The sequence below is a fragment of the Lissotriton helveticus genome, chromosome 2_1, assembly GCF_964261635.1.
Source record: "Lissotriton helveticus chromosome 2_1, aLisHel1.1, whole genome shotgun sequence".
Taxonomy (NCBI): Eukaryota; Metazoa; Chordata; class Amphibia; order Caudata; family Salamandridae; genus Lissotriton; species Lissotriton helveticus.
Window position 1 is genome coordinate 525,552,041 of NC_136059.1, and position 144,179 is coordinate 525,696,219.

The following is a 144,179-nucleotide window of genomic DNA, read 5'->3' on the forward strand; positions in this document are numbered from 1 at the left end:
AGCACTCTTTTGGGAAAAGTTCTCTAAGGGTTATGACATTCTTCTAGCTAAAAAAGACTGGCCACCAAAATTTGTCAGCTAGTGCCCACACGGCAAATACATCATTATGCCAGCCTTCTCGAATCATATTCCAATACACTTAAAATACACCTATGCCAGAAAATGGGCTGTAGCCCAGGCTCCAGCATTATATAAAAATCATGTGGGATGGGATAAGGATTTTCCTCACCACAAAATCCAGTTAAAATCACAACCAACTGCACAGAGGCAGTATCCAGTTAAGCAAGAAGCTAAAAAACAGGTCAAGGAGATATTAGATCAACTTGAATACCAAGGGGTGATTGAAACATGCACCTCGTCAATGAACAATCCTTTGTTTCCTGTCTCCAAACCAGACAATACATATCGTCTAGTTCTGCACTACAGACATTTAAACTATTGTAGGAAAACCTTTGCATTACAAAATGCACACAGTGCAGCACTGATGAATAACATCGTGCGCAAAAAATATAAAACCACATTAGATATTTCTAACGGTTTCTTCTGTCAAAACATTGTACCTGAAAGCAGGAACTTGACTGCTTTCTCAATCATGGGGACACATCGTCACTTCTGTTGTCTCCCCCAGGGATTCAAGAATAGTCCGGAGTTATTTTCAGCCTGAGTAACAGAGTTACTACAAACGTATGATGATGAGGCGTTATGTTTTGTCGAGGACATCTATCTAACAGATGATGATTTGGACAGGCACTTGAACAGGGTGAACACCATGATACTTGGCTTCGCCTCTGAAGGGTATACATTAAACTTTAAGAAATTAAGAATTGCCCACCTCAACATTCTTTTTCTAGGATACAAGTTATCAAGTGAAGGCAAAAGCTTGGCAGACAACTTTTTAGAAAATTGTACACACCTCCAACCTTCCAAAAAAGTGGAAAAACTTACAGTCAATTCTAGGTTTCCTGAATTTCGGAAGAACATACATTCTGAACCACGCAGAGAGGTTTAAACCTCGCTACGAATTGATCAAACCTGATTTCAAAACTACTAATTGGACTCAAAAACACACAGAAATTTTGCGTTCAGTGCAAACAGACATGTTAGCAACATCACATTTACAAACACGCGTAAACATACGCAACCTTGTAATCAAAATAATCCCAGGAAGATGCGGATTCACATACTTAACCTTTAATGAAGTTGAAAAAGTACCAATTGCTTACAAATCACACTTGTGTACACAATCTGAAATGAAATTCACTTCAACAGAAAAAATTCTGACAGTGGTTCAAACTGCAGTAGCAAAAGAGAGAGCTCCAGCACAGGGTAAACACATAATGGTCATTACTCCTGTACCTGCCTTAGAGGCAGTAACAAAAGCAAGCATCTTGAATGCTAAGGCTTTACATCCAAGATGGATACAATGGGTTAACGCTCTTGCTGCAACAGACGTTGAATACGTTTTTGACCCCAAGACTGTCCTCTGCCCACTGAGATTCTGCCTCTAGAACAGTACGAATGTATAATTTATACAGACAGATCAGCACATCCCGCAATAGGGGTAAACAAGCTTATAGTGCTGCGTGCACGATTGTTAAAAGTCGCTGGTGCGATTGTAAATTCCGACCTATGGTTACAAAAACACAATCTCTCGGAAACTGTACAGCTCAGCCAACTGAACTACAGGCTTTCAAGATGGTGCTTGAAAATATCGATCGCGAATTCCCCACACTCAGTGTGCGATTCGTATTACTGCATTCAATCTTACGATGAATACTTGCAGAACTGGGTTCAAAACGGTTTCAAAGATGCAAAAGGTGGCACAATCAAGCATAAGTTGCTTTGGGAACAAGTAGTTCAATTACAGAAAGAACTACAAAAGACCCACGTGATCCATACACTGAGTCATCACGTTGCAAGGAATTCATTGGCTGATGAAGCCGTGTAGGCAGCTGTGCAAAAGGCTTCCGTAGCTCCAATTACTCGTTCAAAAGCAAAAATAGACGGCGAAACAATGCCAGCTGTCAATGCCATAAGCAAAGGCAGCAGAGCAGCGTTACCTCTAAACCAGCGTTTCCCAAACTGTGGTCCGCGGACTCCCAGGGGTCCGTGAGACATTCCCAGGGGGTCCGCAGGACTCGAGTGGAACAGAGGGCAGAAGGGCACAAAAAACGAGGGGGAAACGAAGTGGAACAGAGAGCAGAAAGGCACAAAAAACGAGTGGAACAGAGGGCAGAAAGGCACGAAAAAAATGAGTGGAACAGAGGGCAGAAGGGCACAAAAAACGAGTGGAAAAGAGGGCAGAAGGGCACAAAAAATGAGGGAAAGACGAGTGGAACAGAGGGCAGAAAGGCACAGAAAATGAGTGGAACAGAGGGAAGAAAGGCACAAAAAACTATTGGAACAGAGGGCAGAAGGGTACAAAAAATGAGGGAAAAATGAGTGGAACAGAGGGCAGAAGGGCATAAAAAATGAGGGAAAAACGAGTGGCACAGTGGGCAGAAAGGCACCAAAAACGAGGGAAAAACGAGTGGAACAGAGGGCAGAAAGGCTCAAAAAACGAGTGGAACAGAGGGCAGAAGGGCACAAAAAACGAAGGAAAAACTAGTGGAACAAAGGGCAGAAAGGCACAAAAAATGAGGGAAAAACAAGTGGCACAGAGGGTAGAAAGGCACAAAAAACTAGGGAAAACAAGTGGAACAGAGGACAGAAAGGCACAAAAAACGAGTGAACAGAGGGCAGAAAGGCACAAAAAACGAGTGAAACGGAGGGCAGAAAGACACAAAAAAACGAGTGAAACAGAAGGCAAAACGGGCCACAAAAACGAGGGAAAAACGAGTGGCACAGAAGGCAGACGGGCAAAAAAACACGAATGGCACAGAGGCAAAATACAGAAATATAGGGGCAGCTGAGAACAGAAGGCAGAACGGGCAGAAAGGCACGGGGGCAGCGAGGGGAACAGAAGGGAAAACCGGGCAGAGACACGGGGCAGCGAGGGGTACAAAAGGAAAGACCGGGCAGAGAGAGCACGGGGACAGCGAGGGGAACAGAGGGAAGAAAAAGGGGCATGAACCATGTACATGCAGTGGGGCAAGACAGACAACAGCAGTCACTGACACAACAATGAAAATACAGGCAATACAATAATAGCAATAAAACGTTGAAAGGCACATGTGTATAGGTTACCGTTACTTGGCAGGCAGGTAAAAATAGATGCAGCCAGGATCAGCAGTAGGATTTTCGTGATGCTGTCTGATTGCGAACTTTCCACAAGCCCTTGGGTACCATTAATAATATACTGCTGTACGCATACATGTCCATGCCAATAGGCCCAATTCAGGCTGTCTCCCTCTTGAAATTGCCTCTGCTTCAAAAGGCGTTTTTAAAAAGAAATTTAAATTGTACAAATTCCATGGGGGTCCCCGTCTTCCAGTAGTGATTCAGTGGGGGTTCTCAGGAGTCAAAAGTTTGGGAACCACTGCTCTAAACTATCCACTCGAATATGCATACATAATTGATGCCAACTCCGTCCCTTTTGCTCGAATCCCTGGAGTGGGGGATAGAGTAATTCCAAACAGGAGACATAGAGGAGCTTTGATACAAGAAGCACATATGGAAGAGGGTCTGGTACATCAAGGGATCTCTAAATCCATTCTAGAATTAAAAGAGACATACTGGTGGCCTGGGATGAGTACCCACATTTACGAATTTGCAAATAATTGCCCTGACTGCAACAGAGATCGCAGCAGAGAACGCCACCAGATACCTGACTACAGTGTAGCCAGCCCAGGACAGACACCTTTGCTAGACAACATTAGACTGTCTACACGCAGACGTCCCTATGGACGAATGCGATCCCACAACTATTAGGACAGATTAATTTGGCCTCAGTGCTCAGCTGACGCCCGAAATGTTATAAAACATTTGCGAGTTTTTATCAGCACATACGCAGTCGGCAAGCTACATTCTGACCAGGGTCCTGCGTTTAGCTCCAAAGCTTACAAGGAGGCCATGGCCAATCTGGGCGTTGCATTGCGGTATTCGAGTCCATTCCTTCCTGAGGGAAATTCTGTAGTGGAAAGAAAAAAACGGGACATAAAGCAATCTATAACAACTGGGGTATTAGGCTCGGGTGACGGGTGGGTCAAACATCTAAGTGTCCAACGTAGTTTAAATAATCTGCCAAGAAATTCTCTGGGTGGAATCACTCCACATGAAATCCTTTTTGGTACTAAAATGCTTGTCCAGGACCTCGATCGTCACACTTCAGTGGTGGAACAAAAACCCTTTGATATCAAAGAACATTTGGCTGTTTTGCCGGACTTAAACGAGAAAAGGAGAAGTCAAAGCAACACAATACCGAAGCCAACGACCACTGAAGGAAAACCACCCATCCCAGCAAGGCATGTCTGGATTCCAAAGATTAGGGATCTAGTCAGAGAAAAGAACGTGGATAAGAAAGAATTTGGGCCTTCTTACAGAAAACCAGAACCTGTGCTAGCAATCCACGGATCAAGAACAGTGTTACTGCTGCCCCTTGCTGAAAGAAAAGAGAACAGGTTCGTATCCATCGACCTGGTCAAACCACATCATGTGGCCGATAATAATTAGTAGTAGGACCAGTGCACTACAAAGATGTAGCAGAAGACCAAATCTTGCTACTATCCAAGAGGTTCAAACTGAAAGACTCATCACCTTTGAAGAATCTGCAGTAGGAAAAGAAGGACTAAGCAATAAAGCAATGGAACTTGTACCTCTTGAGGCCGAAATAACAGTTTGTCAAGACACTCCTGTCTGCAATGATGTAGCATTGGACTACACTAATATGACAATTGATCCGGTAGCCCCAGTGATTTCAAATAATCCTGATGCAATTCCAACAATTGACAGAACTGCCTCTGGCTATTTCATTAAATATGATATGTTTTCTGAGGATCCCAGTGAGCCTGAAACAAAGCCAGCAAAAAAAACTTTTAAAGAACAAGTAAAAGAACTTTTTTGACAACTTGAAAAAACTTATCTGGTTTCACCATGGGTTGAATTTTGAATTGTGTTAGGCATACTATTTCTACTACTTTGGTTAACCCTTGTATTCAGTTTGGGAATGCTGATAAATGGAAAATATAGTAAAATGGACACAGCAAGTAAGAACATCAACTTGCTCCTGAAGCCACACAAATCATCTCATCGTGAACAAAGAGACTTGACATCAGTGAACATCACAGCCGTTCTTATACCTGGTGATATAGCATGGGATAGAACTGATTACGATATCTATGGTCCTGCAGAGCTGTTGAAGATTCCACATCAATTTAAGGTTTCCTTGAGTGACTTTGTTTCACCCAGCACGTTTTCTGATGATTGGGACTTTGAGACTGTTAATAATATGATGTCAGATTTAGAGATGTCTGCTAAATTCACAAAACATGAATATTTAGAAGGTTCATTAGATTATGCACAAATGTATTGTTATAATCATTTTGGCCATCATTACTTGCACAAATCTGCAAACCCAGGAATATTTATACTTACAATCAATGGGAACATTGTCCAACGCCACCAAAAGGTAGCCCAAAAACATTCTATGAAAAATGTCCATACTTCTCAGGTTTTGATACCACAAATCCGGAAATGTTTTACTTTAAAAATGTTAATAAGACAGGAATGAAAAGTATGTTAACCAATACAAAGAACATTTATTCAGCAGCCTTTTACACCCAGCTGTCCTCATTAGGTTTCGACTTTTGGAGTGACAACATAGAAACAAAAACTGTCTGGGGCTCAAAAGACTGGCAGGTGCAGGGAATAGAAGCTTTATTTCGAGCCTGCATTATCCCTGAACAAATAATGTTTTTGAATGACACTGTTCAACAGACATCCTGCCTTGACCTGGCCAAGATAAAAGATTTAAACAAACCGTCCATACCTACACCTACTCCTGATAGACATAACACTTCAGAAGGAGGGGTCGACGTAAAAACGATTTTACTTAAAAACAGAACTGATCCTGATTGGAAAAAATGGTTAATCTGGCCCACAGACACGAATAACTGTCAAGATAGATTCCTGAACAAGATACAAGGATTTGCAGTAACTAGGCCAGATCCAAGATATGTCCAGAGACAACATCCAGGGATAGTAACAACATACAGTGTAGGAAAACTGTGCCTTGAGTGGCTACACAAACCTACACTGACAGAGGTTAAACAACACTTATCTTTACTAAAAGATGGCGTTGATTTAAGGGACTTCTTACTAGGGCCTGCGAAAAGACGTCATAAACGTTTCATATACGCAGGTATATATGCCATTTATAATGAAGCTTGGAAAGCTTGGAAATTGATCGTATTAATTTAGAGAAAGCACTCTGTAATTGACAATGGGTTAACGACCCTGACATCCAGAATTTACTCTTTGGACAACATAGTATCCTCGGCCATTGACATAATGGAACAGGACTTGCTCATGCTACAGCATGGGTAGTCGCAATTGCAATCTATGATGCTTTTATGCTGGACGATGCAAAATCTTCGTTCTGGATATGTGCCATGGCGTCTAATCAACATCCTGTCATTTAACCTTACAGATAAACAAATCAATCTAGCACAAAGAGGAGCAGGATATACGGTGCTGAGCATTGAAAAACTGGATAGATTACCGTTAACTGTTTCAGAAAAACCTGCAACGGAATGGATAATAAACAGGATAATCACTCAACCTGTCACAATTTTCAATTTTCAATACGGTCTGAAACATATACCAGTTGCTGTGTATGAAAGGTTGGGTAAGGAATACAAGAGTCAACCTGGGAATTACCATACACACACAAATGTTGGAGTGGGGGAAAAGAAGTATTTCTTAGTGGTACACATTGTAAAAGCGCACTAAGCGGTGCACTTTTATGTCAGGGTATTAATTTACATAGAGCCTTTGATGGTTCTTCGACCAACTTATCCTGCCACCTGCAAGGTTCTCCAGCAGCAGTGATAGATTCAATTTTTACGCAGCTTTCTAACAGGAGCTATATAATGTTGAATGATCACAGCTGTGGTGGAATGATGCCAGGAACAGCCTATCTCGTAACTGTGTCAGCCAGGGTCACTTGTTGTATGCAAGTATTGTTTCCCAAAGCTAAGGCAGATTGTGAGTCGCCGTTATGGCCTTCACTGAATATCTCTTCTATTCAAATTGATACTTTAAGCAGAATGAAAGCCATTCTTTTACAAACAACTGTGCCACTGACCTTGTCTAAAGAGACGTATGAACTACAAGTTGCAAGGTCCTCTGCAGAGATACATGCCCTATTATCAATAAACTGCCCAAGGAATGCGGGATAACATCACATATTCATATTTCGTATTTCGTAGAAATGTTAGTTCGTATCTTAAACATATCTGATACCAGTGGTATTGTACATGTATTTAAGACAGTTTTTTCGGGACTATTAGCACCCTTTGAAGCAGTCCTAGGCATTTTTCCAAACTTCGTTCACTCTGTGTTCGGCGGCCTGCCTCTCAATTTGGGACTCGTAGCAGGAATCCTATTCTTGTTCCTCCTGCTCTGATATGGCAAGTCCGGTCAGCAGCGACACCCAGATTACCATAGAGAATACTCTCCTGGCAATGAAGTGTCATGAGCACATGATACAGATACTGGGCCTGGCTCGCTTAAGAGACCTGAATACCATGTGATTCCTAACATTCTGACCAATCTGGCAAGATTGCATCTTACCTGTTCTACGATGCCTGCTTTGTGGAGAAGAATGCATGTTGGATGTCTGCCTAACACTTCCATCAGCTCTGCTAACGGATGTTGATACTTTGCTTGGTTCAGTAACGGCCCATGCATCATGTTGTCCCCAGCGGCTACCAATCCTGATGATGGCATTCATTGAGATCTCACAGACGCAATCTGCTGACGGTGAGATACGTGGATCGACAGGCCCACAGGTACCATCTCCATCTCTGACGAACATTGCTAATGCGGCTAACGCTGACGGCGATGCTTCACATTTTGTGCTATCGGTTTACTTAATGAAGTGGTGAAACTTTCGCCTACTGTGCTAGATGGTTTCTTTGCCAGCTTAGAGGATTTAATGTCCCCAAACAACGAGAATGACTTTAGAAGTTAGCACACAGCGCTCTATGGGACTCTGTATTCGACCTTAACTTTTCAAAACAAAACTTCCAACTTTAAGAACTCTATTTTTCTGCAATTTGACTTTTTCCAAAATTGAATTTTTTTTTTGGCACAAAGTAATCTGCTTAAAGTAGAACCATTCTTAGAGAACAAGAATTCTTTGAAACACTTCCAAATGACAATATTTGAACTTGTCCACAACCTAAACAGTTTATATATTCATGGAATGGTCTCAACTTTTCTTCTGTATTTAAGAGAAATTTCATGAATGTTGTTTCATGACTCATTCTGATAAGTATTTTTCAATGTCACACTACATGCTTTGAATGAAAATATTGCTTTTTAAAAATGCGTACAGCACAAAGGCTCATTTTTCGTGTACAACCATTTTGAATGCATTTTATGTATTTTGGCAGGGATTTTTTACACATTATGCTTTAAATATGTTTCAAATGCTTAGAATTTAGTAATATCGAACATAATAAAGTGGAGTGGGTGTTGTATAGCATTTTAGAATCCAAGCGTAATTTACCGATTCATGCCCTTATATAGCTATAGTTCACATTGCCCTTATATAGGCATAGAAATCATACCCATATTTAGACATAACCCATCCAGTCCAAATACAGTCATGGCTACTTCCACTAGTTCCAAAAAGCCACAACGATTTCTTGGAAAACTCGGCTTCAGCAGTCAGGGACATCCCCTTGCTTGAATATTGATTTGTCCTAGAAATCATGGAGTTTTCATAGAACTACCATTCCCTTGGGGTTCTTTGATGACGTTATTATGTCCGGCTTTACGTCAAACTAGGCACCTTCAAGGTATAAATATGCCTACACTTGCCCTAGCAAACACACAGTGGTTTGGAGCAGCTCAACTATCTATTGGCCCGACGCACCTTGCTACACCAAGTGCCGAAGGAAGCCGACCCTCCAGCTGATGCACTGACAGAGAAGCTGTACTTTCTCTCACTGAGAATCCTGATCCAGTGTTTCCAAGCTCCCCTTGCGGGGTGTTGGAAAATTGAGTCCCGAGACAGAGATACCAGATCACTTACATTCTAAATCCAAAGTACGGAGCTGATTAGACCCTAAGAGAAATCTTGGTTAGATTCTTGGCAAAGAAAACTAAACCTATGCTACACCTCACTTACTTCTTCCCTCGTACTAGACTTAGGTTAGGTACATTGGGGTAGGCGTATTTTAGAAGCACCAGTTGAGTACTTTTTAGCCTTTGTTATTTAGGTATGTATTTATCTATGGTCTAGAAACCATACAATGCTTTCACAGTATTATTTTATAATACTCTTCTTACTGTACGCATTATACTTTGCAACCAGTATTACGATTGTAGCAGTTCCCTTTACTTGCTTGAGAAAACACGACTGTTCAATAAACCCTTTTATTGAAAATGCCCATCTCTCTATTTCTCTGCACCTCTGATGAAACGAAGCATGCACGATTGACTGAGTAAAATATCTATCTATTGTTTCCACGACTCTGAAGATCAGTTTTATTCTTGGGGAAACAAAATTGTCATGTTTATGTGGTTGTCAGAAACGAATCCCTTTTTGTTTATTCGAGAAAGTTTCTAGTGACCTCTGAGCTAGCTGGCACTCACAATTAAGTCTAATATATTCGATAGGGACCTAGCAGACATAAGTCCTACGTCAAATGTATAGGATATGTTATTCCAATGCGCAGAACCTATTGGGAATATAGGAACTTCACTACACAGGAAGTAGGGGAAAAAAATCTGGTTGCCAATTATGAAAAGAAAAAATAATACTGACTGCCCCACTAGTCTGCTAGCCAGCGGTTTGTAACTATTTTAGTATTAATAAGGCTCCAATCTATCTTAAGGCAGTCCTGAGGGGTGGCTCAAACAAGTTCCCTTTAATTAACAAATGGCACTTACATTATTCTAAATAATGGTGAAATTATTTTTTTCTATGGTGTTCTTATCACAATTTTATAAATGACATTTATTTAAATTTTATTTGAATTTGTATGTCCGATTGTCATTTATCTCTGAATTATCTGTAATTTGGACTTCTCTGGGTAACTAATAAATAAAATATAAAAAATAAAAAAGAATGCTTTAATATCATTGACAATGAGATCCATTCTGGATATACCAGACATTCATTTAATTTATTTTCCTCAATCACTTTAATTCCAATATCATAGTCTTTTTTTAAAAATATTCCAAAGTTGTTAGGTTTTGTCAAGCAAGATTGAAAAGAGAAGTTTTTTGTATTGTGTTTGTAGGTGTGTTCAATGTACTGAGCACCCATTAGTACTTTTCTGGTGAGGCAAATTTACTTCAGTGGGTTTTAAAATGTGGCATCTTCATTCAATTCCTGTCAAAATTGTCATTCTCAAATAATAAATATGAAAATGATATGATGTTCACATGTGACTCAGCAGAAATTGTTTGCTACTTTCAATATGAATAGTAGTAAAACACTGTAGAGGTCTGTTCAGATGTTGGATTACTGTCTCTGTAAATAATTACTTTGCTTATTTTATATGTTAAATAATATATTTGTGGAATTGATGTTAGAGGAGCTAGCTGATAAAGGAAGGAGAATCAGTTGTAAAGCGTAGACATTTTTCCAAAGTTGCACACATGCCAAATATTGAGATTTACTGCTTCTGTTAACAGCCTACAAACAACCAATAGATTTCCCCTCACATTCACCCTTTGAGATTGTGTTGGAAATGGGGGTTGCCCAAATCTCAAAGGGGGTAGCATGGCATCAAGCGGGCAGGCCAAACTTCGAGGACATGTGAAGCATTCACGCAGTACCCACAGACGACACACCAGGCACACTACAAAAGAGACGCAACTCCACCTTTGGTTGGAAAAGAAGAAGTTTAGTGATATCTCCAACCTGTAAGGTAAAAAGGGAAAAATACACTGGTAATCACAACAAGGCGCCAACTGGCACCCAAGCCAAGTACTTCAGTGGGAGATTATTTACATGGGACAAAAAGGGTTGAGTCCATAGTCCATAGCTGTAAGGAAAAAGGATGGTTAATTAAACATTAGACCTGGGGCCAATCTGGCGGGGCCAACTCAGGCTCTCATCCTTAGGGGGTTGGCTGAAAATGTAAGATACAACCTTATGCATAAATACACCTCATGCACTATAACGCCAATCCCCACCCCTGTAAAGGAAACTTCAGGGCATCACAGTAAATCCCAACATACAGGAACACCTGCAATAAATCAGCATAGGGATATCAAACATCAGGCGGAAGCATTAATATGCATTGGCATCAGTAACCTCATATAACTCCAACACGACCCCTGTAAGGGAAACATCAGGGCATCATGGCACAGAATAGACAGGAGCACCTGTAACAATTCAGCATGGGATGCAACCAGGGACCTGGTATTACATGTCAGGCCAACCTATAGACCAATGTTATGCAGAACGCCCTCCCTCAGCGTCTCTTGACGAAAGAACATTACCCATCTTACATGACGACAGGCATAGGCCTAAATCATGGGGCAGGACACCTGCAATAAAAGGGCATAAGACTTCAGCAAGTAACTCTTTTCTCTTGTCATACAATTGTTTAAGTGCAACAATTCAGTTTCAATAGGAATCACAGTTCAATACATATCAGTTTCAATAGGAATCACAATACCGTACATTACAGTTAAGTTAAGAGGGTTCATCTACTGAGCAATTGACTAAAGGGGGATAGGTCTATAACCTCAGTTATGCTAGAACACCCTGGCCAGATTACCCACAAAGTAGGCCTCCTCCCGGTAGTCAATTCCAGCGATAACCCAATGTAGAATAGCTGGACTCACTCCTCCAACACCTTAATATTAGGGTCTTCAGATTTCTGTCAACCTAAGACCCTTGTCGTTAACTGTGAGGGTTTTGGGAATCCCCTCTGGTATCAGTGACTCCTTCTGCCTGAAAACGGCTCCCTGGCATCCGTTTTCCCACACCCCCACTCTCCTTACTTTTAATGAGGGTCTCCTCGTCGTACTGCACAAGAAGGTTCAGAGCGGGGCAAGTAAGAGGAATAGAGGAGGGACTTCTTGCTGTCAGCCCGCCTCCGGCGATCCTGCCACACTTCCCCAACCAGCTACCTGCCTGGTGCTAGCGTGGGGGTAAATCAATTAACAGAGCGCGGGGGCTTGACAGGATTCCTCAGCCCAGACGCGTTTCCTTTTCACAGCGCTGGGCGAGGGGCTTCGGAAAGGGAAAGAAACAAAGGCGCTTCCTGCTGGCTCCGTTGGCAAAAGGCTGTCCCGCCTTCCGCCGGTTCTCTATCTCTGGGACCACTTCGCCGGCCTCCCACTGAACTTGCGCGTCGGTTAGACGCTTCCCGCGATGTCTCTTAGGCCGCCGGAGTACGGAGGCGGCTCGCCTCCGAGACATTCACTCCTCCCTTGGTCACGCCTCCCGCAGGCCTCGCCTCCTCAGATCCGCCTCCACCACCGCAGAGCTGAACAGCGCGGGCGCGAGGGATTAGTATTCTCGCTCAGTGCCACGCTGTCTCCCCTCACCTGGATCCACCGGAAGCACACACCAGAGCGGCGCGCTCACTCCCCAGATCGCTAAGGCTCCGCAGACACGCGTCTTCCCCACAGCGTGTCGAGGGATCACCGGCCACAACACGGGGCTCTCAGCTGCTTTTCTCTTCAACGCTGGTATGTGAAGCGCTGGCAATGGGAAATTAGGGAAGTCCTCTAACAAGAGCGTCCTCCTCACAGTTTCCTCAGCGCCCGCACAGCGCGATTCTCCTCAGCAGATGGCGCTATTTACAGCGCACTGCTCCTCCCTCTGCACGCAGCCAGAATAGAGACAGTTCAGTCAGGCTACACAGTACTTCGGCGCTTCACCGTGGTCGCAGTTCTCCTCACACAGCTGGCAAAGGGGGCCACAGCTTCCTTGGGGGCACCAACCTCCCCAAAACAGCGCTTCCACAGCACAGCGTCCGGTAGGCACACCTCACAGGGGCTCAATCCTCCCCAGGCGGCTCCACCCGGCCCAGCACTTCCTAGGGGGGCCACAGCTCCTCCAGAGGGGGTAGACAGTCCCACTGCAGTTCCTCAGGGGCAAACTCCTCACCTCCTGGGGGGAATCCAATTAGCTCCTTCCCTTCCCAGTGCTCTTTCAGCGCGGCGCTGGCATGGTTCAAGATCCCACTTGTGACAGGGACCTAGTCAGGGGCCCTCCCTTGTCAGGGGCCCATGGGGACAGCATAGGGGGGGTTCTAGGGGTGCAGGGCCCAGCTCACAGGCCCATGTGGCGGTAGCACCTCACAGCAGGTCCCCTCTCTTCCTTGTCCCTGCGCTGACTGACTCTCTGGTGACACTTCACCCTATTTATACCCTCCTTCCAGGCAGTGCCAGGACCTTCTAGAATGTTGGCACATCTAGCCTAAACTGGTTCTAGGGGAGGGGGTGAGCACCCTGGGTGTCAGGCTTTCCCTCCAAAAGCTAGGGGTAGCTGGGTAATATTAACTAGACCGCCAACCTAACGCAGTCAGGTGGCACTACCCAGGGCCATGGCATCCATTTTAAAATCACAGTACATTTTAGTCAGGTACATTTTCAAAATGGGGGATATTTTCTGTACACCATTTAACAACATTACATTTTCAACAAGGGGTCTCACACCACTCATGGCCTATACAGGTTTAATCCCATGGGGGAGACATTCAAGTTAGGGGGTCAAAAGCGAAAAATTTTGGGGGGAAAAGGCCAAGTCCAACACGACTCCCCCCCAGCCAAAAGCCAGGGTAGACTGATCAATGCCTTGATGGGCTTCCCTGCTTGGGGCGGAAAAAGGTGGACGCAGGCCTGCAACTACAGGAGCACCTGCAGTCTCTCCTCCACTCTGGAACCCAATGGTTCTCTTTCGCAACCCTCCCTTCACCAACAAAACCACCCCACTGGTGTTCCCTAGTGGGATGTTTCTCCTTCCTAGAGTAGGAGGCTCTAGCCTCAGGCTTGTGATACTCTTGGACCACTCTTCTCTCTCCAAATTGCCACTGGTCCACCCATCTGGGGTCTACACCCTCAGACTGACCAGCCCTTAGGGGCGAGGCTCTCCTCCCCCTACTTCTCCTCCAAGGGTTCCTCCATCTCCTACGCCTGGGGACACCCTCACACAACTCTCTCCCCAACCTGGAGTCGAAACCCACAGGCTGAACTGGTGACAGGGGCGAGTCCTCTCTCTCCCTGCACCCCCTCCCAGAGTTCCGCACCCTCCTACCCGAAGAAGTACCCCTGGGAGTCACTTCCGGGGGGACTCTGGTTACAGAGGTCCCTCCCACCAGGGCAGGCAACCCCTGTCCCTGGCCACCCAACCCAGGATCTGCGCCCTGTGGCTGAGCTGGTGACAGAGAAGAGACCTTCCTCCCTCTGCACCCCCTCCCAGAGTTCTGCACCCTCCCACTGGGAGTAGTACCCCTGGGAGTCAAATTGGTAGGGACCTGAATTACAGGTACCCCACCCTCCAGGTCAGGCAACCCCTTAACCTGGAACCCCAGTCCAGGATCTAAACCCTGTGACTGGTCAGACCCCCGAACCACTAGAGCTCCAATTATTGATGCTCCGGGTCCTCCTGACATGAGGGGATCCCTTCCTCTGGATGACACATCGGGACAGCCTAGACTCCCAACCCTGGGTTCTCTTAAAGAACACTCCAGGCCCGGTGACCACAGCTGGGGCATCTCGGGACACCTCCCCGTCTCACTCCCTTCAGGATCACTTCCCTCAGCCTTCCCAGACGCTCTGGCACTTACCCAGAGGTCTGCCTCCCGTGCAAGTTCCCTGGGGTCTGAGAACCCGCACCGCAACAGATGGTGACGCAGTCTTGGGAAACAACTCCTCAGCATGTGCTCCCGGATAACGGCATGGCACAGCCCTTCCCAATCCTCCACTGCTCTCCTCACCACCCAATCCTCCAGTACAGTCCAACACTCCTCCTCGAACTCTCCCCAGGACTGATGGAACAGCTTTCCCCTGCCCCTAAACACTAACCCGTCCTCCTCTTCCGGGGAATCAGGCACAGTCTCTTGGGCTTCGGGAGTGGGACTCCTTGCACTGGACCTACACTCGCTGCCACCACTGGATCCCACCCTCTTCGGTGAATCCAGACTCCTAAAACCACTCTCAGGGGACAACCTACCCACCTGAGCTGATCTCTCCCTGGCGAAGGCCCTCTCCGCCTCCGCCATCCTCTCCAGCGCTAGGACTTTTTCAGTCTCTAGTCGCTGCTCTTCTACCCTCAGCTGCGCTAAGCCCTCGGCATGCCTGAGCTTTGCCAGCGCCAGCTGATGCGCCCTCTCTTCTCTCCTATCTACCCACTCTTCTGGGGACAGGGAAAGGGATGGGGCAGTGCCCCCGGGACTGGACCCAGTGCGAGACCCCCTATCCTCGGTGTCCTCCACAGCTACTGGCGTCTCTGCCCTGCTAAACTCTTCCTCCTCCTCATCGGAGCAATTACCTCCCAGGGTTCTAGATGGGGAGCCCTCTCTCTGGTCTCTAACCCACTGACCCTTCAAAACTTCGGGGGGGTAGTCAGACAAGTCCCCATCAATCTCTAAGGGCTCTCCCTTCTTGAGGGCCTCATAGAGAAACAAATTCCTCCTAATGTTCCCTACTGGGGGTATCCCTCTCTCCAGGAGGAAGTCTATCACCTCCTGTTCGGTGTACTCCATCAGTTCCACTTCCTGGTAAATCAACCCCATCGTGGCGAGATACACCCGGGACACACCCTCAGTGGACCAAGGGGACAGTTCAGAACACTCTCCAGGAGGAAGCAACAATAATCCCCACAACAAGGCTCGGATTACATCCAAAGCTCTATTTGCAGTGTAACCCGTGGCCGCTGTGGTACTGCGCAAACACAAGTCTTATCCCACCGCTCTGCCACCAAATGTTGGAAATGGGGGTTGCCCAAATCTCAAAGGGGGTAGCATGGCATCAAGCGGGCAGGCCAAACTTCGAGGACATGTGAAGCATTCACGCAGTACCCACAGATGACACACCAGGCACACTACAAAAGAGACGCAACTCCACCTTTGGTTGGAAAAGAAGAAGTTTAGTGATATCTCCAACCTGTAAGGTAAAAAGGGAAAAATACACTGGTAATCACAACAAGGCGCCAACTGGCACCCAAGCCAAGTACTTCAGTGGGAGATTATTTACATGGGACAAAAAGGGTTGAGTCCATAGTCCATAGCTGTAAGGAAAAAGGATGGTTAATTAAACATTAGACCTGGGGCCAATCTGGCGGGGCCAACTCAGGCTCTCATCCTTAGGGGGTTGGCTGAAAATGTAAGATACAACCTTATGCATAAATACACCTCATGCACTATAACGCCAATCCCCACCCCTGTAAAGGAAACTTCAGGGCATCACAGTAAATCCCAACATACAGGAACACCTGCAATAAATCAGCATAGGGATATCAAACATTAGGCGGAAGCATTAATATGCATTGGCATCAGTAACCTCATATAACTCCAACACGACCCCTGTAACGGAAACATCAGGGCATCATGGCACAGAATAGACAGGAGCACCTGTAACAATTTAGCATGGGATGCAACCAGGGACCTGGTATTACATGTCAGGCCAACCTATAGACCAATGTTATGCAGAACGCCCTCCCTCAGCGTCTCTTGACGAAAGAACATTACCCATCTTACATGACGACAGGCATAGGCCTAAATCATGGGGCAGGACACCTGCAATAAAAGGGCATAAGACTTCAGCAAGTAACTCTTTTCTCTTGTCATACAATTGTTTAAGTGCAACAATTCAGTTTCAATAGGAATCACAGTTCAATACATATCAGTTTCAATAGGAATCACAATACCGTACATTACAGTTAAGTTAAGAGGGTTCATCTACTGAGCAATTGACTAAAGGGGGATAGGTCTATAACCTCAGTTATGCTAGAACACCCTGGCCAGATTACCCACAAAGTAGGCCTCCTCCCGGTAGTCAATTCCAGCGATAACCCAATGTAGAATAGCTGGACTCACTCCTCCAACACCTTAATATTAGGGTCTTCAGATTTCTGTCAACCTAAGACCCTTGTCGTTAACTGTGAGGGTTTTGGGAATCCCCTCTGGTATCAGTGACTCCTTCTGCCTGAAAACGGCTCCCTGGCATCCGTTTTCCCACACCCCCACTCTCCTTACTTTTAATGAGGGTCTCCTCGTCGTACTGCACAAGAAGGTTCAGAGCGGGGCAAGTAAGAGGAATAGAGGAGGGACTTCTTGCTGTCAGCCCGCCTCCGGCGATCCTGCCACACTTCCCCAACCAGCTACCTGCCTGGTGCTAGCGTGGGGGTAAATCAATTAACAGAGCGCGGGGGCTTGACAGGATTCCTCAGCCCAGACGCGTTTCCTTTTCACAGCGCTGGGCGAGGGGCTTCGGAAAGGGAAAGAAACAAAGGCGCTTCCTGCTGGCTCCGTTGGCAAAAGGCTGTCCCGCCTTCCGCCGGTTCTCTATCTCTGGGACCACTTCGCCGGCCTCCCACTGAACTTGCGCGTCGGTTAGACGCTTCCCGCGATGTCTCTTAGGCCGCCGGAGTACGGAGGCGGCTCGCCTCCGAGACACTCACTCCTCCCTTGGTCACGCCTCCCGCAGGCCTCGCCTCCTCAGATCCGCCTCCACCACCGCAGAGCTGAACAGCGCGGGCGCGAGGGATTAGTATTCTCGCTCAGCGCCGCGCTGTCTCCCCTCACCTGGATCCACCGGAAGCACATACCAGAGCGGCGCGCTCACTACCCAGATCGCTAAGGCTCCGCAGACACGCGTCTTCCCCACAGCGTGTCGAGGGATCACCGGCCACAACACGGGGCTCTCAGCTGCTTTTCTCTTCAACGCTGGTATGTGAAGCGCTGGCAATGGGAAATTAGGGAAGTCCTCTAACAAGAGCGTCCTCCTCACAGTTTCCTCAGCGCCCGCACAGCGCGATTCTCCTCAGCAGATGGCGCTATTTACAGCGCACTGCTCCTCCCTCTGCACGCAGCCAGAATAGAGACAGTTCAGTCAGGCTACACAGTACTTTGGCGCTTCACCGTGGTCGCAGTTCTCCTCACACAGCAGGCAAAGGGGGCCACAGCTTCCTTGGGGGCACCAACCTCCCCAAAACAGCGCTTCCACAGCACAGCGTCCGGTAGGCACACCCCACAGGGGCTCAATCCTCCCCAGGCGGCTCCACCCGGCCCAGCACTTCCTAGGGGGGCCACAGCTCCTCCAGAGGGGGCAGACAGTCCCACTGCAGTTCCTCAGGGGCAAACTCCTCACCTCCTGGGGGGAATCCAATTAGCTCCTTCCCTTCCCAGTGCTCTTTCAGCGCGGCGCTGGCATGGTTCAAGATCCCACTTGTGACAGGGACCTAGTCAGGGGCCCTCCCTTGTCAGGGGCCCATGGGGACAGCATAGGGGGGGTTCTAGGGGTGCAGGGCCCAGCTCACAGGCCCATGTGGCGGTAGCACCTCACAGCAGGTCCCCTTTCTTCCTTGTCCCTGCGCTGACTGACTCTCTGGTGACACTTCACCCTATTTATACCCTCCTTCCAGGCAGTGCCAGGACCTTCTAGAATGTTGGCACATCTAGCCTAAACTGGTTCTAGGGGAGGGGGTGAGCACCCTGGGGGCCAGGCTTTCCCTCCAAAAGCTAGGGGTAGCTGGGTAATATTAACTAGACCGCCAACCTAACGCAGTCAGGTGGCACTACCCAGGGCCATGGCATCCATTTTAAAATCACAGTACATTTTAGTCAGGTACATTTTCAAAATGGGGGATATTTTCTGTACACCATTTAACAACATTACATTTTCAACAAGGGGTCTCACACCACTCATGGCCTATACAGGTTTAATCCCATGGGGGAGACATTCAAGTTAGGGGGTCAAAAGCGAAAAATTTTGGGGGGAAAAGGCCAAGTCCAACAGATTGTATTTATTTTTTACTTATTTCTTTGTTTATTAGCAAATTGTCTGTAGAGTAAAAATTAAACAGTGAGAGAGCAAGGCAAGAGAAATAGTACTAACAATGTGATATAAAAGTTCAATATTACATAGCAATGTATAGAATTAACTTTTTTTATAAAGAATAAAACAAACAATTGCTAAAATAGGCATAGTTACACATATAATACTTAAGACTTTAATTCAGGGTAATTTGATTCAAATATTTCCAAACAATTAAGGACCGCAAAGTAGAAGTGATGTTGGAATAGTAAAAGTTTCAGTTCTTACTTGAACGTTTCTCAGGCAGGGATAGTCCTTCTTGCTGGTGGGATAAGATTAGAGACCTTAGTGCACTCCTGAAAAAGTACTGCTTTAGTGTTTTTTCTTCCTAAAGAATGTAATTTCAAGAAGATGGCCCTTAGATTTTCAAAGGTATAGTTGACCATCCAAGATGACACGTTTATTGGTAAGCTAGGCTGGTGTTCCAGAGTGAATGACATTTGTGAATAATGTATGGCCGTTTGAAGACACTTATTGCTTTGATGAGGCGCCTTTTTAGAAAAGAGATACTTGTGGTGGTGTGATCCTATTTTCTCATAGAAGTGATCAGCCTGACAGCTTTATCCAGGGCAGCTTTGAGAGGAGGATCCAGGTTTAATTTAAGAATTATAATGTTTTTATAATCCAATAAGGACTGATTCACTTGATTGAAATCTACAGGAAATAAAGCTGGAATTCCCTACAGGACTTTAGGTTGGTAGTGGGCATCTTTTCAAGAGAATTTATGTGCGCTTGGATAATCAAGCTCTTGTTCAGGATAAGGCCTAGAAATGTAAAGCATTCAGCAATGGGCAGGCTGCAGGCTACTAATGCAAGTACATTGACACTGTCTCCTTTGAGCACAGAGAAATTTGGAGTGGAAATTAGGAGAAACATAAGGCCTAATTTAAAGGTTTGGTGGATGGGCTACCCCGTCGCAAACATACCATTTGCCTTGTTACAAGTGCATTGTATGCTTTGGCAGTTGTAATAAGGTGGACAGGATATCTGTCACTTTTCTAGTGACATGGTGCCTGTCCGCCAAACTCTAAATCAGGCTATCTGTTTTAAGGCGGATTATCTGAGATGATGGTCAGTCATTCACTACTGAATTTTAATGAGAATGTTGGCGAGGTGTTCAATGCTTGTCAGGCAAGAAATTTGCATAAACAGCTGTTAACCCTCAGTGTAAATGTGTTACAATATATTGGATTTTTCTTTGTCACGCTATTTGCAGCTATCATCCAAATATGCCTCTCTTTATCAACCCTGTTTCCCAAACAGTGCTACAAATCAATTTACCCTTAATACCGCCATTCATGTTCCAGAACGTCTACATCTTAACTCTTTTTCTTGGAACTCCCAACATCACACTAACCTAAGGCATCCATCACTAGACCAATCCCCTCAAAGTTCTTTCACTCCTATCTGAAGACAAAAGAGGCTTGCTAACAGTAGCAATGATAAACCCAGATCTGTACTGCTAGAATAGGTTGTATGCATTTATTTTCAAATATCAAATCTCTTAACTCCAGGACCTGCAAAACATAGCAGCAGAGCTAGTATCAATAAAAGACTGCATCAATTCCATTCACCATCATTTGGTGTAACTCTTGTGGAACATGGTCTTGTAATAACTGTGCACATGGTTGTGAACATTTTTGATTGACTGAGGTTCCTCTTCTTGTGGCTGAGCATCCATATGGTTAGGTGCTGTGATATAAAGAATAAGGATTTCCTTTCCATCATGAAGTAGAGAAAAGAGCATTTCTAGCAGATTTCTGATGAAATAGAGTGCCGTAATCCCAGTCCATAGCAGGCATCTGTTTTGTTTCTGGCCTAAAAATATTTTTCTCTAAAATTGCTCTATTGATGATGCGTATTCATTCGATTTTTCTGAAATCCACTTTTATTTATGAAATGTGTACTGTTTCCTGGAAATCAATTTATGTTACATGTTCTTCTCATACAGGCTAAGTTTAAACTGTGGCCGTTAGTCAGGTTTGCATGAAGATCTCATAAATAGGTATTAGAGACCTAGGCAAAAAGTTTTTAAAGGAAAACAAAAAAGCAATAACATAATTTCATGTTGTCACATCTCTTTATCCTGAGAAATGCCAAGGAAAAATATTTCAGTGTGCAAATTGAGCTTCCCTACATACTTGATTTAAATGTATGACTTAATTCTATTGTGAACAATATGTGTCCTTCCCCTGGCTCTTGTGCATCAGTACAGAAGTCCACTTGCTTGGGTTAGCAATTTTCTTTACCTGTGAACCAATCTTTACATTACTAGAAAATATAAGGAATCCATTCTCTTTATTTGATATAGATATTGCCTTCGGAGAAGTAGATATTTTTCCTAAGAGTCTTTCAACTTCTTTAGCGTCCATTTTAAAAGCACAGGCGCTTTAACTCCTTAAACTCTGTTCATATGATTTTATTTCTTGCTCTTCAGTAAATTTAAAGTATGTAAGTTTGATATTAATAGCACATATTGTACGAAGTAATACAGGAGTACTTATGCACCTACTCTTATCTGCTGCTGTGAATCGGCAATGAAATGACTGATACCTATTTGAAATAGTGAAAAGAGTGCACAGTCCTTTCTATCTGCAGTAACTTTACATGAATATTCTCATTTGAGATGCTCTGAGGCCAATTCACAAAGAGTACTACAGCAGTATTAATTTATATACCACAAAATACCTTTGTGAATAAGCCTTAAGCTAGTATCCTTGATACTCCACCCCTGCTCCTTTTTTACATGACCACCTAACACCTTCTCACCCCACACTGTGCCCTCCAGGCGAACTTAATAATCAGCCTTCCCACATTCATACTGATTGACATGTTTACCCGAACAATTGTTCACCTGTATTTTGTTTTATAACATCTCATAAAATGTGGTTTATAAGACATATTCCAGTCATTTTATCATGTATACATGCACCTGTTTATGTTCCCTTTGTTCCTAAATAGAAAAGGGGTCTCAATCTTCCTTACAAAAACCCTATATAAATTACTGGACATGAGTCAAATTCAGCATACAGCCCAGAGTTACTGAAGGTCTCTTCAGAGATAGGCAGATATCTGTGTTAGAGTACAAGAGTAGCCTCATAGTTTTTCCAGAAGGTGTTCTGTGAAAGAGTTTTGTCGGATGTGTTTTTCTCCATCCAGACAGTCAGGAGTCCAGAGGAAGTGAAGGTTATCATCACAAGCCTAGAGGTGCATGCTTAATTTGTACAGGACACTTCGGGCTGATTATGATCTTGGCAGATGGAATACTCCGTCAAAAATGTGACAGATATCCCATCAGCCAAATTCCGTCATGTTAGTGATGGAGTAACCATGTCCACCAAGATTGTGTCAGGCGCTAAGTATTTCTTACGTTTCAAGAACCTACCACTCAAAATCTTCAAAAATGTTTTTTAACAACTATTACATGATAGTTTTGTGGGAAATGTTTCCTATGAGGTTTATAAAGGGTCACTTAAGATTGGACAACTCAACTTACAGATTGTTGTCCATTGAAAATCCTGATGGCTTCCCGACAGGTCGACAGACCTTTGCCACCATAGTGCGAACAGAGCTGTAACGAGATATCCAAATCATGCATATGTCATCAACTGTCAAATTCTTAATATTCAATCAATGATGAGAGGTTTTTATCTTAAAGGATTAGTTTGATTGCCATCTTTATTCAGATTAGTCTAAATTACAGAAATATCAGGAAAAGATTGATTAGTGAGAGCATAAATCAAATAAAGAGTGTTCCGTGCGGGGCGAATGTCACTAAACTAGCTAAGAGCCTGATCTACCCTACGTAGAGAAACCCATAAAGAGTTCCTTTAGGAAAAACCCAAGATTTTGTACCATAGAGAGAACTTGTTGAGTTGTTCCAGAAACTCAGCCGAGTTCCCCACAGTTGCAGTAGCAACTGTCTGAATACCAGTGATAGGGAACTGATCACTGCAGTAGCATTGATCAGAGGGAGAACAGAAAATAGATATAGTCACCTTTAGCAGTAGCTCTCGGTAACAATCAAGGAAGGGAAGAATGATGAATGACTGCTAACTCCCTAGGAACACTCATTAATATAAAAGCACATAATAATGAAGCATCTGTGAGAATTATTCTATATTTTGATCAGTGGAAACCGCTCCTCCGATTGTGTCATCAACTTCCTATGCTTCTCTCCTCGATTCCCACGGTAAACATTCATGCAGTGTATACTAAAACAATGTATCGTACTCTGGTAACAAGGAGGAAAGTTCTCATGAGAACCTTCTTACCTAAGCTAAAGTTTCATTCAGTGTTCTACTGTGAAAACAATAGACTAAGTCAAATGCACAAAACAAATGTATCAAAAAATTTGTAGCACACATAAAATATATTTTCATTATAATTCATTCTATCAGTCTATTCATTATGCATTACAGCAAAGCTTATTGTTATACACATGACTTAACATGGTGTGATGAAGATAAACAAACAGAGATTTCAAGTCCGCACATTCTTTAGCAAGATGCTGGTACTAGGCAAAATGTCTCAAGTCTATTAAGCTTTGAGCAAGAGTCGAGAAAGATCGCTTTTGGGCCTACTAAAGGGATATGAATGATATCCTAGTACAAAAAAAATTTCAAGCGTCGTCTGCACAAATATTTGAATAAGCAAATTCTCCTTCGTGTGAGTAGCTACTGGATTTCTCTGTGACATTATTAATAAAATTCAGAATTCTTTCACGTTATAAAGAGAGCACATTTTTCTTGTGTGTCATTTTGTAATATGAAAACATTTCAGCAGCAGTTTAAATGCATTATATGGTGCAATTTTGATATGGTTTGCAAATTGGAATTAGATTTTTAAAGGTATTTCCTTTAGTCTCAAATGCCAGGACATCTTATATGGATTGGTACCGTCTCTTTAGACAGTATAATACTGTAAACGTTGAGACTGCTATGAGCAGTAGCAGTAGAATAACTATTGAAACAATCACTACAGCAGGCACCCCACAGGACACCCTCACCGTATCCAGCCTCATTCCTGCAAGAGCATTAGGAGTGCTGCAGGAGGTCTCTTCCAGATTTTCCATTCTTTCCTTGTTATTATGGAACCAGGTAAGAAACTCGATGTTGGTGCAAGAACAATCCAGTGGATTATAACTTAAATCAATGATGCTGTGACCAGATATGCCATTTACCATCTTTTGTGGTATAATTTTAATATCATTTTCTGCAAAGTTGAGCACAATTTGTCTGAGATCATAAAATGCATTGGTGCTGAACATGCCTAACCTGTTATGTTTCAGGAACACATACTTTAACTTTGTCAAAGTATAGAATGCTTCGTTGTTTATTGCGACTAGTTTACATTCAGATAAGATCAAAACTTCTAAATTAGGAACCTGCTGTAGGAGGTTATCGCTGTGAATGATGCCAGAAGGAAATGCGTTCCCCTTGAGGTTAAGAATGACCAGGTTCTTCAGGCCTTTCAGTAGATCCCTGTTGCTGGTCTCAGTTTGGCTGCTGGACAGATTCAGCATGTGTAAGTGCTGCAGGTTGCGGAAAGGTCGTGAGCCATTAACTTGAAGATGGGTATGAGTAAAATCCAGGAACTCCAAGTTCACATTGTCCTGGAACGCTACGTTTTGGACTGTGTGCATGTCATTGTAGCTTAAATTCAGATACTTCAGACTAACCAGCCCCTTGAACTGTGCACTGCAGCAATCCGAAGACCCAATGCCACTGAAGCTTAGGTCCAAGTGTTGGAGGTTTGAAAGTTCTTTGAAGCAGCCGGAGCCTAACTGCAGGGATTCCAGGTTCCCCTTGATTGAAAGATGAGTGAGCAAAGGGAAGGTGGCCAACTTGATGTCACACACACCTTCAAAATAGTTCTGATCGAGGATTAATTCAGTCAACAGACTGTTGTTACTGGTTCCAGAAGGTAGGAACCTGAGGTCGGTGCCAGTCAGATCCAGTTTTTGTATTTTGGTCAAGCACTGGAATGTGGAGCTGGAAAGATCAGAGAAGTACATGTTCTGTAAATTGACCTCAGCTGCAGTGATGTTGCAGATAGCTTGCAGCATGTGAGGAGCTATAGGGATAGGAGGAGCAACATCCCTGAAGGTGCCAATTCTAAGAATGTGGGCATTTACACCCATTAACCCTACCAAAATCACCGAAATGTCAACCCAACTGGCACATCCAGCAAAGTCGAGGGTGTAAAAGTTGTCTAAGTTGAAAGATCTAGGTTCAATGTATTTAATATAATTTCCTTTTAGAATTAAGCTTATATTAGTTGCTTGTTTCAAGTTATCCACATCGGTTGCCGATATGCTGTGTATGTTGTTTAACTGAAAATCCAAATATTGCAATCTTTTACCAGAAAAGCCAGTGGGCAATTTGATTGAAGTCATAAGATTATGTCCAAGATGTAAACTTTCCAGCATATTCAAGTTATGCATTGGAATAAAAGTTAAATTACTCAAGCCGGTCTGAGTTAGGAAGAGATGCTTGAGCGCGACAGGGCCGTCAAAGGCAGTTTCTGCCACATATATCAGTGGATTTCCAATTAATAGGAGTGTGTCCACATCTGGATTATTTTCAAATGCACCTTCATAAATCCAGCTAATCAAGCACCTGTAAATAAAAATACAAACATGAAAACCGAGTAAAAGAGACATATTATTTTTGTTTCATTCTAAATTCAGACACCAGACTGAAATAAAACCTGCACTTAATAGCGTTATGGCAGGCTATTGGTGACATCATAAATTACTTTAGATGACAGCACAAGGGACCAGTAATAATGTATGCCCATATAGTGCAAAGGCTACTGTAATAGCACAAACGAACGTTAGTAACCATTTGAAAACACATAACAAACTTCTACCACAGGGAAGACTGCTTTTGACTTTTTGGCATGTAGGCAAAACACAGCACTGGTGTTTCAGGAGGAATTGGCCAAAGACACATTGCAAATTACATGGCATATCCCTGCCCAAGCCAATGCATTGCTGCGCGTGCAAGACATCGTGTAGTACAATGAGGAGTGTGGTCGAAGAGGGGAACCCCGGTGACGTCTGTAGACGCAATCAAGCTCTGGGCAGCCTTTCTTTGGGCAAACGATGCTTCGACATCCTAGGATGAGACTCTCTCCATTCCCAAACCCCAATGAGGAGACGAGAGCTTTGGCATCCTTACATTTTGGAATCTTAAACTACTTGGGTCCTAGCTTGTGATTTAGGGTTAGGTGTTAATTATATCAGCTATGATATGCAGGGTATAAGGTAAAATTCCAGCCATGCTTTCTCTGCTTTTCATTCTTCAGAGGTTGGAAATTTAAGTACAATTAAAGTGGATAACACCTGCTATTTGCTGCACTGAAAATTGCTGAAATGTGGCGTAAAGTACTGTCATGTAGTTCCTACAAATCTATATGGGGTCTGCTCGTTTAGACAACATAAACTAAGGGATTGGTGTCCAGACTGATTCCAGACACCCCCCACAGGATATGTTCACTTGTAGACCAGCTAGCTCACAGTGCCACTATAAGCCCCACAACCTTACCAAGGAGCGAATAGTTTCTGGCAACTATTGAACATGACAACCCTTATCCCTCAGGGATCGTGGAAACAGAACAGTACATTTTTCTCAGTCACTCATACTCACTTTGTCTCAGAGAGATACACAGAATAAATGGTGGGGATGTTTTCATTAAGCATTTATTGAACCAGCGTCATTCTAGTGTAAAATACATGTGCTGCAACAACCGTTAGCCAAAAACAAATATATATGATTACTAGCACCAACAGAGTAAATAAAAGGTAGAATTCTACCATAATGCTAAAACATTGGATATATGCAGGCTTATAGATACATGACAGTAATAATGTGTACTCCTATGATGCTAACCCTAAACTAGATGTACCTAAATGTATCTAGCATGTATGTAGGTGTATAGCCAAAAATCCCCTTAGGAAAGAGTCAACACCATTACCTGATGTGAGACAGCATAGGACCCTGTCTTGGTCTTGAGATGTACACCCCGCAAGGGATGTCAGACCACTGCTTGCTGGAGATTCTGCATGTAGGGACCTCAGCATCTCATGTCAGCGTGTCAGCATGGAAGTCTTTCTCCTTATTTTGCCCAGTGAAGATGTGGTTCTTATTTACCCAAAAGGTACCCTCGGGTTCTACCTAGATGTGTCATGGTACTCTGGGAATGTCGGCCAAGGATGACGATAGTGATGACCCGTTTACAGAGTTAATATACAGAATATGGTAATCCTCCTGCGATACTGAGAATCTTCATGCATAATAAATGAGGCTAGTTTTCAGAGAAAACCACACATTTATGCAGCACCTAACTAGATAAAAGGTCAGCACCAAACTTGTTATGTAGAACAATGGTAGGACAAATGTAGTTGAAAGGTTGTGTAACTACCTAGCCCCATATTGGGGTACACTGGGGTTCATAACAGTACCATATAAAAGTACATGGTCATTATCAAGTTTCTAGTCAGAACAAAAACATGATGTCATTTTTTAAGTGCAGACAGGAACACAGTAATTACGTATTAGGTGTGATGTAAGTAAGAAAAACTTGACATTACATTACATCTTAATCTGACCTGGCCAATATACAAAGGCCTCTGTAAAATATTTAAAAATGATAAGAATGTGAAATCATGGGCTACTGTACCTCGTTAAGTCTAAGTGTCGCAGACTCTGAAATCTGCTGAAAGTAGATGGGTAAATGGCAAAAAGAGCATTGAAACTGAAGTCCAGAATTTTCAGAATGGATGGGAGGCTTCCGGGAATCTCATTCAGTCCTAAATCATAACAGGTGTAGCTTTCATCTCCCATAACCTGAGAAAGGAAATACATGTGTTTAGATATGCACTGAACTCACTGATCATAACCTAAAAAACAAAAAACATGCTCTTAAAAGAAAAACAAGCAAATCTGGGATCAAGGGCAGCTCCATTGGCACTTGGGTGTCAAGAGAGTTCACTTGTGAACATCCCACACTGCTCACAAGTACTTGACAAGCATTACCATTGCTACCCATAGGTTACAATGTTTACGGCATGTGGGTTTTAAAATTTACCCCCTGCCCAAAATGCTTCAATTCACTGAAAGATATTAGATTCTTGCAGGATCAAATGGGACAAGGAAAATTGGTCCAACTTCTTGTACCAGGTACAAAACCGACACTTCCTACCCAGGGAATTTAATGCAGGGTAACTAGGGCCATATCAAACGATCTATGCCTGGCTGATAGAAGGAGATCGTCTCTCTAAGGTATGCTGTGCCCCCACTGGGCAGGGCTCTATCCACATGGCAGAGGAGTTTATTAATCCCTCTCTTTTTTATGGGCAGCCGATGGAGATATCTTAGGAGCTACTCTGTAGCTAATGCAAGAAGAAATTGACAAATCAGTCCATCGGCTGCCTTCAGCACTGCTTGCAACCTGCCAGCAATGAGTCATTTATGGCAACAAGCAGGGCATTGTCATAATCTTGGCGACTGGTTATAGGGGCTGCATAATTATCTGGGCTATGTAGCGCAATACAGTAAAATATCTTTTTACTCAGGACATTAAAGTCCTCATACTGAGTGTCATCTAGTAGAAAATCTAGGTTCCTAGCATCTTTTCTCAAGGCAGGGGGGTCCCCAGTTGTTGTGGCCACCAGCCGTTTGTCCAAACCCAGCTGGCCCTGCCAAAAATGACAACCTCTGTTTTGTCTCCATTAAGCTGGAGACAATTCTGTTCCATCCAACATGCCGCTGCTTGAAGTCATTTTCAGGAATTCATCCTGGATGCTCCCTGGTCCTCTGCAAATGATACCATACGTTCAGCTGTATCTGCATATGATATAGTAAAATAACTGTAATTTAAAGCCTTATTCTCTGACAACCCAGGCCAGGGGTGCCACGTATATATTAAATAAAGTGGGGCCCCATGAAGATCCCTGTGGTCCCCTTCACAATGTAAAGGTGATCTTTGACTTAAATGGAGGCAGAGATCTCTGTGCGAGAAAGTCAGCACACCAGGCCAAGTCCCATGAGTGCATGCCTGTTTCCCTTAGACTTTTGATCAGAATCGGGTGTGAAATCATATCAAAGGCTGCTGGTTCAGATGAAGGAGGGCATCAGGCCTGCCCTCAACCACATTGGTCCAAAATAGATCAGTTACTGCCAGAAAGGTGGTCTCCGTGCCATGCCCTGCTGTAAAAACGGATTGAGCCAGGATGTTATTGACAACAAAATATTGGGTCAGCTGTGTGCTAATTATCTTCTGCTGTAATTTGGCCAGTTAGGTCAGCAGCAAGATGGGCCAGTAATTGAACTGGACAGATGGATCAGTGCTGAGCTTCTTTATGGTAGGCTGCACATGAGCATGTTTCTACATCTTTGAAACGTTTACACTATTGAGAGAAAGATTGAACTTCTCTCCCAGTAAAGGCTCAAAAAAAGGCAAACAAAGGGAAGTGCACAAGTGCAGGGCACGGATCATCAGGAGATCTATAATGAAAAGAGGGAAAACTGGACTTTTGCTACAATGATTTGAGTAAAAAGCTTGCTTATAAGCGAATATACTACTACAAAAAAGGCCAAATCCATCTATGCTTCACCGACTTAAGTAGCACTTTTGATCTCATTAATCATGTTAAGCTATGGAAGACTTTAGAACTCATGGGTGCCCCCATTGACTTAATTTCCTTTCTGTCCCACTTTTATAATCACTTTACCGCCCAGGTGCACTGTGGAACTAATGGAGAGTGCAAATCAGGTTTCACAGTCAGGCGAGTCATTCGGCAAGGGTGCATTCTTGTACCCTTCCTGTTCGCCCTCTACGTAAAGGGGGTAGATAAATACCTACAGCAACTGACAGTCGATCCCCCTAAAATAGGCGATTGCCCTACCCCAATCTTCCTTTATGCTGACGATGCGGTACTAATAGCACGAACTGCTAATGGCTTACAACACCTAATTACAGGTTTTTTCACATATATGGAGGGCAAAGATATGAAACTGAATCTAGCAAAGATGTTTGTAATAAAATGTGGGAATGGAAAAATTAAGAGAAGGACACAAATTGCTTAGAGGCAAGCACTAACTGCAACCCTGTGCTTCTTAGGTTTACATTTCTCTAACAGTGGCTTATGGGATCCATATCTGCAGATTGGCAAAATGAAATATCCATGCTCTAAGGAAGCAATTTTCAGGTTTGATGTGAAAATTGGTAATAAGCCTCTTTGAGAGATATTACACCTATATAAGTGCAAATGCGTTAGTAATTTTCTTTTCCCCTCCGCCCTCCATGGAGTGCACGGAATTCCCAAAAACTCAGCTCCGCAATGTGTAGCAGAGTTTTTTCCTCGCTCGTGCTTGACAACATAAAGTTGGCGAGCGTGAGTGATGAAAAATGTACTATCGACTACTTTCCTACAAGATTTCTCAACACAGCAGTCACGGATGGCCGCAAGCGCTCGTGTTGAAAAACGTTCCGTTCATGTTGATGAGGCTGCCGCTCCATTTGAAGAGCTACTCGAGCAGCAGAAAGAAGCAGTGCCCTCTTGAGCTGCGCATGGTGCAGTTCGTACAACAAACACACTTGTGGAGCTACGTTTAGCGCGTCAGAGTTTTTGGGTCACTTTTCGGAGTTATACGTAGCGGAACTCTGCACAATCTACCCAGGCCACCTATTAGGAATGCCACCTATGGGGCCATCATATGGGGTATGGAAGATGGTAAGCTTTTGCAGGTGTCAGAGAGCAACTTTTTGTGTAGGCTCTTAGCAGTACCACGATCTACCTCCACCTACATTGTTATAGCTACATTGAAGATACCATTAACATCAGCGCACTCCTCACCTGGCATAGCATTTGGAGTACGGCTGGAACCAAATTTATAAAAGCAGTACTTCAAGACTGTCTGGCCCTTGACCACAGAGATAAAATTCTCTGGCTCCCTCAAGTAAAAAATCTCATAAATGAAATAGAACCAAATATTATTCTAGATGACCCAGCCAGTATATTATGCTATAGAAAAAAGGAATTGAAGTTACTTCTTCTAACACATAGAATTTCTAGGAGAGAACCCAGCGAGAATGTCAAACCATCAGTCCTGAGCTATCTCGCTGGACCCACACAATCAAGCACCCAAATTTACTTATCCCTTGTAACTAACTCACAGGACACAATCTACCTCACAAGGCCACGGCTAGTTATCACACATTTTTTATAGCATTTCCAAATGTGGGGTATGGAAAGAGAACGTAGCCAAATGCCTTTGTGATGGTTTATCTGTGCAATTGACACAACACTTTGTGCTGTTTTAAAACCGTTTAATAAGGCACATTGTTTGTTTTCCCACAAGGCTGCTTTTAACTTTTTATGGAAGCTTGATACAGTGGAATTATGTTTTGCAGTTTCCTCATTTATATCCCCAGCCATAAAAATAAGGAAGGCAAAATTTAGTTTCCGAGCTTGACTAATTTCTTCTATTGTATCTTAAGTCGAGAAAGGACAATTCCCCGACTAAGTGCTGTTGTATCTCCATGTGATGCTTGCTTGCGACCAGAAGTGAATCAACCTTTTTTTAGTTGTTATTGAACTGCATCCAATATTAGGCTTTTTAATTTTCAAATGTATTACTGTATTGTTTTTATTGTAAGTATCTTTTATTGAATTTTAATCTGAATAAAGATTTTTTAAATTGAAAAATTGAGTAAAGGAACCAAGACTGGTGAAGTGTTTTGAGTCCCACTGATTGGATGATAGAATAAAGTATTGTGTAGCCTGGTATACAAAATCATTATAAATGCTGTGGTGGATGAACTCTCGTAAATCCTCTCTATCTGGAACTTTCTCCTTATCATTTAAAGTAGTTTGTGATAACTACTAATTGCGCTTAGGTGCCTTGGCCTTAGAGTGTAGCCATGCTCTTTGCAACCTTTTACAATTTTGCTTCTGCTTTCTGAGATCTTCTTTATCCTACCTAGCCTGAGGAGAGTTATGCCCAGTTTAAGAGGGATGATATTGCCTAAGGCCTGTTTCAGCGCAGTCATAAAACCACGTGGCAGTATCCATTCTCCCCTCTTTTGCAATGTCTGGTGGCCTAAATACTGCCCTGAGTTTATTTTTGTTACCCTCTCCTGGGCCTGGGATGCTTGTTGGGTATTGCTTGAGTATTAGCTGATTTGATCATCCAAAGCAATCTTGAAACTAACAAGGAAATCATCTCTCCAAATAATTGCTACTGAGATTTTGAGTTACTAAAAACCAGATCCAACATGTGCCCTGCCTCATGTGTAGGTCCGAGACTAAGCGGATCAGTTCCACAGCTTAAAAACTTCTCTATGTTTTACCACCTTCCCACTCTTTTCTGTCTCCAAGTGATAATTAAAGTCACTTAAAGTCTTACACACTCAAGACATTATCCCTTTGTATCCTGCCACCAGATTCCTCTTCATAGTGCTTTATATGACCACTTGTGGATTGAAGAGTTTTAAGAGTACATGTATGCATCTGGTATTTTGTAGCAATGACCTAGACAAAAGTTAGCAGAGTGCTGTTCAGTGTCAAAGGCAAGCATAAAGACAAAGAGTAATGGGAGATGTCTTATAGAGTTATTTAAAGAGTTGTGTCTTCTACTCTTTCCTAATAAGGCGGTCCTGATGGATACAGGGATTTTGCTCCAGAACCTAGGTGCATAGATGAAAGACAGCTGCTTTGTTGCTTTTTCACGTCTTAGTCTGCAGTCAGTCTTTTGGTGTCCTGGCTAAGGGTGTGCCAAGAACCACTAGAGATGGTGATCTTGCCTGCAGGATAAGGAGAGATGCTGGTTATGATAACTTTGTTAATGAGCGGAGGGTTACCCACAGGTTTCCTGGCGCTAAAACAGGACTAACAATGAAAAGGGCTGAAGTATAGAGCTGGGGGCTAATCTAGGCATGTGTTTTAACACATTTTATTGGTTTTACAAGAAATATATATGCTGAGAGGCCAAAATAGAGATAAACATAAAGCAGTGAACTATACTTCGCTTCCACACCCCCACCCACATTCTAGCAATATGATATTAAGTATGTCCAGTAACCAGATCACAACACAATGCCCCTGCAATCCTCCAATGCCTGCCATATCTTCAGGTGCTTTTGTGGACTGCCCCGAACCTTATGCACTGCCACCTCTAAACCCATACAGTGATCCATGCCACTTTTCCACACCACTAAGGACGGAAGGGCCGTGGACTTCCACTCTCTTGCTATGTCTCGGTTTACCAGAGTTAGACCGAGAAACAATAAGGACAGTTGATATCGATTACCTCCTAGTGCATCAATGATGTGAAGGAGAGTGAGTTTCGGGTCTAATCTAGGCATGATTTTTTGAAGTGCCAGGTCTTCAGGCTTTTCCGGAAGTGCAGCAAATTAGACACCAGATGAATGTTGAGTGGGAGAGAATTCCAGATCACTGGGACTTGTGCTGCAAAATATTTACCACCAGATTTACATTTCTGGAATTTCAGAATGGCCAGAAGCTAGAATGAGAAGATTTCAAATTGTGGTTAGGGGAGTAATGTTTCACCTACTTAGAAATGTATTCAGTGGCAAGTCCTCAAAAACTCCGTTAAGGTTATGCAGCATGGCTTGAATACGGTCCACTGGTAAATAGGCAGCCAATGGAGTTCCTCCAATAAATGATTGGAATGCGCCCATTTCGGGTGGTGGTTTATAAGGCAAGCAGCTTTGTTTTGTATGGCCAGTAGTGGCTGGAGTGTGTTTCAGGGGGCCCTAAATACACTGAGTTTTCATAGTCCAGTCTCAATATGACTGTACCATCAGCATGGTTTTCTGGCTTCAAAAGGGCGTTGTGGAGTGTTTTTTCTAAGCACTTAGAAACTACTGCACCCACCTGCTTATTCAGAGTGAGGTTGTTGACAATAAATCCCAGACTCTTAGCTGACTGGTTATGTTTTGAAAGAGGTCTTATGTCGGAGGTCAGTAATCCTGGTTCCATAGGTTGCTCTTATTCTTGAGAATTTCTATTGTTTTTTTCAGTGTTTAGTTTTAGTTGATTCACTATTATCCCATCGAAGATCAAACGCACCATTATTTTGAAAATACAGGTGTGAAGCGGCTGTACCATCCAAATAAATGAGCAAACGAGAATTTTTGGCTTAGATTTATAACCTCCCCAAGCAGCCTCTCAAAGCCAATTCATGAATCACAGGCTTCAAGTATAGATTAAATAGATGTGGGGATAAGGCTGAGCCCAGGAGAACCCCATAATGCAATGTACGGCAATCCTTTAATAACCTGCCTGCTATATTTGGTCAACTAGGATCATATAGTACATGTGCTGAATGCAGCCAACAAATCTAGCAGGACCAGACCCACAGTCAAGTCTTGGGCTTCATCCCATCTTAGGTCATCAACCACAAATAGGATAACTGACTCCATGCAATGTAATGGTTTAAAGCCTGCTTACAAAGGGTGAAGTTAATCTGAGGACTGGATATGCTTGCATATTTCATTTTCAATTTGCGATTCAAGGATTTTATCAGGGTAGGGAAGTAATGAGATCAGTCTATAATTCTTAAGAATTTCAGGATATTCACCTTTTTTCTTTTTAGTAAGGATAATATTATGGCATTTTAAGTGATTCAGGGACTAAGGCCTGTTGATAAGACTTATTTAAAAGCATTCTCAAGGGATTTCTGACTACCAATGAGATAGATAGATAGTGGACGGGCCCATCGGGCAGCATGATTTGACCTTCATCATTAGCTTGAGCATCCTATCCTCACTAATTTCTTGAAATTGTGTAAGAATGATGGGAGTTGATTCCCTTCTAGCCACTTCCCTACTCTTATTGGTAGAGGCAATGCTTTCTTTGATACGCTTAATTTTATCTGAAAAATAGTTGTTCGGAGTATCAAAAAAGGCCTGTCTAGGCATGAATGTACCTGAGATCTTCTCAGAAGAGGAAAGCTCTTTCACAATATTGAACATTCCCTTTTGATAGAAAGTAAGATTTTCCTGTTGTACTATGTAGAGTTTATCTTTAGTAGCTTCCCTTTATAGCTTGATAGTCCTGTGTAAAATTATATTTAATTTTCTTCATCATACGTTTTATGGCAGTTTTGCTTGAGTTGACATACTTCAAGTTTAGCCTCTTTTAGTACAGTAGAATACCGAGGCACAGGCTTGGTTTGATTTGCCACCCATTGTTTAACTGGCAGAACATGATTGTCATAGGCATGCCTGATACAGGACCTATAATCTACTTCTGCCAGCTTAATATTTTCACTGGATATGGGCTTTGATATAAGTATGGTCTTCTTCCTAATAACATGGCACCATTTGTTTAAGGTTTTTTAGTTTAGTCTTTTACAATAATCTGGTTGAATACAGAAGTTTATCAGATGATAGTCTGACCTAAGGCATTGCTGAATGGGTACATTTGAAAGAGTTAAGTTAAGCGTCCAAACTAGATCCAGAATCTTACGCAGAATATGAGTTGGGCTGGTGATGTGTTCCACTAGATTAAGTGAGCCATGGCTTTGACAAATTCCTTGCCTTTAGGTCCTGAATTGTCATCAATATGATTAAGTCCCCAAGGATGAATAATCTTGAGTGGTTACTTATTAATGGGCACAGGAATTCATAAAACGTTTGAGCAAATGTTGCCATATTACGGGGTGGATGGTATTTTAATAGGGAAGCTATTGAGATAGTGCCAGATTCAGTTTTAAAAAGAAGTAAATCTACACCTTCAATCAAAGGGATTTTTAGTAAGGAGGAACGGATACAGTGATAGATAATTTCAGCTACACCTTCTCCTCATCTTATCATTTCTATTTATGGATAAATCATAATAGCTATTATGTAGAACTTCAACAATATCATCAACAGCTTCCTCGATGAGCCATGTTTCAGCCAGAAACATAATATCAAGTTTAGTTACTTTTAATAATTTGTGTATTTCTATCTTGTGTTTGACTCATGACTGTGTATTTTGGTTATTTACAACAAGGGGTGGTGATGGACAGAGTCTCTGAATTAAGCAGAATACTCTCACCCAGTCAAGAGATCAGGGCTAGATCCAACACCGTTTTTTAGCTCATTGCACCATCCCAGTTTCAGAACCTGGCTGTATGCAAATTAGTCTGTCCCTGGCCCAGTGCATCATGGGAACAGGGCAGACCAGACTACAAAAGCCAATTCTTACACTGGGAAGGAAACAAGCTTCCGGGGACCGGTTTCTGGCATTTCAGCCGTCTTCGGCCCGGCTTGCTTGAATCCTGATGGTGCAATGAGCAAGGGACTCACATCTGAGTATACCCTTCCACGCTTAGGGTGGACACAAATATTTACAACAAGGGGTGGTGATGGACAGAGTCTCTGAATTAAGCAGAATACTCTCACCCAGTCAAGAGATCAGGGCTAGATCCAACACCGTTTTTTAGCTCATTGCACCATCCCAGTTTCAGAACCTGGCTGTATGCAAATTAGTCTGTCCCTGGCCCAGTGCATCATGGGAACAGGGCAGACCAGACTACAAAAGCCAATTCTTACACTGGGAAGGAAACAAGCTTCCGGGGACCGGTTTCTGGCATTTCAGCCGTCTTCGGCCCGGCTTGCTTGAATCCTGATGGTGCAATGAGCAAGGGACTCACATCTGAGTATACCCTTCCACGCTTAGGGTGGACAAAAATATTTACAACAAGGGGTGGTGATGGACAGAGTCTCTGAATTAAGGAGAATACTCTCACCCAGTCAAGAGATCAGGGCTAGATCCAACACCGTTTTTTAGCTCATTGCACCATCCCAGTTTCAGAACCTGGCTGTATGCAAATTAGTCTGTCCCTGGCCCAGTGCATCATGGGAACAGGGCAGACCAGACTACAAAAGCCAATTCTTACACTGGGAAGGAAACAAGCTTCCGGGGACCGGTTTCTGGCATTTCAGCCGTCTTCGGCCCGGCTTGCTTGAATCCTGATGGTGCAATGAGCAAGGGACTCACATCTGAGTATACCCTTCCACGCTTAGGGTGGACAAAAATATTTACAACAAGGGGTGGTGATGGACAGAGTCTCTGAATTAAGCAGAAAACTCTCACCCAGTCAAGAGATCAGGGCTAGATCCAACACCGTTTTTTAGCTCATTGCACCATCCCAGTTTCAGAACCTGGCTGTATGCAAATTAGTCTGTCCCTGGCCCAGTGCATCATGGGAACAGGGCAGACCAGACTACAAAAGCCAATTCTTACACTGGGAAGGAAACAAGCTTCCGGGGACCGGTTTCTGGCATTTCAGCCGTCTTCGGCCCGGCTTGCTTGAATCCTGATGGTGCAATGAGCAAGGGACTCACATCTGAGTATACCCTTCCACGCTTAGGGTGGACAAAAATATTTACAACAAGGGGTGGTGATGGACAGAGTCTCTGAATTAAGCAGAATACTCTCACCCAGTCAAGAGATCAGGGCTAGATCCAACACCGTTTTTTAGCTCATTGCACCATCCCAGTTTCAGAACCTGGCTGTATGCAAATTAGTCTGTCCCTGGCCCAGTGCATCATGGGAACAGGGCAGACCAGACTACAAAAGCCAATTCTTACACTGGGAAGGAAACAAGCTTCCGGGGACCGGTTTCTGGCATTTCAGCCGTCTTTGGCCCGGCTTGCTTGAATCCTGATGGTGCAATGAGCAAGGGACTCACATCTGAGTATACCCTTCCACGCTTAGGGTGGACAAAAATATTTACAACAAGGGGTGGTGATGGACAGAGTCTCTGAATTAAGCAGAATACTCTCACCCAGTCAAGAGATCAGGGCTAGATCCAACACCGTTTTTTAGCTCATTGCACCATCCCAGTTTCAGAACCTGGCTGTATGCAAATTAGTCTGTCCCTGGCCCAGTGCATCATGGAAACAGGGCGGACCAGACTACGAAAGCCAATTCTTACACTGGGAAGGAAACAAGCTTCCGGGGACCGGTTTCTGGCATTTCAGCCGTCTTCGGCCCGGCTTGCTTGAATCCTGATGGTGCAATGAGCAAGGGACTCACATCTGAGTATACCCTTCCACGCTTAGGGTGGACAAAAATATTTACAACAAGGGGTGGTGATGGACAGTCTCTGAATTAAGCAGAATACTCTCACCCAGTCAAGAGATCAGGGCTAGATCCAACACCGTTTTTTAGCTCATTGCACCATCCCAGTTTCAGAACCTGGCTGTATGCAAATTAGTCTGTCCCTGGCCCAGTGCATCATGGGAACAGGGCAGACCAGACTACAAAAGCCAATTCTTACACTGGGAAGGAAACAAGCTTCCGGGGACCGGTTTCTGGCATTTCAGCCGTCTTCGGCCCGGCTTGCTTGAATCCTGATGGTGCAATGAGCAAGGGACTCACATCTGAGTATACCCTTCCACGCTTAGGGTGGACAAAAATATTTACAACAAGGGGTGGTGATGGACAGAGTCTCTGAATTAAGGAGAATACTCTCACCCAGTCAAGAGATCAGGGCTAGATCCAACACCGTTTTTTAGCTCATTGCACCATCCCAGTTTCAGAACCTGGCTGTATGCAAATTAGTCTGTCCCTGGCCCAGTGCATCATGGGAACAGGGCAGACCAGACTACAAAAGCCAATTCTTACACTGGGAAGGAAACAAGCTTCCGGGGACCGGTTTCTGGCATTTCAGCCGTCTTCGGCCCGGCTTGCTTGAATCCTGATGGTGCAATGAGCAAGGGACTCACATCTGAGTATACCCTTCCACGCTTAGGGTGGACAAAAATATTTACAACAAGGGGTGGTGATGGACAGAGTCTCTGAATTAAGCAGAAAACTCTCACCCAGTCAAGAGATCAGGGCTAGATCCAACACCGTTTTTTAGCTCATTGCACCATCCCAGTTTCAGAACCTGGCTGTATGCAAATTAGTCTGTCCCTGGCCCAGTGCATCATGGGAACAGGGCAGACCAGACTACAAAAGCCAATTCTTACACTGGGAAGGAAACAAGCTTCCGGGGACCGGTTTCTGGCATTTCAGCCGTCTTCGGCCCGGCTTGCTTGAATCCTGATGGTGCAATGAGCAAGGGACTCACATCTGAGTATACCCTTCCACGCTTAGGGTGGACAAAAATATTTACAACAAGGGGTGGTGATGGACAGAGTCTCTGAATTAAGCAGAATACTCTCACCCAGTCAAGAGATCAGGGCTAGATCCAACACCGTTTTTTAGCTCATTGCACCATCCCAGTTTCAGAACCTGGCTGTATGCAAATTAGTCTGTCCCTGGCCCAGTGCATCATGGGAACAGGGCAGACCAGACTACAAAAGCCAATTCTTACACTGGGAAGGAAACAAGCTTCCGGGGACCGGTTTCTGGCATTTCAGCCGTCTTTGGCCCGGCTTGCTTGAATCCTGATGGTGCAATGAGCAAGGGACTCACATCTGAGTATACCCTTCCACGCTTAGGGTGGACAAAAATATTTACAACAAGGGGTGGTGATGGACAGAGTCTCTGAATTAAGCAGAATACTCTCACCCAGTCAAGAGATCAGGGCTAGATCCAACACCGTTTTTTAGCTCATTGCACCATCCCAGTTTCAGAACCTGGCTGTATGCAAATTAGTCTGTCCCTGGCCCAGTGCATCATGGAAACAGGGCGGACCAGACTACGAAAGCCAATTCTTACACTGGGAAGGAAACAAGCTTCCGGGGACCGGTTTCTGACATTTCAGCCGTCTTCGGCCCGGCTTGCTTGAATCCTGATGGTGCAATGAGCAAGGGACTCACATCTGAGTATACCCTTCCACGCTTAGGGTGGACAAAAATATTTACAACAAGGGGTGGTGATGGACAGAGTCTCTGAATTAAGCAGAATACTCTCACCCAGTCAAGAGATCAGGGCTAGATCCAACACCGTTTTTTAGCTCATTGCACCATCCCAGTTTCAGAACCTGGCTGTATGCAAATTAGTCTGTCCCTGGCCCAGTGCATCATGGGAACAGGGCAGACCAGACTACAAAAGCCAATTCTTACACTGGGAAGGAAACAAGCTTCCGGGGACCGGTTTCTGGCATTTCAGCCGTCTTCGGCCCGGCTTGCTTGAATCCTGATGGTGCAATGAGCAAGGGACTCACATCTGAGTATACCCTTCCACGCTTAGGGTGGACAAAAATATTTACAACAAGGGGTGGTGATGGACAGAGTTTCTGAATTAAGCAGAATACTCTCACCCAGTCAAGAGATCAGGGCTAGATCCAACACCGTTTTTTAGCTCATTGCACCATCCCAGTTTCAGAACCTGGCTGTATGCAAATTAGTCTGTCCCTGGCCCAGTGCATCATGGGAACAGGGAAGACCAGACTACAAAAGCCAATTCTTACACTGGGAAGGAAACAAGCTTCCGGGGACCGGTTTCTGACATTTCAGCCGTCTTCGGCCCGGCTTGCTTGAATCCTGATGGTGCAATGAGCAAGGGACTCACATCTGAGTATACCCTTCCACGCTTAGGGTGGACAAAAATATTTACAACAAGGGGTGGTGATGGACAGAGTCTCTGAATTAAGCAGAATACTCTCACCCAGTCAAGAGATCAGGGCTAGATCCAACACCGTTTTTTAGCTCATTGCACCATCCCAGTTTCAGAACCTGGCTGTATGCAAATTAGTCTGTCCCTGGCCCAGTGCATCATGGGAACAGGGCAGACCAGACTACAAAAGCCAATTCTTACACTGGGAAGGAAACAAGCTTCCGGGGACCGGTTTCTGGCATTTCATCCGTCTTCGGCCCGGCTTGCTTGAATCCTGATGGTGCAATGAGCAAGGGACTCACATCTGAGTATACCCTTCCACGCTTAGGGTGGACAAAAATATTTACAACAAGGGGTGGTGATGGACAGAGTCTCTGAATTAAGCAGAATACTCTCACCCAGTCAAGAGATCAGGGCTAGATCCAACACCTTTTTTAGCTCATTGCACCATCCCAGTTTCAGAACCTGGCTGTATGCAAATTAGTCTGTCCCTGGCCCAGTGCATCATGGGAACAGGGCAGACCAGACTACAAAAGCCAATTCTTACACTGGGAAGGAAACAAGCTTCCGGGGACCGGTTTCTGGCATTTCAGCCGTCTTCGGCCCGGCTTGCTTGAATCCTGATGGTGCAATGAGCAAGGGACTCACATCTGAGTATACCCTTCCACGCTTAGGGTGGACAAAAATATTTACAACAAGGGGTGGTGATGGACAGAGTCTCTGAATTAAGCAGAATACTCTCACCCAGTCAAGAGATCAGGGCTAGATCCAACACCTTTTTTTAGCTCATTGCACCATCCCAGTTTCAGAACCTGGCTGTATGCAAATTAGTCTGTCCCTGGCCCAGTGCATCATGGGAACAGGGCAGACCAGACTACAAAAGCCAATTCTTACACTGGGAAGGAAACAAGCTTCCGGGGACCGGTTTCTGGCATTTCAGCCGTCTTCGGCCCGGCTTGCTTGAATCCTGATGGTGCAATGAGCAAGGGACTCACATCTGAGTATACCCTTCCACGCTTAGGGTGGACAAAAATATTTACAACAAGGGGTGGTGATGGACAGAGTCTCTGAATTAAGCAGAAAACTCTCACCCAGTCAAGAGATCAGGGCTAGATCCAACACCGTTTTTTAGCTCATTGCACCATCCCAGTTTCAGAACCTGGCTGTATGCAAATTAGTCTGTCCCTGGCCCAGTGCATCATGGGAACAGGGCAGACCAGACTACAAAAGCCAATTCTTACACTGGGAAGGAAACAAGCTTCCGGGGACCGGTTTCTGGCATTTCAGCCGTCTTCGGCCCGGCTTGCTTGAATCCTGATGGTGCAATGAGCAAGGGACTCACATCTGAGTATACCCTTCCACGCTTAGGGTGGACAAAAATATTTACAACAAGGGGTGGTGATGGACAGAGTCTCTGAATTAAGCAGAATACTCTCACCCAGTCAAGAGATCAGGGCTAGATCCAACACCGTTTTTTAGCTCATTGCACCATCCCAGTTTCAGAACCTGGCTGTATGCAAATTAGTCTGTCCCTGGCCCAGTGCATCATGGGAACAGGGCAGACCAGACTACAAAAGCCAATTCTTACACTGGGAAGGAAACAAGCTTCCGGGGACCGGTTTCTGGCATTTCAGCCGTCTTCGGCCCGGCTTGCTTGAATCCTGATGGTGCAATGAGCAAGGGACTCACATCTGAGTATACCCTTCCACGCTTAGGGTGGACAAAAATATTTACAACAAGGGGTGGTGATGGACAGAGTCTCTGAATTAAGCAGAATACTCTCACCCAGTCAAGAGATCAGGGCTAGATCCAACACCTTTTTTAGCTCATTGCACCATCCCAGTTTCAGAACCTGGCTGTATGCAAATTAGTCTGTCCCTGGCCCAGTGCATCATGGGAACAGGGCAGACCAGACTACAAAAGCCAATTCTTACACTGGGAAGGAAACAAGCTTCCGGGGACCGGTTTCTGGCATTTCAGCCGTCTTCGGCCCGGCTTGCTTGAATCCTGATGGTGCAATGAGCAAGGGACTCACATCTGAGTATACCCTTCCACGCTTAGGGTGGACAAAAATATTTACAACAAGGGGTGGTGATGGACAGAGTCTCTGAATTAAGCAGAATACTCTCACCCAGTCAAGAGATCAGGGCTAGATCCAACACCGTTTTTTAGCTCATTGCACCATCCCAGTTTCAGAACCTGGCTGTATGCAAATTAGTCTGTCCCTGGCCCAGTGCATCATGGGAACAGGGCAGACCAGACTACAAAAGCCAATTCTTACACTGGGAAGGAAACAAGCTTCCGGGGACCGGTTTCTGGCATTTCAGCCGTCTTCGGCCCGGCTTGCTTGAATCCTGATGGTGCAATGAGCAAGGGACTCACATCTGAGTATACCCTTCCACGCTTAGGGTGGACACAAATATTTACAACAAGGGGTGGTGATGGACAGAGTCTCTGAATTAAGCAGAATACTCTCACCCAGTCAAGAGATCAGGGCTAGATCCAACACCGTTTTTTAGCTCATTGCACCATCCCAGTTTCAGAACCTGGCTGTATGCAAATTAGTCTGTCCCTGGCCCAGTGCATCATGGGAACAGGGCAGACCAGACTACAAAAGCCAATTCTTACACTGGGAAGGAAACAAGCTTCCGGGGACCGGTTTCTGGCATTTCAGCCGTCTTCGGCCCGGCTTGCTTGAATCCTGATGGTGCAATGAGCAAGGGACTCACATCTGAGTATACCCAGGGACAGACTAATTTGCATATAGCCAGGATTCTGAACTGGGATGGTGCAGTGAGCTAAAAAACGGTGATGGATCAAGCCCTGATCTGTTGACTGGGTAGGAGTGTTCTGATTAACTCAGATACTCTGTCCATCACCACCCCCTTTTTGAAATTATTTTGGCCACCACAAGTGTGGAAGGGTATGCTCAGACATGAGTCCCTTGCTCACTGCACCATCAGGATTCAAGCAAGCCGGGCCGAAGACGGCTGTAATGCCAGAAACCGGTCCCCGGAAGCTTGTTTCCTTTCCAGTGAAGAATTGGCTTGGTAGTTTGGTCTGCCCTGTTCCCATGATGCACTGGGCCAGGGACAGACTAATTTGCATATAGCCAGGTTCTGAACTGGGATGGTGCAGTGAGCTAAAAAACGGTGATGGATCAAGCCCTGATCTGTTGACTGGGTAGGAGTGTTCTGATTAACTCAGATACTCTGTCCATCACCACCCCCTTTTTGAAATTATTGTGGCCACCACAAGTGTGGAAGGGTATGCTCAGACATGAGTCCCTTGCTCACTGCACCATCAGGATTCAAGCAAGCCGGGCCGAAGACGGCTGTAATGCCAGAAACCGGTCCCCGGAAGCTTGTTTCCTTTCCAGTGAAGAATTGGCTTGGTAGTTTGGTCTGCCCTGTTCCCATGATGCACTGGGCCAGGGACAGACTAATTTGCATATAGCCAGGTTCTGAACTGGGATGGTGCAGTGAGCTAAAAAACGGTGATGGATCAAGCCCTGATCTGTTGACTGGGTAGGAGTGTTCTGATTAACTCAGATACTCTGTCCATCACCACCCCCTTTTTGAAATTGTGTATTTTGGTTGGCGGCCTGCAGGGAATCTTCCAATCTAATCCTAAGTAGAGTTTTTGCATTAGTGGGTTGAATCTTGGTGCAGTCAGGTTTCAAGCTGTTTGGAGGTAAGGATTCAGCATAAATATTGTTTTTTCTTAAAATCGATGTAAATGTAGCGAAAAAGCTAGGCACGTCATAGCTGTAGAACAGCCTTTTTTTCAATGATATACCTAGCATATTGGTCCTTGGTCCCAGACAGGTGAAGATGTGCTTGCCGTCTGTGCACCTTTGGCACACTAGTGGCCAAAATGCACAGCCTGCTTTGTTTTATAGCCCTCCTACGGCCAGGCCGTTAGCTGCTAGACTGCCAATCTCCCAAAAAGCGATCACAAAGAGGAGAACAATTGTAAATGATACAGCTGGTTTTGAAGATGGTGCAGGCTTGCAAAGGTAGGCAATGAAGTTCTACCAGGATGGAATTGATGTGATCATATTTCATCAAGCCCTGGATAAGACATGCTGCAATGTGTCGGGTGCCCATAAAGGGGGCAGTGTGAAGCCTTGGAGGAATCAAGATGTACTAGTATGAGAGCTTGAAAAGCATTTCTGAAGTCGCGTTCTGGAAGAAAAAATTTCACTTTCTTTAGAAGAGAAAACAGAGCTGGTGCTAGAACATCTTTGTTTTTGGGCAACATGTTTCTTAAGGGTGAGGTTGGGGGTCAAGCATGAATCCTAGTAACATTCACTTAAAGTTGGGGTTCGAAGCTGTCAAGGTTCATTGAGCCAGGTTTGCACTGTTTCTCGTTTGTTTTTATATGATTCAGGTAGGCACTAGGCATTCAGGTCTGGATGTTGTGCAGGCAGTTTTTGAGGTCTTAGCAGTCTGAAGCAGAGGGGACTTTCAAGTAGGGGAAGATGGTGGCACAGGGCGGACTCTCCTCGCCCATACCTCTACACCTCATAGATGGGAATTGGGTGGGCAAGATGGCACAGGACTGATTCTACTCGCCCCGTGCCTCTACATCTGATGGCTAGGGATTGAGAGTACCATGACTAACCTCAGACGGAGACCTCCCCTCCACCCGCGGAGTGTGCGGAGATTTGCCTTTTCTGCGTTCCGCGGAGAACGCAGAGAAGGCAAATCTCTGCACACTCCGCAGCGTAGTGGAGACGGCCAGCCCCTCGCCTCCGTCCCCTATTAAGAAGTAAGTTACAATTAATTAAAAATAAACTTAAAACCACTTACCTCTGTACTGCATCGTTCCCAGGCTGCCCTCTTCTTCCTCGCCGCACTGGTAATGCTTCATAAAACTGCACATGCACGCGCACCTCCTAGCAGTTTAAATAAGGTACTGATGCTAAAAGGGAAAGCTACCTCGAGGGAAGAAGGCCGGTGCATACTTTTAATCAGGATTCAGTATAGCATCCTGTATCTGAGACGGCACCCGTATTCTATCTCCCTTTCAGGAGGGCAACCTGTGGCCACGCAATTCTTTGTGTCTCTTGACGGGGAAGTGCAAATTCACAAGACCTGTATTTCAATAATTGTTTCACAAAAGATCGTTTCACCCAAGTCAAGGTTGTGAAAATACCACCTACACCTATCTCATTCCTATAGTGAGCAGACTGAGTATTTTCTGGTCTATCCTGCTCTAACCACAAAACCCTTGGAAAGTCGATAGGGCTTGTGATCGCTCACTCGAGTATCCAAGGATCACTTAGTCAGTAGTGGTGTTTGTTGGGTTTGATGATGCTGTGCCAAGAATCCTGTAATTCAATTTTATGAACCAGTATTCAGGTGGTGTGCCATAGTGTAAAAATTAAGGCTTTCTGTGCGTAAATGTGCAATTTGGAATCTGGATTTACTTTAAAAAAGCTTTAAGTACACAATTTTAGGGAAATAATGAGCGATTGTAGAGAGCAATGCATAGCATTGGTTGTTTCTATTCCTCTTCAATACCATTATCTATAGTACCAAGGCTGGTACCCCACCTTCTGTAACCATATCGGTCTAATATCATTGACTGTTGTGTTCTAATTTTCTGCTGGAAATTGACCAACTCATCTAATTTCCTTTCTTTTTTTTGTGCAAGTTCTTCTAGAACTCTTTTACTTTGGGCAATTCTCTGTCGTTTATTCAAGGCCAGACTGTTAATCCTCCACATATACAGGTGCAAAGGCATGGTTATTGTTGGCAATATATAATTGCTGTAGTGTGCCTGGAAGGCTTACTTACTAGAGAAATGTTTACTGACAATACGTAGGTCATCATAAGTCATTGTATGATGTAACAGAAGTATTTTTATGCCCATGCTTTTCAATTGTCTCTTGACTTCTAAGAAGGACTTCCGTCCCCTGCACGAACTGCACGTAGTCCGGATAGATAAAGATCTTATGATTCTCAAATGGTGCAGTGTCCGTTTCACAACCAATGCCCTATGTGCAACACACTTACACAACCTAGCTCATGTGCCACCACCCTCCTCCTCCCTTCACCTCCTACAACGCCGCCCCCGCCTTTCTTTGACCCCCTCCCCACACACCTTCATCCCACCACAGCTGTCACCCTTCTTCACTTAATACACAATATATCTATCGCTCTCAAATGAAAGCCCTGAGAATTTCATATACACCCCTGCATCACCCACACTTATTTCCAACCAATAGCACATGACTTTACAACCTCCACACCATTTCCACTAATCCTGTTTGGGTTCTGGAGTAGCGTGCTACTCATCGATAGCACTACAACACCTCATCAGAAGTAGCAAGCGTTATGTAAATGCAAACCTTTTTCCCTCTTCTATCCCTCCAATATCCTTGTCAATCCAAATAACAGAGTAACATATCCATCACTTAAATTACTTTCATATTTCAATATACTAATTCAGCACTAATCCTTTGTGGGTTCCGGAGTCTACTTGCCGTAAAAGCGCTTCAACGACCTGTCAGGGTTAGTAAATGCAGTCACAATACAATACAATGCACCTTCATTTATGGAAGCTTAATGAGCTGCCGACCACGGAGCTTGGGATCCAGGTTAGAGTCTTGGCTCTATAGGCTGTGATTCTGGCCAAATCATGCAATCTTCCCGAGCCTATGCTATAAAATGAATATGGATTAAACCCAGATCAGTTGACTGAGGGTTAATGCTTGCAATGTTCAACACCCCGTCCATCATCCCCTTTGGTTTTGCTTTATTCGCCCTAAGTTGGCAGGGTATGCCCAGATGTGGGTCTCTTGCTCACTTTGCCACTGAATTCAAGGTAGCCTGGCTGATTACGGCTGATTAGCCAGGAACCAGTCCCAGGATGCTTGTTTCCGGTCCAGGGAAGACATGGCTTGGCAGTTCAGGCTGGACTGTTCCCATGAGGCACAGGGTCAGACTGATTTGCATATGGCCAAGTCTGAACTGGGGTGGGCGAGTGAGCTATAGAATGATGATGGATTAAACCCAGATCAGTTGACTGGGGGTGAGTGTTTGATTTGCTCCAATGCTCCGTCCATCATCCCCTTTGGTATCGCTTTGCAGGGAAAGTAGACCGTCATCTCCATGCTTCAAATAAAGTAAGCTACAAAGATGTTGCACAATCATCAGCACTCAAATTCAGAGTTTGCAACTGTAAAAATACTCTTTTTAATGTGCTATTCCCAGTTTAGGATTCTGTAAACTTTTGCCGCTGCCAAATATGGGATTGGGTTCCGATACCAATTCAGTGTTTGTAAGGGGCGTGTTATCAGTGTCCCTTCCAAAGATTTTGATGGCTTCGTGGATGAGGAATTATCAGACCAATTGCATTGCCCAGTTCACTCTTCAGTCATGACATATAGTTAAGGGTTTTAGGGGTATGAGATTGAATCTTAACACAAGGAAAGTGCTACCGAAAGAGAAAACATGATGGAAAATTCTCCAGATAAGTTCACCAAGCCACTCGCCCTCTGGGACAACAAGCTTACCTATCTTTTAATTCTTGTCACACCTGTCAATGAAAAGGGTTCTTATTTTCTGCACAGCTGCACAAGGGTACCTGCAATTCTAAGGTGCTGAATTATTACACCAATGGCAACTGAAAGGCACACAGAGCTCTCCTTTCAGGACTATGTACTGTGGTTCCTGACTATGTGGGGCGAGGAGAGATAAAGAAACTGAGGTTTAGGCACGGCATTCCAACAAGTGGTACAAGGGGAGCCAGCAGATCATAGTTGTAACTGGTCAGGAGGCATAAATGAGGGTGCGGATGATGCACAAACCAACACGGATAAAACAGTCTTTGCCTTGCGCAGCAAGTTGCTTTTTTTTGCTGATTTGTCTCTTGCAAATTCCCAGCGATGGTGGACAAATGTATGAGGTGCAGCATTTGGCAGATAATGAGAAGTTCTGAATTTGAATGGGCAATACTCATCAAAAGTATATTCTTTATATATATATATACATGTTCCTAATGCTAATCTCCACCTTTTTCGAGAATACAACTAAGTATTGCACTTTTCTTTACTTTGAAGTGATCGATTGGTTTACATTTTTTCTGCTACGAGCAAGTGTTTTCGACAAAGAGGCCTATGAATAAAATACCATTAACGACATCCCAAACCAACTTAAGTGACTGCATTTTCAAGTGTGGCACTGATTCTGTGGTTTCAATTAGAAACAAACAGGAAGGCAATGTGGTTTGGGGACTTTTTACAGTTAAGAAAAATTATTCTGGCATGCTGTGTCATTTTTTAACTTTTCTACAATGGACATAAATGTTGCATTTTCCAGCCCATTGTAACAGTAGTGTTGGTAACATGTATTATGATTGCCTCCATATATAGGGGGTTTCCCACAAATAAAAATAAAGCAGAACTTGTCAGTTTCACAAATCTTGTAGCAGACATTTCCGGTTTACCCATCATCAATGATAAATGCTGTCTGGTTGTATTTAATAAAGTTGAATTTTAAAATTTTCACTACATAAAAGTTGAGTTGAAATTGTTAGGGTAATAATGTTGCGTCCTTTATGTTTAACTATGATCTTTCTAAAAATATTGAAATTTAAGTTGTTTTATTACATGCACTCTTTGATTTATCTAACTGTATCCCAATGACCCCTTACTACCCTTAACACTTCCATCCCACAGCCATTAAACCCCATACTAGACCTTAGTGCTACCTTCCCTGAACACTAAAACACCTTTACTTTCCTTTTCCATTACACTTCCTTCAATCCTAAAAGCCCCTGAATACCCCTTAACACTACCAACCCCTAAACCCTGCCAACATCTTATTACCACCTAATAAAATCCTTCCCTGAATCCTAAAATATACTTCACTAGTGCTCGCCTCTTCCACACATTAAAATAAATTCTCCTCTCTGCTTTAGCAGTAGAATACTCCCTTGCCCATCCTCCTAGCACGCTTGCGTTTGCCTTATTATGCATGACATATTTTGTCTTTTCCTTTTTTCTTTTTTTTGGTAGGCACAACTTTTTTCATTCTGTAGTTTTCAGTCAGCTTTTTTTGCCCACAATAATTTTTACTGGAAACCATTTCTACAGCCCACCAATATGTAGTCCCAGTTTCCTCGTGACAGGGGAAAGGTTTCACTACTTTTCACATGAAAATAATGATATTATGGCCTCTTGTTTTTCTAGGTAATGGGAGTTAACATTAACTTTCCCAGGAATCCTCAGATGCCTTTCTTTGAAGACTGGTGATAACTTTAATGTATAACTCCTATGCTGAAGAGCCTGAACGACCACCCGGCGATGGCCATGACCCAACTGACTCAAGGTCACACTACTTAGGACTGTGGCCTATTTGACTGCTAATCTACCTTCTTATATCATGGACAGTTTTAACCGTTAAATCTGGAAATGGGGAGTTTTTTTCCTAGGTCAGACATCTTTATAACACTTTTAGGCATGCAGGTCATTCCACATCTCTAGAACTCAGTTCATAAGTGAAGGGAAGATGATTGACTCAACAGCAAGTTGATTGTCTTCAAGTTTATTGGTAGGTACAGAGAGCCATCCAGACCGGCAGCATCCCAGGCACAGGCAGCATCAGCCAACAAAAGAACATTCAAGGCAGAAGGCACCTGTCATCATTCCAGGTGACATCACACACACAGCTCTGACAGCATCACCACACCTTCCCTTTTTTAATACAACGCTAAAAATACAAACTCGTCTACATAGGAGAATGTTCTAATATGCTTAATGCCACAATTGTGTAAATACAAATTCATTACTTGCTAAACAAATTGGATGCCATTATCTGACAGAATATCTTCAGCATAACCTTCTCTAAGAAAGATCTTATTTAAACAATTAATAACACTCTTAGAATTAGGAACGCGAATAGGCTCAACTGCAACCCACCTGGAAATAGGATCCACAAGCACCAGAAAATATCACATATAAGAAGGTAGAATGTGGAAAGGACCAAGAAAAACCATCCCTAATCTCTGCCATGCCCTTCCAGGTGGAGACACAGGAAATTCAGCCGAGACTTTGTCACTAATGTTGCACCTCACACACTGTCTGACTGATTATTCAATTTGAAAATCCATTTTCGGACACCAAAAGTCAGCCCTAACTTTTCTTTTAGTGATGGTCACCCCTAAATAACTCAGATGCGTAGCTGAGATTTCTTTTGCCGGAAAAACTCTGGGGGAACCAATTTGTCACCTCTAACTACTTTGCCACCTTCAACCGATAACTCATCACAGGCTTTCGAATACATTTGTAATTCCGGTGAAAGACAATTCTCCTTAGGCCAACCCTTCCTAATCAAAGATACAACTTCATTGAGAACAACATCCTTGTCCACCTCAGCCACCCAATCTCTCTCAGTGAAGGACAAACTGTCCTGACTAATCCAGGCCACAAAGCATTCCTCAATTTCTACCTACCAGTCTTGTTCCTCAGTATCAGCAATGGGAATTTTAGAACGACAATCTGCCCTACAGTTTTTTCCAACTGTGATATACTCTACTTTGAAAAAGTATTTAGCAGACAACCTAGCCAAACGGGCAGTGGTGCGTTTTGTTTTTTTACCAGACAGAATATCAACAAGGGGGGGATGATCAGTTTTTAGAACAAAGGATCTGCCCCACAAAGTACTGTTTACATTTTTTGATACTCCAAACACAGGCTAGTAGTTCTTTTTCTATAACAGAATATTTCCGTCCTTCAAGCAAATCCCACTGAATGTATGACGTTACAACGCATGCCTTTACAACGCAGTTTTTACACCACAACATCCCTTACAATGCATACATTTACATCACATGCCATTACAATTAAGCTTTTAAAACTACATTTACAATGTATTCCATTACATTGTATTATACCTTTACAACCCATACCATTACATTGCATTTAAGGTAAGTGTTGGATAGTGTAGGGGTAAACATTACTATTCTAACTCCAGGGGGTGCAACAGTAGGGTAAGTGTTGGATAGTGTAGGGGTACAAATTACTATTCTAACTCCAGGGGGTGCAACAGTAGGGTAAGTGTTGGATAGTGTAGGGGTAAAAATTACTATTCTAACTCCAGGGAGGTTCAACAGTAGGGTAAGTGTTGAATAGTGTAGGGGTACTATGCGTTGTAATGGTATGTGTTGTAATGACATGTGTTGTAATGACATGCGATGTACTGCCTGCGTTGTAGTGACATATGTTGTAGTGTCATGGGTTTTAGTGACATGCAATGTAATGGCTGCGTTGTAGTGACATGTGTTGTAAAGGATGTTGCGATGTAATGACTGCGTGGTAAATGTAGTGCGATTTGAGGACTGCATTGTAAAGGTTGTTTCCCAATCCCTTTGTATGCTCTTTGCTCTTCTCTTACTGTGAAAGTACAGCCCCAAAACCATATTCACAGCATCAACAGTGACAACAGTTTGTCTCCCCGTCCACAAATGCTTGCAAAGCAGGAGCTTTAATAATGTGATCCTTGATAGTTTGAATACCTTTTTCACATTCCTGTGCACCTTTTTTTAGAAGAGCTCAGAAACATTCAGTTGTCTTTGCAAAATCTTTCATGAATTGTGCATAAAATTCACATAGGCCAAGAAAAGACATGAGCTATTCTCCCTTTTGTGGCGCTGGGGCTTCCACAATGCCTTTAACTAAACGTGGTCTGCTCTTTATACCATGCTCTGAAATAATATGGCTTAAGTGCTCTATTTCACACACTTTGAAAGCACACTTGTTTCTTTGTAAGGTTACACCTCTGTTTTCTAAAATACTAAAAACTTTTTCAATAGGTAGATCATGTTCAGCCTCTGTTTTGGAAAATATGAGAATATTATCCTGAAACACCACAACATGAGGATTGTCTTGAAACATTTCAGTCATGAGCCTCTGAAAAATGGCAGCTGCTGAAGCCAAACCAAAAGGTAGGTGGCAAAATTGAAAAACTCCATCAGGGGTAACAAAAGCCGAGAGATGGCTAGACTGGGGATCTAACTCCACTTGATGATAGGCGGCCTTGAGGTCCAATTTCGTGAACCAAGAAGAGGATCCCACTTTTGCAATCAAATCCTCAATGCATGGTGGAGGAAAACCGTCGACCCAGATGGCATTGTTCACACTTAAGTCGACGCACATCCTCAAGTCCCCGGACCTCTTTTTAGCAAGAACTATAGGCAAAAGCCAGAGACTAGCATCAACTTTTTCAATTATGCCCTGATCACAAAGACTTTTTAAATGTTGCGATAAGTCTGCCCTAATACTAAGGGGAACATTACGTAACTTATGTTTGACAGGGGAACAATTTCTTTCACCATGATGAAGTGTTAAAAAACAGAAACTTTGCCTAGAGGCTCTTGAAATACTTTTTCAAATTTATGCTCCAATTTGTTTGTTAAGTCAGTACTAGACAAGGAATTGATATCCTTTCTGGACTGATTTTGTATTGGCTTCTTATCAATGAAAACAGGTTTATCTAAACCTGGTTTAATAGTTAAACCAAACTCAGCTTGATGTAGTAAACCAAGAACATTGATACCTTTCTTGGCCCCATAAACTTTGCCTTTGATGTGCTCTCCCAACATGCTGATAGTGGCCACGGAGTAACCTAATAATTACATTTTGCTGCCTTCAAAAGCCACCGTAAGGACATCAGGTAGTAATAAACCTTTGTTTTCCCAAAATTTAAAGTATTTTTCTTGTGACACAACGGTAATGCGTGCTCCTGTATCAACTAGAGGTTGAATTTGAGTTGTTTCAATAGTGACATCAACCCCAGAATCAACAATTAAAGATGTCTTTTGTTTCCCATTATCTTTGACCACCACAATGTATTCTTGATTGGTAACATCATCATCATCATTACCTTCGAACTCATTCAGAACACACCTGACACTTCCTTTTTTAGCTCCTCTACAAACTCTTGCATAATTACCCATTTTACCACATTAACCACATTAATCACATTGCTGATTAACAGCAGGGCAATTCTTAAAAGATGACACATGTAAAGGTGAACCTCATCTGAAACAACTAATTTTCTGACTAAATATCTATTTTGCATGAAACCTCTTCCACCTCTGCACATATTTAGTTTCCTGGCATCATCACTCTTAGTACTAGAAGATTTGCTGGAAACAGCACCAGCAACAGTGATATTAGACAAAGCAGTTTCAAATTGTTTGGCATCCTCCATAGAACATTCAATACTTTTGGCAATGTCAACTGCCTTGTCTAGAGAAGGATCCTTTCTTGATTTTTTTTACAATGACATCTAGCTACAAGCTGATCTCTTATCAATTGTGAAGTGAAATTCTTGAATTCACACTTGGAAGCAAGAACCTTCAGTGCAGTGATGAAAATATCAATACTCTCCAAAGGTGTCTGCACTCTAGTAAAGAATTTGTACCTGTGTACTACAACATTTTTCATTTTAGAAAATTACTTGTCCAATTGAGCTACAGCTATCTCAAATTAATCAGGATCTTCACCCTCGGGTGGGTCATAAGGTGGCAAATGGTCAAAAACATTTTGTCCTTCAACCCCAAGATGATAGTACATTACATTTTTCTTTCTTTCAGGTCTGAATCCCTGACCGTCAATAGCACCTAAATATGCTTTAAAAGACCTAAACCACAGTTTCCATTCCAATGGGGGTTCTCCAGGTTCTTGCAAAAAAGGAGCTGGAGTCATAACACTCTGTATGACAATGGAATACCTGTAAATATAAAGTGGTTAGTGCCAGAAAAAGGAAAGACAAAAGAAAGAATCAAAAGTCAAGAGAAAAGAAAGAAAGAGAAAAGAAAAAAACAAATGAGAAAAAATAGAAAATACTGTGCAAAAACTATCTTCTTTTGGGTTTTCCCAAAATATTCAGGAGTCCTGTGTAATGTCGAATATTGCCAAGGGTGTACAGACTGGGGCGAGATTACTGGTGGTCCCGCTGAGTTAAAATCTTGTCTGCTCTTGAAACAAACTTGGTGAGCGGGACGTTAAGCATCGTATTTTCAGGATTCATGGCTGCTATGATGGCTTGTCGACACGATCGGACACCAAGTTTGTTCCATACGCCCGTAGCAGAATCCTTCTGTCATTAAGTAAGGTGGGACAGACACATACCACATGCTCAATGACTTCGGGGTGCACCTGCGCCCCCTGCACTCGGTGTTGCCACTTGGACGGCGCTAGTCTGGTAGATAGTGCAAAAAAGGCCATTCACCCATCCTCAGTGCCAAAAACCTTTTTGTCCATAGTACCGTGTAAGTTCTTGACAAATGGGATGCCTCTACTCCGGGCTTGAACCCCAAAAGGACCATCCAGGCATGTTTTCTTTTTGTCAGTTGTGCCCTGTCCGAGTGAAAAGACCAGAGTTGGACTCTTTTTATGAAACATATTTTTAGGGCCTGCTGGGGTGGGTTGGTTCGCCAGTATTCATTTACATCAAGCATTTGCAGTGAGTGTTCTAAGTAGCATCGTTGTTTTTGTCCTACTTGGCTGGCCGATATTTCTTGCCAGAGCCTAGCCTCCAAACTTCCTTCCCACGAATTATGCAGTCTATTGCACAGCTTGATGAAGGCGCCGGCCACAACCCCTCAGTTATCTAAAAGGCTAAACTCAAGTCTTATCTGAGCTGGGGATGAAGATTTCGGCAGGTGCCCTAATCGCTTAAAATATTTTTTGTTATTTTTTTCACCATGGTAAAATCACTCCCCAGCGTTATCTCCTGGCCATACGATAAGTAGTTAGTAATTTTAGCTTTCATCACTGTTAAAAATGGGTATAAACTTGGTCCGGATAGCTGCCTCGCTAGCTTCGTTAAAGCTGCCACAATTGACAGGCCTTTGCCCGACCACTACCTTCTGTTTGGAGAAAGTACCCTTTGAGCCCATATAAACCCCCAGTCATTTGTAAGATGTCATGTTTTCTATGCTTTTGCCATTAAAATGCCACCCGCCACTCAGCTACTTCCGTTTTCCTAAAGTAATTGTCTTTTGTCTTCGATAGGTTTAATTCCAGGCCGTTACTTGTTGTGTAGGGAAACAGCTGGTCAAGAAGCCTCTGCAGACCGACCCTTGTGTGGCTGAATAAGACAAGATCGTCTGCGTTTAGCAAATTACTTATACGAGTTCCGCCAAGTAGAGGGGTGTGGGAGTTGACATTGTCCAGTAGCAGTGATCGATCTGAAATAAAGAGGTTAAAAAGGATGGGAGCAAGCACACATCCTTGTTTAACACAGCATGAAGTTTGTATTTTTCTTGAAACGTGACACCCGTCCCCCAACCTGGTACGGTTCCAGGTATTTCAGTGAAGGTGGGTTATTGCCTTTAAGAGAGCAGGAGGGATTCCCCATTTCTGCAGTTTATGCCTTAGCAGACCCCTGGGCACATGGTCAAAGGCTGCTTTGAGGCCGACAAAGCAACAATGAAGTGGCATTCTTGAAACTGATGCTTTCTCCATCATAACGGATAGAGTGAGCAGATTACTAGTAGTTCCTGACTTGGCCACGAACCCAGTCTGATTGAATGAATTAATTAATGAAACAACACTTATAGAGTGCGTAGCTACCCGGAGGCATCCCAGCACTGAAGCGATGAAACTAAAGCCTGAAGAGTCACTTAGGAAAGAGCCACGTTTTCAACAACTTAGGAAAGGCCATATGATTGGATTCCATTCGTAGATGAAGAGAGAGGAAGTTCCATAGTTTGGCAGCTTTATACAAAAATAACCGGCCACCGCTGAAAGGTAGACAATGTTTTTTGTGTGCCCAGGATGACAGCTCTTCAAGCAACAGATTTGCATAATATTTGGATTCAACTTCCAGAAGAGCTATCATCCTATAGTTTTTGGGGTTGGCTCTCCTACCTCCTTTGAAAATTGATGTCACCTTCCCTGTTGTATACCACACTTTATGATCCTAAGCACCCCACCCCAGCTCTTCCAGGTCCCTTAAAGTTGATTAATCCCATCTTTTGAGATAGCAAATTATTGATGATTGTTTAAGCCTTAAATGTGTTTGATAAAAGCGCTCAACCAGGAAGAAATTGAAGAGCAGGTGTTATTAATACAACCATCAACAGCAAAGGATGCAGCAACTGAACTCAGCCTTTGGAATGTAATCATTCCATCAGTGATGTAATGTACAGTCAGTTCTTTAAAGCAACAGTAAACATAACACATCCCCTATCCATAATAAAAGAAAGCGAATGAAGTTTAAAATATGAACAGAAATTGAATAAAAATAAGAATTAGTACATAACATAATCCATAAATCTTCTTGGAAGCTGTTTGAATCTACCACAAATGTTTCTCTGATTGCAACTAGAAGAAGCATCTGGAGATTTGTCAATAAACTTAGAACCATTCCAAAAGTGACTCTTGAATCCAGTGCACTTTGCTAATTTAGACATATTCCAAGTGCAACCGTTATCTAAAGTCACTACATTTTTCTTAATAGCAATAATGGTAAAAGGACCACTGAAACCAGAAGTACCCTTGTGACCAAACTTCGTTTTTTTCACAAGAACACTGTCACCCACGTTCCACTTCCTTAATTTTACAGCCATTTTGTCATCATAACGTTGTTTATATTTTTGTTGGTATTTAGTCAACACAACCCTTCTTCTCACCTGACTCTCCACACTATCATCACTAACCTTCTCCGGAAGCCAAGCTGGGTTGAGTTTGGAACTTGCCATCCTTCCCCTCAGGGCTTCAAAAGGAGACCTCTACATGACAGCATTGGGAGCAGTGCGGTGTGCCCACCATGTCTCCCTAAAAACACTGCTAAAGGAAACCTTGGACTCCAAAGCCCTTTGTGCACAACTCTTAAAAACCCTATTCATTCTCTCAGTGAGACCATTGGCTCTAGGAGAATAAAGTGCTGTTTTCTGGTGAACAATACCTAGACTTTTAAGAAAAACATCCATTTCATTGGAGGTAAATTGTACCCCATTATCCGTGGGTTAGGCCCTCCTTCTGACACAAACACATCCCTTAAGAACTCAATCACAGTTCTAGAATTCACAACACCCATACATTTAGAAACCACCCACTTAGAGGTGTAATCCACCAACAATACAACAAATCTCTCATGTGAAGGCATAAGCTCAAAAGGACCTGCAATATCCAACCCCAACTTAGTCCACACCGCAACAGCAACCTCAACAGGAGAAAGTGGAGACTGACTAGTGGTGCGTGATTTGTCATTGACCGCACACAAATGACAATCTTTCACAACTGCTTCCACCATACGATCCATTCCAGGCCACCAGTATCTTTCTCTAATCCGAGCTTTGGTGAGATTCCTTCCCAAGTACCCCTCATGAGCCAGGTTAACAACTCTCTCCTTCAAATCGCCCGTAGGTACAACCCTGTCACCTCTCATCAAATTATCTTGGAAAAAAGTTAAATCATTTCTCACCATCCAATAAGGCTTCAACTCACACTCAAGTACATCATCATTTGGCCACCCATTTCTAATGACATTCCCTAACGAATGAAAAGTGACATCATCCTTAACACACTGCAACCATTCTTCCTTGGATATGGTAGACTCCAATACCCAATTTATACATACTCCAACTCCATCTGCAACACAATCTCTTTCAATTGGAAGACGTGATAAACTATCCGCAGGCTTATTGTTTTGTCCTGGAATATATTGTACAAGAAAATTAAAATCTTGTAACCCTTCGCTCCACCTTTTTAACCTTGGTGTCATATGGTCACTCTGATGGCAAGAAAACATTTGAACAAGAGGACGATGGTCAGATTTGACAACAAACTGAATGGCCCACAAGTAAAATTTGAAATGATGTACTGACCAAAATACTGCCAATGCCTCTCTTTCAATACAAGAGTAATTCAACTCTGCTTCTTTCAAAGCTTTTGAAGCAAATGCCACAACAACTTCTTCCCCATTCACAATTTGAGAAAGCACAGCACCAAGTACCTTAAGACTGGCATCAGTTGTCAGAATAGTCTTAAATTTGGAATCAAAATTACCCAAAGTTGGCATCTTACCAGTCTCCGTCTTAACTGATTCAAAGGCTTTCTCACAATTATCAGACCAAGTGAACCGTACCCCCTTTTTTAAAAGAGACCTTATGGGTTCAACAAGACTGGCAAAACCCTTGACAAACTTGGAATAAAATTCCGCCATTCCCAAAAATGACCTGACTTGGTCTTTATCCACTGGAGTCGGTGCCTTTACAATGCTCTCAGCCAATTCCAAATTTGGGTTGTATTCCATTCCCAGAAATAACATGTCCCAAATATGTGACAGACTCCAAACCAATCCGACATTTCTCCTTTTTAACTGTGAGTCCCCCTTCATTTAATTTGTCCAAAACTGATCTCAACACCTTATCATGCTCACAAACATTCACACCATGAACTAAAATATCGTCCTGAAAAAACATCACATTGTGAAGACTGCCAAGGACCATTTTCATCACCCTTTGAAAACATGCAGCAGCCGAAGCTAACCCAAATGGCATTCTTAGAAACCGATAAGCACCTAAAGGTGTAACGAAAGATATTAAATGTCTGGAATCCTTATGTAATACAATTTGGTAATAAGCCAAAGAAATATCCAGCACACTGAAAATTTTGGCTCCTTTCAAAATACTAATACTCTCAGCTATATTGGGCAATGGCTGTCGATCAACCCAGATCCATTCATTCAGTCCGCGCAAGTCCACACACATCCTAATCGATTTGCCACCATCCTTGGGTGCTAAAACCACCTGACTCAACCATTCTGAAGATTCAATCTCTTCAATCACGCCTAAGTTCAGTAACCTCTCAATCTCATGTCTCAGTGGCTCAAGCATCATATTGGCACTTTCCTGATCTTGTGCACACATGGTTTGGCAGATTTCTTAAGAATAATTCTCTGTTCAAATCCCTTTAAGCACCCCAAAGTATCAGAAAACACATTCAGATAATCTACAAAATATTTGTTAGAACCACACACAGAATCAACCTTAACAGGAAGGAAACTGGACAAAAAATCTTCCATCAACATGACTTGATTCTTAGGATTTTTGGCCCCAGGATTAAGAATTATACCCAAGTCATGCTGATGTCTCCATCCAAGAAGGTTGTCACCTCTAACAGCAACATAAACCTTGCCAAACATGTTCTTGCTCCTGAAAGTGATGTTAGCCACCGTATACCCCAGAATCTCTATTTTTGATCCAGCATAACTCACCGGAGCAATGTCAGGAGGTAAGAGTTGAACATTTTCTAGACCCACAACTTCATCCCAAATCTTGTTCCCTATTAAAGTGAAAGGAGACCCTGAGTCTGCCATGAGCTTAAATACATATTTGTCAATTCCTATATCACAAAATGGCATAAAAATTTGTTCTGCATCAACAACTATTTCATCACTTTTAACATTCGATACCACAACCGTACGTACAATGTCAGAAACAGATTCACTTCCTTCTTTTTTCTTGCCAGACCTACACACACGAGCATAATGTCCTTTGCTTCCACAGTTATTACAAATGGTGTCTCTTGCAAAACAATTTGGAAAATTAGAAGTGTGAGAGAAACTTCCACACCTAAAACAACGTATTCTCTGATTGCTAAATGGACGCTGTTGGCGAAAATCACGCTTTTTAGACATTACGCACTCTTTACTAAAAGAAGGACGACTTTCAAGAGTGCTCTTCTGAGAAGAGTGCTCTTTATTTTTCCTTAACCCATGTAGAAGTATTCTCCATCCCCTCTACAATGGCTACAGCCTCCTTCAATGTAGGGTTCTATGACAACAACTTCTCTTGAACCCTAGAACTATTCGTACATCGAACAAGTTGATCTCTCACAAGTGATTCAGATAACTCTCCAAAATCACAAGTACGTGAAAGAGTTTTTAAAGCAGCAACATATGTTCCGACCCATTCAACTGGACCTTGTACTCGAGTGAAAAATCTATGACGTTCTAAAACCACATTAATTCTTGGGCCAAAATAACGTTCTAACATAGTCATAGACATTTCGAAAATGTCTGAAGGTTCACCATCGGCTCCACCAACAGGTATAGTATCCATACTGTCATATGTGTGTCTCCCCTCAACCCCTAAATTATGCAGCAAAATAGCTTGCTTTCTAAAAGCTGAAAACTTCTCCCCTCCTATTGCCACTAAATATGAATCAAATAAATGTCTCCATCTCTTCCAAGGAAGTATAGGTTCCCCTTCCTCTGAAAGAAATGGTGGTGGCTGTGACATGCTGGACGTAGTAGCCATTGTGCAGTAACTGTCGTAATTAATAACCAAAATCCAGCAGTCTCTTTAGGCCAGATGTGAAACTATAGATACTAAAATATAATGTAAATGTGTCTCTGAAGAGAAAAAAATCAATATATATGTTGTGTCTTTCCTTAAGTTAAAAGTTTACTCACAATTCTGTTTTGAAAAGGACGTGCTGTCGTGCACATCGACGTTGTAATTAAGCCCATTAACTCAGTTTTCCAAAGAAAAATGTATCGATGCACTGCCGTGCGCATCAGCGTTTCAATTGTTTACTGTTGTCATAGAAATCCAAAATGGCCGCTCTAGCGTGATGACGCGGGACGTTGCATGCACGCCGTTGAACGTCGGGTCAGAGTTCTTGTGTTTCCAGCGTCGCGTTCAGTCAGAATGAAGCCGATCTTGGAACAAAGATGCCGGAGGAACAGGAGAACGTGCCGGAGGGCGTGCAAGCTACATGCAAATGTAGCAATTCAAATCAAAACAATGCGCAGAGAAGCAACTGCAACTGTTGAACAGGTGAACCAGATCCAATAAAAGTTACCTGTTTTTTTTAAAATATCTGCGCAAGTAGCAAACACCGGTACATCCAAAGTAATCCTTAAGATATGTATTTGATAGCAGACACACAATTAAGTGTTTCTTAATATTGTGAAATTCCAGACTCTTCACAAGCAAGCAAATAGTCAATCCAAAAGAAGTAGAAAGCATAAATCAAATGAAAAGGCCAGAAATCCAAATAAGGGTGCAGTAATAAATTCAAATAATCCGTAGTATCTGTAGAGTATCCAAGTACAGTAGATTGAATAAATTCTTTCCTGAGGCACAGCCGGGAAAAGCTAGGAGTGCGCATACTTTGTTTTAAAATTGAATGCTAATTTTAACTATTGTGTGCTTTTATTAAAATTGATTGCTGCTCTGTCCTGCACTTACCCCACACACTTTCACTCCCTCCCGCACTGCCACCGCGAACCCTGCAGCCGACTAGGAGCTGTTTGGGGATTCACGCGGGCGCCATTTTCCGACCAGTTTGGTGGTGACGGTCTAGTTGTTTTTAGCTGCCCGCCCTGCAGGCACTCAGATGCTACTTATACCACGCTGAACCTTCGCGCGCCAGCTAGATTGAATAAATTCTTTCCTGAGGCACAGCCGGGAAAAGCTAGGAGTGCGCATACTTTGTTTTAAAATTGAATGCTAATTTTAACTATTGCGTGCTTTTATTAAAATTGATTGCTGCTCTGTCCTGCACTTACCCACGCACTTTCACTCCCTCCCGCACTGCCACCGCGAACCCTGCAGCCGACTAGGAGCTGTTCGGGGATTCACACGGGCGCCATTTTCCGACCAGTTTGGTGGTGACGGTCTAGTTGTTTTTAGCTGCCCGCCCTCCAGGCACTCAGACGCTACTTATACCGTGCTGAACCTTCGCGTGCCAGCTAGAGTGAATAAATTCTTTCCTGAGGCACAGCCGGGAAAAGCAAGGAGTGCGCATACTTTGTTTTAAAATTGAATGCTAATTTTAACTATTGTGTGCTTTTATTAAAATTGATTGCTGCTCTGTCCTGCACTTACCCCATGCACTTCACTCCCTCCCGCACTGCCACCGCGAACCCTGCAGCCGACTAGGAGCTGTTCGGGGATTCACGCGGGCGCCATTTTCCGACCAGTTTGGTGGTGATGGTCTAGTTGTTTTTAGCTGCCCGCCCCCCTCTCTCCCCTATTTATGGCCACCATCAAACGTCCGAGGCAAGCCCGTCTGCGCCCGTCATCGCCAGGACATCGCCTCTCGCCAGTTCACCTGGCCGAGTGCCGCCGAAGCCTCTTGCTTACGACAGAGAGGTACTTCTAACCCTGAACCCAGGTAGGGAGTTGTGTGGGACACTGCCAAAACAACTAGGGATGTCAGGTCTCACCTGTACTGTATGTAACTTTGCTGCCCCAGTACCGGGCCGAGTAAGACCCACTAGGGGACTGGAGACTCATGCTCAAATCACTGTACTTCAACTAAATGTTAGATCACTTGCCAAACACCACCTGGGAGTACAGACACTCATTGATGAAGAATCCCCTGATGTGTTCTTTATCTGTGAAACTTAGCTACGAGATGAGGACATGACAGGAATAGTGAATCTTACGCTCCCCGCAGAATATCTGATCGAGACACTAAATAGGGATACCAGAGGCGGTGGTATTGCGGTAATTTACAAAGCTCAATACCCCTGCTCCTTTATCAAGGAAGATTTATGTGGTAGTGAATGTGCCCGCTTTAAGATTGCTATTAGTGCACAGTTCACACTCTCAGGACTGTATATCTACCGACTACCGGGGCCTGCCTCGAAGTTCATTGAGGCCCTGCTAGAAGTAGTCAACCCGTTAGTGGTGAGCTCTGCCAACTTTACAATCCTGGGGGATCTGAATCTCCATTTTGATCAGATCCAGGAACCAACTATCCGTAATCTGTTGGCAGACCTGGCCGCCCTCCAGCTAGAGCTACTGATTAATGAGGCCACGCATCTGGCCGGCCATAATCTGGACCCAGTGTTCTCGAATATTCATCAAGTGAAAGTGGAGTCGCCTAAGCCTATGGGCTGGACTGACCACTTCTTGGTCAAGGTCAGTATGGAGACTCCTGAGCCTTCCCTGAGGGAGGAGGTGAACAGGGTCCTAAAAAGACCCTGGCATAAACTCAAATTGAAGGATTTCCATGCCTTCCTAGGGATGCTCTCCCTGGAAGACTTAGCTGATCCGGATGCGGCGTATACTGCCTTTTGTGACTGGATCGTAAGAGGTTGGGACGCAGATAGGATCCTAGATTGGGATTCTATCTGGCAAAAATGAAGATATATCATAAAGCGATTTGCTCTGCGCGCGCGGCATTCTATGCAGAGGAAATAAAAACCAGCTCGAATCCCACTAAATGCATCTTTAAAATTGTGCAAGAGCTAAAGAACTCCAGATGCAGGATATCCAATTTATCATCTGCACAGCAATGCGAAGAACTAGCCACTTTTTTGTCGAAAAGGTGGAAAAAATCTATAAGACCTTTTCGCAGCACCTTCCTGGTCCACATGAGTATGCTGATATCAGGCCTGGTGGTCCCACTCTAGCATCTATCCCAGAGATTTCTGGAGAAGAGCTAGTCAAACTATGCAGGAAAGTGAAAGCGGGCTCTCCATCGGATCCTATGAGGCTGGCGCAATTTATGGAGTCCCTGGCGCACTTTCAACAGCCGATCGGCGCCATACTTAACCTGTCCTTCTCCACAGCCATAGTCCCTAAGGCCTGGAAACAGGCACGGGTCATCCCCATTATTAAGAAGCCCTCACTGGGTCCGTCCAAACCCGAAAAATCTTAAGCCAATCTCCCTCCTCCCGTGGGTGGCCAAGATTGCTGAGGCCCATGTGAACAATGTCCTCTCTCAGTACATGAGCCAAAATGATATTCTGGATCCTTCGCAAAACGGGTTCAGGCCTGGCCACAGTACTGAGTCCGCCCTTCTTGCCTCCACTGAACACTTAAGGTCGATCCTCGCGCCGGTCAGAGTGCAGCGCTGATTCTGTTAGATCTCAGTGCTGCCTTTGATACGGTCTCACATGAGATTCTTCTGCACCGACTGGAGGCGGTAGGGATCACGGGATCTGCCTTACAGTGGTTCCGATCCTTCCTAGAGGAGAGATCTTTTCGGGTTTTGGCACCGCCATACATCTCTCAGTCTCACTCTATTGGCCAGGGGGTTCCGCAAGGCTCTGCACTTAGTCCATCTTTGTTCAATCTGTATGTGCAACCCCTGGCAGTTGTGGCTAAAGAGTGGGACGATACCCAGCTGGTTATTACTCTAGCTGAAGGGCCATCTGCGCCAGCTATAAGGTTTAGAGATGGTTTGGCAGCGGTTGCCCAGTGGATGGCAGATAATTGTTTACAGCTCAATGCTAGCAAAACAGAGGTTTTGCTGGTAGTGAAAAACACCGCCCTCTGGAACGAGCATTGGTGGCCGGCATCGCTGGGCATGATACCAACGCCCAAGCCCCTAGTTAAGAACTTGGGAGTATGGATGGACTCCTCACTCAGTTTTCAGACCCACACAAAGAGAGTGGCAGCTACCTGTGCGGGCCTGCTGAGAGGCCTAAAATCAATCCTGAAGTACTTTGAGCCAACAGTTCGCCAGCTTATTGTTCAAGCCATGATCATCTATCGCTTGGACTATGCTAGCGTGCTGCTTCTGGGTGCGAATAAAGCCGAGATCTTGCGACTCCAACGGGTCCACAATCTGGCTGCGAGAACTCTGATCGGGCTCCCTCGCAGATGCTCTGTCAGAGCACCGATTGGAAGACTACACTGGCTCCCGATTGCTTCTCGGATTAAATTCAAAGCCCTCGTCATGGCATTTAAAATCCTTAAAACCGGGAGACTGGTTTTATTGCGCCCACTGCTGACTTGGTACCTTCCCCGCCGGAGCTTGCGCTCATTGGGGCAACATCTGATGACGGTACCACGAACCAAACTATGCCGCATGGGAGGTCGCTGCTTCCGAGTATTAGCGGCTAAATTAAGGAACTCCTTGTTGGTCCACATTCGTGGAATGGAGAACCTGTTGGCTTTTCGGAAAGCCATTAAAACCATCCTTTTCTCACTTCCATAGGCTCTTGTCTTTGACTGACTATCCCTGAGTATCTGTTTTTTTGATCTAGCAGTGCCGGGACGCCTCTTTGCTGGGGAAGCTGTTGCGCTTTACCAAACCCCTAACATAACATAACATAACATAACATAGTTAGTCCAAGATGAATCCAAAATCCAAATTTGTTCAAACCAAGTCCAATCCAAAAATTCCAATTATAGGGGAGTTAATGGTTGTAGATGCTTGTCCCCAATCAAGCCTTGACCCTCGTCGCCAGTGATAAAAGCGCTCAACCAGGAAGAAATTGAAGAGCAGGTTTTATTAATACAACCATCAACAGCAAAGGATGCAGCAACTGAACTCAGCCTTTGGAATGTAATCATTCCATCAGTGATGTAATGTACAGTCAGCTCTTTAAAGCAACAGTAAACATAACACAGTTACATTTACTTTCTCATTTCACCAAGAGGTTTATAATACACCTTCTACGTGCTACTCTATGGAAAGATCTGTATACGATTGAGACTCTATTCATTTCTTTCAGATCAGTGACCGAAGATTGACTTACCTTCCTTTTACTATGTTCACCAGTGGCTCAGCAGCCATTTCATTAATACTTAAAGCCTGGGAACGGACTTATTGTAGTCCTTTTTACAACCATGTAGGGGAGGATTGCATTTTGAGCGCTACACGATGCATGATCTAATATGAGGATAATAACTGATAGCGAAGCAACATCACTTGGGCTGATTACACATTCTGAGCGATTGAATTTGTTGGAATTAAACATCCAGAGGGATAACAAGTAATACAGTAGAGTGACAGGAGAACATGGATCAAACAGTGGAGTAAGTGAGGACAGAATGTTACAGATACCAAGAGCAGATCAAGTCAATATCAAGGCAGGTCTGAACTCAATGTAGCCCAAGTGAGCAATGCAGCAAGTGATGGGATTACTGCCCAGAAAGTCCAAAGAGAGGGGAAGGACGGCCCTGAAGGGAGTGGTGGGACGTGGCAGTAGCCAGATCATTTTATTATATTTAGAAGTCCATGAACAAGGGGGCATACATGTTAAACCCTGAGGGAAGGTTGCAAGATAAGCATTGTTGGGACGGAAAAATAATGTGCATGGTAATGGAAGTGCACCATTGCCCTGAGTGCCCTACTGTACTGATGTCTGGATCTCTAATGCTGATTTTGTAGTCACCTGTAAACACAGATTGTGCCTGTGTACCATGATAAAGGCCTGTGTCATGGATTACGGTCTTGTTGGATTAGGTGTGGCGCCCAAACTGCTACCTCCATAGTGGTGAGAGGCTACTGCCTTCGCCAGATGTTAAGCAGTATGAGTGTGATGGTGGCAGAATAATGTGTAGTGATCAGTAGAAATGAGCAGGTGCTCTTTAATCTGTGTCACTGGAATGAGGCCTACAGACTCGAGCATTTTATACTACCGCTGCTGTGTCTTGAACTCACCCTTTGCCTACATCGGTTTGTTTTGTAGTGCTGCAATGCTTCTGTGAGTGGTTTATCTTTGCTGGGAGTATGTGTACATTCGGATAACATAAAATGTATTTGTAAAGCGCACGTTCACCCCCAACGGGGGGATTTTGGCACTGAATAACCTATGTTTATTGTTACCTCACTCAATGGTATTCATTTTATCAACCTCAGCAAGGATGAGAGGCTGAGTGGACCCACCAGGAATTGAACCTGTGACCATGATGTTGAACACAGGTCACTGGAGTGAATGCAGTAGTCCACTAAGCCACCAGACCTAGATATTGCAATACAGGGATATTGCAGTACTGTTCAGTGTGTGTATGTTAAGTTTATGTTAAAGTTACAGTACTGTGTAGTGCATGCTGGTTAAAATTATGTGCTGGGTATACATGTACCTATGAGTGGTAAAGTAGAGGAAGGATACAGAGCTGTGCATTGTGTATAGGTTGTACACATGCACTCAGTGTATGAATGCCTGTGGCTGGCACAATACATGGGCCCTGAGTTCCATTTTGGGAGACCCAGGACTGCACGGTGGAGACATGGAGAGGAGGTAGAGAATCCCCCAGACAGATTTGTGTATTGTTACATTCCTGTAAACTGGGTGGGACACACACTGGAGTGTGGAGAACCTGGCTTCCCCTGGACACTTCAGTGAGAATCAAAAAGGAACTGGCCTCCACACATCTTAGAAAGGAGATGGGGCTGACAAGACAGTAGAGCCGGGGGCCCTGGACTAACCTTTTGATACACATATCACCATTGCTGACATCCAGGTCACCCAAGTGCAGCACAAACCCGGCGAACCCCCGTATGCCGAGTGGGTCACTTGGAGCATAATGAACTATAACCTGATCTGCAAGCCCTTCCGGAGAAGTGAGGACACTGTGGGAGCCCCTGCGCACCATCACTCAGAAGAGGGACCCGCATCAGGATCATCGCAAAAAGCCCCATCGGGAGACGAATGAAACATTTACACCTCTGGAGAAGCAGCAAAGAATCTCTGGTCACTTCAGGATAGCAGCATTTTGTGAGGAACTCTGCACCCACTGAATGCAGCCAGCCGGGGCTGTGTGCAGTGAACTCACCTGAGTTTAGCTTCTACCGCTCTAAGTGCCCACGATTGTGGTGCTCTAAATAATTCCAAACTTCACGCTTGCCAGTGTGGGTAAGACTGATTTTGGGTTGGCCCCAGGGTAATTTGCTGCTTGTTAGCGCTGTAGTGCTGGAACACTGTTGACTTTAATTTAGAGTCAAAGTGGACTATTGAGACTAGGACTACTAATGGGGCATAGTCTGGATATTACCAGTAGTGAAGGGGGAATAGCCACTATCGCAAGAGAGAGGATGGAGCGGGACAGAGAAACACTAGAGCCTGACCTCATGGGTGGGACTGCGCAATTGTTTGTGAATGTCATATTTTTCTTTTGTGTTGGAAGTGGTAGAATTAAACAACTTTTTCGAAAAAGTGAGCATTTGGTTAGATCATGATTTATTGTTGCTGCTGTGCGTATTTTGAGTTGTAAGCCCATGTTCACTATCCAAAATCCACCTACCATCTGAAGGATGATTGGACTGCTCGGATCACACTAACCTTAAGAGTCAGGAGCAGAAGGGGTACTTTGCCCTGTTGTTCAAGATCCATGGTAGGTGGGGCCCCGGGACATCAAAAGTAAAAGCTCAACCCCCCACCGTTAGGCCCAGTAGGCTCCACTGCTTTGCGGCCCTCTGAAAGGGGTTCTGAAAAGCATTTTCTTGCATTTCATAGTAGTTCATGAAAGTGAGCTGGGGAGTATATTTGGAGGTACCAGGTCAATTGTATGTACTGAAACACCATGACTCCACCCTTCATGTGAGGTACTGCACTGTATTTCCATATAGTTAAAAGAGACATGCATTGGGGAGGAGAAGGAGGGGATGGACTGTTGATGCTGACGCCACTCTAGGGTCTTGGATGTGCCAGATAATATTATGCTTTGTTCTCATTTTCTATGACAAAGATCATGGTAGAAAAACACTTACTTGTGTATGGCGAGTTTTACTATTTTATTCTGTATACAAAAATACATTTTTCATGAGGGCACACAGCTAAAATAGGATTTATTTAGAATACTAGGGCTAAACTCTTCCCTGGATATCAACAAAGTTTTTTGTTTAATTCTCGGTTGTCCTAAACCACAGCCATTTTTTTTTATGACTTGGTTTTAAGTGATGTCAGAGAAGGCATTTGTCTTCTGCTTTGGTCTAGGCTGAAAGTCCTCAGGAGAGTGATCCAAGAAGAAGTTCATGCTAGTGGGAGTTTCGAAGCTTATAGTAAATATAAACTATTAAAGCGCCCCAATCTTCCTACCAGCTCAGAATGGTTCATTAAACAAGTTATCCCACAAAACGCTTCTTTCTACACGGTATGTCACAATACGTGGTAACAGCTACATCGCGGACGGGGCCCCTGCCATTTATTTATTTATTTATTTACATGGTAAGATACTAGGTAAAATCATGTAGATAGTTTACATAGTAGCTACTGAGTAAATGCCGGGTTTTAACAGTTTCCTAAAGACAATATAACTAATTATATTAGATTGATTAAAGGCATGAAGCCCACAGAAAAGGGCATATTTTCCACTGTTCTGAACCTTCATAATATAATCAGCAAGTATACTAAGACAAAAAGTGGCAGTTTACAATTAGCCTTTATGGACCTGAGCTCCAGGTTTGACTGTGTTAACCAGGAAAGCTATGGGGAAGAATGCTAGAAATGGGAGCGGATGCTTCAACCATGCATTTTATTACGCGGACTGCATGCGGCTGTCACTGGGTGTATTAGGTACGGGCCTTATGGTGAATGCACAACCCCAATGAAGCTAAGCGTGGTGTGAGACAATGGTGTGTTCTTGCGCCCTTCCTATCTTGTTTAAATATTAATGACCTTGACTTATTTTCGTCACAAGGAGAGGCTGACACGCCCCGAGTGGGAGTAAAGAGCCTCCTTGCATTTTATACACTGGCAATTGCGCTCTAAAGTCAAGAACTGGAGTAGGTCTTCAAAGGCTACTGAACAGATGTGTTTTGTTTATGAATTGCTTAAGTTTGTCAACCAATTTTGCTAAGATGCACACCATGGTTTGTGGGCGTATGTCTAGAAATATGAAATCACATTATATTAACAGGACCAAACTTCTTAGTGTACCAACTTTCACGTACCAGGGGGTACCTTTTGATAGAAGTGTAATTGGACGCCTTTAATGAAAGTGAGGAAAGCTCAATTTGACCAAACCATAGATGCTATATTTAGGTTCTCTGCAAAGCTAGGCTCTAAACCCTTAGATGTGAAGGTTAATATGTATAAAGCACAGTGTACTTCTGTGCTGAAGTTTGGCGCAGGCATATTGGGGAACTGTAACACACATACAAGTTAGTGAGAATGTATTTTTGAGAAGATTGTTATATGTCCCCACTTATGTTTGTCACACGGAATAAGGATTAACGTTCCTAGAAGATCGTGTCAAAGTAGCATCACTTATGCTATGGCTTTCCATATGGTCAACATTCAAGACTCTTCTCACCCAGGATACATTCACTGATTGTCTTTGGCATGATAATGTATGCAATATTCCATGATTGATATATGTAAAGGACCAATTCAACATGTTAGGAAGACCCGAACAGTATAATAACCCACGGAGTATCAGTGCTTAGAGTGCAGCAAGAAGAGAGTGGCTGCTTATCAAGCTATAATTACCACTGATCGCATGGCGCCCTATCTATATCTTTAACTACCACCCTACCAGAGACACTACCTGGTTAGGTTTAGATTTAATACAGCCCATCTCTTCGAATCTTATCCAAAAGAAGTTTATGTGGGGTAGGCCTTGTGCCTTGCCCATGAGATTCATTTAGCAGAATCCATGCTACAGGAAACAGATTTAACAACATTACTTATTTATTTTGAAAGTTTTATAGAGCGCGAACAAGATCCTTACGGATATCAGAGCGCTTTACACACAAATGGGATAAAAAGACAAAGGAGTAATAAATAAAACAAGTCATTTTGTGCAAAGATGAGCAAATGGTAAAACAATAGAAACAAGGTTAGGTAGCAACGGTGCATAGATGGTCTGGTTGAACATAGTCATGGGAGGAAAAACAGTGAGTTACAAGATTTCTTTAGTCTATATTCAGGTGAATATAGCTAAAAGGAGCTATTTTACTTCTTGTTTGAAGGATGCCGTGGATGAGATAAGTCTGATTTCTGGGGGGAGGGCATTCCAGATCCTGGGTGCCATCCCTGAGAAGGAGCGTTCATACATTTTTTTTCTTGTGGAATCTTTGAGGCTTCAAGAGAAGATTTTCTGCGCTTCTTGTGGCTCTTGAGCCACCGGAGATTGTCAGTTTCTGAGCGAGTTGTGGTGTATAGCCTTGTGTGTCATGCATGCAATTGTCAGGTGTATTCTAGCTTCGTATGGCAGCCAGTTCAAGGATTTTAAATCGGGAGAGATGTGTGAGCATTTTTTTGAGCCCGTGATTAGTCTTGCTGCAGCATTAATAGAGGCTCTGAGGGGTGCGGTTGTCGAAATAGGTAGGCCACAGAGGGCAACACTTCCATAATCCACTCGAGGGATAACTAGGGCTTGGACTGCAGTCCTGACGTCATTGGCTTGTAGGGAGGGTTTCAGCTTCCGTAATGTGTTGATTAAGAAATGTGCTCCCTTCGTTGCATTGCTGATATGACGTTGCATATTGAGATTGCAATCAAGGGTTATGCCTAAAGATTTCGCTGAGTCCATGATAGTAGGTTGAACATTGAGTGCAGTGAGATGATTTAGCCAAGCCTGAGTGATGGGGACTTTGGTGGGAGGTGCTATTAAGAGGAATTTCATTTTTAGAGCGTTAAGTTTGAGATGATTCTCTGCCAGCCAAGTCTGTGTGTTCCTAAGCATTGTGTTGAGTAATTTGATGTCTTCAGGGGTGTGTATTTTAAGGTAGAGTTGGGTATCATCTGCGTACATGTGAAATTGCACATTAGATATTTTAAGCAGTGCGGTGAGTGGTTCCATGACTAGATTGAACAATGTTGGGGATAGGGAGGATCCTTGTGGGACACCTAGTGTTACAGGAACGGGTGTGGACATAGTATTGTTAATGCTGAATTTCTGAGTACGGTTATGCAGAAAGGAGGAAAACCACTTGAGTACTGTCCCTGATAGACCCATTCTGAGATTCAGTAGATCTAGTAAGTTCTCGTGTTTGACTGTATCAAAGGCTGAAGAGAGGTCGAGTAGGATGAGGAGACAAGTACCGTTCTGATCAAGAATTTGAAGCGCGTCATCAATTATGCGTGTCAAGGCTGATTCCGTACTGTGGCTCCCTACAATTCCTCCTGGATCTAGTAAATTCCCCATATGGGATGGCCTGTATCTGGTGAATGGGATGTGAACTGTCCGCATGTAGGATGGAGTTGCAGGATGTCTCCTTGCAGTAGAGTCTACTCTGAAGTGTGTTTCCCTTGACATATAGTTCAACATCTAGGAAAGTAACACTGGTAGGGCTGGAGTGACACGTGAACCTCATGTCCATGTCGTTTGAATTAAGATGTTGACAGAAAGTTTTACATTTCTCTTGAGATCCGGACCAGAGTAGGAGACAGTCGTCAATGTACCGCCCCAGGATATGATGTAATCTGTCCAAGGGGCTCCCTTCTTCCCCCATATCCATTCTTATTCTAGTGAGTCCATGTAAAGGTTGGCAAAAGAGGGTGAGAACCTCGAGCCCATAGCTACACCCTTGATTTGTCTGTACCATTGCCGGTTGTACATGAAGCAGTTGTTGTTAAGTATAATGTCCATCATGGTAACTACCATGTTAGTGTGCTGCCAGAGTGTGTGTGGCAGGCCTGTTGTGTAAAGACTGTGTGACCTAAGTCAGGTTTGAGGGAGGTATAGAGTGAAACCACGTCTAGTGTGGCCATGATCATGTTAGGTTGCCATTTACATCAGCCAAAACACCTAGGATGTATTTAGTGTCTTGAATAAAGGAAGGTAAATTCTTGACCATCGGGCTGAGAAACAAATCTACATACTATGCTAATCTCTCTGTGGGACCCCTATACCAGATAATATGGGTCTCCCAGGTGGAAAAGGGGCCAGTTTGTGTACCTTAGGAAGGGTGTACATCCAAGGAAAAGTGGGTCTCACAACTTTCATGTACAAAGCTTCATCCTCATCAATGAGACCTAGGGTCTGCCAGTTAGAAAGATTTTTATTGATCAAAAGAGTCAAAGGGCCCATGGGATTGCTGCTAAGGAGTTCATAACAAGTACTGTCTTCTAATTGGGTCATTATCTCATCATGATAATCTGTGTTATTCATGATTATCACATTGCCCCCCTTGTTCACCTGTCTTATGATGATGTCCTGCTCTGTGCTCAAAGTTTTCAGGGCCAGACGTTCACCTCTAGTTAGATTTCATTACAAGAATGGAGGCTACATTATGCAATGACTTTTAATTGCAGATCCAAGCCAGTCGCATCACAATACAAAGGTTCCAATAAGAACACTGAGATAAGGTAAGTCATAAGACATAGCAACCATCAGCCTCTTTTAAATGCGGCTCCAAGCAGAGAAGTAGCTCATTATCTTCTCTAAACCTACTTTCTCTAATATTATGTTTTTGGTAACAATTTGGATTTATATTGGGGTTTATGTGAAGGGTGGCTTTATCCCCTCCCCCCCCTTCATGATCTGCAATTTATGGAGATCATCCCCTCCCTTTGTTTGGATAACCTCTATTTACCAGGTTGTTGTTTAATAATGTGCATTTGCTCACAGTGATATCGTTCAGTGTGCCTTAGCTCAGGTAGTTTACTTTACTTTCCTTATTTTATTGTACATCCCGCTGTTCTTTGCCGTTTTTTTGCCCAAAACCTTGTTTGGATAATGTATAGATATCAAACGCTGTATTCCTCATACCGTCAGCTCTCACAACGAACTGGCATTTATGTAGATTAAACAAGCGTTGGTCTACTCACGCTGTTTCAGCCTGAAACTCCGCTCTTAATCTATTGGTTTTATAACGCTTATGCGTGCTTAGGACAAGCGCTACCCTCCTCGCGCTCCCACCGAGGGATCCCACGCTCACCTTCCATCTTTTGAAAAGAAGGTCGGACAAGAGTTGCTCCGAGTTATTTGAGCCTCTCCCCCATTTCGCCCGCAGTCTTCGGCCACAAGGAAATGATACGTCACACATTAGAGGAAAAATTTCTGTGGCGAGAGCCACGCTTCGTGCACGTCTCGCCTAGGAGCTTTCCTCACTCTCCAACAATTAAACATCAGCTGTTTGACCGCGTTTGTTAGGATTTATCAAACGAGCACTGCATACACTATAATTTAGCGAGCGAGCACTGTATACATTATTTATAAAAATTGCCAATTTAATGTACAATTTAATTCTAAAATCTGGTTTTGGCAAATAGCAAAAGGGCCCCTGGAAGTTCATAACTGTACATTTTATTCATTGACCTATCTTTTGGGAGTCCTTGATTGTATTTATATATTAAAAAATTAAAAAAATTAAAAAAGGGCAAGATGGAAAATTTATCTGACTTAGAGTCGGATATGAACAATGCTTCACTTCCTAATTTTAATAAGGAAGATTTTCGTATTATGATCCAAAATGAAATGAAAACCTGTATGCGGGAGACCTTTGCTCAATTTGTACCATATAAAAGACCACTTCCCTCTCAGGAAGATGTGTCTGATGTGATTACTCATGAGAAAGTGGGGGCTAAACGTACAAAGAAGTCTAACCACACTGCTACCGAGACCCATGCGAGCACGGGAGGTCCTAGCACCTCTGATAATATTGGTGGTCTTAGCACCACAAAATATTTGGAAGGTCTTCGCACCTCAAGTAATAGAGATGTCTCTTGTGACACACAACAATCGGGTGCCCTTCGCGGCCCAAATACCTTGGATGCCCTTAGCGGCTCACTATCTCAAAGTGCTCAAGACTTCCCAGAGGGCTCGGATGATGATGATGATAAAATAGATGCAGACAAATACGTTCTGGATTTAGATGATGGAGATGTAGGAATTTTTGATGAAGATGAACCCCCTTCTACATCAAAGAACAGCATTCTGAACCCCCTGGGAGAGGAGATGTTATCCCCTCTAAATCTAAAACATCCCCGTTCCTCGCAATGGTCTCCGCAGGAGCATGTCTCAAAATTTATTAAAAATGGATTCGCTTCCCTCTTGAAAGAGAGACAAGGAATATTTTAAGGGCTGAGTGTTCAAGACCCTCAATCGAAGAAAAAGCATGCTATACTCCTATTATGGATCCAGAATTAATTAAGTATCTATTTAGACTTGGCGCGATCCTAGAAAAGGCCTAGAAAAAGCATTTAAAGGGTGCCAAGATCGCCTACTGGATGTGGTTGGACCACTTAGCAGAATTCTTGACTCCGCAGAAGAGTGTTACCTTAAAGGTACCCATCTTAATATAGATTTAATAAGTGAATGGAGCCAAAGAGCCCTCATTCTCCTAGGCAATGCAAATACCAGCATTAACGCGGAAAGGCGTAGGCTCATCCTTTATAAACTTGACCCTAAACTCTCGGATATAGCTGAGAAGGAGCCATCTTCAAATCCAAAAGGCCTGCTCTTTGGTGAAGAGCTTATAAAATCTTTGGGAAAGTATGTTTCAACTTTTACAGCGCTTGATAAGGCCCAGAAGAATATCAAGAGAGTATTCAACAATAATGTTTTTGGAAGGGCCGTAAGAAGGGGCCTTTCTTCCGGCCGGTTTAACCAGAGGCCCTACCAGAGATCACACCCCTTCGGAAGAGGCTTTCAGCAATATAATTATAACAACTCCTTCAATCGTGGAAGAGGAAATCGACCAAGAGGGGCAAGATCACGAGCTTCATTCTCGTCAAATCCTCCAAGTAAGCCCTGCTCATTTACTTTCTCCTTCTATCCCTCCAAAGGTGGGAGGCAGACTCAGGCTTTTTTCGAAGGAATGGGAAAAAATAACGCAAGATCCTTGGGTTCTGTCCACAGTAAGTGGCTTTATGATAGATTTCGTTAAAACTCCGTTGCAAACTTCCTTACCAAGGGAGATTCCTGTTTCATTAGAAAAAGAGAAAATAGTGGAGGAAGAGATCTCCTCTATGCTCCTGAAAGGAGCGATAATAGAAGTTCCTTTAGATTCCCTAACCTTCGTAAGCACGTTGTTCCTCATAGAGAAAAAGGAAAAGGCTGGAGAACGGTCATAAATCTGAAAGGCCTCAACAAATTTCTTGTTTACAGGCATTTCAAAATGGAAGGAATACATCTTCTGAAAGATCTTCTACAAACAGAAGACTGGTTAGTCAAACTAGATTTGAAGGACGCATATTTCACTATTCCCATGGCGGTCATGCACCAACCATTCCTACAATTTCAATGGAAAAATCATCTTTATCAGTTCCAAGCTCTTCCCTTTGGGCTTTCCTCTGTCCCTTTTTGTTTTACCAAGGTAATGAGAGCAGTAGCCTCATTCCTGAGGGAACGAGGCGCCTGTCTTATTCTTTACCTAGACGACATCTTGATAATGTCTCAGGACCTCCATCAAATTCTCCAAGACCTGGTATCGGTTATGAATTTACTAGAAAGTCTAGGTTTCATTGTCAACAAAGAGAAGTACATTCTAACCCCCTCCAAATCCCTGGAGTTTCTGGGTTTCACTCTGGACACTTCTAGATGTCTTCTTCTCTTGCCTCCTCCAAAGATTTTGAAAATCAGATAAGAGATTCGAAATGTATTGAGACAAGAAGATATCCCTTTAAGGGAACTGGCAAGACTTCTACGTCTCTTATCTTCTTCAATCCAGGCAATCTTTCCAGCCCCTCTGAATTATCGGGCCTTGCAAAGGATAAAAGGAAGGGCTTGGAGATCCGGTCTTTGGTACGAAGACCGAATCACCCTAGATTCGGAGGCCAAAGCAGAACTGAACTGGTGGTTGGAAAACATGGAGGCTTGGAATGGGAAAGCAATTTTTGGTTCGGAACCGGATTTTGTGTTGGAATCGGACGCTTCCCTTCATGGTTGGGGTGTATGTTTCCTAGACCGGATACGGGTGGCGTTTGGTCTCAGGAGGAGTCATCTCACCATATAAATTTCCTCGAACTTACTGCTGGCCTATACGCCCTTATGAGTTTCAAGCACTCATTACAGGGGAGATCGGTTGTTCTGAAAATGGACAATGTCTCGGCAGTGGCCTACATCAATCTGTTGGGAGGTATGAAATCTACCGACCTTTCTAACCTAGCAAGGTTGGAAAGGTTCTGCTTAGAACACAAAATTGCCCTCAGAGCGGAATACTACCCAGGGAAATTGAACATTTCTGCCGATTGGAATTCCAGATTCCTTTCGGACTACAGCGATTGGAAACTCAACGTCGCTGTCTTCGAATCACTAAATTTTTGTTGGGGTCCATTCGAAATAGACCTATTTGCGAGCCGTCTCACCTCTCAACTAGAGCGTTACTTCAGCTGAATGCCGGATCCCGGCGCACAGGCAGTGAATGCATTTCTCCAACCTTGGTCAGGGATCAATGCTTATGCCTTTCCCCCATTCGCAATGATCCAGAGAGTCTTGCAGAAAGTGAGGCAAGACCGGTGCTCTCTAGTTCTGATAACTCCCTTCTGGCCATCACAAGCGTGGTTCCCCACTGTTCTGGAATAAACTTTCGAAATTCCCTTTCTGATACCTTCCCTGAAAGATCTCCTTATGGACGTAAACGGAGATCCTCACCTATTGACCCTATCCGGGAGTTTGAACCTTCTTGCTTGGATAGTGTCAGGAGATCCAACGAAGTCTCAGGACTTTCGTCATCAGCCTCTCCTCTCCTCAGAGAGTCATGGACGCCGGGAACTCACTACAGATACAATAATATCTGGAAATCTTGGTTTCGTTGGTGCATGGAGAGGGATTTGGATCCCATACAGGCACCTATCGTTGATGTAGTGAATTTTCTCGCTGAACTTTTCGACAAAGGATTGAGTTATAGATCAATCAATTGTTATAGATCGCCGATCTCTGCGTGTCATGTTCTTGGTAACGGCAAATCGATCGTTAAAAATGTGATTGTTTGTAGAGTTATGAAGAGTATTCGTCTAGAAAGACCCCCGAAGCCGAAATATGATACACTCTGGGATGTGAATTTGTTACTAGATCTCTTCACTTCCTGGCCAGATAATTTGTTTTTGAACAGAAAGTTTCTATTAAGCTCGCAACTCTTCTTTACCTTATCTCCTGTGGTAGAGTTTCTGATGTTAAAGATCTGGAGATTTCTAATAGGTCATATAATTTGTTTGGAGTTAAATTTGAGGTCTATAGAAGAACCAAGACCATGTCTGACTCAATCTTCTATCCTCGTTTCGACCCTTGTCCGAAACTGTGTGTAGTTGAATGTATGAAAGCTTATGATGTGACAATGTCTAACCTTCGACCGCTTAATGAGAATCAGCTTCTCATTTCCTTTGTTAAACCTCATAAGGCTATTTCCTCCACCTCGATTGCCAGATGGGTTAAGTCTGCTATGTCTCTAGCTAGTATTGATATATCCAAATTTCAAGCTCATTCTCTTAGAGGTGCCATGGCAAGTAAGTCTCTTTGGTCCAGAGGTAAGTTGGATGATATCCTTAAAGCTGCTGACTGGTCTATCGCTAGTACCTTTGCAAGACATTATTGTAAACCAATTGAACACATGTCTAATGTAGTTTTACAAGGCTACCAACATGCATAATGTAGCCTCCGTTCTTGTAATGAAATTGCGATTCTCCTATTAACATGCCTAGAGAATCTAGATTTCATTAAAGACACGGAGGCTCACATTATCCCGCCCAACCCATTCCCTGTTTGGTTAACATGATGTTATGTATCATCCTGATGTTATGTATTTTATATTCGCATTGAAATGTTTAATTAAAATTGTTCAATTGTTCATCTGGATATGTTTTATATCTTCCATTTCATTAGGTTACAGTTTTCATTGTATTTAGGATACAATTTTCATTGTCTCTTTTCTTTCAGGTAATCCTTCTACTTAAGCTACTTTGGACGTTTCATCACCGGGAAGCCAACTGGTTGTCTTCTTCAATTTTGTTTGTCTTCTTCAATTTTGTTTGTCTTTTACTTTGAATCTTCTGGAATCTACTGGATCTTCTTTCACCTGATTTAAAAGAGGCTGATGGTTGCTATGTCTTATGTCTTACCTTATCTCAGTGTTCTTATTGGAACCTTTGTATTGTGATGCGACTGGCTTGGATCTGCAATTAAAAGTCATTGCATAATGTGAGCCTCCGTGTCTTTAATGAAATCTAGATTCTCTAGGCATGTTAATAGGAGAATCGCAATTGTCCTTAGTTCTGTGTTTGGCTGTTTGTCTTTTATTTTCATATCGGTCTATGTCCTCCAACACAAGGTTATGGAAAACATTGATGGAATTACCCCCGGCAAATGTGGGTGTCCATTTGGATTTAGTCTTGAGGCCACTAGGGATGGTAGAATCAGTTTCAATGTCTAGGTCTCGCAGCAGATGTTCCAAACTGCAAGGAGGATCATCTGTGTTGGTGATGGACAGTAAAAGGTGTGTGTTCTCAATGTCATTGATGCTCTGGAAATCCAAGGGATTTGCATTGTAAATATTCACTGAACTATTGTGGTCAGATGGCATGCATGAAAAGTGTTTTTTGAGTTTAAGACCTCTAATAAATTTGAATAAGTCTATTTTGTATCTGTACAGGTCCCCTGTTTCATGGGGATTGAAGCTTAGGCCTTTGCTCAAGAGGGATATCATGTCTTCGTTCAGTGGTTTAGAAGACAGATTCAGCATTTGGACCTCCTCGTTTTCTGTTATTGTTTCTTCCCGTCCCCGGGCCTCAATTTCTTTTTGTACTGTTCCTTTTCCAGCTCTTTTCTCTCTGCAGGTTTTTTGTCCACAGTACCTTGTCTTTGTTGTGTTCTGTTTTCCCGTCTTATAGTCTGTACCTCTCGTAAAAAATTGGATGTGGTAGCTCTTTGGTTAGATTGACCTTGGTTTTCTGTTCCGTTATCACTTGTGAGGATGGTGTTCGATGAAGAGGAACTGGAGGTAATGTAGACTGTCTCCACTCTTGCGACTTTATCGTTGTTCTGCACTAGTTGGTCATATTTCCTGGCGAATGTGAACACTCAACCCTTTCTATAGTCTGCCTCATCCCTCTTTTGTTGACACATAAAAAAATATTTATTAGGTGGTGGTGCTTGTGGGGGTTGTGCTTGTGGTGCCTGTGGGTATACATTCAATGGTGTGTGTATGTTGTTCTTGTGCAATGCTATATGTAAAAAAGAGAATTACACATTACCTACATATACATTATAATGAACAACATATATGAGTAGTAAGATAATGATGAGTAGTACTTTCCTGTCTCCACACCACCAGGGAACCTCAGTCCATCAGGACCCCGCTGCCAGGAAACCACCAGCACAACAGGAACATCTAAATCTGCTTAGCGCAAACCCGCTGGCCTGATGGTGATGGAGTACTGTTAAACAGCAGAGAAGACCGCTGCCGCGGTGGTACACTGTCTATAGCCACAAAATCTAAATGAAGCAGGCGGACTGCAGTCAGCTCAACGGAATACTTGGGACTGCCTGCGTGGCAGGACAAAGTTAGTCCCGTAAAGATTTAAATCAGGCCCTAAGTAAGCGTGCAATAAATCATGGATTGCTTTAATGGTAAGGTGATGTTCTGTTACCTTTTTGAAAGACCTAAAGACTAAGGGCCTTATTAAAGGGTTGGCAGTCCGAGATCACCCCGCTCCTGCACCGCCAAACCCATGTGCGCACTGCCCGCCAGATCACAACTTTTTCCATCAATGGCGGATGGTTCTTTGGAGGTCTCACGGTGATGCCTGTAAAAAAGGCACTGCAATGGTAATGCCAAAGCAAGTTCCTGCAGGGCATGGACTGTCAAGTCGAGGCCCTGCAGGAACCGGGGGTGCATGTAGACAGGGGGCACACAATGTGCCCCCTGCATGCATCCGCTGGTGCAGAGGCAAAAGGAGACTTTGTTTCCTATCCACCACCATTTTCATGGCATTCTCACAGCCATTAAAACCGTGGCAGAGAAGAAACCGCAGCGGAGCCGCAGCAGCCAAGCATATTGTGGCCTCCAGACCGCTGCAACACCGCCAGGGAACACAGATCCCTGGCGGCAGCAGCCATCCCTTGGCGGCCGACTGCCCTACTGGTTAAAGGGCGGTTGGACCACCAAACTCATAATAAGGCCCTAAGTAAAATAAATAACTTTCATTAGGTAATATTATATGTTTTTGAATGTTTCTAAATTGACATGATCCAGTCTATACTAGTTTATTACCCTAACATTTAAGAGTCTATGAAAGTACTATGGCCCAAAAGTTAGATTATAAACTTTAATCGACTGTGTGACTAGAGATGCTCCTCAGCATATACCATCATAGCAATTTGGTGCTGGGAAGGTACTACTCAAATACCTTACTATTTCATGGCAAATGAGAACTCAATAACTTTTAGAGTAGAAATCGTGCAATCCTGGAGACACAGAAAAAAGAACCCTGATTAGACATTTTGGAACCAAAAACGTGAGACATTACCTCACGTTATACTCACCTCATTTGCTGCTGTCCAGTCTTCTTATTTGAACGCGAAATTGTTCTAGCACCAGTGTTCGCGCAACTGAATATTTTATCTGAACCTGTAAAACTTAAATTGTTATTTGTTATAATAGCACTGAAGGAATTCTAATAAGTATCTTTGTGAAATGTATGAATACGGTTTTTAAAGGGCTGGATAATCGGTATGAAATTCACTACGTGCTTTTATAATACGTGGGTTGAATACATTGAATGGTTTTACTTAACTATTTATAAATGTATTCTATTCATTGCTCCACAGCATGATTTAGCACCTGATATCTCCCGTAAGGGCAGTGAGTTAGTGATTATAACAAGAGGGCTCTTTTTGAACTGGACCCTGAGGTTTTGGTGTTTCATGTGTAGAAGGTGATCATTCCTAGTCTGTGGCCATCCGCAAGGATCCAGAAGCATTGTAAGTAGGGATCATCCCTTAGCGATATCTATGATTTGTTTGGCAATGCAAGCACCTTTTGCTCTCCTTCATTCAAGAGAAAATATGTTTGTCCTTTTACATTTGAAATCTTAGTTGCTTTTAAGTAAATATATGTGCCAATGTGCCAGCAAGGAGCCTTAGTCTATGGTCGTGGTGAAGATCTTCATTGACAAATATGAGGTTCATATTTTGATCTTTCGACTTGAGGATTCAAAAAGTGGTCAACACCCTTGTAGGCATAACTATGTGATCAATGATAATTTTTAAAGGCACTCCCCCAGGGTTTTGTGGAGGATTATGATTTGCAGTTGTCAAGCATCAGGTTATATGAGTCGATCCTCAATGTTGTTGGCTGTTGTGTTCTAAATGCTTGCGAACGTTCTGGAAGTCTAATTGATGATAGAGTAGATATTTTCTGCTCCAGGTGTTTTTGGACATGATGTGTGACCATCCAAGTATATATTCGGAAAAGAGATTGAATCATCGTTCCCTAGGTGCACAGACTAGTCTGTGGATTTATTTATCAGTGAAGGAATGATAGCTTTTTTCAGAGCCTCTGAAATGTTCCTGTTGGAGAGATGTACTGATCATTGCAGTGATGCTGAAAACCATGGTGGTAATGTTGTTATAGAAGCTGGGTAAGGCCTGGCTGTGTGGTTTGATTTGACCAGCTTTTGTGAGTAATGTTTTACAACTCCTGTTCAGAAATGGAGAAATGTCATTTGATTTAGTGTTGTGATTGGGGTTCAAGGTTTAAAAATTAGATCAAAAGTCCTTCGAAAAGTTTTTATATAACCACTAAAGAAATATAAAATACTTTCCCAGTGTTCAAGGGTGAAAAGAGGATCATTTTGATTGGTTTTGGTTCCATCACCATCAAAGATGGGATTGATTTGGTTGATTGCATTGAAACATTTCTTATTTATTCGAGTATGCAACAGAACCAACATCAAGGAATGAACTGGACATGTGCTTCAATGTAGCATAATGCGTAGGAACAGTAAAATTATACAATTTGAGTGCCTGGACATCAATATCAGGAAATGGCTGGAGGAATAGGTGATATAAAAAATGAGAATCAACTAGCATCTCTAGTTCGTCGCATGGAGAATGATAGGAAACAAGTAGAAATTTGGGAAAATGTTCATAGTTCAGCATCTCAGAGCAACCGAAGCAATCAAGTTGTAGTATTCCGGAACTCTACATGGAAGGGCAGATCTTGAGAGCAAAATGTCTTATATTCTTACATTTTTGGAATATAGTCCATGTGGTCCAAACCCCATGATTCCTTGTGACCTGTAGCTCTGTTGATTAAATTGTCCAAATCACTGAAGAGGAGGGGCTCATGGCATTGAGGAACAAGAAGTGACTCAAAAGCCTGGGAAGAACTGAGAATATTCCGAGATGGATCTCTGGAACATTGGGACAAACCTCACTGGTCAGAAAGGACAATGGTTTGCAAATCATAACAAAGAGCATGGGGTGATTTTGATTCTTATACTTAATTCAGAAATGGTTGTAGTGTACTGGCGTCATGGCTTTGTTAGATGTGACCAACCAGCTGCATAGCATGCTGAATGTGCATTACCTGTGGGGGGTTTTTTGGGCAGTAACTGAATCTATAACGCACAGGTCACATACATTGTGCATGAATTTGTATAAACAAATTAAGCAGCGCTACAAGCAGTAGGATCAGTGGCCTGCAGATCACAAAGAGAACGATTTGGCAGACATCGCTTAGCCACCTCGGCAAACATTTTCAAATCTTTCCTAATATGTGCTATACCGTGTATTGAATTCCTACACTGTTCCATTTTAAGGTACACAATAAAAATATATTTTTTAGAGCCGGTTGTATTGCACTTTCATGAACAACTTAAACTTTGGCCCGCTCATCGCACAATTTTATATACTTTGTTGCACTAATCAATAAATATGTGTAGCATTTTTGTTAACAACATTTTACAGAACCAGGAACGTTACAATTTGCTATTATTTGCTCTACCATGGGCATCTGTTACCAACTAGGAATATTCACATTTGCTTCCTTCTTTGGTATGACTGTTCTAGGAGGTTTGTGGTATGCTGCCAAAAAAATTCTTCTGCTTATTTTTCGTCACAAGAACCCTACATACGCATGTTGGCGAACCCTCAGAATTATTTGCAATAGCAAGGCGCAATGTGCTGCTGGTGGCTAAGTATATGGTAAGATGGAACTTGGCAACCCCAGAAACGCGGTTTTCATCTAAACCATTTGAAAGTCCACAACACTGGATCTAGGATACGAGAATCGCTGTGAAGAAGCCAAGGAGGAAGAGCTACAACAAATGCAATGCTGTTAATTCTTTAGCAAACCCTCCAGCTTATTGCGACATAGACAAGGACATTTTGAGGCACAATATTGAGTTTTTACTTTTTAGCAGCATTATTTAACCACAGTTTATTCGTTTTGCATAGTTTTGTTTTGGATTTTAAATTTAAAGTATGTGTCACCTTAGAAGAATAAATAGTAACACTCTCTGATCTATATTTAGGCCTGTGGGAATGCGCTTTCCACATATTTCTATATGTACACATACATGTACATATATCCCCCTCAGCAGCCTGTACAATAAAGAACAGTGTACACCTTCACTTGCCAGTGGTTTTATCACTTCTTGAATGTGGTCATACACAATACAAACAAGTCTTTTGCATCAGGTAGTCCGGCACAAAAAAGCACTTTGTAAACTGTTTGGAAGTGTGCATGGTTATTTCTTGCAAAGATACTGTGGGGATACTGAAATGGGCATCAGCCCTGCCATTGCCATGAGGTGGCAAACATACCGGGTAGCACCCATGGTGGACATATTATCTAGAAATGTTTAGCTAATCTGGACTATATCAAGTCAAGTCAAAAAGGTCTTTATTTCGATATATATCATAAAAGACAAAATACAACAAGCATAAAATTCATTTCATGTAAGGTTAAAACAATAAATACATTTCACGTTAAAACCTAGATAAAACAGCATTAAATTGACCAGAAAAAGACCATGACTACGACATACAACAATACACAATTACAAAACAAAGAACGTAAACACTATAATTCAGTGATTAAGGTTACGGGAACGTATAGACCAGGCCCAGCTAATAAATGTTGCCACACCAATAACAATAAAGGCAGTAGTGTCCGTTTTCAAAATCCTTCTAGCAGCAATAGCAGATCTAGTGCCCAACAAACATACTGGTTTTAACCAGACTCTTCTAGGTAGTGTATACTTTGGGCAACAGAATAGTAAGTGTTCAATACTTTCTACTTTCGTTACACAAAAAGGACATTTATCACTACTTTCTGGGTTCCAAAAGTGTGTAAGCCCACGCACTGGTAGCGAGCCCACTCTCAGTTGATGATACAGTTTCCGGTCTTTTGACTTAGTTATTATGTCCCAATAATCTTCATATCTCGGGACATCCTTAATGACTAGAAAAACCGAAGTCAACCTAGAACCCCCCACTAGCGAAAGTCTCTTCTCCATGATCCTGCGCCAGTACATTTCTTTAAGGATTTTTTTGGATGGGAAGGTGGCACTAACTGGGTCTACCCAGAGGCCCTCCAGTCCCAGATCCTTCAGGAGTGCTCTGAGAAATGAAAACCATGGGACCCTATGGGCCCCCTCTATGCCTCTTACTTCAAGAATAGCCTCGGCATACATAGATAGTTCGGGTGTAGTCCACAGGCGCCGCCAAAACGCCAGTGGTCTATACCGGACTACATCCTCTATAGGATTAATTCCCAGATCGTACTGTAGGGGGAGGCTAGGCGTGGATTGAGGAAGGCCAATAAGCGTTCTAAGGAACTTGTTCTGAGCTACCTTCAGTCTTGAAAGGTCACAGTAACCCCACAATTCCGCTCCATATAGAATAAAGGGAATTATTTGGCCAGGGGTGCCAAGGGTTTAGTTAGAGAATTTGAGTGCTCCTTTAATATGGCGCCCCCAAGCTGGGCGTGTTTAAGGGACAAAAGGTCCAACTGAGGCTTCCAACTTAGGTTCTCACTCAACGTGATGCCCAAGTATGTAAAGACCTCTGTTTGGTCCAGGATAACCCCACTCATTGATACCTTTGCCTTAACAGCTCTAGAGCCCCGTAGAACCATGAATTTCGTCTTTCCAACGTTCACCTCCAACTCATGCTCGCTGCAGAAAAGCTCAAAACGGGACAGTGCTGATTGTAGACCCTGCCTCGTTTTGGAAATAATGAGCGTATCGTCAGCGAACATGAGGAGGGGAATTTTCCTCCCAGCAAGAGAGGGGCGCGTCCGTCGGAAAGTTAGAGAAATAATTGATCACCCCATTAATAAACAGTGAAAACAGGGTGGGGGCCAAGACGCACCCCTGTCTTATCCCCTTGGCAACCTCAAAACTATCAGTAACCTCGCCTGGCTTACCCCATCTGACTTTAGCATATGTATTCGCGTGCATGTTAATAAGTAGAGTCACCTGCTCTTTTGGCATACCTAACCCCAATAGGACTTCCCACAGCTTGGTCCGCGGCACTAAATCAAAAGCAGACCTAAGATCAACAAAGGCTGCAAACAAAAGCCCCCCCCCTCCCTAAAAGTACCACCTTCCAATATAATAACATAAATCTAAATACCTGTTCTAGGGTCCCCATGTGCGGACGAAAACCTGCTTGTAAGGGCGTTAATATATCAAAGTCTGATATCCAGCACTGGATTCTACCTAGAGGGAGTCGAGCCACAATCTTTTGGACCGCGTCAATAAGACTGATGGGTCGATAATTAGACTGGACAGAGCGATCGCCCTTCTTATAAATAGGAAGGATCTCTGCCCCCAACCACGATTCCGGTACACTTGCTCCTCTCGCCAAAGCGTTGGCTAGCAAAGTAATGTAGGGGACCCAGAGGTCTTTGTCCTGTTTAAACATATCGGCCGGAATGCTGTCGGGACCCGGTGCCTTACCACTTGGGATAGCCTTCAAGACATTCCTTACTTCTTTTGGGGTAAAAACCAGGGCATCCTCGCAGATAATAGGTGGCAAAGTAACAGTGTTGTTACAATTCTTTTTAAATTGATTGCCATAATACATGACCCATTCCTTTGGCTCCACAAAATTGGAGGGGACAGCATTTTGGGGGCGATTGCCCCATTTAAGATGGTGCCAGAATTTAGTCATGTTATTGCCCTGACATGCCTCCAGCAGTTCTCGCCAACGTGCCTCATCCCAATTCCTCTTGGCCGAGATCAGGGCAACTTTATAAGTGGTCCTGCATCTGCGTATTGTTTCCTGCACTCTTGTTTTTATGGCTGAGTGCAACGCTTTTTGGGCCTGTCTACATGCACTATCAAACCAGGAGTGGGTTCTCAACTTTTTATTTCTAGTGCTAGGTGAAATACTCTTAACGAATATTGATTTAAGATCTGTAAAGAGGTCACTATGTAGGGTAGGGATATTAGCTATAAGCTCAGACTGTTGCCCAAAACCATGGATTTTGGCCAATGTGGCCATAAGCAGACTCTTAATTCGAAGCATAGCCTCCTCATTTAAAACTATTTTAGGCCAACTAACCCTTCTTTCGTTATTGGCTAAGATAACCTGTGGCAGGGGAATTTCAGCCATAATAGACTCAACAAAACTAGTGTCTTTAATAGAAAGGACTAAAGGGTTGTGATCACTTTCTACTCTACTTACGACCATCATGTCTATCAAGCCGGGCCACATTTCTAGGTTTACCAGAATATAGTCAATGCGAGAGCCAGACCTACCATTGTCATAGGTTACTACCCCTGACCTATCAGACTTCAGTCTTCCATTAACTGCTCGCCTACCCTGATCCAATGAGAGACCCTTCATAAACAAGGCTGCTTGTGTCCATTTCTTAATAGGCGGGATTTCCAGCCCCGGAATACCCCACAATGAATCCTCTACCTCTGAAAGCCTCCCGTCATCCAAACCCAGTGGCTCAAAGCATGTGTTAAAATCCCCCATCACCACCCTGTTAGAACTCCTAGGTAGGGTACTCAGGAAGGCCTCCAGTACATGTGCAACCGGCGAACATTTACCCCCTTGAATACCCCTCATATATACAATCACAATAATTATATCCAGACCCTTTGTGGCGCTTACCCGGATAGCCATCATATCAAGACTATCCACCGGGATCTCAGCCACTGTCACCCCCTCATGTTGCCGAACCCAGATGCCAAACCTCCTACAGGTCTACCTCTAGCTCCCTTCACCGCTGGTTTAGAAAAATTTAAGAAACCTGTACGAAATATCGGTAGTGTAGCCCAGGTTTCCTGGAATGACCAGATATCTGATTGGTCAATAAAACTTCCCCAGTCCGGAAGAGGTAGTTTGGATTCAAGGCGAGCTATATTCCATGATGAAACCTTTGCCATTGGGAAAGCCTGGTTGAGGGGTTCCCTCGGGCATACCACTGAGATAGGAGTGATAGGGCGAATTGTACTAGGGATAAGGATAGAACTATCAGTAACAGGTAAAGAATCCTGGTCCAGCTTCGGCAAGATTAGATCACCATCCAACCTCCTAATAACAGGGGTATGACTGCCCAATTGCAGGGATTTGTATCGGACCTTCTTCAGTGGGTAGGACATAACGTCGCTGCAAGACCCTACGGTATCGACCAACACAGATGAATTACAGCTGCCTGCAGTGCTAAGAACTTGAGTACCTACAAGAGGAAGCATCAAGGGGGAGCCAATAGTCAACATTTTACCGCCACCATTCTCACAGTATGTAAACCCCAAGGCAGTATTTAACCTTGCATGACTAGCCTTGAGAGGAGATAACATCACCCCATTATTTGGATTAAGGAGTCAGTCCTGTTCGTTCAGACCGGAAAAAACACCATACCGGTTGAACGTAGGGATTGTCCATTGGGGTAGATGCTCATTATGTCTTAGCCTCGGGCCCCGATGGTTATAAGTGAGGGGCCTATCTACGTACCCATGCATCAAATGATTTGGTCTAAATTGATTAGATTGCGTAGGGCGGGGTTCGTGTAAAGGATAGTTAGATCTTAGAGGGAACATGGTGTGGACACCCTGGTATAGCATTGGCACTAAGGGTGGATGGGGTGTTCTCATCATTAGCGACTGGGGATAGAAGAAAGTTAGGGCCTTGGTGGAAACTCCTCCCCCACTTCCATCGTCAAACCAGTCTTCAATGTGCTTGACTACTCTTGAATCCTTGAAGTTAACAATGATCACATCACCCGTTAAATCCTTAGGTCTTTGACCCAACCAGCCTACCCTTCTAACATGTAATATTTCCCCTTTTAAGTTGGCTGGAAGCGGTCTGTTATTAACGAACCAATGGACAACCTTATTTTTCAGGGTTTGATAATCTTCTACCTTTCCTTTCTCTAATTCAGGCACCCCGGTCAAGATAACTACAAAGGGGGCCGCCTGTGGAGGGAGATCTACATTCCACCTTGGTGCCCTTTGTTTAACAGAATGTAGAGAGGGCCTGTTATCTGCCGACGGAGTAGATCCCCTTTGAACAAGTGTTTTTATTTTTTTTGCCTGTCCAACCCCTGGATTACTCTCTAGATTTACGGGCCTATTAGCTACAATGCTGGAGGGCTTGTTTACCCCCTCAGGTTCAAGGTTTATTATCTTACTTTGCTTTTTCCCTACAAAGGAGGAGGATACAGAAGACCTAGATGGAGGAGCTTTATGCTTACTTGTAATTAGCTCCTTCAACTGATCTGTGTTCCTCTCTAATGAGTTTTCAATTTCCCCTAGTTTTTCTGAGATAATTTTAACCCTGTGTACTAAGGGAAGTGTTAGGGACCTAACAAGAAGATCCATCTTCCCCATAAGTTCTTCTATAATCAGTGAGTAGAACTGTGAGTGGGGGGAGTTATGGGCTAACCCACTTTCTCTGTCAAGTAAATTCGTGCCCACTTGAAAATTTGCCTTCCTCGACGGACTCTCTACTATTTTTGCCGTCTTTGCGCTTCTACCAAACTGTTTATTTCCCCTGCGTTTCCTCTTTTTTTCCTGATTTGACGGAGCAGGTATGCCCTCAAGGGGTGGGGGTATGTTAGAATGATCCTTGCTCACACTATATGTATCCAGAAATGGTTTCTCAACAAGAGCAACAGTCTCAGACATTATAGTAGGAGAGGTTGCCTGATGTTGAGAGCTAAGATCCAAAACAACGGGGGAATTTAAATCTATTAGACAGTTGGAAGTCTCCGACAACTCGTTAAGGATACAGTTGTTAGCAATATCAATGGGGGTGGGAGATGAAATACGATCTTGAAAGATGAGGGGAATATTGTCAGTACTAAATATCTCTGCATCAGCATCCAGAAAACTTTTATTTTGATGTTGTATGGAAGGGGGTACCTTCGGCGGGGAAACTAGGGGTTTCTTTTTTAGGAGATCAATCGAGAAACGGCGCTCCGCACGTTTCTCCGCCAACAACAGTTCTTTGTCAATATCTTTCATTGCTCTGGCAAAATATTTATCCAAAGGGCCAAGTATTGAGACCCCCACAGTGGAAGGCAGAGAATTAGGAACACCTGAAGACATCTTGAAGGATCCAAATATAAAATAAATAATCAAGAAGGAATAACAGGGTAATATGTACTAATCTAGCGTATTTTAAGGACCTAACAATATAATTACCAAATTTAACATACAACACCCCAAAATACGACACAATACCATCAATAGAAAGGGAAATGTCAGAGTCAAGGCATTAGAGAGCAGGCCCAGCCCAGCCTCCTGCAGCCCCTGACGGCCACAGACGGCCCGCCCTTTGCCCGGGCTTAGCCCCGTGCTCCGTCCCGCGCGCGTCCCGCTTTGCGGAGAGCCTGGACTGCTCTAATAGCCCGCGGCAGACAAGGGGCGTGGCCGCTGCGGGAAGAGGCTGCAGGTGTTTCCAATGCCTCGCAGTCCCGCAGCGGTAGAGGAACAATCAGCGGCACTCCCGTGGAGCGGGTGCGGCGCCTGTGCACGTCCGTTAGGAGCCTCAGCAGCAGTGTCAGCAAGACTCCAAGTCCTCCACAAATCCGAAGGTGAGTGGCACCCGCGAAAGGTTATGGTCGTGGCAGGCGAGGGGGTGTGGCCTCTGCGGGAAGAGGCTGCAGGTGTTTCCAATGCCTCGCAGTCCCGTAGCGGTAGAGGAACAATCAGGGGCACTCCCGTGGAGCGGGTGCGGCGCCTGTGCACGGCCGGTAGGAGCCCCAGCAGCAGTGTCAGCAAGACTCCAAGTCCTCCACAAATCCGAAGATGGAAAATATATATCTATAGATGGCCCAGTAGAAGCCTCCGGCTGAAACATGCAGGCCAATTTCTGCTGCATGATGCATTTTTGGGAAATTGCAATGAATTGAAATAAAGGAAGCTTCTCCACATTACAAAGTTGTGCGGCTTGCTTCTTCAGCCTGGAGTTCAATGCAGTGGAGGGAACCGGCTTGGACACAAGTCGCTGTAGCATATGTATGTATTACCTAGTGGCAGACGCCATTAGGTAGTTATAGTTAGGACCATGTTTCCATAAGAAAAACATTTTTGACTGCCTGTAACTTGGGTGCCGTTTGACAAATCTTCACTTGATCTCCAAAACAATGCATCAGTGATTCTTGTTTCACATTGAAACTCTTGGGGTGATCCGTCAAGTGGAAGACAAGCAAAAGGGGGGAGGGGTGAAAAAAAGTGCATTTCCCATTTTAATTCCCATAGAAGCTTTGAACACGACTACTGTCCAAACTGCTGAACGGAATTGCACTAAATTTGGCAGAAAGGTAGATTTGATTACGCAGATCATGGTTTATATTTGGTGTAAATCCGCTCAGTAGTTGTTGAGAAATTTAAGGAAATCCAAATTAAGATATCTACGGTTGCAGCTAATTTGCAAATAATTACATGCTTGTGCAGCCAAATGCAGAGCTCTGATTGTCTGCTAAAACTTCAATCAGGAAGTTTTGGCATCCATCTTGATACTCGGCTTCAGCCGAGTCCCACAAAAAATGGAAAAAAACAAAAAGGTGGCAGGGTACAAATACCCTAACCCCTAGCCTTGCTCCTGGGACTCAGGAAGAGCAAAAAAAGTTATTTTTGTTTTTAATGCTGCACATTAAAGTAAAGTCCACATTTGTAAAGCGCACAATCACCCATAAGGGTCTCTAGGCGCTGGGGGCCGTCGGGAAGATTAAACGAGCTATTGCCCAGAGTCACATGGTGCTGGGCTAACCTGGCGCCGGACCCGGGGATCGAACCGTGGTCCCCAGATTCCAGCATCAGTCGCCCTGGCCGCGGCGCCACACCTCTCCCACATTCACGAAATTTGTGAATTCAGGGAAAAATGAACAAGGGCAGGCACCAGTGATTGTTTTAATTGTAGCCACCAGGTGGGCCATGGGCAATGGGGTTTAATAAAAAAATTGGAGGGGGCACATGGGACCCCTCTCCAAGGGCTTGGAAATGGCCCTGAGACTACCACCAATACAACCACTCTCACACCAACTCATGTAACCAAACACCCATTCAAACAGTCACCTTCTTACCCATACACCCACTTACACTCCCAATCACCTACACTGCCATTCAGATACCCACTAAATCACCCATACGTCACTCACACAACTCGCCCACCCATATAGCCACTCACACACCTATACAAGCACTGACACACCCACTCAGTCACCAATACCGCCATTCACACTGCCACTCACTCACACACACAGCTACTCACACACCATGTTTACACCCATACAGCCAGTCATACTCCAACTCGCACACCCATACAGTCATTCACAAACCCACTCGCACACCCATCCACTTACACACCCATACAGCCGCTCACACACCCAGTCACACACTACCAAAATCACTCACACACCCATACAACCCTCAGACACCCCCTCACACACCTACAGTGCTAGTCAGAAACCCACCCACTCACTCACTAATACAGCTATTCAGAACCCCACTCACTGACTCACCATTACAGTGACTCATAAATGCACTCAAGCACCCATCCAGCCACTCAGACACCCACTCATACACTGATACAGACACATAGCCACTCAGATCACATATGCTAGGAATAGTATCAATCAGTAGTAGTACAACTAGTATAGTAATCTATTAGTATATATATATTCATTGACTCATTGGCAAGATGGCCGCTGTAAGGGAGCCCTAGTGAGGAGCTCCGGGGCTAGGGATCTCCAAAGCTGGATTAAATCCCTGAACATCCCCTAATCACGACCCAACACCAAGCGGAACCATTGCTGGATGATTTGTGCCAATTTATAGCGAAACGAACATAAAAGACGCAAGACGCCGGAGAGAATCAGATACCTGGTCGATGGACAAGGCTGACTCCCCTCCACGGACTCCTCGGACGACCCTCATGATGCGGACCACCAGCTGCACCCACAACGGACACCCCGACAGATGTAAGCGAGCCAGAGGACTCTGAGGAATGATCGGCGGCGGTCTGTAGGCTCCGGTGCCTGTGAACACAGACTGTCCATCTCGGAAGGCGGAGCTGGGAGACCTCGGAGACGGACAAGAAAGGTAGGATCGTCCGCATCCCCAGCGCGGCCCCACCAGTTGGGAACTCCCCGAGACCGCAACTCGCCGAATACAGGCATATGAAAAACGGGGAGATACTGCAACAGTGGAATAACGAGAAGCGGCTCGCCTGTCCTTAAAATGGCGGCCGCATAGGACTACTTCACTCACTATACTCACGCTGGAGGCACAGACAGTGAGAAAGGACTGGCGACCTGAGCCAGGGAAAGAAGACCTCCCTAACCTTACTGAACAGACAGTGAAAAGGGACCAACTAACTTTATAATTGGAATTGAAATAGGACTGGCGCCTGGGCAAGAGAAAGGATACTTCCCAGAACCCACCTAACTCGGTAAAGAAAACTGATAAAGGACTAAGAGAAGCAAGAGAAAGGAGACTTCCCAGAATCCTCCCAATTGATAAAGATACTGGTAAATGACCAAACAAGTTAAGGAGTGGAAAGAAAGAAGGGACCAAGGGAAGTAAAAGGGACCAACCAACTTCAAGAAGAAAAGTAGAAAGAAAGGAAGGACCAAGGAAAGTAAAAAGGGACTAACCAACTTCAAGAGAAAAGAGAGAAAACCCTCCCCCATCTCAGGAAATCATCAGGGAGAATCTTGGCTGACTTCTTGCACTGGTTACTGATCTCCTGACAACCAGCTATCACATTCAGGGATAGTCAATTAATTAATTAATTACTCTTAATCAACCATAATATTTACAAATTACTTATTAGAATAAAGCAGCATAACTAATAAGGATCAACTAACCAAAAGAACCGATTAAAACTGTATTTTGGAAGTCACTTGCACCTACTATATCTTCCACGTATATAAAGGTTTAATATTAAGAGCAAACTATTCCACTAAGGAACTATTACCTCCTCCTCGAAACCATAGGACTTAGTTACTTCATTTATACATCCTCCAGGATACACCAGCTGGGAACTACTCAGTACATAACAATCAATTGGCCCCTGCAGACCCCCAATGTGAAGCGAAAATGGATGGAAGACACCAAGGATCGACTGGGTCCTATGCAAAGAGCATAGAATACCCTGCAACGCTATCCAAAAATGCTGCCAAAAAATTCAAACACAATACTCTGAGAAAAAACCCGGACATACTGTTCTCTGACCCATATTTTGACAGAGTCAAAGGCATCATGATGAATGATCTTATATTCTACACAGACAAAACAGCCAAATGGCGCAACGCCCTTTCAAATATGCTGTTCACTAAATCTATAAAAAACATACCATATGGCACTAAGATAACGACCGCATTAACCAAAAGAAGTAAGACAGAATTATGCATTACTATGTATAAAACGGGAATAGTGCTGATACAAGCAAACAACAGAGAACTCGAGAAATTTGAGATAACTTTCCAAAACTTGAAGGAATACATTGAAAGACCAAACTACCAACATAACTTGACACCACCAGATATCGCACTTGAAAATAACGACTCCAATACTAGAGACACCAATCTAACGGACGGCCATAACAACCAAACTGCTATCACCGAAGATTTAACCGACAACGAGATGGTAATACCAGAGAATGAGATAGAAAGGATAACGCTGTCCACCATTCTTGGAAACAAAGTGAAGAACCAGGCCCCAAGGAAAGTACCGCTGACGCCAACGCACAACTCCACCGCGCCTGAAGAGTGTACCCCAGCTCCAAGCGAGTCCCTCTTTGAAGTTAACGAAATGAACAAGGTAAATGATTTCGACCTCCCCCAGCCTACACCGAATGCTAGACCTGAGTCACATAGATCCCTATCCACAAAAAGACCCCTTACATCCCATAACATAAGTACTAATGGGGACATCTCGAATAGAGCCAGAATTCATAACCAAACTAAGGACACTAAGAAAAGATGTGTGGCAGTGAGAACAGACCATTCACGGAGAAGAGCAAACTGCAATACTCATCCTGCCAGGTCTATCTCACATAAGAAATCATCCCAAACACAGAAAGAAGTCAATGAGCTCCAGAAGCTCGTAGGCAACCTGACACAAAACTCGATGAAAATCTCACAGACAATTGGGAAAATCTGGGAGATGGCGATAAGTACGCACACCAAGGTCTCACATATCCAGAATCTGGTACTCAGACCCAACAGACCTATCAGGACCAAGCCCTTGTCAAATGAAGAAGCTCTGGCCTTACTCAGATCTTATGAACAACCTGCCTGCAGTAGGGAGGAGAAGATCAAAACAGTACCTATTGACTCTAACAGAATGTACAGAAAGAATGACAGGAAAGCAATTCACCAAAATTTACAACATATTCAGCTAACGGCATCCGAATCCGATAGTGAAAAACTCGTTAAATCACAGAAACCCCTGAATTGCCTACTACTTAATTGTCGTTCGGCAACTAAACATGCATCAGACATAGCTGCCCTCATCATTAATAAGGAAATTGACCTGGCCATCCTCACCGAAACATGGCTCAATGAATCATCATCTCCTACCATGGATCTCTTAATACCCCCACAATTTAACATCGTCAGGTTAGATAGACCAAGGAATGTGGGAGGAGGCATAGCTTGCATTCACCGTTCAGAGATCGAGGTCTGCCAATTCCAATCTGACCCCCTAGAATCCTGCGAATACCTTGGTATTAAGGTGAGAACACCAAATAATCAAAGTTGCAACTTGCACGCATTCTACCACCCACCAGGAGAGAACGCAAAGTTCACAGAGCAACTGATGGAGATCATAACGACCAACTCTAATTCGGAGGCCTATAACATATTCCTGGGCGACTTTAACCTCCACTGGGATGACGGCAATGACAAACTGGTCAACTCGCTTAAAGACTTCCTCAGTGAGCTAAAACTTATACAATCATGCAGCCAACCCACTCACTCACATGGAGCGACATTAGACTGGATTATTTCAAGAAAGGATGAGGCATCAATCCTCGCTATAGACCCATGTGATTGGTCTGACCATCACATCATAACATTCGCGATACCTACAATGAAAAAGGGCAGGACCGTGCAACCACGCAATCTCAAGAAACTGATCAGAGACACAAAAGAGGCTAATATTGAACTACTGGTTGAAAGGTGTGAGACAGACCTGAAGCCACCCAACAATAAGCAAAATGTCAATGAGCTGACGGACCACTACTTAACCTCGATTGGTAATATCGTCAATGACACCATGCCCCAAAAACTGAAAAAAGTCTCAGAGAAACCAAAAAATCCTTGGTTTAATGAGTCATTGAATGAGGATAGGCGCAAACTGAGAATGGCCGAAAGGAAATGGAGACAACATCCCTCCTCCCCTGAACTGAAAGCCATCAGAAAAACAAGAAAAGAATATAACAAAAGGATAATCAACTCCAAAAAAGAATTTATCAGATCTGAATTGGACAGTGCCTTAAACAGACCACGAAAGCTCTTCGAGATTTTAAAACAACAGTCAAATAAACTAGCCAAAACGGTTCAAGAGAAGACAAAAACACCCATAAGCTGCGAGGAATTCTCTGCATTCTTCACGGAAAAATCCAAATTGCTAGAAGTTGAACTCACAAATGCAGCAACTAACCTTATGACCCTTCCTCCACCTAAAAATGAGGCCAATGTCTCAGCAGAGGGTCTCCAAACAAAAAATAAGGCAAAATGGGACACATTTGAATTATACGACCAGGGAAAAATCGCCAAAACGCTGGCGGAACTTAGACCGAACAACCACTACCAAGACCCTCTACCGGGAAAGTGTGTAAGAGAAATCAGCCACACTCTAGTTCCGATCTGGACCGATATAATAAATGCCTCACTTGCTCAAGGAACCCTCCCTGACTGCCTAAAAACAGGGCAGGTAATGCCCATCCTCAAAAAACCGACAGCTGACGTAACAGACCCGAACAACTATCGACCAGTGACCAACATCCCTCTACTGGCCAAACTCATTGAGAAATGCGTGCAGGGCCAACTAAGTCAACACATCGCTAAATTTTCGCTACTTGACGATTGCCAATCAGGATTCAGAACAGGGCACAGCACTGAAACTGCGATCCTGCATATCGTTGATGACGCCCTACAAGCCCTAGACCGAAATCAAACATGCTTACTGATCCTCCTAGACCTGTCATCAGCTTTTGACACGGTAAAGCACGAATTGCTAATGACCAGACTACAAGACAGGATGGGTCTGTCCGGAAACGTGCTGAAATGGTTCAATTCTTTCCTACAGAACAGGACGCAGCGATGCCTGGTTAACCAAGCAATCTCCTCCCCGAGCCCCAATGCAATCGGGGTTCCACAAGGCTCAACGCTATCCCCAGATCTATTCAACTTGTATGTAGAACCTCTCACGGAGATCCTTCAAAAATCACAGGTATCCTATCATATGTATGCAGACGACACGCAACTATACATAAAGATCGCCTCCCTTGAGGACATTGACCTAATGAACAGTACACTAAAGAGAGCTTTGCGATGGTTAACAATAAACCATCTGAAACCAAATGCCCAGAAAACAGAATTCCTGCTAATTTCACCGACAAGGAGCCAATCTGAAGTTAAAGAATGAACTAAACTGGTGACGGCGCTAAATTGCACCCCGACCCTAGTTAACTCAGTCAAATCACTTGGAATTACACTAGATGAAAACCTCGACATGAAAGATCATATTAACTCAATGGCCAAGAGCGCCCGCTTCCACTTGAATTACTTAAGAAAAGTGAAACCCTTTATCTCAGAGTCGGATCTAAAACTGGCTATCCAATCACTAGTCATCTCGAGGATCGAATATGGCTGCACCACATTAGCGGGTCTACCGAAAACATCCACTGCACCACTAAAAGCCTGCCTCAATGCAGCGGCTAGACTCATTACGGGAACGAGAAAATTCGATCACATATCCCCGCACCTGAAAGCACTAAACTGGCTACCTTACGAGGCCAGAATTCAAATGAAGATGGCCTGTATTACACATAAAGCGGTTCACTACAACATGCCTAGATACCTAGCCAAGAAACTTAAGCTATCAGGGGGTAACAGAACAACCAGAAGCGCAAAAGAGTTACTACTACGACCAGCCTTTTTCCACAAGAAAAAGACCTACAACCGAGCATTCTCTGGAGCCGCCCCCAGAATCTGGAACTCACTCCCTCCAAACATCAGGACGATTCAAAATACAATGACATTCAAACGAGAACTGAAGAGCCACTTGATGAGTAAATACCCTACATAGAAAATTAAGATTACTGGGACGATCACTTACAATAATAGAGGGTTGTTCCCCGTCATGAAAAATGACTGTTGCCGTGTTCAAGCTGAGGCCAGACACCTATAACTATATCTCACAGACAAACTTTATAACCGCTACCTCACTGTATTTATCTATCCATTTTATCCTTGAGATGCACTGGAATGCCTTATAACCCTACCCCACCGAGCTAGGTTTGCTATTCCGACCCGAGCCAAGCCTGCTCGACATCTAATGCTAATTGCGCAGACAATAGGAGTGTATATATCTAATCACGTCCTTACAGTACACTGCCTTCTACCTCATATCTATTTGTTATTATTAATGCTATTATAATGTCTATATGTAATTTCTTTCCGTGTTAAGCATCTACTGCTAATTGCACAGACAATAGGAATATATATATCTAATCACATCTTTAGAGTACATTGCCTTCTACCTCATATCTATTTGTTATTATCAATGCTTTTATAATGTCTATATGTAATCTCTTTCCTTGTTAAGCGCTCTGATACCCACGGGTCTTGTCCGCGCTATACAAAACTCTATAAATAAATAAATAAATATATATATATATATATATATATATAAATAAATATATATATATATATATATATACACATATATAGCACTCAAACTCTTAGATAACACTTACACTCATTTGATGATAACATAACATGTATGTTTGTAAAGTGCATGTTCACCCCTAACGGGGTATCTTGGGACTGAATAACAGATGTTTTTTGTTACCCAACTCAATGGTACTCATTTTATCAACCTCAGAAAAGATGTGAGGCTGAGTGGACCCACTGGGATTTGAACCTGTGACCATGAGATCAAACACAGGCCCCTGCAGTGGATGCATTAGTCCACTAAGCCACCAGGCCCAGCTTGATGATGGCATCAGTGATGTCACTGACCATGTCATGAGTGGTGTAATATGTGAGGTCATAAGCAGTCATTGCAGGGGGGTAAGTTATCATTAGCTCAGGTAAGTATAACTGCTGAATTTCACTGGTATTGTGTGAGTGAAAACTGAGGCTAACAATCTGTAACCTTAGTTTTTTCAGTGAATACATTTATATATTCACTGAAAAAACAAAGGGTACAGGGATGTTATAGTTAGGCTCAGATTTCACTCATACAAAACCAGTGAAATCCAGCAGTTATAATTAGCTGAGCTAACTATAACGTACGCCCCCGCAAAGTACTGCTTATGACCTCACATATTACATCTCTCATGACATGGTCAGTGACATCACGGATGACATTACTAATGACATCATCCAGTGAGTGTATTTTCAAGGAGTTTATGATTGTTAAACACATATGCTTTAGCACTACAAAAGTTACATTAGTATACTAGGTGTACTACTAAAGAGTGATACTACTTCTATCATATATTATGTGAATGACTGTGTGTAAGCATGTGTGAGTGACTGTTTGGGTATGTGAGTGGCTCTATGGGTGAATAAGTGGGTGTGTGATTTGCTATGTAGGTGATTGAGTGGCTGTGTGAGTGGCTGTATTGGTTAGTGAGTAGGTGTATCAGTGGCCTGTGGGTGATTGAGCAGCTGTGTGAGTGGCTGTATGAGTGGGTGACTGGATGTGTGAGTGCCTGTAACGCTGAGTGAGTGGGTGTCTGAATGGCTGAATGAGTGAGTGCTTGGGTGTATACGTTTTTATATGGGTGAGTGATTGGCTATTAGAGTGGGTGTTTCGATTAAGTGAATTGGTGTGCGAATGGCTGCATTGGAGAGTGAGTGTCTGTGTCAATGGCTGTATGGGTGAGTGAGCAGATGTGGGAGCGCTTCTATGGATGTGTGAATGGAACATGGTTGTGAGTGAGTGTTGAGTGCTTGTATGGGTGAGTGAGTGGCTATATTGAGAGACTGTATGGGTGAGTGAGTGAATGAGTGTGTAGCTTTATGGGTGAGTGTGTGTGTGGTTGTGTGGGTGAGTGATTGAGTATATGAGTAGCTGTCAGGATGAGCGATTGGCTGTCTGGGTGCCTGTATGAATGACTGAGTGGGTAAGCTAGGGGCTTTATGGGTAAGTGAATATAAATGTCTGAGTGCCTGTGTGGGTGAGTGACTGAATGTGTGAGTGGCTCCATGGGTGTATGAGTGGGTGTGTAAATGACTGTATGAATGAGTGAGTGGGTACATGAGTGTGTGTAAAGGTGAGTGACTAGTTATATGAGTAGCTGTAAGGGTGAGTGGGTGTATGAATGGCTTATGAGTGAGTGAGTGAGTAGGTATGTGAGTGGCAGTATGGTTGACTAAGTGGTTGTGTGTGTACTTGTATAGGTCTGTGAATGGATATGTGAGTGGTTGTGTGGCTATGTGAGTAGGTTTATGAGAGGTTGTAAGGGTTGTGAGTTAGTGTGTAAGTGGTTCTGTGGATGATGTAATCAGTGGTCATTAGTGATATCATTTGAGATGTCATCAGTGATGTCACTGACCATGTCATGAATGATGTAATAAGTGAGGTCTTAAGCAGTGTATTGTGGGGGCAAAAGTTATAGTTAGCTCTGCTAACTATAACTGCTAAATTTCACTGGTTTTGTATGAATGAAATCTGAGCGTAACTATATAGTCCCTGTAAACTTTGTGAATTTCTATGGTTTTAACTAATTATGTTTCCTAACTGTAACATCCCTGCAACTTTTGTTTTTTTCATTAAGTTTCTAAGATTTGTTTAATTCAATTTCCTACCCATAATGTCGCTGTAGCCTTTGTTTTTCAGTGAATATCTATGTTTTTTAATATGATTTCCTAACTGTAACATTTAAGAGTAAGTGTGTGAGTGAGTGGATGAGTGTCTAGGTGGGTGTGTGAGTGGGAGCATGTGAGTCAGAGTGGGTCTGAGAGTGTCTGAGTGGATTTGCGAGTGCCCCATGAACATGTCAGTCAGTATGTGAGTGACTTCATGAGTGTCTGAGTGGGTCTATGAGTGGGTACATGAATCTCTGAGTGGGTTATAAGTGGGTGTGTGAGTCTCTGAGTGGATCTGTGAGTGGATGAGAGAGCATGAGTGATTCTGTAAATGGATGAATGAGTGTCTGACTGGGTCTGAGAGTTGGTTCCTGAGTGCTTGAGAGGGTCTGCTTGTTCTCTACTCATCTTATACGCTTTTCTGCTCACTTCTGACCTTTATTATACCTCTTTCTACTCATTTCTGACCTCTATTTTGCTACTTTCTGCTAATTCCTGACCTCTATTTTGCCTCATTCTGCTAATTTCTGAACTCTATTTGACCTCTTTCTGCCTGTTTCTGATCTCTATGTTGTCTCTTTCTGCTCGTTGCTGGCCATTATCCTGCCTCTTTCTGGCCTTCTTTTTCCTTTTTCTGCTTGGTGCTGATCTCTGTTTTGCCTCTTTCTGCTCATTGCTTACCTTTATTTTCCCTCGTTATGCTCGATTCAGGCCTTTATACTGCCTCTTTCTACTTGATTCAGACCTTTATCTTGCCTCTTTCTGCTCGCTGCTGATCTTTATTTTGCCTCTTTCTGTTCATTGCTGACCTTTATTCTGCCTCTTGCTGCTCGATTCTGACCTCTATTTTGCCTCAATCTGCTTGTTGCTGACACTTATTCTGGCTTTTTCAGCTAGTTTCTGACTTCTATTTTGCCTTTTTCTGCTTGTTGCTGACCTTCATTTGGCTTCTTTCTGCTCATTGCTGACCTTTATGTGGCCTGTTTCTGCTCGTTTCTGACTTTTATCCTGCCTCTTTCTACTTGTTTCTCACCTTTATCTTGCCTCTTTCTGCTCGTTGCTCACCTTTATTCTGCCTAGTTCTGCTCAATTCTCACTTTTATTTTGCCTTTTGATGCTCTTTACTCACCTTTAGTCAGCCTCTTTCTGCTAGTTTCTCTCCTTTATTTTGCTTCTTGCTGCTGGTTACTGACCTCTATTTTGCCTCTTTCTGCTTGTTTCTCCCTTTTATTTTGCATCTTGCTGGTCGTTTCTCACCTTTATCTACCTCTTTCTGCTTGTTTCTCACCTTTATTTTGCCTCTTTCTGCTCATTGCTTACCTTTATTTAGCCTGTGTCTGCTCGTTTCTCTCCTTTATCTTGCCTCTTTCTGCTTGTTGCTGACCTTTATTCTGCCTCTTTTTGTTTTTTCTGACGTTTAGTCTGCCTCTTTCTGCTCCCTTCTGACCTTTATTTTGCCTCTTTCTGTAATTTTCAATGGGACTGTGAGGGAGCCTAAAGCTCCTGTGGTTTCTGCCGGCTCCCTCCCTGGGAGTGGAGGTCCCCAGGGCCATGTATGACTCCAGGAGGGAAGCCGGGCGTCCCCCTCCTTCTATTTGCACGGGCCTCCCTGGGGATGGGTGGTCCCCGGGGCCAAGAACAGGTCGTGTGGGGGGCCGAATGCCCCCCTCCACCTTATAAAACAAGAAAGCCCTGGGGAGGTGGTGGTCCTCGAGCATGGGTGGGTCAGCGCAGCCCCGCACCATATTTACATAAGCTCTAGGGAAGTGGTGGTCGCCGGGGCCCGAGGGAGTCTCCACAGCCCCCCACACCATGTTTATAATTAAAGCCCCAGGGAGGTGTTGGTCCCAGGGGGCTCTGTGCAGCCCCACAATTAAAATTGGCATTAGCCCCAGGGAGGTGGTGGTCCCCAGGGCATTATGAAGCCCTTGGATGGGTGCCCGATGTGTCCCCTCCAGTTTTATAAAAATAAACTCTGCATGCTCCTGGGACTTGGCCCACCCGGGGGCTTTAGTATAAACAAGCGCTGGAGCTTGCGCTTTGCTATTTTTTTCATTTTTGCTGCTAACTCAGGAATTTTGTGAATTTTTAGCACTTTTTTTTCTCTTAATGTTTTTTTGCACTGCCGGGATCACTCTGGAGCCCCAAGACCAAGGATTGGGGGTCAGGATATTCCTACCCTATCCCCTTTTCTTTTTCTTTACAATTTTTTGTGGGACTCGGCTGAAGCCAAGTCCTAAAATGGCTGCCAACACTTCCTAGTTGAAGTGTTTGCAGCCAATCAGAGCCATGCACTTCCCTGCAGAGCTTGTTCTTATTCACAAATTAGCTGCAATCCCAGATATCAAAATTTGGATTTCCTTAAATTTCTCAACAACCACTGAATGGATTTACACCGCATAACTGAAAGCGTGATCTGCAAACGAAAATCCACCTTCTTGCCAAATTTGGTGTAATCCCGTCCAGTTGTTCGGGCTGCAGTTGTGGCTAAAGCTCCTACGGGAATTAACATGTGAAACACTTTTTTTTAGGCTCCCACTAGACGGAGCACCCTGAAACTTTCCATGCACAAGACGAGCTATGACATTTTATTTTTGGAAACTTTTGTGAAGATTCATCAAACAACACCAAAGATGTAGGCAAGTCAATAAACGCTTTTTCTATGGAAACATGGTCTTAACTATAGCTCTCTACCGGCGCCTGCCAGTAGGTTATATATATTCCTCCAGGTATGGAGGACAAATAAAATTGTCTGTGAATTCATATCACAAGATATAAGACCGTGAAACAAAAAAGTGACCAAATCCTTAGAAGCCATTCTTCTAAAAACCGTGCGAATAGCCACGAGGAGGTTTTAAATGGTCGAATAGTATTCATGAGAGCACACATTTCTAGACAACCCAAGAATCCAGAGCTTCCTGCCTTGGACATTGACTGCTACCACAGTTTATCACTAAGACCCAGCTGTCTCTTGCACTGTGGGCATTTTTTGAGGGGTACCCTGGAAACTGTGTTCAAGATAGCATAATGCTAAGTGACATAGCTTACGAAATGACACAGGTTCAACCGAGAGACACACCGAACATTAAACTGTAGATAGTGGGAACTTTATGAGATTTCAACCTAAACCATCATTTAGCTTGAGAAGACGGAAAAACACTAGTCAAAAGATAACTTTTCATGTCAGAAGAATTCTATGCCGAGAACTGTACAGACATAAGTCCCTGATTTTAATCTGTTGCTAATTATGTATGTCTAAAACCTCGGTCCTGCATAATAGGCGCAAATATTTTTTCGGAACTAACCCCCAGATTCATCAAAGTCCTGTTTTGCGAGTCCTTAATAGCGAATATTAAGGAATCGCTATTAAAGACTCGCAAAACGGGATGCATGTAGAAATCGCAATATTTTTTGCGATTTCTACTGCTTCCTTATTTGCGATTCGCTAATTGCGAATCGCAAATAAGGAATGGCTTTCCCATTCATTCCTATGGGCCTAAAGGCCCATAGGAATGAATGGGGAGTCATTCCTTATTTGCTATTCGCAATTAGCGAATCGCAAATAAGGAAGCGATTTCAAGGGTGCCAAGGTGTCCAAAGGACACCCTGTAGCACCCCTGAAATGGTAATGTACTCTGGTGTTGCGCACACACATGTCCAAAGGACATGTGTGTGTAACATACGACTTAGAAAAATGCACTAAAGTGCATTTTTCTAAGTTTTCGCTATTTACCACGTAGTTAGACTTCGCGGTAAATAGCGGCCCCAGATTGCGAATTCGCAATTTTAAATTGGTACATGAATTGCATTTAAGGAATCTCAAATTGAGATTCCTTAAATGCAATTATTTGCGATTTCTGGTTTGCGATTTTTGCATTTGGGATGATGAATCCCAAATGCAAAAATAGCGCTCGCAAAGGGCCAGATTCTCAGAATCTGGCCCTTTGCGAGCCGATTTTGGCTTGATGAATGTCCACATAAATGCACTATGTTGCCGTCTGTTTCCAATATCCTTTAATGCCATGTTTTTATAATTTGATCTGTGTTCAGGGGAAATGTTTGTGGCAAACGCAAATAAATTCAATCATAGTTTGTGATAAACTCGTGTTTCTTAAATGTGAAGCTCGGCGCGCCTCAACCCAAGCGGCGTTGAGCAGCGCGTATTATTTTTTCATAAATAAGGCACGCGCTCTTTTACTTACCTCCACGCAGGTCTTCTCAGCGACTGAAACTTCCTGTTTCGAGGCCTCAAACCCGAGGTGGACAGCCAGGGCCAGGGCGAGGAGACATTTGCCGAGAGCCATCGAAAAGAAATCTCGCACCACCACTGCAATTAGCAGTTTGTGCCTAGTGTAACATTGCGTCCAGCTTCGGTGCAGCGTCTGGTATCGGAGGTACCAACAAAGTTGAAGAAAAAGCAGAAGCAAGCAATGCCACTGAAAGCAGAGATCTGAAACCGTAACTGGGAGTAATATGCTAATTTATTTCAGCAGAAGGGCATTAAAAACTGTCCACAGGATTTTTATTGTCAGGTGCTATAAAATCCTAATTAGAATGTAATTTTCGGACCAAGTTTTAATCGTAGACCAAGTTTCTTTCTGTCTAAAAGTTGTTCTTGTTTTCCAAATGTTATGAACAAAGAGTGTGATTCGCAGATAAACACGTTGTTTATGGGTGTTGCTGGTAGCCATGATCAGTTCTGGGCTAGGGGTTTTAATGGTAAACCGTGTATACGAGGAAAATCACTTTATCTTAAAACATTCTCCAGAGCATCGTCCTCGCGTGAATACATCTTTTTCTGGAGTAACGGCGTTCACAGTAGGCTTACCTTTCAAGGACAGAGTGGCATTTACACGTTAATCAAGTGGACTGCCGTGTGTGGCCGCACCTCATTACCCTGCTCAGGAAGTCAGCGGAGCAGGGCGTTGGCTGCCCACCAAGGGACATCTTTATGTGGTTAGTGGAGAAGTTAGCAGAGCATTCAGGACATCTGCCCTACATGACCCCTCTGGAGCACCTGCATTAACATGGCCTGGAGGCACGTCATGCTTTGTGATAACGTACTGGACTTTACCCAACTTGCTTATTTATGAATAGTGGTATAAATGAACCCACCAAATGGGCAATGCTATAAACGACGTCATAATCACAATGCAGCAAGATGGGGGCTGAGAACTTATGGTATTGATCAAATGCCTAGATCAATTCAAGCCAAAGTAGCAGGATGAAACCTACAGCCTAAACAGAAATGGCAATCTATGAGTCGGCTGGTGGAGCTGCAAGCACACATAAAATGCCACCTGTTCAGTTTGGAAAACGTTTCTGCAGCCGCAAACACTGTGAAGTAGGCAAGGCATGACAACATACTGTATGCTCATGGTGCACTATAACTAGACCACGTGCGGCATGGAACACAGAAGTTTGCCACTGTGCTGAAATCTGACCTTCCATGCTACACATTGGCCATGTGGCTGTCAAGGTACATGCGGTCACCTATCCACCATGCCAGGTATCAGACCTGTAGAGCATATGCATGTCACTGTAAGAAGCAACGTTGTACAGTTTAGGGAGCATCACATCAGGTCTTAAGCCTTAGCCTACATGTGAGTGTCCCATTCCTTGATTCAAGATTGGTCTAAAATTGTCATTGATGCACATACAGGCTGTTAGAAATTGAGTTACTGTTTGAGGGGGGTAAAACTCTACTCCAGTAGCAACCAGAATCTGTCAGAGTGGAACACAAGCAAACCTCAATTTAACCTGTGCTTAACCATCTGGTAGTTTGGCACAAAGCAGTTAGGTCTACCTTAGAGTAAAGAATGTATGCAGCATTTGAAACAGTAATAATGTGAAAACACAACACAAGAAAAATGCTGCACCAATTTAGAAAATTAGAGTTAATTAAAAAAAAATCTTTGCTACCAAAACGCCAAAATACCCAATCTCCAGACCCACAAATATGCAATATTTAAATATTTAAGTTAAAAGAGTGCCTAAAAGCACAAAGCATCAACTGTGGCTATCTGGTCGCGCCAGAGTGAGACAAAGTCACAAGTTCAGGCTGACCACGATGGAGTGTAGGCTGGAAATAGGGACCAAGTTAGGCCAGCTGAAAAAAGAATCCTAAATCCTGGTTTGCAGAGCATTGCAAGATTCCACGTCGAGAATGCGTTGTGCAGCAGCGGTTCTGATAAAGCTACAGGATTGCGATGTGGAGTCCTGTGACGTTATTGTTAACACATCGAATTTGGGCTCCTCCTTTCTTGCCCTCTGCAATGGAAGTTTGTAGGTGCCTGAGAAATACAAGGAGTTAGGCTCAATTACAATTTCATAATCACAGTCCATTTGACCACACAGTAAAACTCTGAGTCGGAAGATGGGATTAAGTATGGATCTCTTACACATTCAAAGCCAAGCTGATATAAATCAGTTGCAGAAACACAGTATGAAAATAAAAAATCACAAATGGAATTCCAAAACGTTGGGCAAAATGTATCTTTAATAACAGAAAGAAAATGAGGAATTCTGTAGATGTAATACAAAGTCTGATAATTAGATTGAATTAGATTGAAAGTTTCGATCCTACTGCCAATACATTAGGTTGTCTAAGAACATCTATTAAGCTCTATTCTAAACTAGGGAGCAGGGAAATCCTATTTAAGTCAGGGAAGCAAAAAGGTGTCAGCATAGCAGAACCTCTGTAGAAGTTCTCTAAAGGGAAAGAATATTGTATAACATGAAGCCAAACAACAGAGATTTTGCAAAGAGGCCTGTACCTCTCAAAGTCTAAAACGGATCTGAATAAAACCATTGTCAATTATACCTATAAAAGAACCTTAGAGAATTTGATATCCCATGTCTCATTATTTTCCACCTTCAAACAATAAATCTTGGCAACTACACTCGAGAATTCTTTCCTTTGGTCCGCACATTAGAACATCCTTGGATTCCTCCCATCTCCCCCATTTTGCATGGAAAGTAGTCCTCCATTTGTTAAGGGTTCTTATTCTTGCCAAAAATACTCCTTCCGAACCCCACTATCTCTTTCACACAATATGCTTTCTTTATTCATTAGATGATATGACTGCACCTGCAGAGGAGAGAAAACATGGCATCCAAAGCAAATGTTCACATTATAGGTGATATATTGGAAAACCCAAATGCTTAAGTCCTTTGGTCAATTTAGTGTGGCAAGCATGAATGTATGACATTACAATGCATACATTTACAACGCATGCCTTTACAATGCAGTTTTTACACTGCAACATCCCTTACAATGCATACATTTACATCGCATGCCACTCCAACACATTTTTTAAAACTACATTTACAACACATTCCATTACATTGCATTATTACTTTACAACGCATACCATTACATTGCATTTAAGGTAAATGTTGGATAGTGTAGGGGTAAAAATTACTATTCTAACTCCAGGGGTGAAACAGTAGGGTAAGTGTTGGATAGTGTATGGGTAAAAATTACTATTCTAACTCTATGGGGTGCAACAGTAGGGTAAGTGTTGGATAGAGTAGGGGTACTATGCATTGTAATGGTATGCGTTGTAGTGACATGCAATGTAATGCCTGCGTTGTAGTGACATGCGTTGTAGTGTCATGCATTGTAGTGACATGCAATGTAATGGTTGCGGTGTATTGACGTGCGTTGTAAAGGATGTTGCGATGTAATGACTGTGTTGTAAATATAGTGCGATATGATGACTGCGTTGTAAAGGTTGTTTCCCGGCAAGCATATCAACACATATTTTAAATGCATGATTACAGATACATAGACGAATGCATGATTACGGATACATATACGGGTGCAATATGGATGCAGATTACTATTCAAATGAATAACATTTTAAGTCATAAAATAAATGCTAAGTATTACTCGCATTAGTACGTGAATATATAAGAATTAACAATATTATTCAAACTGCACCAATGCAGATATATATGAGAACTCTAATTTGTTGTTACTGTTGGAAAAACATTACTATTTACATTCATATAAATCTCGAGATTACTAAGTAAATGCACTTTTTCTAACTAATCAAATGCACTACATTACATTAATAATGTGAAGTTGCACGAATACATAAGGCCATAAGTAAGCATTTAAGTGGTCTAGTCACACGTGAAAATGAAGCCACAAATACACTGCTGTAGTCCTCCCTAGATTACAATCTGATGTTATCAGACAGACCATTTAAAACATTTCGGTCTTGAGCATATTTCTTCTAGAATCCTCCAGAAGTTTCATGTCATCATAATATTTACTCTGACTCTCCTCTAACTCTACATCTCATAATATTTACTCTGGCTCTCCTCTAACTGCATCTGCTCCCTTCCTTTTCACTCCCCCATCTAACCTGTGTATAGCTGTATCCCTTAAGGATCACGAAAAGGAATATTGCACAAGGAGCAATTATTAAAAGGGGTTTCAAGATGGCGGACAGAATTCCACTTCCCAATTTTTCAAACTATTTGCTTACAGCAGAAAATCTATTCCCAATGGCTTCCCAAGTTCTTGTACAGCATTGCTTAACCTTTAACATCCTGCAGACGCTGCCCTCTTTTGGGAGTAAAAGGTCTAACGCAAGTTGATTTTGTTAAATCATAGACCATGGACTTTATCACAACCATCTAGGTATTTAAAAGCAATAAAGAATTTGCAGTAATAGTAGCCAATTTATCCATTATATTAAGCTGCTTTCTAATTTTCAAATCATTCAGAATGACAGCTACAGATGGGATTATGGTGCCAAAAATATCTCCTGCCAAATCAGCTGCCCTAACAACTCATCTAGTTCTAGATTTAGTTTCCCATACAGGATAATTGAAAGGTTCAACATGGTCGATCTTTGGAAACAGTATGGCAAAATAACATACACCATGCCATCCATGGGGTAATTTAAAATATGCATACTGTCCACAAATAAAATACATTCCAGGAATCACAATATTGTGACCCTCCAAGAAAAGGTCATTCTTCCCTGTCGCCTTGAAAACATGTTCACATTTGCTCAAACCTAAAAATAACAGGTCTATATAAATCTGATGTATGTATAAACACAGCTTTCCCTTACGTTGCCAATCCAAGGTCAAGGCCGGCAAATTTCCCTTCACCTAATTTTCACTTTCTTCACTGCTTCACCTGCGGTGCCACTTAAGAACTTTATCATTTACAGATTGTGACTCTAGATCACTTCTTCTGTCTTCCCCTAAATTCAAGAATTTCTTCTCCACGTCTGACATGGAACAGGAAAAATTATGTCTATGTGCGTATGCAGTGTCTAGGGACTTAAGAGACGCACAATATTTGCCTGCAATCTCTGCACCTTTGAAATAAGGACTCCTATTCAATAATTTGAACATAGGGACTTCTGAACGGACTAAGTTATAATTCAAACTACCATGTCAATTGAATAAGCTTTGTAGAAGACTACAAGAAATTCCATATGCTAAAGGAATATGGTGGCGCAACAGAAGCAGTCAACTGGGTACAAACCTAGCAATCCCTCACAATCATAGTGTCAATGTATTCATAAAGCAATCTTAAACAAGTGTTTGAAGAAAAATGTCCCCTTGATAGATCTGTGTGCAGTTTCTTAGCCCCACACAACTGCAGGTTACTATCAGCAGAATGTGATGCAGTAGGGGCATTAGTAGACCTGATTTCTACTGACATATATAGCTGGATATAACCCTATAAATACTATGATTAATACTACAACTATTAATGTACCTGTTATGATCCATCTACACCTGTTCGTATTAAAATTGGCTTCCATTTCTTTGTTGGATTCTAAACCATTAGGAGGAGCGTAGCAGCTGCAAAGTCTGATGGTTTCCACCTATCTAAGCAGCAAAACCAAGTTCAAAGGATATGAAACAAAATTAAGTATAAAGATCTATGTGAGTCTTCCTTAGCCTTACTCTGCATTCGTCTAAAGGACAACCTTTTGCTCCTTCAGCTGCCTCGGGCCTGTGTACTCTTCTTTCTTCCTTACAGTAGCCTTTTCCTAAATCACGGCCAAGACCCGGAACAAGCTCCCCATTAAAATCAGACGCTCTCCAATCCTGCATACCTTCAGGAAGGACCTCAAGACCTGGCTCTTCGACTGATCCGGAGCTCCCCTCAGCTCCTTGAGACCCTCACGGGTGAGTAGCGCGCTATATAAACCCCTGATTGATTGATATCTACACAATGTCTCTAATAAGAAACGGTTTCAGCTCATTTACAATCAGTTCCAAAATAAAGTGTTTAAGGTTATCAAGTAGAACAAAGAACTCATTGGTTCAAGAGTAAGATTAACCTAAAGATCAAGTTTCAGTTGAATTTTTACAATGATTCCAGAATTCCCAGAACTTGTTCTCCCTATCATTTTCAAGGAAGTAAGCCCATTCAGGGGAAGAGTACCTCCGTCAGGACATGCTTGCCTGAGTGCAGTCCTTTCTCTTTCTCCATCACTCAGATTGGAATTCTCAGTATCCTCAGGGATGCCTGGGATCACATTCTCCCTACGGCTTTAGTCTCCTCCTCTCCTGTCTTCTCAGTCAATGTTCTCCTGCAGCTACATGCAGTTTTACAGCACTAGGCCCTTCGTCAGGGTGTGAGTCTGGCTTGGTCACAGCCACAGGACTAGCCTCTTTATTTGCAGCTTCGACAACCAACTCTCACAGGACCACCTCAGACTGAACAAGTGCTGTTTCAGATTCTTGCTGGTCCCCCACAGCTTGACTAACCTGCTTCCTTGGTCTATCGAGCACCACTGGTGCTTCTGGGAGAAGTGCTGTTATATCATCAAGGGGACACAGTGTGGGTAGCATGGACCCAGTTGGAGAGACGACCTCCACACTTCACAGTGGTGAGAAGGATCACCAGGAATGGCCCACGCCAGTGAGGCTCCAGACAACTCTTTCGGATGTGCGTTTTCACCAGGACCCAGTCACTGGGGCTGAGGTCATGGCACTGGTCCTGTTGAGGCAAGGCTGTGATGGCTTCGATCTAATGAGACACAGAATACACCATATCAACAAGTATTTTGCAGTAATCAACTATCAGATCATCAGTAATGCTCACAAGAGCATTTGCAGGCACAGCTGTTCTCATGGGCAGACAATACTGTCCTATGATCGTGTATGCTATGGAGACTCATGAACACAAGCTGCAAAGCATCAGGCTGTTTTAAAGATATAGAAACATATACTTTTGAAAGCCTGGATTTCAAAGTCCAATTGACCTGCTCTACCAGACCTAAAGCCTCAGGTAAGTAGCTACAATGCAGTCTCTGATCAACTTGTAAAGCAGAACACAGCATCCTCAGAATTTCATTGTTGAAGTGCATACCTTTGTCAGATTCCAAAGAAGTTGAGATGCCAAGTCGGGGTGTTAACTCCCTCAAAAGAAAAGCTCTGCTACTGTGAGACTGTTATTCCTTCATGTGGGGGTATGGCTCAACCCGTCAGGAAAAGATACACATAGCAACCAATACACACCTCAATCCATTGCACACAGGCATCTCAATATAATGCAAATATATCCTGTTGAAAGGACCAACTGACCTCCCTATGTGACTCAGTATTACTGCAGTCCTTTTCCCCACATTATTCTGTTGACACACAACACATATGTGGCACACTGCTTCAGCCATCAACCTAAACCTTGGATTGAACCAAGTCTGCCTAAACAACTAGACCATAACGTCCCTTCTCACATGAGTAGGACCATGATAATGCCTGGCCATCAGGGGTAAAAGACTGTTAGGCAACACTGGTCTCCCATTTCTTGAAACCCAAATCTCATCCTCATCTCTCTTGACACAACCTGCAGTTACCCAACGCCGCTGTTCTACCTCGGACACTTCTTCCTGCAACCTCTTGACTTCCACCCAAGTATCAACTGTAGTTAACAAAAGGTTGTAGTTGGTCTCGTCTGTTCCTTCACTTGTATACTCTCCATTCAAGGTACAAGCATTGTAAGCACAGTATCTCGCAACTTCGTTTGCATATCTGTTACTTCCGGTCACATAATCATCCTCCTACATTGTGCTGCATTTGTCCACCATAAGCGTGGAAGGGTATACTCAGACATGAGTCCCTTGCTCACTGCTCCATCAGGATTCAAGCAAGCCGGGCCGACGACGCCTGAAATGGAAGAAACCGGTCCCCGGAAGCTTGTCTCCTTTCTGGTGAAGAATTGGCTTGGTAGTTTGGTCTGCCCTGTTCCCATGATGCACTGGGCCAGGGACAGACTAATTTGCATTTAGCCAGGTTCTGAGCTGGGATGGGGCAGTGAGCTAAATAACGGTGATGGATCAAGCCCTGATCTTTGGACTGGGTAAGAGTGGTCTGCTTAATTCAGACACTCTGTTCATCACCACCCCCTTTTCTGACGCACACTTAACAACAGCAATTTGTGCAGGCATCTGCAATACTTCAAGGAGTTTTCGGACTTGCTCCCCATTCCAAATTTGGGAGCCCAAGAAGGTCAGAAACCCCATCTGGGACCATAACTGTCTGAAATCATGAGCAACACCAAAGACGTAATATTAGTGAAAATGGTCACGCTGGTCTAGTAAGAGCAATCAATTCACAATCAATCAGCCACTTGTGCTGAAATTGCTCCCTGGAGCCGCAAAGCTTCTACTACTCCTGAAATTGTACAGATTGCATAAGCAGCTCCTAAATTTCCTTCATGGTCTCGCAAACATGAGCCATCCACAAACATTGCAAAATCATATTCAGGTAGTGGCTCATCTTGTATATCAGGTCTTGGCGTGGTGTACAGTTCAGTGGCATCGAGACAGTCATGATCCATTTCATTTTCATCATTATCAATTTCAGGAAAGGCAATAGGGTGGCAGGATTCAAAACAGAGCATCTTTTTAAAGTTACATTTTCAGCCACCAGTATGATCTGTTCATACGGGGTCAGGCAGATGTTTGCCAAATTCTGTGTGTGAGTACGCATCAACAATAATTCCACAAAGTGAGGCACGTACATCGGTAAAGGATGACCCATGACAGTGCCTTCACATCTCTCTTTGGCGACACCCACGGCCACTCCCGATTTAAAATGTCCGAGCAAAGCCTCCGCTACTGGATCTAAGGTAGCTGAAAAATAAGCCACAGGTCTATGGGCACTTCCAAGCACTGACAGCACAGCCCTCCCTCTCACTGTAATAAAGCGTAAACGCTTTGTTGTAATCAGGCATTCTTAGTGCCATAGCATGGCAGAGGCTTTATCTCAACTCTAGGAAAGTGACCAGACACTCATTGTCCCAGGGCACCGGATCTAACACATCTTTGTGTGCCAACCTCTATAAAGACTTGTCCAATAGGGAAAAGTTGTGCATCCACTGGTGACAGCAACCCACCATTCCCAAAAACATCCTGACGTCTTTTAGGGTTGTTGGCGGTTTCATTTGCAAAATTGCTAACATTCTCTCCTTTGACATCTTTCTGACTCCTTTCAATATGATGAAAAAGATTCAAGACTTCTTTCAAATAGTACTGCAGCTTGCTGGGGGACACTTTATGTCCATTCTCAGCTAAGTAGTTCAACAATGCAATAGTGTCAGTTTTGCAAGCTTCTCGAGTATTTGACACAACCAACTGGTCGTCAATATACTGTACCAGGACAGTAACAGGGCATAACCTTAGACTTCAATTTCTTTTTAAGCATCTAGATTTTAGAAATGGAGGGACTCTTTACAAACACTTGTGGGACTTGGCACCAGGTCAAAACACGACTGCCAAGACTAAATGCAAAGAGGAACTGAGTGTCCTCATGCAGGGGTATGGAGAAGAAAGTGTGACAGAAATTGTTAAAAGAAAAACACAGCCTCTCATGGAATATGAAACAATATCACAGCTGGATTTGGTACTATGGGATAACAAGGAATCACAATATTGTTTACCTTGCAAAGGGCCTGCACTATGCGGTACTTACCGCTAATCTTCTACAGACCCATAATAGATGAGTTACATGAACTCCCCATATTCTCTTTCAAAATGCCTTGTTGAATCATTGTTTTGATTACTGGAGTTATTCCAGCAATCGTTTCAGGGGTCAAGTTATACTGTGGTGTTATGGGATATTCTGCATTTGGCTTTATCTGTATGTGGATGAGCTCAACTACTTTAATGAGTCCCATGTCCTTTCCTGAAAAATACCAAAACTTGAACCTCACAGTATTTCCCAAGATCCAATGGTAATTCTTCACTTGTCATCATAGGGCAAGGTGCAACAACTGGATTTTGTTTAACCATTTAAAAGGCAACCTTCTCGTCATGTGTCTGAAATTCCACACCTCTTTGTGTGCGGTAAATGGTGCAATTCAGCTTTCACAACAAGCCACGTCCCAAAAAACTCACAGGGCTCGAATCACAGACCACAAATTGGTGAGTATCCTCAAAAATTCCTATTCTTATGGGAACATCCTCAGTAAAGGGATTCCTAATTTTTTAATTAGCAACTCCAACAACTTTGATGCTTCTTTCTGAGAGGGATAAGTCTGGAACCACCACTGTTCGCACAGTAGAATGGGGTTGAGGTGATTGACATGCAGGGCCATATGGGGTTTCTGGGGGTCTTGAGGTTCACCAGGTAAATAACCTTCTCCAGGTGTACTTCATCTAATAAGGCCCATACCACTGGTCCTGCATGGCCCAGGGCTTCACTGGCTCAATCACCCACACTTTCTGACCAGGATAAAATCTGATTAGAGTGCCCTTCTGGTCATACCAGAGTTTCATACCCTCCTGGCTGGTATCCAGATTCCCCTTGGCTTTCTTCCAGAATTGCTGCATTTGGGTTCTGGGAGCCAACAAAACATGTAGCTGTCTACATCATGGGGGGTTTTCTTGGGAGCTTGCTCCAACGCCTCTTTCACAAGACTGAGAAGCCCTCTGACAGGGAGGCCATATAAAAGCTCAAAAGGACTGTACCAAACTCACTTCTGTGGCACCTCTCTGTATGGAAATAACAGCCATGGCAAGAGGACGTCCCATTTCCACCTCAAGAGCTCTGACAAGCCCATATTCATAGTTTTGAAGGACTTGTTAAAACCTTTCGACAAAGCCATTGCTGTGGGACTGAAAGGGTGGAGATGTTTTTTTAAATTACTCTACACTCATCCCATATGGTCTTCATGTACACTGACATGAAGTTGGTAAACATGTCAAATCAATTATACTTTATTCGGTTTTAGAGTTAAAACCATAATAGTTACATAGATCCATAAAACAGTTAAAACATACAATGAATAACGATAAAAATGAATACAAATCCCCCCAAAAAACAGCAATATATACATCTGGTACAAAAAACAGGTCGAAACGAGAAAACACGCAAACAGGAGTGCCTACCAATGATAGAGGATTGCTAACTCTCTGTACAAATCCTTGATCGCAATGACGATTTAAAAAAAACCTACTTTAAAAGTTACACATTCTGGTTTCAACAATTGTAGGTAAAAAAGGGCTGGGCGGACTTGGGTAAAATTCAACCTCTTTAAAAGGGGTATTAAAAAGTATCTGCGAGGTTCTTCATAAAATTTACAAAAAAAACATGAAGTGTAGCAAATCCTGAGGAGACACTCCATTGCAGCCACAGGATGCTAACACCTGACCTCTGCAGCTCCCTTTTGGGACGGCAAGCATCAAGTGAAAATAATCTAAACAAAACCTGGTCAATAAAAACCGCTCATGAGATGAAAGTGGCCACAAGAGATAGGGCTCAACGGATGGCGATGTTTTGAGCACCCTATGTTTGCGGACACTAGTTTTTCCAATTTCTTTTTAAAAAAAGAAATGTTTTTATTGTTTTGTAACATATATATATATATATATATATATATATATATATTTATATATATATATATATATATATTACCTACTGGCGTTTGCCAGTAGGTATATATAGTTAGGATTTTTTCTCTATGGGATTTTTGAAAATTCTATGTCTAATAACTTTGGCGTTTGTGGACGGAATTGGCTGAAATTTTCAGGAAAATGGCACATTTTGTTTCTGAGCAGCCCCTGAAAATTGGGGGGGGTTCGTCCAGGGGGGGTCGAGAAAAAAGGGGGGTCCCAAAACGTGTTTTTAACATTGAGTTTTCCATAGGGCGGTTGGCCTCACTTTTAGCCCGAACGGCTGAATGGATTTGCACGAAACTTGGCAAAATTGTAGGGACTGGTAGCCCGATGTGCCTTTTGTAGGTCTCAATATATGTGCTCCAGTGGATTTTGAGAAATTAACGTTTAAAAAAAGATATATATCTGTAACAGCGGACCGGGCAGCGCTCCAGTTCGCGTACTTTGCGCGCAACGGAGCTTTGTGAAGCGAAGCTGATTGGTTCTCCGGCGTCTGTAAACATTCCAAACAGTCCGTAGCGGCCGCCATCTTGTCTCTCGGTAGGATCGAGAGACAAGAGGAGGCCAAAGCGAAGGGGCAAATGACCATAAGGGGGCATAGTAGATCCTCCCTGACCTCTTAGGTTTGATGTACCATTTTGCCAAGTTTGGTGTAATTCCGTTCAGCCATTCAGGCTGTAGGCGTATCTAAATGTCAATAATCGAACGGCTGAATGGATTTGCACGAAACTTGGCAAAATATTAGGGACTGGTAGCCCGATGTGCCTTTGCTAGGTCTCAATATATGTGCTCCAGTGGATTTTGAGAAATTAACGTTCAAAAAAAGATATATATCTGTAACAGCGCTCCGCTTCGCGTACTTTTCGCGTTACGGAGCTTTGCGAAGCTGATTGGTTCTCCGGCGTCTGTCAACATTACAAACAGTCCGTAGCGGCCGCCATCTTGTCTCTCGGTAGGATCGAGAGACAAGAGGAGGCCAAAGCGAAGGGGCAAATGACCATAAGGGGGCATAGTAGATCCTTCCTGACCTCTTAGGTTTGATGTACCATTTTGCCAAGTTTGGTGTAATTCCGTTCAGCCATTCAGGCTGTAGACGTATGTAAATGTCCTATGGAAAATTGCATGGGGAAAACACATTTGAAAGTGTTGAAATTTAGAACCAATTAAAATGTTACTTTGGTTTTGTATTTGTGTGTGATGAAAGTTAATTGGTTATGTATATATCTCAAATGAGAGGAAACCACAGCCATTTTGTGATACTACTGTCTGAGGTACATTTGTGAGGAATTTTTGGTGGTGAATTTCTGGTGTTTGATTTACACAGTACTAACACTTCTCCTACTTTTAAAAAGGTGAGTTGTTAATTTGTAAGGGGAACTATGTTGTACACTTGAAGATAATTTGAAAAATGTTTTCTGTTATTTATTTGCAGTCCTTCTGTTATACTAAATACTTGATAAAGTTAGTTTTATATTATGTATTACTAAAAACGATAAATGAAAGTGATTATTTTTTTCTGCAATTTACAGCAAGCAATTTCAAAATAAAATGGCTCACAATGAAGAGACCGTGGCAATTTCTTTTGAATTGTCCACTACATTGATTGAAATTGAGAGCACCAATAATGAAATATTGTCACAAGGAGGAGATGACTTGTATGATTTCATTAGATTGATTGAAATTGACAGCACCAATAATGAAATATTGTCACAAGGAGGAGATGACTTGAATGATTCCACTACATTGATTGAAATTGAGAGCACCAATATTGAAATATTGTCACGAGGAGATGACTTGAATGATTCCACTACATTGATTGAAATTGACAGCACCAATAATGAAATATTGTCACAAGGAGGAGATGACTTGAATGATTCCACTACATTGATTGAAATTGACAGCACCAATAATGAAATATTGTCACAAGGAGGAGATGACTTGAATGAATTTTTTGATCAATCTGTTGATGGCGAATTTATCGAATGTTTGGAGACCATAGAGTTACAAGAATCATCATTTCAGACTTTAAATGAGGAGATTCCAGATGAGACGATTGAAGAGGAAATTGCTGATGAGGACATGTTACTAGTTCTTTCAAATTTAGAAAATTCTGAAGAATAAATTTATATTTAGAAATCAAAAATTGTTTGAGACATTATTCATTTTTATTTTTAATTTATGAGGTTGTAGCGAAGTGATTGTAGTATAAAATGAGACTTATAGTATAGAGTGCAACATTTTTATGTTACATGGTAAGTTTACTCATATTTACTTCCCTTCTCCCACTATATTATCTCCAATGTGTATTTGACATCTCTTCTTCATCTCCGGCCTCCTTTCTCTCACTGTGTGTCTCTGATGCATCTTATCGCTGCTATTTTGTGTAATTACAGAAGAGAGTAAAATAAAATAGTTCGGAACGTGAAAAGGGGGCAAAGTAGAGTACCCCTCACCCCCTAGGCCTTCTCAGGCGGTCCCAAAAGGATCAGTTTCTGCTTTCCTGAGAGATTATGGTATGAGTTCCATATACCACAATAATTTGCATTACAACATGCAAGATATATATCTCCTATTACCAACTTTTGGAGATATTCGCGCTAAGCGCGAATATCTCCAAACAGTAACACCTGCCCTGAGCAGTTCTTAGCCATGTTATCCAATGGGAGGTGGATAACATGGCTAAGAGCATTAGCTCGGTAATGCATGAATATCGCTGACTTTTTAGCGATATTCATGCATTGCGGCCGTTTTTTATCGCATTTGCAATAAACCTTGATAATAGCAAGGTTTATCTTCGATAATTTCTGACGATGCTTAGCGGTAAAAAATTCGTTGGTAAGCATCGTTAGCGATAAATATCGCTTAACTTTGGTAATATGCACCAACGTCTGTTAACGTTCGATTCGAAGGAAATGAGGAAGTGTTGAAAAACATTGTTTGCGCCATCTTGCCTTTTTTGAAATGCCACACTTTTGTCGTGCACGGCAGCCATTTTAGATGCCTTGACCAGACCCACTCTCTGCACGCTGTCGATTCGTAGCATGGCTCCCCACCCTCGCAAGCATCTTCCCCAGGCACTGGTCACCCCCGCTCTCTGTCTTATGCATGGGCAATAAACCTCCCCCCATCTGCGCTGCTCTTCCCTGAGAATCACACTCTGTGCCCGCCCGACACCTCCCTTTCGCCCTATTCACTACCGCACCCTCTGACACTCCTCTTCCTCTGTGTCCGATTGTCCAGGCTATCAGCTAGCCCTGCAGATGTAGTTTATGGCTCCAGCTGTAAAGAATCACCCCTCTTCAAAGGAGTTATAGTAGATCAAGGCCCACACCCGATGAGATCCGTCACACCACACGTGTTCCTACTATCTGAAAACCATCCTGTATTGTGATTGGGGAGGGGACCGAGCCTGAAGCGGAAGATTCCAGGAATGACTCTTTGTACATCAAAGTTTTTACAATTATGTGTCACATTAAAAATATATAGCACTCCAACAATGTAGTAGGAATATAAAACTTTAATAACATATAAATATATACAACAAAACAAAAACAGTAAAAACATTTAAACAACGAAGAGACCGTGGCAATTTCTTTTGAATTCCTGATGAGGACATGTTACTAGTTCTTTCAAATTATGAAAATTCAGAAGATGTTGCCTGGGGGTGGGTCGTCAGTAGCAGTCTGTTGTGCGAATAGTTCCAAGGCAGCAGAACGCGCTGAAATCTAGTTGGCACGAAAGTGATGTCTAGTAAGTTGCCGCCCAGCAAATAACGGCATGGGGCGCCGCGGGGGTGAGTGAGTCCAGTAGGCACCACAGCTATTCTTACCGGCATTGCAGAATTACTGCTGGGGATAATGCCTGTGCTGTAGCAGGGTCACAGCAGAAACAAAAAGGATTCTGTTGAAGATGTTGTTGGTTTTCAATTTGAAAACAGTTCTGGTGTCAACTGCTATGCTAATGTAGTGGTTAATGTTTTGTTTTCTCTAGAAAATGTAAAAGAGGGGGAGGCAGTCCAAAGTTCCGTTAAAAGGGCAAAGGAAAGGATCGGTGGTTTGAACTATCAGTCAAAAAGGGGAGGGGGTGCAACAATTTTTCCTACCGGGTCACACTGTGCTTTCACCGGAACTGAGGTCTGCAGGATTCTAGTAATTCAAAGTGAGGCTGGCGCCAGCATGGGAGCGCCGACGTCCCGCGGATACAGTTTCGTCACTCCACGGGCGATCATGGCAGTCATTCCCCATCGGGGCTGTCTGCGGGGGTCGGAGACTCCCGCGGCTCCTCTAGAATCTTCAAGGTCGTGGAGGACTACGGTGGTGGAGTCAACCAGTGACCGGGCCATTTCTTTATGCTGGGCCCGCTCTTGCCAGGTCGACCGCCATTTTGAGAGTTCGGTACCTACTGGCGATCGCGGGGTCAAATGAGCGGACGGGCTCCACCCTGCCGGGCGAGACGTTGCAGCATCGCCACAGTGGAAGAACCCTTTTCCGGGCGCTTGGAGCGCTGAGGGTGCAGGTGGGAAGCCTCCACTGGGGAGGCGGGAGAGGCCTGTTCGCATCGTCTCTCCCTCCCAGTGCACCCCACGGCGTCTCGCTTGAGATTTGTTATGGCCGGACCAGGCGATGAGGACGAGGGGGGGGGGTCGGAGGCATGTGCAAGACATCCCCCCCCAGTGTTGTCAAAGCCATTATTCAAGAAAGAAGAAGTGTCCCGTCCGTCTTCGGGCCGGGCTTCCGGTGGATGTCGGCCGGACGCCCCTTGCTCTGGCCCCATGAACGGGTTCCTTGGTTTATCGGCTGCAGCCGGATCCCGTCGGCCTCGGCCCCCCGACCGTTGGTGGCCGGACCGGAAGAGCATGTGGCGGGACTACCTGAAACTCTCAAGGGCCACCGCGGCCGGACTGGGAGAGAGAGGGGAGGGTCGAGGAGACATTCCCCCCCCTGCAACTCTTCAGCGTTGTAAAGGCAATCCCCTGGCCGGGTCCCGCTGGCCTCGGCCTCTCCTCCGGCTACACCCTACGTTAGGATCTCCTGGCCGAGGCGTGGCAGCAGGACCCGCCTTATATGGGCTGCTCCCGGCTGGGCGTAGCCGCAACCCTGCCCCACCTTGGAAGTTTCCAGAGTGGGGGCGGATGTTCTACTGACTTGCATTTTCCCTAGTCTATCGATTTTTTTGGCGTGGCAGGCGGTGGGACAGCGAGGGGTGATTTGGTTTCTCTTACTGTTTTTCTGGTCTCTCACCACTGGCATATTTCTAACGTTTTCTTGTTTCTAGGACATTAATAGGTTTTATCATTACGTTATGTTATCGTTTCTTTGTTCGTTGTTTAATAAAAGTTCATGTTCATCAGTGGCCTACTGATTTTCGTTTTCCTATTCTTTTCTTTCCAGGTTGTTTCATGCTAAAGTTTCTGTTAACAGGATACAGTGATCACTTCGTTATTATTGCATATGTCCTTTTCACTAGGGGTGCTCTCTGGTCGGGCCAGATGACGTATCTCTAGTAAATGGTCCGGGTGAAACAGGTGCATCAATCAGTGGGGAGTAGATAGGCATGACAGATTACAACGGGGGAGAAAGGTCCGCATTACGTACCCTTTCACTATTTGCAAAGATTTTCCTACGTATATTTGCAAACAGGGAATACCTCCAAAAAGAACCAATTCCCAAACAGTCAATGTTTGGGGAAACAATCAATCAATGAGGAACGAAATAGGCACGACGTGTTAAAGGTTTGCGTTACCTACCCTTCACTATCTGCAAAGGGAGAGAGAATATTCCTATTCTTCCTCGTTTGCAGGCAGAGAAGATTCTTAAGAGAACCAACTTCGAACAATTCAATGCTCGATTCAAACAATCAACAAGGGGTACTGTGAACACAAATGAACGCCGCTTATGTACATACACATTGGTATTATCAACAGGTTGTTCCTAATGTTTCTATTTTAGGGAGGTCAAAAAGAGATCCCATTAGTGGCCTACTGATTTTGCTCGATTCCTTTTGTTTTTTTACACGATTTTTCGCTATCTGCAAAGACTAAACAGAGTATTGCGACTCTGTGCTTGTTTGTAAATAGAGAATGAACCAAAGAGAACAATCAATCAAATGGAGAGAGAAGCAGGCACGACGGATTACAACGGGGGCAAAGGCCTGCGTTAACTACCCTTCACTATCTGCAAAGAGAGAGTACTCCTAATAGAAATGAGGGGTGGGGGGCAGCATTCAAAGCAGATCAGTGTGCATAAACACGAAAATGTTTTTACTTACCACGTACTTGACATTCGACAGCTTATGATATTTGCTATTAAAAAACCATTGAAATTCACTGAAAAAACCATAGGTTATAGACCATATATAGTTAGGAATTAGCATTTAAAAAACCTTATTTTACTCACACAAAACCATTGAAATTCCATATATAGTTAGTTGCACTAACTATATATCGCGCACCCGCAATCCACTGCTGATCATGTCACATATTACATCATTCATGACATGGTCAGTGACATCACTGATGACATCACTGATGACATCTCAAATGACATCACTGATGACATCACTGATGACATCTCATTTGACATCATTCTTGTGCTAATACGATAAACCTCTTCAGACTCTAATATAACCTTAGATACACTCAGTGTATACAGACACTCACACACTGCCACTCATCCATGGAGTTACTCACACACCCAGTCAGTCATGCAAAGAAACAATCTCACCTCCATTTCTTCAACTATACAGTTATACACACCTTACTTATTGAAACATATACTAACACATATTTACTCTCTTATACTACCGCACAAATGTGGCTTAAAGACCTAACGGCGCTCAATGTCCAACCCACCATCGTGGACTCAGCGAAATCTTTGGGCATAACACTTGACACCAATCTCAGCATGCAGGAACACATCAACAAAGCAACTAAGGGGGCAAACTACCAAATCAACACCCTTAGGAAACTTAAACCTTTCCTTCCAGCCAAAGACTTCCAGACTGCAGTACAATCACTAGTCATACCTCGAATAGAATACGGCAGCACCGCCCTCTGCGGTCTCCCCCTAGCGACTACGGCACCCATAAGAGCCTCTCTAAACGCCGCAGCGAGACTTATCACTGGATCAAAAAAACACTCACACATTTCCCCTGACTTCAAATCATTGAACTGGCTGCCGTTTGAAGCCAGAATACACCTGAAAATAGCTTGTTTGACCCACAAGGCTGTCCACCTGAGCTCACCTAGATACCTCGCTCAGAAGCTGACGATTTCTGGAGGCTCCAGAAACACTAGAGGCACAAACAACCTTTTGCTAAAGCCTAAAAGATTCCGCAAGGAAAAAACCTTTAAACGCTCTTTCTCAGGAATGGCTCCCAGGATTTGGAACTCGCTCCCCCCTGAAACAAGGCTTATCACCTCTACCATACTTTTCAAGAGAGAAGTAAAAGCGATCCTCATGGCTAAATACACTTGAACGACTACTGAGGAAAAACTACAAAGACTCGATACTCATCTGTACTACTTGTTCGAACCCTTGTATTTTTATTTTTGACTTTGAAAATGACTTACTTGATTGTTTTATGATATCACTTCAATGTACTGTTAACATGATTGATGTATCTGCGTATACATGCTCCCCTCCTCTGTAAAGCGCTCTGATATCTGCGAAGATCTTGTTCGCGCTATATAAAACTTTCAAAATAAATAAATAAATAAATATACAATCCCTGATACAAGTTCACAATGATCGATACAACCACTCACTCATTCAGTGGCTCTCATGCACAGTTATTTATATATGCCAACTCTCACATGTACTGTGTTTTACATATGTACTTACTATGACATGTAGCATTGAGATATCCATTCACTCATCAATACACTCATGCACACAGTCAACTGCCCATGTAGCTGTTTCCACATGCACTCTTGAACTCATACACCTAGTGAATAAACTGCTCACACATCTATGCACAGAGTCACACACCTTCCAGCCACCCCCACACAAACTCAATCTCCCATAGAAATACTTGGGCAACCAATTAATAACACATATAGCCTCTCGTATAGCTAATGATCAACAGATGCAGCAGTTTACATCACAACAGACATAATGATGCACAAATTAAGACAGTTTAGTCACTAACCCATGCATTCAGTGAGACACATTTAATCACTCACTCATACAGTCAGTCACGCACCTACTAAATCCTTCATCCAGACACTTATACATCCACTCATTCTTCAATATGTAAGACATATTTTAACTTTACAGAAACATACAGTCACTGGATGTTGTCATCAGTGATGTCATCAGTGATGTCATTTGAGATGTCATCAGTGATGTCATCAGTGATGTCACTGACCATGTCATGAATGATGTAATATGTGACATGATCAGCAGTGGATTGCGGGTGCGCGATATATAGTTAGTGCAACTAACTATATATGGAATTTCAATGGTTTTGTGTGAGTAAAATAAGGTTTTTTAAATGCTAATTCCTAACTATATATGGTCTATAACCTATGGTTTTTTCAGTGAATATATATATATATATATATATATATATATATATATATATATATATATATACCCCCCTCCTCCCCCAGACAGGTAAGCATTCTACACATTAGCATCATGTGTTTTACATTGTTCTTATCATACATACATAATCATTATCGACGTTTTTCAAAAAATATATTCCCAATATCACGGATAAACAACAAAAGCTATAACTTACATAGATAACAACATTGATAATTATCAGTTTTGTTTTATACATCTTGTCATTGTGTAAGAAATTCCAAGTTTTCATACCCCTTACAATCGAGATCTGCCTTTCAACTTATATAAAGCTATCTCGGTATTATACATAACAACATTGGTAATGATGATTAGTTTTGTGCGTCTCGCCATTGTGTAAGAGGGCTCCAGATTTTCTTACCTCTTTTACGTCGTAATCTGCCTTTCTGCTTGTATATAGCTATCTCAATATTATACACAGCTAAAAGTCTGGCTATCCACTGTTGAAAGGAGGGTGGTAGCGTGTCAAGCCAAGCCGAGGCTAGGCATAGCCGCAAGACTGCCATAGCTACAAATATAAATTCATGGCCACTCTTGAGGTTGTCTGAGTCTTCCGCGTCTTCCGCCCCAAGTACCATTACTTTATGTGACAGGGTGACATTTCTGCGAAGAACTGAGGTTAAAAACCTCTCTATATCTTCTGTCAAGGGTCTTAGCGCAGGACAAGAGGCAAAGATATGAACAGAATCTGCTTTTGAAAAATTGCATCTCCTGCAGCAAGTCCCCTTGCCGGTTCCCCATTTTGCGATCTTATCAGGTGTACAGTGGAGAAAAAAGCAGGTTTTATAAAATTGTGCCTGTAATTTGGTGGAAATAAGAATGGTTTGGGCTAGCTGATAGGAATATAAAAATCCTTCCTTTGAGATTTCAAGTTTGCTTTGCCACTTTATTGCCGTTTTATCTAGATCGTCCGGAAACATATCCAGCAATAAACCATAAACTCCGCCTATTGAATGTTTTTTAGAGTGTATTATTGTCTCTACTACCGTACATTCTTCCCCAAGTATCCTTGCCCCAAGTTTATGTGTTAAGAAGTCCCTTATTTGGAGGTACTTAAAGAAGTCCCGCCAATCTAAGTCAAATTCTTCTTTCAGAGCATTAAAAGATTTATTCCCCTGCGTAGTGTAAAAATCCCCTAGTTGAGTTATTCCTAAAATATACCATTTGTTTACGCAGTTATCTTTAAATATTATTTGAGGAAGAATCGGATTATTCAATACCGGAGTATAGAGTGAAATTGGTCCTCATCCTAATGTTTTCTTGACAACCTTCCATACCTTAAAACAGCTATATAGAGTATTAAATTTGACCTTTTTGTGGTAGCTATCGTGTATGTGCCTCCAAAGATAGCCTTAGCTGGATTTCCCCACCAATAGCTGAAAGATTGAAGCGGTCTGTTGCTCTGCATTTTCCCCCCCTTGCAGTAATTCTTTGCTATATAGTAGTACACATGACCAATAATATCTCCTTAAGTTGGAGAGAGCTAGCCCACCTCTATCCTTGGGAAGGGTGAGATATTTATATGCCCGGCGAGGTTGTGCATATGACCATATAAATCTAGAAAAGATACGTTCTATTGATGTAAACCACTGACTCGAGAATTCTAGACAGATTGCCCTAAATAAGTATAGTATTTTGGGAAAATACACCATTTTAATTGCATTTGCCCTCCCAATAATGGATAGGTTGAGATTATCTAACCGTTGTAAATCTTTTTGTATTGTATTTAACATTGGCTTAAGGTTTATATCCACAACTTCCTCAAGCTTTGAGGAAATTGTGACTCCCAGGTATGTCCCTTCCTTCACTACCCTTTGATCATCCATCGCAATGTTTGGGTTTAGAACGATTTGTGTCTTCCCTTGATTTAGCGCGTAGCCAGAAACTAGCCCGAATTTCCTGGCCTCGGTCTCGATGGTCAACATTGCAGCTATTGCGGCAATATCATCAGCATATGCTAATGTTTTTGTAGCGAACCCCTGTGACATAATGGGTGTTATGTTATTGTTTTTATCCAAATAGCGAATAAAGGGATCTATATATATTGCGAAAAGCAATGGCGAGCATAGGCATCCCTGGCGGGTTCCCCTGGAAATGATAATTTCCTTGGTTAGGCTTCCATTCACAGATAGGACAGCTCTAGGATTAATATACATTTTATGTATTGCCTGAATAAACTTGCTTCTGAATCCCATTATCGCCATTGCTTTCCAGAGAAACTGCCAGGAGACCCTATCAAAGGCCTTCTCTGCATCCAACAGAATTAGGGCCATAGGGTCTCCTGTAGTTTCTTTTCCATCAAATAGCGTAATCACCCTCTGAATATGATTAATAGTTGACCTTCCGGGAACGAAACCGTGCTGACTTTTAGTAATTACCTTGTGTATTATAGGTGCAATTTTATAGAATATATTTTGGAATTAGCATTTATGAGGGTTATAGGACGATATGATCCTAGATGTTCTGGGGGTTTCCCTTTTTTAGCAAAAATTACAATCTTGGCCCTAGACCAGGAGCTGGGCGGTTCACCCCGCAAAAAATATGGATAATGAAATCCCTTAAGATATATTTAATTTTGTCTATGAATGTAGCATAGAACTCAGAGGGGATGCTATCCAAACCTGTTGCCTTCCCTTTAGGAAGGCTCTTGACTGCGGTCAACACCTCTTCCATATTAGGAGCTTCCTCTAATATCTGCTGCGTATTTTCCTCAAGGCTTACACCTTCACAATTCTCTAGGTACCTTTCAATTTCCATCCTGTCCCCTTCACCATTCTCCGTATATAATTCTTTATAAAACCTCCAAAATGCTTGCCGAATCAGTTCTGGGTCTTTTAATTGCCCTGCCACTGGATCTATAATCTCCCTAATTAAGTTTGCATTAACCTGTTGTCGTAGACGCACCGCCAGTTGATGGCCCACTTGTTCATTAACTTCATAAATTAATTCTTTTCGTGCTGTGGCTTTCCGGATTGCCTTATCTGTAAATAAGTTAGTGATTGCTGCCTTGGCAATTGCTGCTTTAGCTAGAGTGCTAGAGATATCCCCAATAGTATCCCTGTTACTGGTGGCATTTACAAGTCTTACTTCTGCTAGCATTAGGTCCTCCTGTAATCTCTGTATCTCCTCTTTCTCCCGTCTATTCAACCTAAGCGAATATGATATCGTCTCGCTCCGAATCCCAGCTTTCAGGGTATCCCAGACAATCTCTATTGACATGCTATCAAAGTTTTCAGCTAGGAACTTGGGGATCCAATCTTTCATGTGGAGACGATATTGAGGGTCATTCAGTAATGCTTTTTCGAAAGTCCAGTGAATGGGCTCTGATTTTGTTGGTCTAATAGTCAGTGTACAAAAAAGGGGATTATGATCGGATAGTACCCTTGGCAATTTAATTGTATGGCAGTTCTTACTTAGTGAGTTTGAAAGTAATATATAATCAATTCTGGCATGTGTGTGATGTAGATTTGAATAATAGGTGTAGCCAGGGTCACCAATATTAGTATTAGAAGTCTGCCAGCTGTCCACCAGAGATTGAATTTTGCACAAACGAGCGTAGCAGCGTGCTCACACCCACGACCCTGAGATTAATTCAGGCTGCGTGGTTTTAAACTTGCAGTCCCGCTCCTGATCGCCGACGGCAGCAGTCATTTAGCTAGCTCCTAGCGACAGGAGCGTAGCGCACTGGAATTTTATGATATTGTTTATTTTTCATGTTTTAATTATTTGCACTAAATTAAATCTGCTAACTATGTCATCCTATTGATCGCAGTACCACTTACCCTTCTGCCTAGGCGTGTTCTACTACTCCACCACCAAATGTTTGGTTGTGTGGAGGGAACGAGCGCCACAACCGGAAGTTTCCCCCCTCCACTTCCGGTGTGCCACCACCAGCAAGGTCAGCTCTCTAGCTTTCCGCCTCCCCACCCGGTACATAAGATGATGCAGTCAGTCAAGCGCAGCGGACGTGCGCAGCGTGCGCGCCATCAGCGCGCCGGAGTCGCGCCAGAGTCATGCCCGTCTGCGCCCGTCCGCGCCTGGACCGAGCCACGGGCCAGTCCCCTTGACCAACTCGAACAATGTCTGACATATAGTTCTACCCAACTATTGGCCCTCAGACCCTCCCTGCACCTCTCGCACAAACCACCCCAGTATATTCTCTCAGAGCAGACCTGTGGCCCTTTCACTTGTAAATTTTGCACATGTTCCCATTTTAACAAACATCGGTATAGACCACTCCAGGCGGCGCTTTTAAACGCTCGCTCCCTTTCAAAGCATAAACTAGAGATTCCTGAACTTATTACTGCACATTCCCTTGATTTACTCTTCATAACGGAAACATGGGGAGATGCGGCAGCAGACCCGGATTTTACAGCTGCCTTGCCACCAGGTTTTTGTGTAAATCGACTAGACAGACCGATAAAAAGAGGAGGTGGCCTGGCCATTATTTATAGAGACCATCTCCGCATTAAAACCAACCCTCTTTTTAATATGAGCTGTGAGGCACTTTCATTTACGATTACACTTACTGGCAATCAGTCATTTTTAGGGAATCTAGTATACCGCCCCCCTGGCCCGCGCACCAAATTCCTTGCTAATATCAACAACCTTCTAGAAAGTGTAGCAGGAACTCCTCATTTTACCATTCTTGGTGATTTTAATTTTCACCTAGAGGCTGACACTGATAACGACACAGCATCACTACTTGAAGATATGAAAGCTGTAGGACTTAACCAACTTGTCTCGGCACCTACTCATATCGCAGGGCACATTTTGGATGGGATTTTCACAAACAACCCAGATATTTCCTATTCCTCACAATTGCCTCTTACTTGGACAGATCACCCAGCGGTTTTTTTTTTGTCCTTAGGCTTCATAATCCCACAGTCCCTCTGTTAAAATATGCACTCCCTGTCACGTCCAGAAACTGGAAGAACATCAATATCCCACAACTATCTGCTACTCTGGCCTCATCATTAGATACTACTGAAACAGATCCAGACATAGCTTCTGATAATTATCTCTCACAACTCAATAGTGCGTTAGACATCTTCGCACCTTCAAAAGTTATGTTCTGAAATCGTACTTTGCCCTCAGCCCCTTGGTTTTCTGAAAACCTGCGATTACACAGACAATTCTGCAGGAACTTAGCGAGGCACTGGCGTAGACACTACAATCCCACTGACAAACTCATATATAAAAGTGCCCTTAATATATATAAGCAGCAGCTAGTCACAGAAAAGAGTAGTTACTATGTCACCCAGATCGAATCAGCAGAAAACTCCAACAAAAAGCTTTTTCATGTAGTCAACCATTTGACTAACCCTCCTATTCCACCAGAAAAAAACTCTCAAGAGCTGTGCAATTCGCTGGCATACTTTTTTACCGACAAAGTAGCCTCCATATTTTCTGTTTTCTCTCCTCGAGATACGCCCACAGCTAAAACCCCGGCCCCCAACCATGTTCTCAACTCTCCATCTTTTTCTTTTTTTCATCCAGCCACACTTGAACAAATCTCACATCTTGTTACTACTATTAAATCAGGCTCACCATTGGACCCTTGTCCCCCTTCTATCCTTAACCTTATTCCTGAGGCTATTTCACCTGCAATAGCCACCATCTGCAACAATATGTTCCAGGTAGGGACCTACCCGTCAGTGTGGAAAAAGGCGATCATCAGGCCCCTTCTAAAAAAGCCCTCCCTTGACCCGACAGACCCTGCTAGTTTTAGACCAATTGCATGTCTACCTTTTCCATCCAAAATCTTCGAAAGCCTCATGAACCAACAACTATCAAATTTCATCGATACCCACAACCTATTGGATGATACACAATTTGGCTTCAGGACTGCACACAGAACTGAAACAGCGCTTATTAAAGCAGCAGATGAAATCAGGTACTCACTGGACAAGGGAGGAGCGGCAGTCCTGATACTGTTGGACTTGTCGGCTGCTTTTGACACGGTCGATCACAACATCTTGATCGACCGTGTCGCAGCCATGGGGGTAAAACACAAAGCCAAGGCTCTGATTTCATCTTTCTTGCATAACCAGTCTCAAACGGTTAAACTGGGTTCCTTTTACTCATCGCCCCTTTCTCTTCCATGTGGTGTCCCACAGGGCTCCTCGCTAAGTCCGAGTCTTTTTAATATCTACGTATCGGACTTAGCGAGGGTGATAAAGGAATATGACATCAGCCTTACCACCTATGCTGATGACACTCAGTCAGTCCTCTCAATACATTGAGATGGAGACAGGGTGGCCGCCAATTTCCGTGAGGGAATGTTGGCCATCAGCTCCTGATTGGCGGCCACCTGTCTCAAACTGAATTCCAACAAGACCGAGATTATGCTTTTTGGCAAAGTAGAGCCCTGTTGGTCCCCTCAGTGGTGGCCAAGTGAACTAGGCCCTTTACCTATACCTGTCAAAAAGGTAAGAAACCTTGGAGTCATTTTTGATGATCGGCTTCTTTTCAACCATCATGTAAATAATGTTGTTTCTTCATCTTTCTTCACCTTGAAGAAAATAAAAAAAATGCTACCTTATTTACCTACCTCGGCGGCAAAGACCCTAATCACCTCCCTTGTATTTTCACGAACAGACTATTGCAATGCCCTTCTTCTTAATGCTCAGGCAAAGGTGTTAAATAAGCTTCAGTTGGTGCAGAACGCGGCGGCTAGGGTTCTGCTCAACATTCCAAAACACAGCTCCATTTCCCCTTTTATTTACAAACCGCATTGGCTCCCAGTGAGAAGTCGTACAAAGTTTAAGGCTCTATGCATAGCATATAAAGCCATTAACAATATTGGACCTCATTTTCTCAAATCAGCATTTAGACCTTTAGAGGCACCAAGAACCCTTCGTTCATCCTCAGCCCATCTCTTGAACGTCCCTCCTACAAAAAAAGTCAACTGGGGTGACAGATGTTTTACAGTGGCTACAGCTAGACTTTGGAACTCACTCCCCTTGTGCATTAAGACCAGTCCAACGTTACTCAGTTTTAGGAAACAACTTAAGACGTGGTTGTTTGCACAATAGTTGTCTGGTTTGTGCAGTTTCTGATTTTTAAAGCGCCGAGACACCTTCGGGTATTTGCGCGCTGAACAAATTGCAAAAATAAATAAATAAATAAATAAATGTACGAGGCACAGATTTTTAAGAGAGCGAAATACTTTGGGGTTACGTCCTTTATACAACCAATCATCATTCAAAGACCAGTTTGACGGGAGGTTTATATTGAAGTCCCCACCGATCATCACTGGAAGAGGCCAGTGGGACAGTTCGTTAGAGACCTCATTAAAAACCCCAGGGTCATCTGTATTGCTCCCGTAAATGGCACAAATTCCTAGTTTCTGCCTTGTTTGGTAACTGCATTCGGTGATAGCCCAACGGCCAAACTTGTCAGTTTTAGATTTATTAAACACCAGTCCACTCCCTTTAGCCAAAATAGCAACCCCCCGAATTTTTACACTTCGTGAGGTAGCACAAACCCATTTATATCCTAATGTGTTTAACAGCTGACTCTGGGACCCTTCAATATGCGTGTCCTGCATACAGATGATATTAGCTCCCAGTTTTGTAGGCCAATTGCAACTGATTGTCTTTTTTTAAGATCGTTCAAAGCACAAATATTCAGGGATAGTATTTTTATCCCAGCCATGCTACTAATTGGAAAGAGCCATAATTTTTATCCCAGGATTTCTGATTTCCCGTGATCCCTATATGTATTTCCCTATAAGATTTGCTACCTTGTGTGTCTAACCTGTCCTCCCTTCCCCCCTCCCCTTCCCCGCCCCCCCCCACCACCACCTTTGAAGGTTACCTGGGCCTGTCTGGACCAGGGTTGTGACCTCCGCGCAAGCGGGCCTTGCGGGCTGGGCTAAATTGTTAATATAAGTAGTTTGCTTATATAACTACCAGTTTAGCTTAAAAACTGGATGCTTTAATAATATCTCAGGTTTAATTTCTCTAGGCTGCTCAACCATTCCGCTTGTATTATAGTCCACATTTCCTGGTGTGAAGAAAAAAAAAAAAAACCACAAAAAATAGTTAGTTCAACTTATCCGTTCTTTCTACAACATTTCATTATTAAAGCTTCTTGTTGTGCCTTTGAATATTATTTTCAAGCATGCCGGATTTTGCAAAAATACTTTTGCTCCAATTTTTTCAAAAGGTCCAAATAGCTGACGCATTTTCCATCTTCGCTCCACGGTGGCGTGAGCGAAGTCCGGTCTGACAAAGAATTTGAACCCCTTGTAGTCTCTTTGGGAGGTGGGTCTTGCTAGATCATAAATTTTTTCCTGTAGAAGGAAATTGCCAAAGCAGACCAGCATTGCCCTGGGATATTGATTTTGCTTGTTGGAATGCTTTGATATCATTAAGGGAAAGCGATGGGCACGCAATACTTCCCTATCCATATCCCAGGCTTCCAGCTCCGGAAATGACTTTTTAAGAATATCAATGATTGCCCCTCTGGCATCGTTTCCCTCAAAATTCTTCGGAACTCCAAGAAACCTTAAATTGTTCCTTCTGGATCTGTTTTCCTGATCTTCCATTTTAAGCAAGAGAACACTTATTGCTCCATCTTGCTCTTTTCCTTTTTTCTGGAGCATCACAACGTCGGTTTCAAGGTTCTCGGTGCGAGTTTCCACCATGACCATTCTCTCAGAAATCTCAGAGCAAATGCTGCCCACTTTTTTCACTGCGACTTGTAATTTTTCAATAGCCAAGCGATTCTTTTGGCTATCTTTCTTTACATCTGCGTGAAAGTTTTTAATTGAGCTAAGCACCTGGCTCAGTGAGGGCTCCGTTGTTTTTTGGTATCTGTCTTTGCTCTCTTGTGAGTTCGAAGTTTGACATGGTGTTTCTCTGGGTGTTTTATGCCTTGGACTCCTTCGGGGAAAGTTAGGTCTGCTTATGGCATAGTCCGTATTATTACCAGGATCAGTTGTTTCCTCATTCAGCAAATTTTGTTCTCTTTTATATTTTGACCTTCTTTTCCCCCACTCCTTTTTTTCCCCCTGACATTAATTTCACTGAGTTGTCTCGAGTCGTTGGAGTCAGAGATCTCCAGTGGTACTGTGCCCATTTGAGCACTTGGGCTAGATTCTCTTGATTTGCTCATTTTGCTAAAGCCACTTGAATCGCTTGAGTTGCTTGAGATAGACATCCCTGTCTCAAATAGATCAGATTCAGAATCTTCATCAGAAAGAGAGTGGTTTCCTGAGTGCGATTCTTTACCAGTTGACAATGCTACATAATTTGGAGAAGGGTTTAAATCCCCCCCTTCCTCCGGTGTATTTTTTTTTGTTGATCAGATTGTTCAGTTTGTTCTTTCTGGTTGGGTAGCATTACGTCTATTTCTATGGATGCCTTTGCCTCTTTACTACTCATTTTTGATTCAGCATTTGGATCAGCATACCAAGTTCCTCCGCTGGAACCTGTAGTTAGACTTTCTTCTAGGTTGGTTGTGGGCATGCATTGAGCGTCTTTACTACTTCCACTCCCCTCTTTAGAGGTCTTGTTCTGGATTGCAATCAATATTTTCCCATTTGTTATTGCTTCATTCTGGCAGTCCTTATGTAGAGGGCTAAATATATTACAAATTCTTGGTTGGGATGACGCAGATATGCCAGTATTCTTTTCAGATGCTTTTAAGTTTTTAATAGTCTGTAATCTCTGTGCTTTTTTGGCCATTAGCTCCAGTTTGGCATTTTCTTCTGTCTCACCCCCAAACTCCTCCCTGTGTTTGGTCGCTTTCTATTTTGCACTTTCCTTCTCTTTCTCTCTCTCTCTCTTTCCTTCTCTTTCTCTTTCTCTTTCTCCTTTCGCTTATTTTTCTCTCTTTCCTTTTCAAGTTTTTTTCCATACTTTCATCTTTGATTCCCCCCCCCCTTTTTCTTTTTCTTTCTCTTTTTCCTGAAGCTCAATTTGTGCCAGATCTTTCACCATGTCTTTCTCCTTTGCTCTGGCTCCTCTAGTTTCCGGGCCTTTAAGCCTGTTAGATATGTGTTGAACAGGTGTCTTCTCAATTTCTACGTTCTCAAGATACGGTAGGGTCGGTATCAGTGTCTTTTCCTGTGAGGCACCGTCTATTTCGCCCCCCTTTTCATTGTCTGCTGCACCTGCACCTGTTGGAAGTTCCTGCCCTTTCTGTTCTTTCTGTGAGGTAACTTCTTCCCCTTCGTCCTCTCTAGTATTCCTTTCCATGTCTGTACCTTGTGGGGGCACAATACAAATCAGATAATTTGCTGGCGTCAGCAAGAACCGCTGAGTACTACTTTGAGACTTGCTCTCATGCCTGTAATCAAACCTTTTCACAACAGCATTTCATCTCCCTTGGGCTTTCGTGGCTTTGCCCTTCCTTAAGTGGGTAATTTTCCTTGCACAAGTAGTTAATTTGCCACGTGAGAGGCCAATAGTGAGAGGGTAAGGATAGCGTTTAGCTAACTTAGCTGCTTGAAGGTTTGTCCGATGTTTTACTGGTATTTCAGATATATATATATATATATAACTGAAGAGATAACAATCCCTGATCCGGCTAATGCAAATAGAGCAGACAAAGCAGGCAAAGCAGGTAAAGCAGGTAAATCAGGTAAACCAGCCCCAGTTCCTTTTAAAGTTCCACTTCCAAAGAGTAGATCACAAGAAAGCCCCTTTATCCCTGGTTTAAATGTGTATCTTAACACCATTCGCTCTTCCAGTTTCTCTCCCTCCTCCTCAAAGCGGCGTTCCCCGGCAACGGGACACGTAGTGCACACGTGAGGCTAAAGACTCGTATTCCCGTGTCTGCAGATGTCGTCCGGGAGCCAAAGTGATCAGTCGATCAGTCGAGGGAGCGGGGCGCCGAGCATGTAGGAGAGCAAAAGGTGAACAGCAGCACGACAGGAACAGTTTTCAGCTTTCGTAGGTAAGCTTTAAGATTTAAAAAATCTGTTGCTAAATGTTCTATGAGATCAGCCAAGAAAGCAGCCTGTCAACCAAGAAAGCAGCGGGTAACGAGTAGCGCGCCGTGTAATGCCGAAGCCAGCAAATTTAAGAATGTCTTGCAAGTATTACGAAAAGCTTTTTAGCAATTTAGCAATCTCGAAAAATGTCATATGCAAAACTTTTCAATATCGAAAATAAGGAGAAACCACTTGCGGCTTGAGGCCAAGGCTTATTCATCAGAATCCATCCAGTTGAAATTTCATCACTCATCATTCATCAGGTATGCCTTTCAGTGGCGGCTGGTGGCATTTGAAAGTAGTGAGGCGTAAAAGTTGGGAATTACTTTTTTGTAGTGATTTAGTTATGTTCTCAGGACATTATTTACATATATTTTTCTTTTTGCGCTTGACGTTAGGAAATGCTGATAGACTTTCGAAAAAGCTGACAGAAACAAACCAAGAGATCGTAGTGTTCATTGTACTGTTCTTATATTATATTATTTATTTCTGATGCATTCCCTTTCAAAGCAGGCATAATCACTGTAGCATTAGCGAACACTGTATATTACAGCAAGCACCTTTACATGACTAGTGACATCACACTGCTGTCTGGCATAGATTCTTGCTTGAAGTGTGGCTTGCACAAAAGAAAAAATGTCTGTGTGAACTTGTTCCTTGAGCTGCTATTCTATCGATCACCTCTGTAATTTCTGGTTAACAGATTTTTTTTTTAGGAAAGACCCCGTCTTCACACTCTTTCTTCCCTTTCTACCGCCAGAAGCCTATTTTGGAAAACGACATTCAGAGTGATTCCATTGTTCAAATGATTCTAGGGGCTGCAGGTCTAGCTTAGAAAAATCTAAATGTGTACATTATATTTCCCACAATATATTTAGATCTTGGCGAATGTTCAAGTCTCTACTCCCAGATTAATCCTTAATCTCAGTGGATAGATGACAATATACATTTTTAAACTACGTATTTGGCTTATATATACAAATAAAATACAAATCACCTGTGCTCTAGTGGAACAGAAGACGAAATCAGTATGTAAGTGTGTAACTAGATACATCCGTCATACCAACAAGTTCGTTCTCCAGGAGGAACAGGGTAATTTTTCCGCCCTTGCGAAGTCGCTTAATAGCGTAACAATTATATCAACAGCTTCCATTTCGAACGCTTCTAAACAGAATACTGTGATACTTGTTAAGAGCTATTTATAACAAGATATTGCATGTAATGTAAATAAACTGATGACCTCATTCACTGGCACTAGGGGTTTATTTACAAGCCCCTTGCGTCGTTGGTGAGTCACATTTATATTTGGGAAACGTGAAGTGGCAGCAACGCAAGGGGCCTGTAAATAATCCCCAAATTTTCACCGACGGTCACGGTGGGTCACACTGCAGGGTCAGCAATTCCCAGCAGCATAATAGCCAATGCTTTTCTGCGACAATTATTCACATGCACGTAATTGCGCTGTACTAAGGTTTACCTCTCTCTGACTTGCATGCGATTTGCATATCATTTTAACTACATCTAGGCGCACTAAATAATATTTTGCTTGGGAAATATGGGAATGATTTTCGCCGTTGCAAATTGAGAGAACAAACTCCTGAATGCACAATTCACACCCACTTGTTATCAGGTTTGGCGCGCAAATGAAAGTTCTGACGGTCATTGAGTGTGCCGCCTGTCGGCCGCCGGGACATTAGGGTAGGGGGCTGGCAGGGGGGTGGCTGGCGATTCCTGCTCAACAGCCTCAGGCTATGACACTATGAAACCCAGGTACTCTGAACTGGGTTGCTAACCTCACGTGACCCTCAAGCCAGGATGATGCAAAGTGAACTATGAAACACCTGTTTAACAAAGATAGCACACAGGTGCACCATAGTTGTATGTATAATTAAACGGAAGTGTTCTCTCACTCGAGCATTCCACTGTGGGACTACTGAAGTGAATACTTTGAGCGCCAGTGCTGGTTTCCCTTCTGAACGACAAACGGCCTGCTGCATGCTGATCACGAAAATGAAATCGGAGCTGCGTAGAGACGAACTCTCCAACAGCCCACCACCACAACACTCACCTACTGTCAAGCACAATGTACCCCGCAGCCACCTGCAGCAACCTTGAGCACCTCGTTAGGCATCCCAACGATCCAAAGGCAGCGGGACTCGGGAGATGAGGCCGGAAGAATCAGTTGGCTTGAGCCCGCAGATGATGATGACCCGCCGCAGACCCGGTCTTCACAGTCAGGCTGCAGCCCCTCTTGATCCGCTATATAGAAGGCCCCGGCCTGGGTGCGATCCTCTCCCGGCTTGGGAAGGGCCATGCTAGCGGCACTCCACGGCCTCTGACTCCAGCGGAGAGCAAGGCAAAACCAGCACCCACCCAGGATCAGGGCCCCTCTGCCACCGCGCCTTCGCAGCCAGGCCACAATTGAGAGAGGGAGGAGGGAAGGATGATGCGAGGCTGCGTGGTGACGCCTGCTCTCAGCCAATCCTGGCGCTGACTGCGCCAGGATTGGCTAAGAGCAGGGTTAGTGCCTGCCCATAATGGGACCCGGGGGCCCGGGTCCCTCGCACCCTGACTCGCTGTAGGGGAGGGAGGGGAAGGTACTGTACCGTGTGCACATGCGCAGACCAGTCCTAAAAATCACTAGCCCCAAAATTGACATGCGCACACTGCAGCTGCGCTGTTTCTGCAGACTGCTGTGCTGCGCTGTCAATCACTGCCGCAGCCCCGCCCACACACCTTCCGCGATGACGGGCATGCCCTGGTAAGCTGACTCGAGCTAGCATTGCCGCAGAGAAATTTGCGAGTGAGCTCACGCTCAGCTTATTATTTACATTTGTAATCCTGCCTGTTCAGCGTGACGGTCATCCATGGCTAGTGGGGCAACACCCCAACGCCCCCAATGGACGCACCGCCACTGATGCCTTTTCGCGCCCTTATCGTTCAAGATCTTCCTCGCTTTCCTTCTCCCATCTACGGCATCTTTAACATTCCGGTATCTCGAAGGATTTGCAGGGTCACAGATAGACGATAGACAGGCAGTCAACAAGACCCAGGCCGATATCTAACCATGATTTTTGTCAGACACCAAGGCGGTCCGGAGCGGGTCCAAAAAGGTGCGGAAATGTGGAGATGTAGAGTCTTAATCATTCGTACACTCGTTCCACGTAGAAAACATTTTCAATGTAGAAAGCAGAATACGGCCCAGCACCGGCAGAGCACCATCACTGCGACCGCTCACACTGACGCCATCTTCCTTCCGCTAGTTTTTCCAATTTCTAAGTGATCTCTACAAAACTTTTTGAAGGTAGTGAAAGTTTTCTTTACAAATTCCACGTCCTTCAGGTTAATTTATTCAGGCTTTAAAAACAGGTCCGGCCGTCTCAGCTCATCCCTTAATATAGTTTAACCATGGAATGCGTGTCATATGATCAAGGGTCATTTCTATCTTAAAATCTGATTGTTAAGAGCTAGATCTTTGTTTAACCAGCAATTAAGCCAGAACAACAAGGGGCGCATAGACAGTGTATCCTCTATATAAGGCAACCCCAGTTCCTCATGAACTACCAAGTTTGATGTTCCACTGGGCACTCCTAAAATGCGTTTTAAAAACTCATTCTACGCCACCTGCAAAGCATCAGTTGCTGCATAGCCCCAAATTTCACTCCCATAGATAGTAATAGCAACACTTTTGGCCTGATATATCTTCAACATTGCCGTGATTGGGCGCTTACCCTTCTTTGCGGCAAAGTTAAAGATTGAGGCATTTGCTCTTATAACCTCCCCTTTTTTTCTCTTGATCAGAGCCCCCCAGTTTAACCGATCATCTATCAAGACACCCAGGTAAGACAATATCGTAGTCAGCTCGACGTTCTCGTTACCCACTTTGAAAGGGTACTGTTTCTTCAGGCGAGTCCCGACCTGCATGATATAAGATTTAGAGTTGTTAAATGCAAGGTCACGATCTTCCATAAAGCTTCGGAATGTATCAAGCAGGGTCTGAAGTCCCCTTGCCATCCTAGCGACGAGGACCTCGTCGCCCGCGTATAGCAGGACGGGGAGACCCCATCGCCCCACACAAGGGAAATCGACCCCTCTTTTTACCAGGGTGTTTTCCAGGTCGTTAATATATAGATTGAATAAGAAGGGGGCCAGGATACATCCCTGCCTAACCCCCCTGTCTATTTTGAAATCCCTGGATACACGAAGATCCTTGGCAAATCTAATATTGGCCTTGGTGTCCCTATGTAGATGCTCCAGGAAGTCAACCAAGTTGTCCTCCACTCCCATGGCCCTCATGGATTGCCACAATTTCCCCTGATTGACACAGTCAAAAGCGGAGGAAAGATTCATGAAGGCCATGTAGATTGTACCTTGGCGAGCGATTGTATACTTCCCCAGGATCATATACAGGTGAAGGCATTGGGTGAGGGTAAACCGCCCTGGGCGAAACCCATATTGTATGTCGGAGATGATCTTATTCTCTGCCGCCCAGGAGGATAATCTTTCCAATAACACCCCGCCCACAACCTTAACCACAGAATCAAGAAGGGAGATCGGACGATAAAACAAAGTGCTGTCGCGATCGCCCTTCTTGAAGACCGGCACAATGGTCGAGATGCCCCAAGAACCCGGGCAACCAATCCTGGCTACCGCATTAAGTACCGCCATCAGGACCGGAGCCCATAGGAGTGGGTTTGATTTGAAAAGATCCGGGCCTGGGGCCTTGTTGCATGTCAGCCCTAGAATACCCTTTTGTACCTCTTTCTGTTCAAAAGTTACTGGATCGTTAGTGTTGGCCCTGCCGAGGAGTTGGTGGTGAACCATGGGGCAGGTGAAGATGGATTGAAAGTGAGACACCCATTCGTCCTCATTTATATTAGTGCCTACTTCTCCGTCCCCCACCCTTTCAAATAGAGGTCGGTCAATAATGCCCCAAAACCTTGCACTATTCCCCAAGTTGCTTGCCTCCAGAAGATCTCTCCATCTTCCCTCCTTCAATTCACCCTTACGGGTGGCCAATGCCCATTTGTACTCGAGACGACAGGCGCTAATCAAAGGTTGATTTCTCGGGCGGCTTTTAGGGCATCTTTTAATTGTCTCACTGCCCTAGAGCATAGTGGGTTGAACCATCTGGGATCCGATGACACCGTCCTGTTCGTAAGAACGCATAGGAGAGACCCTACCTTGGTGATAATGCCATTAAAAGCCTTGAGGACTCCTCCCGGATGGGAATCAGATGACACACAATAGGCTAATCTAATTCTGATGCACAAGACCCTTGAACTTTACCGTAAAATGAGTCTGGAGATATCTGCGACCATTTTAAGGGGCGACCTCCCTCTACGGGTCTCAACATGCCTGGGGCTGTCACCTTAGCTAAAGTTGACAGCAGCCTTACTTCCAAGTGTAAACAGACAGGATTATGGTTACTAAAAATACTGACAACAAAAGAAGAGATGTCCGGTCGAATGAGAATATATGTGTGTATCCTGTACTAGATGCTAGAGAAAACTAGGAATCATACAGCAACCAAAAGGATAACACCTGGCTGAGAACCTCCCATCAGCCCACCCTTCTGGCGGAGAATCATCATGTGGGATTAGATTGTGGATCTAAACAACGCCCACCCAGGTGTTATCCTTTAGGTTGTTGTATGATTCCTAGTTTTCTTTAGCATCTAATGCAGGATACACACATATATTCTCATTCGACCGGACATATCTTCTTTTGTTGTTGCTATAATCAAGGAGGGGTATTGAGATGTCAGGGTTGGTAAATAAATTCCCCTAGACCCCCATTGCACTCTTTTTTTCGGTACTAAAAATACTGTTCATAATTGTGAACCAGCGAAAACTGGACTGAAGACCAGAGGAGATCAGAATATGATCTATAAAAGAATCGCTACTACATGCTTTAAAAGAGGGGACGGGCTGTTTGCTAAGGAGGGGCAGTTAAAGACATTGATGAAAGCAAATCAAATTTGTTAGGCAAATTGTTTGATACATCCCCCTGGACAGAATGCTCAAAATGAAATCCCTGCATCCTGGAACATCCCAACTCAGCCATACTTCTGGATTTAGGATCTCCACAGGGGTGAATATTAAAATCCCCCGCCACCATAAACTTATGAGCAACAGAGCCACAGGTCTGTCTTATACGACAACCCAACTGGGCAATCTTGAACTCCCCCTGCATGCTTATTGCATTATAAAAATTAATAATGCCCATACTGTTGTTTCCTCTCCTTAGGACAATTACTTGCTTGAAAATCCTTATTATCAGTAGGGAGTTGCTGTATCCTGCAGGGTACATCCAACGATATATAGATCACCAGCTCCCCCCCTCTACCACATGGAGACGGGGACGCGGGAACAAAGAGGGCTTTGTAGCCCTCCAAGAACAGGTTACAGTTCACGAGTCAAGTCTCCTGGAAACAAATCACAGGGAATTGTCTGATGCACTGCATCCAAATAGGGTCCTGAAATGTTCCCGTCAGTCCTGCTATGTTCCATGACAGAACATTATACAAATGTGACCTTGCAATCTTCCCTTGATCTAGAACTGGTAAAAGCGACTGCTGCTGAGTGCTGGACTTCCCAGAGCTCTCCTTGGCACTGGGCACAGCGTCTCCCATGGGAAAGCAAGGGGACAGGCTAGCTCATCGGCGGACTCTGGATTCATGGTTAGTTAGTCGCACTAGTCCAGCCTTGATAGAGCTGAAAATCTATTGGTTAGCTCTACCCGAGTGACCGGCTGGTACCCAATCGGTCGGGGATAACCCCCCTTAGATAATAAGTGACTCCCACCCCTAACCTCACAAGGTTTTTGGAACCACCTATCACGTGGATTGCTTGTATTTAAGCATCTTGTATAATTAGCCTTATAGAAAAAGCCCAGTGGAAGAACATGGATACCAAAAGCACGTTGTGTATCAGTATGCTGAGCCTCCTGAAAAATTCTATCCACAAGGGAAGGGCTATTAAAGTTCACAATGATACAA

General features: G+C 43.4%; 1 protein-coding gene across 1 annotated transcript; it reads right to left on the minus strand.

Moving 5' to 3' along the window:
- Positions 1 to 24,055: 24,055 nt before the first annotated feature.
- On the minus strand, positions 24,056 to 106,078 carry CD180 (CD180 molecule). Its single transcript, XM_078677310.1, has 3 exons — positions 105,968 to 106,078; positions 27,859 to 28,025; positions 24,056 to 25,793 (listed from the first exon to the last, which is right to left on the minus strand). Exons 1-3 carry the CDS (start codon positions 106,067 to 106,069, stop codon positions 24,056 to 24,058), a joined length of 2,007 nt encoding a protein of 668 aa, XP_078533436.1. The 5' UTR covers positions 106,070 to 106,078.
- Positions 106,079 to 144,179: the final 38,101 nt, after the last annotated feature.

Coding starts and splice junctions, on each gene's coding strand:
- CD180 (XM_078677310.1), bottom strand. CDS start 106,069: ATGGCTCTCGGCAAATGTCTCCTCGCCCTGGCCCTGGCTGTCCACCTC. Junction 28,026..105,967: donor CTGAGAAGACCTGCGTGGAG/GTAAGTAAAAGA, acceptor TTCCTTTCTCAG/GTTATGGGAGATGAAAGCTA. Junction 25,794..27,858: donor CGACACTTAGACTTAACGAG/GTACAGTAGCCC, acceptor TTTTATTTACAG/GTGCTTGATTAGCTGGATTT.